Genomic DNA, 124,062 nt, shown 5'->3' on the forward strand with positions numbered 1-124,062 from the left:
CCAGCCGGGTTACGTTGTGCTGCACAGTCAAGATTGTGCATTATATACCGCTTGCATACAGAAAAAATGAAAAACTGGAGCCAAAAAGTGTGCACCTAAAATGTGTTTTTTGCACGAGAGGCACAAACAAAGGTGATGATGTAACTCTACAATAGAAGAGGTCATGTTTGGTGCCTTTTTATGCCAGAAAAACAGCCACAGGGTGGCAGAAGTGCATTTTATAAGAACTCGGCTTGCATTTCCTTCATTAAAATACGGGCAACCAGGAAGTGAAAAGCATCTTGCTGTGTGGCTTGAAGAAGGTTACGCATCGAAGGGCAATTTTAATGCATGCACACGCGTGTACACATACAGCTCTGTTGCAAATATGAAAATTGTTAATAGTTCATGATGCTATATTTGTCAAAAATATATATTTTATGTATAACTGCGTTTATGCTAGCCTCCATCAAAATACCATCAATTTTCTTGGTGATATGAGTTGTGTTACATATGATTGCAAATTGATTTGAGTTTTTAAGTGGAGGCAATGCTGATGAAATAAGCATTTTGTTGTCTGAACTTTACACTGAAATAGTAACGCACATGCATGATATGCTGCCTGAGGTCTAACACCACTCCGTTAAACTCATGCCAGTACTTCATATTTCCCTTTTGCAAGACAATGTATCACTTTGTCGTGACCGCTGCAAGTTTAAACTCTTTCAATGTGCTTATCTTTGAAAGTCTTCTCTTTTTTTTTTGTCTACACGCTTGTCCTTTTGTGTCTCTTATCTCCATCTGTGTCTCTCTTGACTTCCTCTTTATCTTTGCCTCAGTGACTTTGTCTAAAACATGCACACTCCTTTTCTCAAAAGAATGGAAACAGAAAAAAAACACACATTCTGGTTGAGTGACCCACATTGCTGGTTTTAAAACTTAAGTATTCAATCCATACCATGCAAACACTATAAAACTACAAAGAGTCAACACAAAAGAACACGTGGCGACTCCTGAGTGAATCATATGGGACATCTTGCATTGTAATTGGAGTGAATCACATTCATCACACACATCATATTGTACAGTATTACATGGTAATTACAGTGGATTTTGTAATTGGAGTGCTCAGTAACATAATTGAAGCGAATCATATCGCATCAGACTGTACCGCCTTGTCACTGGAGTGAATCGTATCGTATTTTACCGTATCACACTGTAATTGGAGTGAATCTTATTGTACTCTGAGTGGATGGTATTGTAGTAAAACTGGAGTAAAGGGTATCTCATTGTAATTGTAGGATATAATATCCTATCATACTGTATCCCATTGTAATTGCAATGACTCGTATGGACCATATCACTTTCAAATAATATTGCATCAAAACCGGAGTGAATGGTGTAGAACTCTGTAGCATCATCATTGGAGTAATTGCATGAATCATACGGTATCGGTATTGGAATGAGTGAAATTGAACTGCATTGCAATTGGAGTTAATGGTTATTGCATCATACTGGTCCAGGATGTGTCCCGCCTCTTGCCTGAAGACAACTGGGATAGGCTCCAACATACCTGTCACCCGAGTGACGGTACAAACGGTACAGAAAATGGATATATGGAGGATATGGTATCACATTGTATTAACTATTTCTGAATGTGATTGTATACATTGTTTACAGTGGTGTAGCACTGCACTGCATCATCGTCATACCTGTTTCTAATATTTTGGTGACATTAGGAGTGCTATTTATTAGTATTATAACAACTATACTGCATGTTTTTTCTATTGTGGTGCAGATTAGCTACATACATCTCCTTTTCTCCACTGTAAACAAACACAACACGGCCACGCCTGTCGGTTAAAAACATGTCTTTGACTTTGTGTGTGTGTGTGTGTGTGTGTGAGGATGAAAGGATGGTAAAAGACGGCCTGCTTCCTGCTGAGCGTCAGAGTGGAGATTCCCCCCCAAGAAAGAAGCTCGCAGCTGGGATGATTCTCCTTTTGCTGCCGCCTCTGGAAGATAGAGCTGCCCGTGCACTTAAGGTGCATGTACAAAAACATACACACACGCACACATGTAGCAGCTTGAGAATAATCCCCCCCTCCGAGAAAGAAGGATTTTATGTTTCTATGGAGAAGATTGTCTATTTTTAGGAGTGATATAAATAGATCTTTGTGTGGCTCCAAGGCATGCATTCATATGTCTGGATACGCCCAAGCAGCTTTTACTGTCTTTATTCCCTCTTCAGGTGGCCTTCTACATAAGGGCATGCATCCCTCTCCAAAAAGCCAATACTCCAATTATACACACAAGTGATCAGCGGGTCTTTAGGAAATGGACACATGGGAGGGAAAGAGACATGGGTGAGTTATTGTGGAATATAGAAGCAGGGTGGTGGGGGGAGGAAGGGGGGGGGGGGGGGAACTTAGTAGCCTTGGAAACAGTTGCTACGTAGCAAAATGTGGCTTCCCTGGACACAGAGGGGACAGTTGCAGTCAGTGGACATAACATTAGGGACCCCTGCACAATGTTTTTCTAATGCACACGCACCCAATCCCACTTTGGCACTAAATTTGGAGGTACGTGTTTTTACTCAATTTAATAACAAACTTAACGTTTATTATTGCGGTTGTGTTTATTTGTGCACATTTTGAGTCCAATTTCTTCTCCAGGCTTAACGGCATGAAGGAACCGGATGAAGAAGCCTATTTCTTTCTTTACATATCTTTGGCAAAACACTGCATACTTATAATAATATTGTTAAATAAGTAATGACAATTAAAGTATGAAGTGATTTTAAAGGGGACTTATTATGCTTTTTTTTTTTTTTTTACCCATAAATGTAGTTAGAATGTTGTATTCTCGTGTTAAACGACGTCAAAGTTTCAGATAATGAGGTTTGCGCATTTGGAAGTGAGCCCTGAAAGAAGTTTGGGATGGCTCAAAACGCTTGGTTTGAAAAGGTATGGTAAAACAGTTCCTTTGTGATGTCACAGAGGTTATATGGTGATATGGTTCATAGTTAGGAAACACTTTGGGAGTGTGACCAATCACAGCGGAGTGGGCATGCCCGGAAGCGGACCATGGGTGGAATTAATTATAACAGACCGTTTTGGCAGGAAGCACAAATCAAAGGAAATACATCTGGAATAGGTGCAGACTCAAAAATTCTCTGTGCGGGTTATTGTGTGTAGCTGCTCTATAGGAGACCACAACTCAATACAAAGGGTTGAAAACAGGAAGTGTTACAATTGTACTGTTTTTGAACATTTTTTTCTCAAACCCAAACATTAACTGTTTTTAATTGCTGTTTTAGTCTATAAAAAATTACATTGGTACCTCAGTTAACATCTGCACTGGTTATGTTGTTTTTCGGTTAGCGTCCAAAATGTATGCTAGAATTTGCCTTGGTTTGCGTTTGACTGCCTGGTTAGCGTACAATAAGTTCATTCATTCATTCATTTTCTACCGCTTTTTCCTCACGAGGGTCGCGGGGGGTGCTGGAGCCTATCCCAGCTGTCTTCGGGCGAGAGGCGGGGTACACCCTGGACTGGTCGCCAGCCAATCACAGGGCACATATAGACAAACAACCATTCACACTCGCATTCATACCTATGGACAATTTGGAGTCGCCAATTAACCTAGCATGTTTTTGGAATGTGGGAGGAAACCGGAGTACCCGGAGAAAACCCACGCATGCACGGGGAGAACATGCAAACTCCACACAGAGATGGCCGAGGGCGGGGACCGAACCCTGGTCTCCTAGCTGTGAGGTCTGCGCACTAACCACCAGACCGCCGTGCCGCCCGTACAATAAGTTGCGCGTGACAAACTGTTGTATTTGTGCTTTTGTGTTCTTTTCTGCAATGAGAGCTTCTACTGTCCATGGGTGGAGTGCCACCACTGGGTCAGGGGGGCGAGGTCATACCCCAAGTGAAGGAGTTTCAGTACCTCGGGGTCTTGTTTATGAGTGAGGGAAGGATGGGACTCATGATTGACAGGAGGAGTGGTGCCGTGTCTGCAGTGATGCGGACTCTGTATCGGTCCGTTGTGGTGAAAGGCAAAGTTGTCAGTTTACTGGTGGACCTATGTTCCTACGTCTGGTCAGGATGCCTCCCGGACTCCTCCCTGGGGAGGTGTTCAGGACACGTCTGACCAGTCGGAGGCCTTGGGGAAGACTGTCTCTCAACTGACCTGGGAATGCTTCAGGCTCCACTTGGAACAGTTGGATGGTGTAGCCAGGGGGAGCGAAGTCTGGCCTTTTCTGGTTAGGCTGCTGCCCCGGCGACCTGACCTCGGATAAGTAGAAGGTAAATAGATGGATAGATAGAAAGCTTCTTCTCTGGAGCTCAACATCTTGTAGGTTCCTTGTAAATTGAGGAATTAATGAAGCTTGGGGTTGGACACAAGCAGCAAGCAGAGGCATACACTGTGTCGTTACTTAATTTTTTGCATAATTTTCTCCATGTAAAACTACAATTATTGTCAATAAAATGTGTCTGGAACAGATCAATTGGATTTACATTGTTTTCTATGGGAAAACTTTCCTTGGTTAGAGTCCTTTTTGGTTTGAGTTACACCTTCTGTAACAAATGAATGACCCTGGTCTCACTTTACAATAAGACACACAAAGATACAGTATGTGATTGGCTGGTGACCAGTCCAGGGTGTACCCCACCTCTTGCACAAAGACAGCTGGGATAGGCTCCAGCACCCCTGCGACCCTCGTGAGGATAAGCAGTAGAAAATGAATGAATGAAAGATACAGTAGTATCTCGATGCATTATTGTTATTATGCATAAGGTACTGAAGTCACACACTAAAAATAAATATGTGCCAATATGTCACTACACAACAATGCAACACAACAATCCGATGCACTTAACACCATAAAGGAAGATAAACTATTGATTGGTAGTCCCTAATGTGCCATTTAGGTGTGATGCTGTAGGCCTCCATCCTCCTCTTTTCTGTGCTGTGCGAAAGAAAACGGGGACAAAGGACATGTCATTATTATGCTAATCCCAGCAGGGATGACTTTGACATGGGGAGTCACAAATTCATGGGGGTTCGCTGTGAAGCATGCTGGGTAATACCAAAGGGCTGGTGATGATTGTTGTTACAGTGGTACAAGGGAATCCCTCCATTTCGATATCTGAAATATTATAATCGCATGTGTGTGTGTGTGTGTGTGTGTGTGTGTGTGTGTGTGTGTGTGATGTTCCCATGTGTCATGTGACTTGCTGCCTTTGAGCATCAATAATCCATGCAGCCTCCTCCTCCTCTCATGGAGCTGTGTGGGCTTACGTAAGACAGTGTCACAGGTTTACACAGTGGCGATGGAGTCACCCAGACCCACACATCATGGCGATGTTACAAAACAGGCTGATGAGCTCGCTCCTAATGCAACCCTGGATACCGAACGTGAACACACTTCTCTTGAAATACTGTCCAACGTGGTACAATTTTCCAATGTGAAAATACTGGAAAAATATGTACTATATACCATAAATATCTGAATCCCAACCAGCGGCATATCATGCACTGTTTTGCCTGCAAAGTGCATAAATTACAAATCAATTACATTGTTATTCTGAATATTTGTACCACTATTGGGTTGCATTTCACAGTTTCAAATTTTCACAGACAGCATATCATGCATTGTCTGGATCAACACAATTTCTAAAAAAAAAACAACCTAAAAAGTTAAAATCATCATGGGGTGTGACACCTGGCACTTGAGATCAGATGGGCATCTGATGGATTAGCACCACCAGCAGCATATCATGCACTGTCTTGCCAGCAAAGTGCATAAATTACAGATCAATTATATTACAATTCTGAATATTTGTACCGCTATTGGGTTGCATTTCACAGTTTCAAATTTTCACAGACAGCATATCATGCATTGTCTGGATCAACCCCATTTCTAAAAAAACAAACAAAAACAACCTAAAAAGTTAAAATCATTATGGGGTGTGACACCTGACACACTCAAAAAATGTTTAGCCTCAACAACAAAAAATAAACGCAACGATTTCCATTAGTCTTTCTTAGTTATGACAAATTAATTTGAAATTGCTTTGAACCAACAAACAATATTGCATTGCACAAATTAGCTTTTCCTCTTCACTCAAAGCTTATTTTAAGTAATGCTTACTGAATAATTGTTTTCATAGGGACAAGTTTTTAAGTTCGTAACTCAAAGAAATATGTTAAGTCAACTGACTTAATCATTTTATTCAAAGTAGTTTAATTTGTTGTCTACTTAATTATAATAACAATGCACACAGCTTTTTAAGTAGCAGTAACTTTATATATATACTATATATATATGTGTGTGTGTGTGTGTGTATTATGCTACCAAGCTAATTTTATTAAGTCACGGCAACTTGAATTCAAGTTCATGTAATAGCCAACATTATTATTTGAACATAACTTAATAAGTAAAGTTAGCAACTTAGAAAGTTTATCTAAATCAATTAATTACATTTTTTACATTGCATTTATGTATTAAATGAAGTGGTGTCAACAGATACTCTGAATTACTTTTTAGAGTGTACTTGAGATCAGATGGGCATCCGATGGATTAACACCACCAGCAGCATATCATGCACTGTCTTCGGTGAGCACATTTTTTTGTAATCAGTTCGCATATTTGTACAAATGTTGGGGTCCAATGAATAAAAAAGCTTTACATCAAGTTACAGTGCAGAAATGGGGCAGTTTGGAGTTGAAGCCAAATACTGAGGAAAATAATGCTTCAAAACAAGCAAACAAAAAAAGCAGAATATGGCAGTGCAGCATTAGTCCGCATATCATTTTGTGGGAGGGAAGAGAACTTATCTGGCTTACAGCCATGCCCATATAAGGAAGGCCGCATTTCTGTGACATCACAAAGGAACAGTTTTGCAACACCCTGTGAAATGGAGCGTTTTGATCCATCCCAAACTTCTTTCAGGGTTCACTTCCAAATGTGCAAACCTCATGATCTGAAACTTTGGCGTGGTTTAACGGGAGAATACGATATTCTAACTACATTTATAGGTCAGAAAAGTGGGAAAAGCACATAAAATAATAATATGAATAACAAAATGTTACTGAAGTTAAATATTTATAATTCCCATTATTTCACAGAACCATGCAAGACACCTCAGTCTGGGTAAGACTATGTGCTGCCATACCAAGTGGGTTTAAAATGAGGCTGTGCTGTAACCTTTTTCCTTTTGCTTCCATCAAGTAATTACAGTTAACCCCAAGGTCAGTTGTTAATTAAACAGGAAGGTTTTATCAGTTATCATCAGTACTTGCTGTCCCTCAGAGGAAGACATGCTAGTCTCCCCTTATCATCATGCGACTCACTCAGGACGTCCTGTTAGGGAAAAACCAAGAGAAGTCAACAGTTCAGCTCAATGTAGGGCATTTGGTGTTAACTGGAGAATATTCCAAATAAAAAAAAAAACAGCCATCAGGCGCATCTACTCCAAATAAAGCCAACCCGAAATAACCCATCGCTTTTCCCATCCTCCTGCAGGCTCATTACAGTTGAGCCATTTCATCAGATGAGTTTTCATATTGCAGTGAAGGATTACTCTGGCAGACAGTCCTAATCTCATGCACTCTGCTTTTACTCTCACTTTTGTTTTTTCCTCCCTACTGGGAAGATTTGTTATCACCTGGACATGAAAAAAGTAATGAAATTATGCAAACATAACTCAAGAAAACTACCCATTTCCATGCCAATGCTCAACTAGCGGCTAACCTTCAGGCACCAGTTTACTGTATGTTCAAGTTAGTGCGGAGCCAATGACAGCAATGTAGCGTGAGTGCCAACCAGATTAAAGCTTTGCAAATAGATTAAAACTATCTGACTAAATGCGTACAAATTAGCTGGCAGCAGGCAGATTTACTGCTTGATCGCTTCATTCTGGCGCTAAATGAAAAGAAAAAAATCCTGGCTGCTTGTTTTCTGGCTCTTAAAAAAAAAAAAAAAAACAAAACCCCCAACTTGTTGGTGAACCGAGCAGCAGACATCTAGGATAAGTAGTGAAACAGCGTCATCTGGTGGACAGTCAGTAACAATACAGGAGTGCCTAAATGCTTTGGGGGAGTACAGCGCCAACATAAAATATTGTATATTTTTCGTAAAGGTTGGTCTGATACATTTCATTATGATTGTTTTAGAGTAATGCCAGCCATTATAATTCAATATCAGAGTTTCATAGGAATGTGACCAAAGTGCAAACAGGTTGATTATTTATTTGGAATGAAGTCATCGGATACAAATACGACTGGGGGACTGACAATGAGAAACCACAAAGTATTTACAAATCTACAAATTAAACTGCAGGTGTGAATGCGGCAGGCAGGGCACCAACCCAGAGAGGGTGGGGACTTAAAAAAAGTGCTGACGTTCCAACAATGGGGCATGTTTGGACCACTCCCGTCATCCAAGACTGAAGCTCTCGGGCCAGCCTCACCAAAGTCCCCCCCCCTCGTCCCGCTTCTCTAATTGGTCTCCCTTTTTGCTGGCTTTCATACAACTTAGGACGCCTCTTCGTCGATCTTGGGTGCCAGGTAGTATTTGACATGGCCCATGTCGGCAATCTTGTACTCCACCACTAAAGAAGATCACATGTCCGGTATTTATAGTCAAAGCTAAACAGTAGAGGAGATGGTGATGCTAAATACTTACCAAGAGGGATGTCAGCTGACATGCTAAGAGTGACCGTCTTTGACAGCGGCGTGGCCTTGGTGAAGAAGTTCAGGTAGTTGAGGGCGAAGACCAGCTGAACAGGCTCGTTCATCTCAATAGTGACCTGAGAAAATGGATTGAAATACGGAAGAAAAGCTTTTAAACCTGGAACGACGTACAACCGCCATTTTTATGCTTCTTCAGTTTTAAAGTCATTAAAAGGGACATGGTAACAATGGCACTTTTCACAAATCAAAGACGCTTCATCAACTCACCGCTTCCTCCTCTTTGTCTACATTGCTGGTCTGGGACAGCTTGATGTTTCCTGTCCCCAGCTCTCCAGTGGCGGAGAACTTCACCCCGTCCTTGGCGCAGGAGATCATGACGGCGTCGCCGATCTGAGAGAGGTCACGGCAGATGCGGGCAAATTCCCCTGAAGGCATCTTCACCACACAGCTGTACTCCTGCTCCGGAATTCCCAACTGCTCCACATCGAGGTCCATCAACTTCATCTCATAGTCGGACACCTTCTCCTGGTCTGTGAGGCACCACAGAAAAAAATTAAAGAAAAAGTAATCAAGTCCAGCTAATTCTATGAATAAAAAAAACTTACTGATAGTCTCAAAGACAAGTGCAAGTGTGTCAGCATTGTCTTCAGCTCTGAGTGTGATGATATCTTCATTTCCTGCACACTTCAAGATCTTGGACATACTGGAAAAAAAAACAGAAAAAGTAAACACTTCAAACGGCGTTTAAACATTTAAAGTGAGCAACATTGTTCCATCAATTATGTACAAAATAGGGGCTAAATGTTTTATTTCATTGGTGGATTAAAGTCTTCGCGCTATGTACGTTGTCCAACATGCCATCCAGAAGTGACGTAGCGTGACCGGAAGCTAAAGTTCCCGGTTTAACTATTCCCGCCAAGTCAAATGAAAACTATAAAGCGGACTGTTATAACGTCTTTAATACATAAGCACATTAATTGACATTTATTTACGTCGCTTAATTACCCAATTATTCGGTCCGACGCAACGAAACATGCAAATACGAAGTGACGTCAACTGACGCACTACCGGAAGTTTAAATTCCCGGGTTTAACAACAGTTCCCGCCAAGCCACCCCATCTCAGAAATTGGCGCTCAAATGATGTCTACACGAAAGGGCAACGAAAATGAACCAGATTCTTTAGCAAAGCGTTACCTTACCAATGCGTCGTGCTTATATATGAATATATTGAGCGCCAAACGGTAGATTTAAACATAGGGTCTGCTGAAGGGACATGCCCGGGCAACTCCGCCATGATGGCCGCCTTCTCTTCGCCATTATTCTCTGACACAACGGGCTTTCTCAAGTGGCTAAAACAACCACGTCACGATAAAACTCTTCAAAAGAAAGTGGCCTACAAACGGTACTTTAAAGACTGTACCCATGGTTAGCCTATTATGTCAACCTAGCTAAGATGAAGCACAAAAAAACTGCTCTGCTAGCTAGTAGTAGTTACTGTAAACTAGCACCGATTTACAAATGTTTCTTTTGAGGGTCTAACCTGCTTAGATTGACTCCCATGGCGAGGTTTCTGTCGCAGCGGTATGAGTCGAAGCCGTCGCTACGGAGGGTGAGCTGCACCAGGGATACGTGAGAGGAGTCCATGCTTTGCAGAGAGATACCCGACGAGCTGACATCCCAGCAGGCCTCTGTGATCAGATCCTTCAGAGCTTCCAGCACCTTCTTCAGGATGGATCCCTGGACCAGGCGAGCCTCAAACATGGTTGCTGTTGACTTAATGGAAGGCTAGGCTACGAACAAAATAGTCGGTTAGGCGAAAGAGTTACTTCCTGGAAGTAAAAGGGCCGACGTTTAGAGTTAAGACAGTGGATAATACTTAAAAATGAAAGCCTTTGTGCGGCGTTAGCTCTAAAATGAGACGTACCTCAAGTTATGAATGTGTAAGGTTTGAGCAGAGTCCGCGCGCCACTGGCACATTATAATGACTCGGCGTCCGTACGTCATTTCCACATCCGACATGGGCCCCGCCTTTTCACATCAGCACCGGTCACACACGACGGCCATTTTAGAGAGGTCCACCTTGCATTACCACTGACAGCTATTAGCAAATAGAATCAATAGTGACTGTTAGGTACTTAATGAAACCTACTTCACTAGTGGCAGTACAGTAAAAGTACCTAACCATCTGCATTACAATGTTTTTTCTGTTCGATAATGTTAAACTAATATGTACAATTACTGCCACCGGAAAAACAAGACTAGTAATTATATAGAAGACGTTTTCACCTTTGCAAACTTTACATACCCACCATTAACACATAAAGTTATTTTACATTTTAAAGCTAATAATTAGTTAAATTGCACATTTTCCAGTTTGGTCTATTAGCCTCCCAAATGATGTCTAACCCGACGGCCATTTTGGAGAGGTCCACCTGGCACCAAAACAAAAACGGCTATCACAATAAATGTAACCAGTACTCGCAGAATGCTGATCATTGCGTTCTTTTAAGTTAAATTAAATATATGCCAATCAAGCACTTAAACATGTCATATGTTATATAAAACCTACTTCACTGGTGTACAGTAAAAGTACTCATGTGCAATACTGTTTTTTTTCTCCGTTTGATACTGTGGAGCTATTCATAATATAATGTACAATTGCTGCAAAAGGAAAAACTTGTTATTCAATACAACATTTTCAACTCTGCAAATTAAGCCTACCAGCAGTTATATTAAAGTTCTAAACAAACATTTATTTATTTAAATTGCACATTCCAGTTTGGTCAATATTAAAGTATTATGAAAGTAATGGAAAAAAAAATGGAGAGATGCTATTTATTAACCAATGACAAATGTTGGATGGAGTGTCATACAACCACACATTGAGAATAATGGTATTCTTAACACTTCAGGCCACTTCACACTCCAAAGATTCTGCCGAGAGCTCAGACAGGATGTAATTGGTTGCCATGGCAAGGATGGGCGCCCCTGTTGGTACACCAGGGAAAGGACCGCTGGACCCGGCGATGTCGACATGGGAATATGGCAGAGGCGTCTCAGAATCCACACCGTGCTGATGTGCAATCACAGACAGGGAGTCAGTCACAGATCTGCAATGCATATTGTGAGTCATCACATCCCCCCCGATAACCTTGTGCAGGCCTGATGCCATGATGAGGAAGGCAGCCGGGGTCTGATGTCCTCGAGGGGTCGCTGAAGATGGCAAGTTGTTGCACTGGAGGATGTCCTCGTATTCTGATTTACCCTTGTGGAACTCGTAGTCTTCCCTCCGAATGGTGGACACTTCAAACACGTCACCCAGAGCTTCACCAGCTGCATGACGAGAGACGGACACAAGTTAATCCGTCCGAATGAGCTCAAAATGTCTCATTTTTTTTGTCTTACATTTTTGCCAGCGAGCAGCATTTCCAGTGCGATGGGCAGGTCCATTATCCATGATAATCTACAGGAAGATCCAAAGCTTAAACACAATGTCACTGGTATTTGAAACACGGAAAAGTTGCACTCACAGAGTAGTTAGGTCCCATGGCTCTGATGGCATGGCCGGTCAGTGTTGCAATCGTAAACAACTCGGGGGAAGTCTCACGTACTGCCTGTAGAGTGACCAAAAAGCAAAAATGTAGGAGCAACAATGGCGATGATGTACGAATTAGTCAAGATACTGAATAACAAATTTAGTAAAAGTGGAGATCCACTATTTGTGTTTATCCATCTGTTTGCTAGTTAGCAGGATACTTCCAAGTAACTTTAAGAGATCCTAGGGACATTTTAGCCATGTGAGCCATGTGATGTCAGCTGACATCCCTCTTGGTAAGCCATTCTAGCCATTTTAGCTGTGTTGAATGGACATTGGTTAAATTTGATGATATTCTTTATTATTTCTTTTTAAAAATTGCCATCTCTGTTCCTACATGGCCCTTTAAAGCCACATTAATCTTCATTCATTCATTCATTCATTTTCTACCGCTTTTCCTCACGAGGGTCGCAGGGGGTGCTGGAGCCTATCCCAGCTGTCTTCGGGCGAGAGGCGGGGCACACCCTGGACTGGTCGGCAGCCAATCACAGGGCACATATAGACAAACAACCATTCACACTCACATTCATACCTATGGACAATTTGGAGTCGCCAATTAACCTAGCATGTTTTTGGAATGTGTGAGGAAACTGGAGTACCTGGAGAAAACCCACGCATGCACGGGCAGAACATGCAAACTCCACACAGAGATGGCCGAGGGTGGAATTGAACCCTTGTCTCCTAGCTGTGAGGTCTGCGCGCTAACCACTCGACCGCCGTGCACACATTTATCTTGACACAAACTATACACAAATTATTAATGTTATTCTAGTGGTAAGGTTTCAATTTGGACTACACAAGGTCTTCATTTATGAACAAATTTAGGTCCTATGACTCATTGCAAATCCTTTTTTAGTGCAAGTTGGAACTTAAAGTACCTCAGTTATAGCTAGATTAACAACTAAATCACACCCATTGTACACAGGACACGTTAAGGTTTAAATAAAACATTAAATGCAACTAATTAAAAAATATTCTAACAATGTTACCAATATACATTTTATAGAAGCAGATCCTATCACATGTTCAAGGAGTCTTTATCCAGGTTACATTGTAGCCATGAGATAGTCAAGGCCTGCTTGTACCAGATGTACACAGTACTGTTTTCTGCATGGGTGACTTACTCCTGAACAATCCCGCTAACTAACAAATGGCTAACAAAATACTTGGGGAAGATAAATAAGCGTCAACATCTAACCTGCTCCTTCAGCTCACAAAGCAGGTCCACCATCACCATGCGTCCCTCGGCATCTGTGTTTCCCACTCGGACTCTGCGGCCGGCGCGTGAAACCACAAGCTCATCTGCCACGTAGCAGTCTGTAAGAAACACAAATTGTAAGCAATATGCTAAAAAGCACTTTTAAGCACCTCCATTGAAGTGTACATCACTGACCTGCACCCACACTGTTGCGCACCATGGCCATGGAGCCAACAACCTTCAGGTTTTTTGGTTTCAGCTTAGCCAAAATCTAAAATGGGAAAATTGGCATTAGTAGGAATGGCCTGCTTGTCACCTTGTGAAGAAGTAGAAGAAGCCGCCAGATGACCTGGAAGAAGCCAGCGACGGCCGCAGCTCCACACTTGTCTCTGTGCATGCCGGCCATGACGCCACCAGCCTTGATGTCCGCTCCACCTGTGTCGTAGGTGATGCCCTGTAGACAGCATCATCATCATCATCATTATTATTATTGTGCACATGTAACAACTGGCAATAACAGAGACAATGTCCTCATGTATTAAAAAGGTAAAGATTTTAATGGTTCATTTACATTAAAACGTCGTTTTATACCAGGGATTTTTTTTAAAGTATGGCACTGTGAGTTGGACGGAGCCTTCTCCACTACACAAAAAATAATTTTCTGGTGTTTTATTCATAATGTAACTGTCATGTTTCATGCTGCCTTTTATTAACTACATTGTAAACAGCTTGTTTGCAAGCTGTTTTATTCTTTTTTTCTTTAATGTGCACGGTTTGAGTTGCCTTCTTTTTTTGAACCCAGAATAAACGTTACTTTTGTATGACATCAGTGTGCCCTGTATGGCTCTTCAAGTGGAATTCTGTTTTAGCTGCTGCATTGTTTACCTTTTCCTATATACATACATACATACATACAGTCAAACCTTGGTTTTTGTACGCTCCAGTTTTGGTATGTTTTGATTTTTTGTCTGAAATGTTAGCAAAAAGTTTGTCTCGGTTTTTATACAAGTAACCGAATTTAGTACCCTATGTGTTACTGACTTACTGTTAGTGCATTTAATTGTGTGACTGCTAAATTTTAAATAAATAATTCTAAATACATACTTGTCTGGAATGTATTAATTTGATTTATATGATTTCGTAAGGGACAAACTGCCTTGATATTTGTCAGACCTTCTGGAATGAATTAATGACAATTTCAGCGAGATAATTCAATATGAGACTTTAAGCCTTACACCCGTACATCATTACTAACAAACTAGACCACAATACTACATCAGGAACTAAACACAGACATAGTCATCATACATTCAAAGCTCAAGAATGTGCTGTTGGAGAACTGGTGGTATTACACTGTCATCTGTTCTGAGTCGCGTGTATGAATGTTCGAGAATGCTCTGTTGGGAAGATAAGTGATGTAGTATGAATATTAAGTAAATTAATGTACAATAAACTAGTAACCACCCCTCTCTATCATCGTCAAGCTATGTCTGAGCGCAGTTAGTATTTTAAATTCCACAACACTGCTGAATTTCAAAAAGTAAAATGAGGTTAGGTTTTTATATTGACTGACAAGCAGGCATGGTTTATTGGACTAAATGAATGTCCAGCGTGTTGTGTCTGAATTGCACGGTGAAACCATATTTGCAATTTGGGTCAATCATTTTGTATTAGTCCAAAAAGGTCTCATAGTTACATCTTATAGTGCTTTGGCATGCCTTCCATGGTGTCCTCATGCAGACAATAGATTTAAATACAAGACGAACAAATATAGACATAGGACGTTTGTATATAAAGTCCTTTCACCTTGCCCACTAGCATGAGGGTCTTCTCAACAGGTCCCTCGCCGCAGTACTGCAGCTTGATGACTCTGGCCTGGTGACGAGGTACGCCTGCATTGAGGAGGAAAATGCAGTATGAGCAAGCACACTAATAAGGTTGGTAACAACAAGGTGTACTCTTACTGCTGGCACAGCGGTTGACAGCAGCCAAGCAGGGGTACTCCTTCTCAAGGTGATTCAGGTCACTTATTACTTCTACCTGAAATGTAGCATACGGAGTTGCTCTTTATATGCAGGGAAAACCACTATTGTGTTGATGAGGATGTTTCTGTTTTTTTTACCTGAACAGGGCTGTCTTTAAACAGTTCTGTCACATACTCGGCCACACGCGGAGAAGCCATACGTTCTGGATCGGAGCCACCGATATCACGACATGCCAGCCTAAGAGAGAAGAGGCATGTGGAGAGAGGGAACACCACCAGCAGGGAGTGAGGTGACATTTTCTCTGAGTTACCTTCCACTTTCCAGAGCATTAGCCAAATCCACCAGCCTTTGTCCTTGGCCCTCCTGAGCCACCCAGAGGCCCAGCACACACACCTTGTTGATGGACGACTTTATGTTTGCCTCCCTCACTTCCAGAGGCTTTTGGAAGACATGCACAGTTATTAAGACTCAGTACCTCCCAAAACTGAGCACACCCCTCACATTGCAGCGATCGTAATGACAGCATGAGTACTGGCGGCAAAGGAGGGCTGCGCTTCATTGAGGAAAATATGAATTTCAACCCCGCAACAACAGAACGGGCCAAACACCTTCAAGATAACACGCTGAAGGTGATGCAGTGGCCAAATCTATACTGCTTTCCAAGCTGTACACTGACTTCTCTAATTTTCATTTAGTATTGTCTGTTGAAAAGATACTAATGGTAGCTAAAATTAATACATAGTATAGTATACTACTGTCTCACCATATAGAGTGCATGAAGAGCTCCCAGTGCAGCCACCAGTGTGCTATTCTTGTAGTCTTTGTGGGGCGGACACACCAGTAGGGGGCGCTGCATGCCAGCTTTCAAGGCCCTGATAAGGACACTCGGGTTAAGACATTCAAAACACGACAGAACTTCCTCAAGTGTGAAAGCAAACAAAACTAACCTCTTGATGGCGTTCACTGCTGCGTCGCTAAAACACCTCACATCATCGTAGTCGCGGTTCACGGGGCCGGTGGCAGAAAACACCAACCGGTTGCCAGGGAGATCTGGGACCTTCAGGAGCACCACCTCATCCCCCAGCCCACTGTCCACCTGTTGAGTGATGGATCAATGAGAATGTATCCATTGTTGGTTATTTGGGTCTTGATGCAACTGGAGCAAAATGGGGTGCACTACTTGGCTGCAACCAGCAGAGGCACTGTTGAGTCAGTTTCAACTAGCTTGCTGTTGAAAGAGGAAAAACAGCTGGCTTCTGACTGTTAAGGATTGTATGCTTACTGTGTTGTAGTCCTGCAGAGGAGCTTTCAGACACTCAAGTTCTGAGGGCAAGTCGTCATAGTTCTGGGTCACCAAGACGACACCATCAAAACTATGAAAGAAAAATGCAGTAATCGGCAAATTTGTCTGGGCAGGATGCACATGCATGAAAAAGAGGATGTGTGGCATCTCTCCTAGTACTTACTTCTGGTTCTTGAGATCAGTGGTCCACTCGATGGGCTGCATGCTTTATACACAAATACAAAAAACACTTTAGAATCACACTAACAGTGTTAACAGACAGACAGTTAACAGCATGTGATCAGCAAATGGCAGGCAACAGTGACAATGAGTGGAAGGACCTTTGACCATTCCTTTATCTCTCAACCACCAGCACGTCTTCTTGTGCATTTCGTAAAGTTAGGATCAAACGTCATAGAGAACAATGACAGCTATTTAGACCTGTTATAAAATGTTGCTGTTAAACCCAGTAAAGCAGTGTACACAGCAAGTTATGTTGACTGTGCTTAAATGTTCGTACATAATGTTACCTCAGGTAACAACTTGTTAAAAGAATGCCTGAAACAAACCATACCATACCAAATCATTTGGTCATATATAATTGACGCGATGATAAAACACAATATGCAACGCAAATAAATCAGGCACGAGCCGAAGTAATTCAAACTATTTGGGCTTCTGGGTCTATTTTTGAATTAACCGACACCGAGACGAGAAGAACTAAAGGTACCGATCACCTGGTGCACATTTTGGTCTTCCTCCCTGGTAGTCCAAGAAGCGAAAGAAATTGTTGATAACCGGTAGCAAGGGGGCTAACCGCCGGCCACGTGACCTACCAGAAAGGAACCGGCGTTGCCTTCACATGATTTCGGAAACGCGTAATTTCCCCCAACCTGTTTAAACGTAACTATGTTATTGACATAGTTTCATAAGAAAAGAGGAATACCTATTTAATTGGATGTAAATTAATATTAAATACATTTTTAAGTAAAATTCTATATATAAATTTGTAATTGTACACACCAAATTTCAGTAAATTTGCCAACTTCCACTTACACTGAATGGCTCTTCGAGCTGCCTGCTGGGAATTGTAGGCTTAAGATAGATTTCACAATTCAGCTCACCATTACGCCAACTTTATACGTATTTAATTCATTCATTCATTCATTTTTGTGCGTTTGTGTCTATTAGAATTGATACAAAATTAATTTAAGGTTATTTGAATGGCAGTAGCCACACAAATGACTCGTGAATGGACTGCGGAAGCTAACCGGAAGTTGTGAAAGTGGAGGTTTTGAAGCGCAGAGGTGAGTATTGACCTAACAAGAGCCTGAGCAAAGGGCAATAAATGGGTGAATGAACTATTTGTACATTTTAGCCTTTTGTGAAATTATGTAAGAACAGAGCAACGACAACGTTCGAGCTTCAAGTAGGCAACTCTTGTGGCTCGACCGAAGGAAGATCTACACTTTTTACAGCTGTCAGCAAAAATATTTTGGGTAATCTTGCGTTTTCTAATCATGCAAAATCCATTCCATGCAAGAACTGATACAATGCAGTTTTTTTTAGCACTGTCAGATAGGTGGACAGTATGCTTATTATTTGGTTGTAGCTGTTTCTAATATTTTGGTTCTCTTATGAGAGGGCGTATACTGAAAAGTATTATGATGTAGCAAAACTGCAAACCAATGCCACAACATTAGACTCAGCATTATTGTCAGTTTAAAAGCACACATTTGATACAGCACAATATTCTCGAGATTTTTCGAACCGGTGTTAGTTTTAATGATATCTTTCTAGGTACAACCTCTGGTGAGTGTGTTGTACTTGAGATGTCAGACTTAACTGCAGCTTTTGATACAGTGGACCATGAGATCTCTTTTTTGGGACAGTGGGTGGGAATCAAGGCTACAGATGGAGAAAATTGGGTTGTACTGGACAAGGCTATTTTTTGGATCTCATTGCAGATATACAGTATCTAATGAATTATCCAGTGAGTTTAAGGGTAGAGGTGCCGTGATTAACCTTAAGTATAAACTCGAATTCAAATCTTCATGGTGATTTTTTTGTGTTATGTTTATCTCGTCCTTTTTTGTCATCAACAGATGAGAGTTCCCCTTGTCTCCTTGCACATTCTACCTTTAGTCTCTCCCAGACACACAGTCAACCCACAGAGGCGGGGCTTATGTGACACAGCCATGCGTCTGGTCCAGTTTCTTCGGCATGGTGATGCAGGTGGCGAAAGGGTCAGAATAGGAGTGGAGCAGGGTGAAGGGCTTGGCGTGGTGGACCTGAGGGCGTTTGACCCTTCCATGCCCTCGAAGATGAAAGAGCTGCTGGAACTCGGAGACAAAGGTCTGGAGCGTGCACAGAGGTATCGCACATAATTTGGTGATTGCACAAGCAATCCGAAAAGGATACTGACCACTTTCGAAATTCCTATCCCATATCTTCAGGGCGCTGTCATCTGGTCAGTGCGTGTTGAAGCGTTCAGACATCAGGCTGTTGTCTCCTATTTTGGCCCCGGAGAAGGTGGTGTGTGTGGGTATGAACTACCGTGACCACTGCTTGGAGCAGAATGCCCCAATCCCCAAAGAGCCCATCATCTTCAGCAAGTTTCCCAATGCCATCACAGGGCCATACGATGATATTGTTCTACCCTCTGAGAGCCAGGTAAGTTCCAGGATCCTGCAATGACACCAAGAAAATATGTAGTCCGTTGCACAGCATATGGAGGGATATGTATACTGCCTCATGCCTTCATGTCATCCTTAAAGGAGGTGGACTGGGAAGTGGAACTGGCTTTTGTGATTGGACGAAAAGGAAAGCACATTAAAGTGAGCATCACTGCTACACATATAGTATCTCATAACTCTACTCACATTACTACAGTACAATATAAATGAAACTTGGATATTCTAGAGTAGTCAGAGTACAGTGTGTATAGCAGAATAGATTCATGATCCAGGGAAAATTAATATTTCTATATTATCATGAATGTCTAAATACAGTAGATGGCAACACAAAGCCGTAGCAATATAACTGGAACTGGGGTTTATTAAGGGGACTGCTTCTTTCTGAGGCCAACCTTGACACAATTTAGACATGTTCACTATGATGTATACTCACTGGGTTTGCCAGCCATTTATGTAGACAATAATGGCTGTGTGGTGACTCATTTTCAGTGAATAATAATTCCATATTGCTCTACAAGCTGTACACTGACAACTCCACAATATATCCAAGTATCATTTCTATAGTATTGTCCCTTGGGAAGATATAATAAAAATGTTTTCTCAAAGGGGTGTGTGTGCTTTTATGAGATACTGTATTATTGCCTCATTTGTCAGGAGGAAGAGGCACTCTCTTATGTGGCGGGCTTCATGGTGGCCAATGACGTCAGCGCGCGCGACTGGCAGATGAAGCGCAACGGAAAGCAGTGGCTGCTGGGAAAGACCTTTGAAAGCTTTTGCCCTCTCGGCCCTGCGTTGGTAACCACTGATGCTGTGAGAGGTGAGACAGTATTTGTGTCGACTCACTTCCTACCCTAATATGTTGGATTAAAGATAGAATATACACTCACTGGGTATACTTAAATTTTTGCAAGCGTTGTATCAAACATGGCGGTCCAGTGGTTAGCGCGTATACCTTACAGCTAGGAGATCAGGGTTCAATTCTGCCCTCGGCCATCTCTGTGTGGAGTTTGCATGTTCTCCCCGTGCATGCGTGGGTTTTCTCCGGGTACTCCTGTTTCCTCCCACATTCCAAAAACATGCTAGGTTAATTGGCGACTCCAAATTGTCCATAGGTATGAATGTGAGTGTGAATGGTTGTTTGTCTATATGTGCCCTGTGATTGGCTGGCCACCAGTCCAAGGTGTACCCCGCCTCTCGCCCGAAGACAGCTGGGATAGGCTCCAGCACCCCCACGACCCTTGTGAGGAAAAAGCGGTAGAAAATGAATGAATGTATCAAACATTCTGCTTCTACAGATAATAATGCTCATGTTGATGCTCTTTCCTTAGCTGCATGTATTGCTGTTGTGTTGGATTTCATTAGATTGTGCAGGTGTACCTTATGACGTACTAAGTTTGAGTAAAAGTAGTAAACAAAATGAAAAAATCACCTTCAGATCCTCACAACTTGGGCATTCGCTGCCTGGTAAATGGAGACACCGTCCAGAGCAGCAACACTGACCAGATGATCTTCAAGACTGAAGCGCTGATCTCTTGGGTGTCAAAGTGAGTACATTTATGATACCGGTGCTTAAAAAAACATCTACATTTTTGTAATGAAAAGGGCTTGGCAATATTTAAAAACAGTTAAAAGAAATGCTACAAGATACACTGAATACACTGAAAGCTCCATGATAGAATAGACCAAAAGTTAGAAAGAGTTACAACCCAAACTAACTAAAAAATATTAAACATTTAAAATCAAATCAAAATCGTTTTCTCTGCTGTTCTGGTTCATTTGGTCAGAGGACCGATACTGCCTCAGAGATGTTAAATCTACCTGGCTCTATACAACAAAGGGGTTGTCTCCGGCTATGTATAAAATAGAGGAAATATTCCACCATAGGGAGTATATGTAACCCATGGAACTTACTGTGACATCAGAAAGGTCTGGCTTCTTATTACAATTACTTAAATAGTAGTCAGGCAGCAGTACCTGTAGAATCCACTAGGTGACAGTATTTTGCTTTGTAAGCATCTTCCTGTTCTCTCTCCATTACTGTATCTGTTAGGTAACTTCGAAGGGCAAGTACTTTTGTTGTATTGTATTTGTATACCGGTTAACTTTTTTTTTTTATCTATCTATCTATGACAGTTAGGAACCTAACTTAACTCATTGCCTATACAGTTTTACAATGGTGAATGAGAAGCAATGGTTCCTACAGTGGCCGGAAAGTTCAAAACAAACTGTGAAACACATTAACCAAAAGGCAAAAGTAATTTACATTTCAGAACACTCATTGACAAATGCATTTCCAACAAATTAATGTTCATACGCTGTACTCACAGGGAATAATGGTGCAGCAAAGCGAGGGACACATACAAATATGTATGGCTGCTACATTCATTACTTCTGACACGGAATATACGTGTTGACAGCAGTTTGAGCACCTTGTTGTCAACCATTTCATGTCTTTATTCAACACATCATGCACCCTCATATGTTCAAGCTAATTGTTTCTTAAGTGTCAATCTGGGCTTTGGTATATTTCATTACCCATCACACAAGTGCTTGTAATGTATTTTGTCTTTTGTTAATGTGTTTCCTAAAATCTTCATTAGAGTTTTGTTCCTGAGTTTCCTGAAATGTGACATGTTTTGCTCATCTTGCACGTCTCCAAAGTCCATGTGAAAACTTAACTGTAGGAGCTGATAGTTAGTCATTAGGTGGGACTGAATTTGCTGGAAATATGCCTTACCTTCCTTCTGCTTCTTTCCTCTTCCTCTTGCCAGGTTTGTGACGTTAACTCCGGGTGATGTGTTCCTGACAGGCACCCCTCCTGGCGTCGGTGTGTTCAGAAAGCCACCCGTCTTCCTCAAGGTGCGTGAAACTGATGATAAAGTGTAGAAAAAGCTGGTGTGCGTGTGTAGCACTTTATATACAGAAGCTTTACTGTCACCTGAGAAACATCCATCAATTCATTTTCTACAAGGCTTGCCCTCATTAGGGTCACCAGTAAGCTGAAGCTCTTAGACTGGGATTCTGGGTACATCCTGGACTGGTTTCTAGACAAATGTTTTCATTTTATTTACATGGCAACTTAACAATATCACCATTATTGTATTGGAACACTATTGCTGCTGTTGAATTGTGTATTGGCACCAGTATTTTCTGTTCTAACAAGCAGGTTCTGTCTTCCAGAAAGGAGATGTGGTGGAGTGCCAACTAGACCAGCTAGGCACCATCATCAACACAGTCATCTAAACTTATGCCAAACCCATCCACATTATCAGCTGCACTTTTCATCCAACAGTAAAGTACTAGAAGAAATGAAAAATACCTTGATTGTTTCCTGCTTGATTGAGACAACTCGTTAACTGGAAGATATGGTTTTATGTAGTAATTGGAAGAATGTGTCGGGGAAAGCATTGGTGTAAAGAGGGCAATAGAGGGCATGCCTCTTACCCATTCGGCGGTTTTGGACGTGCAGAGTTGGCGTTACATCCTGCTTGAGACCAACCACTAAACTGCTGTAGTTTAGTCATTCTGTGAAATTTCCACCTGAAAATGATCATAAATTTCAGCTGTGATTGTTCGCAGAACACCACAGATGGTAATTATTTTTCGTCTTTAAAGAGCAAGCAAATACTACTTTCTATGTGGGTGTGTGTGTATTGGTTGTGCCTCAGAACTGAACAGTACATGCAGGGCAACTCTGGGGGGCAGTAGAGTGTCATGCTGACTTTGCACTGCTGCTGGATTTTGCATCTTGTCTGTACATACTGTATTGATGCTGCTGTAGGTGTTTTGGTCAATCTCCTGAGGTGCAACCTATGACTGTTGTTACAAGAGCAATGACTATGAATTGCTGAAGAAATACAATTTAAAAATTCAGACTCCTTGTTGTCTTTATAAACCAAAATACTCAATTTTGCATTCAACAATGAAATGAGCAGAAGTGGTCCTCATCGGAATGGGCATCATTAACATGAAACAATGAACAGCACAAAAAAAATAAAAAGTTGAAATGTGAACGTGTAGCAAACAAAAGCTCCCTCATTATAATATAAACATGGGGAAAGCACTCAGCATCATCATCATCCCCTCACAGCTGATTACAGCAACCTCGTAATCTTCGTCTCCAGCAGCTTTATGCTAATGATATTACAAAAGAAAAAAAACACCTTTAAATCAATGTCTCATAACTGAAAAATCAAATTGCAATTAACCCCAAAAGGCCTCTGTCACACAGCGTGGAACCTTTCTAACATGGAACGCTCTTTCACGCCAAGGAGTTTAGGCCTCTTGCTGTTTAACATATTAACTGTAGATGTACTGAGAGATGAAGCGCTGCACTTTCTGCCTGTTTTCTGGTAGCAGGAACAAAGATGTGAGCCCCAGGAAGACTCCGTCTTCATTCAGTTCCTCCATGAGGACCTGGTGGGAACACAAACACAGCGTGGACACTATATTATATATGGTGTGATATTATTAGTGTAACAGTACGCCATAATCAGGGTCTCAATTAGCTTTAGATTTTGTGTGAAGGCCTTTACACCAATACCAATAAAGTTTTTCCGAACAAAGCAAAAGGGTTTTCAAGCTATGGCTTCTCCTTGTCAATATTACTCGCCATTCCTCACGCTAGCCAAAGGCTGGGCTGCACTGTACAGTGGAACCTCGGTTAGCGTCATGAATCCATTCTAGAAACTGAAACCGAAACCGAAACATACACAAACTGAATTCGTTTTTTTTTTTTGCTTTCTGCACACTACACTCCCCCCTTCCTGTCGTGTGTTTTTTACGTTCACAGCTTTTATCAAATGCACTTCTGCCACCTTGTGGCTGTTTTTATGGCTGACAATTGCTCTGTGGTGAAATCCATTAGTGGAGAGTTACATCATCACCTCTTTTTGCCCCTTGTGAAAAAAAGAGCAAAAGATGTATAAATACATTGTTAGGATCAGGCATTTAGGGTTTCTAAAAACATACAAGTATGTCTTTGGGATTGAATGAGTTCTTTTTTTATGTGGGTAAATCTCCGTACCATACCCAAAAATCCAATTCTACCCTCACACTTCTAGATATTATAGCACAAGAATTTAAGTGTGACTAAAGAAATGGATCATGTGAAAGTCTTGTTAGAAAGTGAAATGACTGAGCCCTATTCACACAAATATAGAAAGGGGAAATTTCCTGTGACATTTGCATGGACCCCACATTGATTGGACATGCAGGGAAAAAAGTAGATCAGATTTCAAATCCTGGAAACAAGACTGCAAATGTTTCTGATTGATATGACCCTGATGCAAGAGTTAAAAATGGCCTCTTGCAATAGTTGCAGATATATAGGTCAATGGTGCCCTATTTTTAAAGGCAATGATTCCCATCTCACATGCTATAGCAGAGAGCAGACTGATGACTGCACAGGCTGAAGGGCTGACTTGTCATTGGTGAGAGCTGGAGATTGGAGAGTTTTCTGCGACTTTGATGTGTGGGTATATATACTACAACACGGGTTCTACGAGTGGCCGACCCTCGCCCACATCAGGAGAATAGATTTCACTTCTCTTTGTAGACTGAAGATGTTGGATTGAAGCCCTTCCCCTTGTCTTTGAACCTTTAAGGTTCAGAGGAGATGAGATGCGAACTATTCCTTAAAGACGACCTCTTGTGGCCTTCCTTTTTGCACTGAATCTCAAACTGTGATCATCAAGCATTTATCGGGGCCTTGTCAAAGTTTCTGTTTTATTAATTCATGTAAAGGTCACCCTCACAACCCGCTGAAAATTGCTGTAAAACCTAAAAGAAAGTAGAATTACATACTTTATCAGTGCTTTCACAATACTTGGGGGAGCTAAAAGAATTAGTTGTGCTCATATTTACTTGTCAGATAACATTTTTGTCACGTATATTCACTGCACACACACACACAGAATATATAAAGACTGTCACTCACCCCCAGGTCTATTAGTGTTCTAACTGCAGTGTGTGCAGCCTCCTGTGAGCAGCTCTCTGTGAGATACCAGACAAAGGCACACATCATTCAAAAAAGAATAGATATCCAATAAAGAATCCAATAAAGAAAAAAACCATGTCGAACTAATGGAACAAAGCCATTACCAGAGGGACTGGTGAAATTTTTACATTGTGTAACATGGAGTGGTTTCACTTAGGCAGTAAGTATTTATCTTTCTATGCGCGTAGGTGTTTTTTTTTTTTTTTTTAGCTCCAAGTAGATATCAGGCTGTGCTCACCATAGTGCTGCTTCTTCTTCTTTGCTGTGTCATACAGATGTAAGCGCAGCTGAGTCATAAAATGGGTTTCTGACAATGACACGACAAGAGGTTATTTGACTGGGATGTTCACAGCCTGCAATGACAATTTACTATACAATATAAAACACAAAAGAAAATACATAGAAGTTTAAAGGCCAAACACAATTTGGTCTGGGACACTGGTGGGGCTCCGATTTGTTGATAGTTTGAAACTATTTTTCCAAAAGGAATCAGTTTCCAGTGTCAATCTTTCACCATTTATCCACATTCTATCAACATTCTTACCTGTTATACAAGCGTAAAAAAGACGTTCGTGAAAACTTAACATCGTTTTTCGTACACCCTGGTACATACCCAAACGTATTGCCGCAAATATGTCTTGATTTTCGTACAGCCAATCAGTGTTCCGAGCAAACTAGTCTAGTAGCGAAACAAAGCATCCACGCATTGGTGATTGAGTGTCTGTGAAATGGGTAGTGTTTCTATCAGAATTGGGACACTAGAGATCCTTTAATCATCTTAATTGTGTGTGTGTGGTTTATTTCTTCATACAGCTCACACAGAATGCTTTCAAGCACTGCGCGCTGCTGCTATGATGAAGTTTTGTCTACAAGGAAAGGTACAGACAGAATGTTCTCTGCAGACTGAAATTTGAGTAAAAGTACAGTTCAAGTTGTCAGACATACCTTGACATACCAGTATATGGTTAAAGTATTACACATATACATGGGTAATATGCTTACCTATGCTTCAAATAGTTGGCTTCAAAAAGTAGAATTAATGGCAAAATCCAAAGGTACCACTGCACTGTACACACCCTTTAAAAACGTGTCAATGCAGCAACAGAAGCGGAGAGGGAAGCTTGCTGAGTCAACTTCAAGTGTAAAAATAAGTTAACCACTCTACAATTAAACCTGTTGATGATTCATTTTGACTTTACCCAGGGGTTGACAGAGTGACTAATTCGTAGGGGTACACGATACACTCGGCTTGGTACCCGGAGAAAACCCACTCACGCACGGGGAGAACATGCGAACTCCACGCAGAGATTCCCGAGCAGGGAATCGAACCCGGGTCTCCAACTGTGTGCCCCCCTAGGTTTTTCTTCATTTTTATTTCCGCAATAAGCTATGTTCCACTGATGGCCCCCTGTAGCACACTTTGGACACCCATGCGTGTTTCCCCAGGAAGGTGAGGTATTGCCAGCTGACAGAGACGTATGTCCAAGCTTCTTGGCTTTTCCACTGATCAGGGGTTGGGTTGCATTGAAGTGGGGTTTATTTAGCTTTCAGACTACACCAGGGGTCTCAAACACACGGCCCGCGGGCCAAATGTGGCCCGCAGGACACTAGTTTGAGGCCCCCGCCTTGATATGAAAGTTTAATGTTAGTGCGGCCCGCGCAAGTTTGATATGGATGCTGTATGGTATCATGTACCCAGAAAAAATTATTACGTTTGATTAATGTTCATGTTAAATAGTTAATAGTTATCCTCCCTATCCGTGTGGAAGTGGTAAGTTTTTGGCTATTTAAGTTTAAAGGAAATAACTTGAAGGCTACCGTTTAGGTCGCTAGCTCTCTAGTTTGTGAGTTAGCATGTGTCTCAAGACCCTGCAGTTGCGCAATATGTTGTAAATAAAAAAAGTGTAAATGTGACTATAGTTGTCTTTTGTCATGTCTACAGGGCTCTAATAATGCTTTGTTAATTTTAATCTGAAAAAAATAATTTGTCTACCCACCAACTATATGTGGTTTCTTAAGTTTTTATTATTTGCCGTTTTATTATTATATTTATTTATTACTGAGTGATTTGCTTTATTCTTGATTTGTTTATTTATTTTTCATCTTATTTTGTGCAGAAAAATAAAATTTAAGATATCTGAGAACAGTGGAATGTTTTATCAGAGCTTTTATTGTAGAAAATCGGAACCAAAGCACTGAAAAAGTTTGTATATTTTTCTGTTTTTAATAATTTTTTTAAATTAAATATAAACATGCGGTTTTTTTTTTTTGGGAAAACCTGATGCGGCCCAGCCTTGCCCAGATCCTAGCTCCAGTGGCCCCCAGGTAAATTGAGTTTGAGACCCCTGTTCTACACAATTGGAGATGGAGCTCCACTCCTGCTTGCTTGAGCGGTAGATACTTCATCTTTAAGTGAGGTTGAGTGGGTTAAGCCTAACTTTCATTTCTGCTACTAACATGAAGTAAAGTTGGCGATCAGTCAGATGTAACGAGCGTGAATAGAACTGTTTGTTGATTACAGGTGGAGACGCATCTAAACATCTACCCGTTTTGATCTGAAAAATCCTCAGTAACTTTGATCAAATGTAGAATCTATACAGCTTCTGTTTGGATACTAACAAGGCGGCAGCAGTTCAACTTGTTCATCTACAAAGGAAAAAACAGCCACACGTCACTCGCTGATGCTGGGAACACCGAGGTAGGTTGGATTGCAGGGTTTATAGTGTTCATAAATCACTTAATGTGCGGTTCCAATCCTGCCTCGCACGCTTCCACTTCCATATTACTTTATTAGAATTTATAGCGTCAATGCCATAGTTCACAGTCTGATAGATTTCTGGCTACCCTCTTCTTGTGAAACGGATTTTCTCCAAATGACAAATATTGTCACGATTTGATTGTCTGATGACACCCTTAATCAATCGCTGCCTTAGTTCTTATACCAGATGCCTCTCCTCACCTAATCCTACTGTTTCTCCATGTTTGGAACCAGAAATGAATCTCCAATGGCTGGGTGTTGTAGCCCTGACTTGTTATTGAACCCACAAAATGTAGTTTCATTACCGAAGGTGTCATTTCTCAAATAAACAGTGAGACACATACCTGTCAGAGGTGTGTGTAGGTGGTCTAGGAACGATGTGGTCCAGCAGAGTGTCCTCAGATGTCCAGCTAGCATGCTACACAGGAAGAAGAGCATGTCAGGGCACTGACTCGGCTGGCTTATCTGGAAATGAGAGGGTAAGGGAAGAAGACAGGCACAGAGGTTGATGGGAATGTCAACGCTGGGATGATTGGAAGAGTTCACTGAGAAAAGAACATTTTCCGCTAGGCTGAACTCCCTGGTGAAAAGTCACTGTCAGCTGGTTCATCGAGCCACATGCTGAAATAAAATATGGAATAGTTCTTTTAATTTAAGCTTTGTGTCATTTTGTCCAGCAGCATGTCTGTTCATTTTGACTCCAGACTGAAATAACTCTGCTATGGAATGTTACGAAAGTTCATAAAAACATTCACGGTTCCCCAGAGGATGTATCCATGCTGGTATGTTACTTTCATATTAATGTGATATTTACATCATTATTGCCTTGAATGAGCTACTGACTTTTCACATGGAGAGGTGCGAGGTTCAAATGAAGCTGTCATTTCTGTTGACAGATTTTTCACAGTGTCATGGGAATCTCTATTTCATTGTACAAGCTGGTGTAAAGGACATAATGTTTTTCCGTGTTCCATTCTACATGGACATATTGTTCATGGTCCTCTATGCACACTATAGGCTTATCAATGAATTGCTCAGCAAGCTAAGTCTATTGCTTTTATTGTATTACCAATTTTAGGGGTTATTAAGTTGGAGATGTTCTTCTGGGCATTCATGCATTCCAGATTTACCATTAAAAAAATCTGGTGCCAATGGAAGCAGTATGGAGGGAATGTATGAATTGTTTAATGGAGTCATATAAATGGAAAGGGAATGGTTTAAATTGGATTGTGAAGCTGTTCTCATAAAATTACACTGCATATGCATTGGTTCTCATTACCTAATCGTACAAAACCATTGGGAAGTGTTATTGAGCTCACAGGATAGATGCAAACAACAGGGGCGCATACTGAGGAGTCAGCAGTAGATATCATTGGCAGATGCTTTTACCACTTACGTATTACAGGAAATGAGTGTGTATTTGACATGTACATGTCAAAATGTATTCATTTAAAAAAATGTAATGTGCACCTAAAACTAGGAGAGTACTACATACTTTTTCCTTGTCATAGAATAATAGAGCTTCAGTATGACATAGTGCAGTTTTACACACACATCTTTGATACAGCTCATGTTGGATTTTGGATTTCTTTATATTGTGATGATCACAACGATCAAATGAACGCCTCTCACTTTCTCTGTTTCCACAGAGTCTGGGCTGCATGTTGGCTCATTTGTGATTGGATGGTTGCTGAGAGGAGGGAATGGAGGGGTGATCCGGGGTTCAAAGTGTTGATTTGGGGGGAGGGGGGGGGGGGCAATACATTTATTTAGGGGGACAACTTCATTCTGTAGTGTGTCTGTTTTTTTTTGTCCAATCAGATTTCCGCTGCCCAGGGCCTTCAGAGTGCTGGCAGATGTCACTTATACACGATTAGTAACAGGGCTGTCTCGTTAACCAATCAGATTTCAGATATGCCTCACAATAATAATAATTTTCCATGTTTTAATTTGAACTTTTATCATTTTGTAAGTTTGAATTAGTTTTGGACTCCAAATTGTCCGTAGGTATGAATGTGAGTGTGAATGGTTGTTTGTCTATATGTGCCCTGTGATTGGCTGGCGACCAGTCCAGGGTGTACCCCGCCTCTCGCCCAAAGACAGCTGGGATAGGCTCCAGCACACCCACGACCCTCGTGAGGAAAAGCGGTAGAAAATGAATGAATGAATGAATTAGCTTTGGTTTTTCTTTCAATTTGTGGGAAAAAGTTCAATAGTTAAAACATTATGTTTAGGTCATGCATGCAAAGTTATAAACCATTTCATTGTACCTGCATTGTTCTGTGACTCTGTTAAGTAAAAAAAAATCAGTCTGTCCAGTCCTAAAAAGTAGATATCTTAATTTAAGTAACGTTAAAATAGTCTTGCCTCGTTCTTGTGAACCTGATATCGTGTGTCACATTGTAAGCTGAGTGTACAGTGACACTCCGACCATCTATTGGAAATGTAGAAATAAACACATTAGAGTGAAACTCAGCCCACACAAGAGAACTGGCTACCAAGGTACATTTGCATAGTTTTTGTGTGGTCAGTTGACAAAAAAGCATAAGAAGTATTTCTCAAGGCTTGGTACAGTACGTAGGTGTTCTGGCTCGGATAAAGCTCAAAAGTGACAGAGCCAAGGAGTAAGGGATTTCAATAGTACAAATGTGTATATAGCAGTGAAACTCTTCCATCGTCTTCACAAAATCTCACAGACTCAAATTAAATTAGTGTGTAGTTTAGTATGTAAAAGAAATAGCATCCAGAAAGTTTCTTTTAAAAGTATACGAGCGGAGTATACAGCATTCCTAACATCAATGTTTGCCAGCCAAAAACCACAGGCAAAGTCCAATCATAAGATGAACAAACCAGAGACACACTATATACTGGATAAACAGACCAAATGTTGCATTAAACATGAAATAGTTTGCAGAGTTTGCAATATTCAGAACCAGCAACTAGCTGTCCTTTTGTCTTCATAACTCATGTCAGAACACAGAGGAAGACCTCTTACTGAGAAGAATGCCGAATGCATCCACAGCTTTGAAAATGTTCTCTGAGGCAAGAATTGCACTCACCGTGTCTCTCAAAGCTTTTGGTTAAAAAAGAAATAAAAAAAAAATATTTATATATATAAACTTGAATGAAAAATACTGATGAAAAGAACTCTTCAGGGTGCATGTGAATAATAGATCAACTCTTGTTCTGTTGCATTTTCATCAGTAAAAAAAAAAAAAGAAATAAAAAGCTTGACAACTCATTTTTAATGGGGAATGTAATTGAGTGGTTTAGTGGACGTCAAACCTGGTCCATGTGCTTTGATGCTATTCATTAAAATAGTTTTTCCTCTAAGCATTGAACACATCTAGCCTCTAGGTCAGTTTACACTCACTATGGGAGTTGATTAGTTGCCCTGTTATGCTTTGAAAAGTCACATGTAACACTTATGACAGCCTTCAATTAAAGCTGATACACATACCGTTAATTGGTATTCAAGTCATGTGTCTCAACTGCAGTGGCTGCTTTTGTAATGGAGATGTACTTACATCAAATGTGCCTTTCATGCCGTGGCTACCATTTTGTGTAAACTGGGTAATTCTGCAATACCACTGTTCCATACGAACATAGAACCCGAGTTGCTGCTCTGTGTAAACTGGGTAATTCTGCAATACCACTGTTCCATAAGTACATAGATCCTGTGTTGCTGCTCTGTGTAAACTGGCTAATTCTGCAATACCACTGTTCCATACGTACATAGAACCTGTGTTGCTGCTCTGTCCTGTTCCTACATACCTTGTAGGAACACAAGTCCTGCTCCTCACAATCAGAATCGCTCTGATATGGTTCGTCAGTGGTTGTCCAGGTCAGTGTGCCCTCTCTCTTCCAGAAATCACAGATGGGGATGTCCTTTGGAACCTACGCAGAAGCACAATCTGACTTTTTGTAGCATATTTTGGAGGCGCTCAACATGAGTGTATGTGTATAAAGAAAATAAAATATTGCATATGACATCTCCTTGTACACAATCATGCCATGAGCACAATTACTGTATAGTGTAATTTTTAGTACACATTTGACAGCCCTAGAATAGACACACATTTGTGAAACGGTAAACAAATAAAAACAAAACATAGATCTACTTTATTCCTTCACTGCACTGTATGTTGTGTAATGTTTTGTACTGCAAGTAAACACCCATGTTTGGGTAATAATGGCCCTCTATGACGAAACATTACTCATGATGGGGATTATGTTCCTCTCAGCTAAAACTTGCTCATATTGAAATCAGTGTCATTCTTAGATTAACGAGCAGTTTAGACACCTGATTTTGACCGACTTCAATCAGGAGTGAATGGAGGAGGTGTGGTCTGAATGGACGTATGTGTTTTGGCTGCAAATGGAGACAAATGTTTTCATTGGTCGTTTGGCTCCCTACTTCACATAAAAGGACATGCATGAGAAGATAAGGGCTGTCAATTGATTAAAATATTTAATCACCATTAGTCATATGGTTAACTCAGAATTAATCACATTTATGAGTAGGGGAAATTTCCTTGTGGTAAACGATTTGAGGCACAACTACAGCAATAACTACATAAAATTTTATGCAAAGGGATATACATTTTGGAAAATATGGGCCATTTTTAAAAAAGTAATAATATACAGTCAAAAGCAAAAGTTTCCAATTTAAATGTAATGTCATACATTTTTGGCAATATAAAAAAAAGCAGGCTGCATGGTGGCCGAGTAGTTAGCGCGCAGGCCACATAGCTAGGAGACCTGAGTTCGATTCTACCCTCAGCCATCTCTGTGTGGAGTTTGCATATTCCCCCTGTGCATGCGTGGGTTTTCTCCGGGTACTCCGGTTTCCTCCCACATTCCAAAAACATGCTAGGTTAATTGGTGACTCCAAATTGTCCATAGGTATGAATGTGAGTGTGAATGGTTGTTTGTCTATATGTGCCCTGTGATTGGCTGGCGACCAGTCCAGGGTGTACGCCGCCTCTTGCCCGAAGACAGCTGGGATAGGCTCCAGCACCCCCGCGATAAGCGGTAGAAAAAAATGAATGAATAAAAAAAGGATCTTACTTCTTCCATGATCAAGATGCCACATCGCACCAGACTGTCAATTGCATCCAAAGCAAAATTCTGGGATGACTGGCAGGGCTGCAGAAAACGAATGACAGCGAAAAGGTGAGAGAAGCAAACAGCTTCTGCCCCATCTTACATCTAAAACCAGCAAAGGAGTACAGGTAACAAAGAGCGTAGACTGTTGAGGTGGAGATGAAGCTTATATCAGAGGAGGAAGAAGCAGTGTTGGCCATTGGGGTGCATGTGTGGGAGCAGTATTTTTCCACGTAGGAAAAGGCTTAGAAACATATCGGTAAGCGGAGTAGAAAAGAAACAAGTAGCTATTGAAATGAAAGGTGGGCCAGCTGAGAAAGGCACAGTATATCTGGCTCACATTCTGAGCCCTTGAAGTCAGTGTGATTGAGCATGTACATATACAGGCATACAAACACACACGCACACACACACACACGACCAGCGGAGCAGGGTGAGTCACTGTTCGGCTCCATTAAACAGCCATTGAATGAGACACACCGGATGTGACTGTGTGTGTGTGTGTCTGTGTGATATGAATTGAAACTCACTGGTATAAAGCCTGGAGGCAGAAGATGGCAGAGCTGCAGGGCTCTTTCAGTCAGCTCGGACTGCAGGAGCACAACATCAAACTCCAAGTCACCTTTGACCTTCTCTCCATCGATGCTGTCAGATCTCACCTTGCTGCTGACGCCACTGCCAGCTACCTCATATAGCATAGCTGACACTGCACAAGCTGGGAGAAAAAATCTGCATTACTTCAGCAATTGACACATATACAACTGTAAAATCTGCAGGTTGATACAACTTCTGTCACTTCAGAGCATGTATCAAGAGTGTCGCACACATGTACAGAAAATGACTTGACATACTGCCATTAATGTCAAAATACCCGACAAAACTATTTATAGGCCTGTCAGGATAGCAAATTTTGCTGGACAATAAATGGCCCACAAATTATTGCTGACAAACAATATTATTGTCAACATTAGTATAATGAGAGAAAACAGGTTAATATGAGCTATCTAACAATTCACTGCATTGGGACCTACCTACTTCGACTGCAAAGTCCTTTACAAAAACAATGTTTTATCATTTTAAAATACATGCTGCAATCATGCATTAAGAAGTACATTGATGGTAAGGTAATACTTATAGTATCTTGCCGTATTTGAATGATTTTAAATATTACCAAAACTTCTTTCCTCAGTGCATTGATTTTTGCCCAGGAGTTCACACTGCTTCTGTCAACGGCAGCATGGATGACACTTACAATGGCCGCTCTCACTGCGATAGCTGTGTCTTCCAGCACAAGACTTCTCAGGTCAAAAATGCTGACAGCAAACAAGCATCTTGTGGAGTCTTCATAACATATATTTTTGTTAGGATGTACCTATTTTGACACAAAATGACGTTGAATGTCAACTAAGAGAAAGTAACTTGTTTTCTCTTCGTAGAATGCACAAGGGAAATAAATATGATGTTTCACATTAGAATTGTGACTGATGGGCAAAATGCATACAGTATGTCAATTTTTTTTTTCATGTGATTTATTGCTTATCATGACTGGCCTAATAAAGTAGTGTAATAATTGTGTCCTACAATCAAGCATAGTAGTGGTAGTGATGCCAATATTGGGAAGCTATGGTTCATTGAAGGAAACATGAATTTCAGTATGTACCGTTACATTCTTAATACCGTTCGTTGGTAAACTGGGCCGCAGAGCAGCTTTCTACCACAATGAGCCCAAACTCAACTCCAAGATGCCAAGTGCACTTCAAGAGGAAGCTGAAGGTGATAGAGTGACCAAGTACAGTCATAGTCATCAAATATTAATTTCCACAAAGTCTGCTGCCTCAGTTTTTATGATGGCAATTTGCATATAATCCAGAATGTTATTAAGAGTGATAAAATGAATGGCAATTAATTGCTAAATCCCTCTTTGTCATGAAAATGAAGTTAATCCCTACAAAACTGCATTTCAGCCTTGCCACAAAAGGACAGGCTGACATCATCTGGTTAACACATGTGACAAGGAGTGTTGACAAGGCTGAAGAAGACTCTGTCATCCTGATTGAGCGAAAATAGAACAGACTGGAAACTTTCAAAGGAGGGTGGTTCTTTGTTCCTCCGTTAATCATGGTTACCTAAGAAAACATGCAGTCATCACTGTTTTGACCAAAAATGGCTTCACAGGCAAGTATATTGCGCTGAGAAAGATTACGCCTCAATCAACCATTTTTCTGATCATCGAGAACTTCAAGGAGAGAGTTTCAATTGTTGAGAAGAAGGAATCAGCCATGTCTCTGAAAGTTGATGTAGCTGCGGGATCAGGCACCACCAATCAGGGCACCGCCACTCACTCGGGAATGGCAGCAGGCAGCTGTGAGTGTATCTGCACACACAGTGAGCTGAAGACTTTTAGAAAATGACCTGGTGTCAAGAAGGGCACCAAGAAGCCACATCTCTCCAGGAAAAACATCAGGGACAAACTGGTATTCTGCAACAGGTACAGGTATGAATCCCCTCTCTGACTGTTTTGGGGCGTTCAGAAGAAAAAGCTTGTCTGGAGAAGAAAAAGTGAGAGTTACCATCAGTCCTGTGTCATACAAACAGTAAGCATCCTGAAATTATTCATGGGGGGGGGGGGGGGGGGGGGGTTGCTTCAAGGGCAAAGGAGTGGGCTCACTCACAATTTTGCCTGAGAACACACAGCCATGGAAGAAGAATGGTAAAAAAAAACAAAAACAAAAAAACAGCCTCCGAGACCAACTGACTGAAGAGCAATGCTTATTCCGGCATGACGGACCACCTTGTCATGAGGAACAAAACAACATTTTGGCTCCCCAAACCTTAGTCTTCCTCTCAAACAGTAGAATGCTGTAGTATAAGCAAATGGAGGGTGGAATGAGGCATGTCCTAAAACAATCTTTATTATAGCAACAGAGCTGAGTGTGCATATTTTAGAAGGCTGGCTTGTATGGGATGTTAAGGATCGTCTTTATTGTTGTAAATGTTTTCCCAGTTACGTAAAAGTGCACTGGATCTGTATATTGAGAGGTGTTTCTAGTACCCCCCCTCCCCCATGTAGATTAAATGCAAAGTACTAATGTGTGAAATAATGCAAACACCTTTCAATATAATGAATAGATATAGCAGTTCTATAACCACAATAATAAACATAGTGATAAAGTCATAATTTTAAAGTGAGCATTAAAATCTATGCATCTATGCAGAGGCAAAACCTGTTTCCGGTGAGTGAGGGTTATTATTTTTAGCAATTGAGGTTAGAACCAATGTTTCATAACCCATAAAGCAGCACATAGCTGCTGCCCACAACCTTCACTTCCTCCACTAAAATAAATCATGCCGACATAATGAATCATGCGCACAAACCATTATCAAAAGCAATGGAGCTTCCCTGGAAATAATGTGCTTCAAAAGCGGCAATTGCTGTCATTTCTTAAAAGTTTTAACATCTTTTAAGTACAAAAGGTCTTTCTCTTCTCCTTCTGTGAGTACTGGGACAAGACAGGCTATATCTTTCACATCTTTTACATTGTTCAGACGAGACTTTCCAGCAAGTGCATCTCTTCAGACAATATAGTATAGGCTTCCAAAGCTGAGATTAGTTTTTGACACCTACAACCAGGCCGGGTAAAAAGATCTTGCAACGTCTCAGTGTAGAAGCAGTGAGGGACTGAGAGAAAAGACACGAAGGCTCAAAAGGAACAGATTAACTCTCTAGGACCAACTGTGGTGGATCACTCCTCCAAGAGACAGATGACATCCAGGCTCTGAAAGACCATTTTCATTATTTGACCCATCTGCTTGAAAAAGAAAAAATGTGAGCAATCTACTCCAAACCTAGTATGGCACAAGTGTAAAGAGGATCAAACTTGAGCCGGCAGCTACAGCATGTACGTGGACCAAGATTGTGAAGCATCCTTTGACAGAGTAGCAAAGCTAGATTAGGTGGAAGTGAAGGTGGAATGATGGTTTTGTAGAACCAATAGAAACCACAAACCAGTTGGGCTTATCAAAACAGCCTGTTGGTGAAAAATAAAGCCCCAAAAAACAGTCTTTTGCTGGTTTGACTGAATCACTGAAACATGCATTAAAACACTGACAATTCAGTGGCCGTATATTTCATTTGTAAAAGGACATTATAGGTGTCAGTAATGGACGCTATATACAGTATATATACAATATATACACATACACAGGTTTATGTTGTGTTCATTTGTGCCAGATGCTGTCTTCACAACATTATTAAGTCAATATTTCTTTCACGTCTCTGATGTGACATGTTTTGTTTTTTTTTTTCAAGCTGCTACACCTCTCCTGAAGTCTTTGGGGAGACCCGCCTCACACTGTGAAAGGTTTTGCATAATTTAAGCCATTTCCACAAGAATATGGATTTTTTTTTTTGCTCCACTCCAGTGTTAAAAAAATATCCACACACATCAGTGGACTTTTCAAAACAAATCTCTGTCCACGCAAAAATATTTACCGGCTGCCATGCACATGTTGGCCAATCGGAAAACTGAAAAAGCCACCACAGCTGACTTGATTCCCCATTATAATGTCTGTTTGTCAATATTGTGAGATATTAGATGCACCATTCGTTATCTTTAAAATCAACATTCACTTACAACAAACCCAGGAAACAACATACATATTTTTAAAAATCACTTAACTTAATAAATTGTGTTCTGTTGTTAAATACGTTTTAAATACATGAGATAAGGGTGCACATATCTTATGACATAATACAAAAAGTTCTGTTTTAACACTGAAGCCAGAGTTACATAAGGCACAATAAAATATGGGTTTTTAAAATATAGTTTTCAGTGGATGTGGATAGTGAAATCAAGCTCTGTTGTGCTACTCACATAAAGTCCACCGCCTTGGACGAGCGCCACTTTTGTTCAGTCTTTCACAATGGCCATGGTAATGAGAACAGTGAAGCATAACACAACAGCCCTATTGCAGAGCATAAACTTTTGCCAAGGCAGCCAAGTTTACTAATAATGCTATTATTCTGCTGAGATGGCAGAAATTCAGAATGCTGACTTTGTCCAAGTATAGAAAAAAAACCCATTTTCATGGATGACTGACTTATGTAAATCTCAACAGATCTTACATAATGACAGAATACCACTGAGAAAACGAGAAGAGCGAACTGCAGAACTGCAGTTTGACGAATGACAACTACGCACATACTTGGTGGCTGTTCATGAAAAAGCACATTGGCACAGTCTTGTGCTTGTTATATCTCAAACACTTTGAATATTAAGCGGTGTAACTTTAAATGGATTTGAAATCCTGCCATGGCAACTGTCGGGAGTCACAGCCAAAGCCTCCCACGAACACAAAGATGCAAGAAGAACATAGGATGACTTTTGGGCTTAAATGAAAGTTCTATCATCTTACCAAAATACACGCATGCAAAATCACTCACCGCCAACAGCTTCCGAAATAAAGGCATGTGTGACGATCTGTGCCTGCTGGTTGAGGTGAAGCGAGGCAGCGAGAGTAGGACGAGGCACAACTAATGGGTCTTTTCTAGAGGGCGCAAATGAAAAGACAACCAAGAAAGTTAAGAAATGACCTTATTTTCACAAATATTATTATGCTATATATTATATACTATTATGCTCATTTTGATTAGCAGCTACACACCATAACACGCACAGGAAGCTTTCTAGATCTTCCAGATTCTGCACCTCTTTCTGCAGTGTTTGCATAAACTTCCTGCTTCCGACCCAAACGGTCTGTTTAATTTACTCCACCCCCGCCCTCCTCTGGGTACACCCATTCCTCTGTGCTCACACTCCTAAGCACTCCCAAGGACTTTCGGATACATACATCCACATTTACTGAATGTAGGCAATCTACAGCAAATATAAGCCCATTCATCAGTGGACCTCTGTGTTAGAAAAAAAAAAAACCTGTAAAACCGAGCGTGAACAAATATGGTGTGTATGGTGGGATAAAATTGGACACACAACACTGCAGTGTCATCACCATGTGTATATGACTCAGTAGATGCCGCTGTCTGGATTAGCAATATAATCCCTTCGTCCATGTATGTGTCTGAGGTCGTTTTTTCTTTTCGTCATGGAAAAAGGGATGTGTGTAATTGCTTAAGTGAATGCCACACCTGACTATTAATTAAAACCTGGCGTCTATTGAGTTGAGGTCAGCTTTTGAGGAAATACAATGACTGCCATATTCCCCGGTAACTGTTTTCTAGATAACAAACCTTGACGGCGCGGCGGCTATGATGAGATGAGGAGAAAGCAGAGCAAGGGAATAGTGGACAACCTCCGTTAATCTACCCCCAAAGCCGACATCTTTGTTCCTGAACAAGAGCTCCTCTGTAAGCCAGGCCACGTCACGACACAGGACTGACACGCTCACACCCTGTCAAGGAGAACGACGGGTAAAATTTGTGCCAAAAATGAGTTGTATTCTACACAGTAATAATAACTTATACTATCAATGTGTCTACCTTAAAGAAATGTCCTCAGTCATTAAGACACACATTCAAATTGAGGCAATAAATTGCACTCTGCTGTTTTTATAGACAGAGGACGAGTGGTTAGCGCGCAGCCCTCACAGCTAGGAGACCCGAGTTCAATTCCACCCTCTGCCATCTCTGTGTGGAGTTTGCATGTTCTCCCCGTGCATGCGTAAGTTTTCTCCGGGTACTCCGGTTTCCTCCCACATTCCAAAAACATGCTAGGTTAATTGGTTAAGTTAATTAACTCCAAATTGTCCATAGGCATGAATGTGAGTGTGAATGGTTGTTTGTCTATATGTGCCCTGCGATTGGCTGACCAGGGTGTAGGATAAGCGGTAAAAAATGAATGAATGAATGAATGTTGTTAAAGACCTAGTCATCGATCCTCTATACAAGAGGAGCTTTCTGCTGTCTTTTTTTTCCAAGGACGTACTGTATTTTTGCAGCACACTAGTCAAAGATGCTCTATATTACAGGACCAATCTATTGTTTTTAAGTACATACTGCAAAGTCAAAGACACAAATGGTGTTTTTAGGGATCTTCTGCAAAAATGTCAGTCCCTAAGTTTTGAACTGATGTCACTGATGGGCTAGCTTTGCCCTACAGTGTGCTAGTTGAATAGCCCTTAGAGGTTCCATTGTAATTAAATTAGATTTGACACTGGTGGATAAGATTGGTACTGGCACATATATGCAGGGAGGAGATATGCACCTTGTGGTGTCTGTACAACAGAAGACTGGACAGCAGACTGGTGGACATCACAGCCATGCAGGAGGTTGCAGCTGGGAAAGAGAACACATACCAACATGATTAAAACAAATCATGGGGATTCATTTACAAACCAGCAGGCTATACATGTATTATCGTGTACATACAGAAGATGAGGTGGACAATAATGGCGATGTTGAGGTCTCTCTCCTGGTGGGTTTGCTCTTTGGGTCTAGGTGCATCGTGAGAAGGCAAGAGCCACGACATCTTCCTTTGACCAAACTCGGTCTCCGTCCTTGACAGAAAAATACACACTTTTAAATAAGGGTGCTAATACCTAATGAAATGACGACATCTGTCACCTAAATGCAGCAGTAGAATGCTACCTTTCTCTTTTTTTTTTTTGCCATTATACAACACATCACAGTGTCAGTGTGACTCTATAACCCCCCTCCACTGTACAACACCTGCTCAGCAACAAACATTAAGAAAACACAGTGACTCGCTGGTGTACATTTCTCTCAGAAAAAGCTTCAACAAGTTGAGTACCGAACCAGGTGGCCAAGTCTGATTCAGTGGCACTGTTGCTATTTAAATGCACAATGAGTCACGGAACAAAGGGAAAATAAAATAAACTGATGGCCACGTATGATTAGAATGAGTTGTGTTGCAATTGTTTTAACATTCATTCATTTTCTACCGCTTATTCTCACAAGGGTCGCGAGGGTGCTGGAGCCTATCCCAGCTGTCTTTGGGCGAGAGGCGGGTTACGCCCTGGACTGGTCGCCGGCCAATCACAGGGCATTGTTTTAACAACAATAGCTAAAACATTCAACTGTATTATTTTCAATGAGATGTGCCAGTCATAATCACTTTCAATTAGATTTGTGGATTTGCTGCATTTAAACTAAACCTCAAGGATTAGGTGATAACTTGTTTGGGGTTTTAAATTAGTGGGCTGTACCTGCTGTGTAGCAGAGAGAGCACACTGCAACTAGTTCTGCTCCCTGAGAGTGAGAGTTTTTTTTTTGCACACACACTCTCAAAAGAATTAACCATGTGAGTAGTAAATCTACTGTGCTGTGCCATGCAACCTCATTCAGGATGTTCATTGTGTTACCTGACCCACCAGCCCACTGCTGCAGGATACAAAGGTGTGTATTTATTATTCTCATTTTCAAAATGCATAGAAAAAGAGTCAAGCACAAATATCATGGTCAGCTGACAATACAAACCTCAAATTCACTATTGCTTATATGTGTGTGGCCTGGATTACCTGCTGTTAAGAATAACAGGCAGCAGCAGGTCCTGTAGAGGGCGCCATTCAACTACGCTGCACCTCCCTGAGTCACACATCTCCTATTAAACACACACGTACACACAGAGAATCTATCAAAATACACCCTCAGAGTCATAAAGCTGTTAATCTATATTATTGTGAATTATGTGCTAAAACAGTGATTTATTAAAAATAGAAGCTCTTATATTAGTGTCATTCAAATACATCACATGGCTGAGGTAGATACATTTACCTACACGTTACAATATCTCATCAACGTGAGATATTTGTAGAGCGCTTCACCTTGATACGTTTTTTCTAAATGCAAAATGAAATAAAAGCGAAATCATTGATCAACCAATGTATGCACTATGGTTGATAGACTGTATATACAGAAGATATTTCGTATTGATTTGATGCACTTCTCATACTTAGGGTTAGGGTTATACTGATACATCCAACAGATATTTACATGCACCACACCAGCATTCGAGAGTTCAGGCTCTGGAAGCAAACATATCAAGAGGTGCTGGACCTTGTTCTACTTTAAAGTTGTGGCAGAGGAGAGGTGGCGAGCTGGTGTGGGCTTATTAATAAACTCGTGTTTACGTAATCCCGGTGGATGAGAGGTTCACTTCTCTACGCCTTCAGGTTGGAAAAAGGGTCTTGACTGCTGTTTGTGCGTAATGCACCCAGAAACCCAATTGTGGACACCAGAACTTAAGGAAACTTCTGACTAAAATTCCAACACCTCAGAAAGGGAAAGCAGTGCCCGGTCCACCCACGGAGGCCTGCTGACTTAAACTGGGCATATAATACTGTAGGAATACTTCAAAGCCCTTCTCAATCCCACTGACATGCCTTCCGTAGAGGAAGCAGAGTCTGAGGATACCAACGTGGACATGTCCATCACATGTGTCGAAGGTAGTCATAAAACTCCTCAGTGCACGAGTTTCACCCTGAAGTATGGCTCTGGATGTTGGGGTACCATCTTGGTTGACACGTTGGGACGGCGGTACCTCTTTAAAGTAATGGTGACTGGAGGGTGTGTTCAAACTACATGGGCATTCACACTCCTCAACCTCCGTAGGAAGGTCTATTCCAGAGTGCTGTAGAAAAGAACGCGATCATTAGTAAGGACGCGCAATATTTCTTTTTCAAGCCTGCTTCTAAAGACCGATACCAATAACTGATGACCTTTTAAAAACAAAATTGATTAACTGTTGTTTGTTCACACCCTGAGGTAAGAACGACTGATCGAAGTTGGATTTGACAAACTGTACCTTTAGATTTGTCCTTACCAATAATCATGACATCACGACTCATTACAAAATAGTCCTTTTGTATGATGAAATCACAGATCCCTTTAGCTTTCGTGTTGTCTCTGGCAAAGCTTTTAGCACTTCTCAAACGATGTGGCGAGAGAAACAAGCCATGGGCTTCGTAGAGATGCTGAGATTTTTATGTGTTGAAGCTTTTATTCCCTCATCACGAAATGTTGGTAGAGCTCTCAGAGCACTTGCAAAATGTCTTCCTATAAAACAGTGAGAAGTCCCACACAATCGACGCAATGTTTGTTTACAAGTGAACTCAACGGAGCTTACAACAGGCCGTTTGCAGCATGTCACAGAAAAAGGAGCTCTTCATTTGCTTATGTTAATCAAATTACTTATCAGGCCAATAATTATCATGCACCCCTAATCAGTAGTCAAACCGAGGCTACAGGATGTGCAATGTGGTTTTCCCCCTGATCAAGGAAAATTGGACCAGCCTTGCAAGTGAACTGGAGGATGCACGGGAGTTTGCTCAGCCTGCCCACATACTTTAAGGACTTGGAAAAGGCATTAGACTCACCCTCAGGTGTCCTTTGGGGGGTGTCCCGGATGTATGGGTGTGGTGGCAGGTTATCACATGCAATTCTGTACTTCTACAACAGGAGCAGGCAATAAGTCGAGCTTGTTTGCAATGAACCAAGGCTGTTCTTTGTCACCGGTTCTATTAATTATTTGTATGGACAGAGTTTCGAAGCAAAGTCAAGCCATTGAGGGTCTACTTAATGGAAGTATTAAGCTCTCTTCTCTGCTATTCGCGCATGATAGAGTCCTGATTAGGCTGTGACCTTCAGTGTTTGGCGGTTTGCAGCTGAATGTGCTTCCCAGTAACTTCTGGGATCAGAATCTGCATGCACCATCCGTGTTGCGAGTTAGGTCTTGCCAATGGTGGACAGGCGGATTGACACAGCGTCTGCTGTAATAATGCAGTTGCTCTACCGAACCGTCGTGGTGAGAGAGAGAGAGAGCTGAGCCAGAAAGCAAAGCTCTCAATTTACTTATCAAGCTATGTTCCATCTCATCTATGGCCACAAGCTTAGGGCAGAGACCAGTCCTTTCTGTCCTTCACACTGGCATTGTATTTATAACAAAGTAGACTTGGGCTGTTTACCTATGTCAAGGTGCTGTATCTCACGGTAAGAACAACTCATAATTTCAAAACCACCAAAATTTTTGTCATACCGCTGCAATTTGAGGGAAAGTGGAGGTCAAGGGCAGCCTCTACGTGCAAATACTTTGTCACGTACAGTGTTATTCCTCATAGTCGGAACTTGGCTTCGATGTGCTGAAACTACAGGCGTATGCGTGTTAGCGGTGCCGGTACGGACGTGCTGTAGTCAGTCGACAACTGCATTTTGTTACTTTATTACTTTTTTATTGAATTGACTTTGTATATACTTAATTGTGTCTTAATTGGATTCCCCCCTTGTGCTGTCCCTTCTCAACTAGCTTCTCGCTTGGTGGAGGTCTGCGCTCCCAAAGTGCTTCTCTTATTTATTTATTTATTTATTTATTTAATATATTCCACTTTCATCCTGTTCTAATATATTGTTTAAAAATGACTGCTTTCTCTTTTAAATAAAGTTATTTCTAAATGGCTCACTGTAGAGCTGTATTTATATTGTGAAACCGTGATAGAATTCCATACTGGCCGGTTAAATGCCTGTAACCAGCTGTACAAATATCTGAGCCTGACATATCCAGCAATTATTTACATGCATAACACCTTCATTTCTACCTGTAAATATTCCCACATTTGCACTTGGTGTAAATATTCCTGTGTTTGCACTTGCTGGTTGTGTACTATACCCTGACAATAAGGGAGACACTAATCTCAAAATCTCTTATCTTCTTAGCCGCCATCCGCTTCATATGATACTTTATGTGATTTTGTCAAGTCTCGACCATAACTTTGGTGATTGAACAGTTCATAACTCATATCCTTATGAGGGGGAAAATGTAGACAGCTCTTCATTTTAGGGGTCAAAACCCACAGAAGATGGAAACCACTGCTGCAGTGAATCATGAGCATTCGACTAGACGCGCTCTTGAAGCTGTGTGCACCTTGAGAGAAAACGGTTGGGCCAAATGGATCCGAACAATTCCTTCTGGTTTCCTCCAAAGAAGCGACAACAGCCACCGCAACAGCCAGCCAACCTGTGCAGGAGACACACTTCAATACAAGTGCATGACACAGAATCTTGGCAATGATATCATCGTGAGATGCCGCCATTAGGAGGCACATTATGTGGTGCCGCTAATGAGCAGAGTGTATGATGATGGAAAAACAGTCACACATAGGGAGTGTATGTAGGGGGATTGTGTGTACAGTACGGTGTGCACCCTGAACGATGAGGTGTGAACCTTTTTATGGCAATTAGCCGAAAGTTACGCCTACTCTCAGATAACAGAGGGCAAAAGCTTCAGGAAAAGCAACAGCATCATGTTTCAAAATAACATGAAATCCTCACCCCAACAAACGACTGCCAAAAGCCAACACTCTCAAAGTTGTCCGCGCTTCCATTGCCAACATTTTAAATGTAGCCTCCAAACTAACATTACATTTAGAGACAGCTTTTATAAAATGGCCTTCTGGGATGGTTGAGAGAGTGTGATGTGTGTTTACAGCCATTTACCTGCATGTGTGTCTCTGGCACACGGTCATAGGAGATGCCCACAGAGACCAGAGTGACATCAGGGACAGATCCGTCTTTGATGAGCTGCCTGATGCGAGCCAGCCATTGCCCCCCTTGACCAGACTCTGCAGACACACCAACACTTAATGGTTGGCCCTCGTGTAGTAGCTCACGTACTAGCTGAAGATGGAAGGAGAGAAAGGCAGAGAGAACGATGGCACAGGTGAAGGTCTTGAAGGTCCTCACAGTAGGGAGCAATTAGCATGAAATGCCTGCCATGCATTTTTAAAGCATACATTAGCCAAACGACAGGTCAAGGCCTTCGGAGGAGGACGGGAAACTGTGTTTGGGGCAGCTGAGGGACAAAAAGTCAAAATGTAGACAGCAAATTGGATAAGTAAAGTAGACATAAAAGGCACTATGGGAGTGATGCACAGGAAATGAATATTACATTTCGTTAGAGCAGCTGCTAAACTGGAGTGCAGTCAATATAAGGTCTATTAACACTGAAATAAAAACAATAAACAATCCAATATGTATACTCATATGAATGCACAAAGAGGAAAACAAAATGGGTGTGGCATCTCTCATAAAGAAACCTGAAAAGTATGTTTCACTCAGGTTGTAGCTTTCTGGATTGATGACAGAGAAAGTGCTTTTATGAAGTTGTATCGCAATATATTGATCTTAATAAAGCTAGTTACACCTCCAAATGAAACTAATCCTCAGATAACTGATACAAAGCACGGAGGGTTCTATACTAGACACAAAAACAGAAAGAAAATGTTAGAAAAGCAACATGGAGGGGACGCAAGTAGTGAGCGATGAGGGGGAAGAAACTAATTATGAATAGTGAATACATTTAAACGATGGCTTTCATTCTGATTGAGGAGCTGACTGTGTAGGGATGAAAAGAACAACTGTACACTAAGATAAATTACATGGCCAGGTATCTGTGCTGAACCAGCAATTTTACATCATCACAAGTATTAAGACACTTTCCACCAGCAAAAGGCATTAGCATCATACTACGCTGATTCATGACCCAGACCTTCATTTCCATTCACTTATGAACAGGCCGTTTGTATGTATCAAGACACGCAGCTAATAAGGAACCGCTCCAGTTGTCAGGCCGGAATAGATTGTGCGGCCAAAGCGGTGACTCAGAGGAAAGAGAATATAAGTAGAAGACGACCATGCAGAAAATGAGACAAATTAGGGGAAAAGCTCATCACTGGAAAAAAAAAAAAAAAGAACAACAAGTCACACTTACAGAGGTCATGACAGGTGAGTATATACTGTCCATTTCAGCATCCTGCTCCGTTGCTGCAAATGGTGGCAAGAGGATCACACCAACTTTCTGTAGGATCGATCTAAAGGATTAACATGAACATTAACCTTTTTAGTCATTTCACACACACGACATCACCAGACATGATAAGCAATCAAGATTAGGGATGGGCATCATAACCGATTAATCGATTAAGTAATGCTGTAATACTTGGCACTGGTTATTGATTGTGGTCAGCTATGGGCTACATCCCTGTTGTAACTTCCGCTATGGCACAGCAATTCCTGGCAGCGCTAATCGGTACTGGCATGGAAACAAAAGTTGGTCTTTGCAGAGAGAGGCATTGATCTCATTTTCTGATGTTCCAGCATTCTCCATGTGTGGATGGCTTCCATTTTTTTGAAAATATCTTTCAGCGTTACATTGTTTAATAATTTCCCAAACACATGGGTAAGCCAGCGTCACTGGCAGTGAAGGAAAAGGAATATGTCCATTCAGAATTACACCCTATTTTTTGCCAAGATTTTTTCTTGTAAGGGACGTATTCAGAGTTATGAATAGCTTACAAGACGGCTTTTTCGTCTCTCTTTGCACACACTGGCCCCACTGCCCCTTCCCTTCATCCAATCAGAACGTAGTGTTAATGCATTCAAGGACTTGCGACGAGTCGGATATTTCAAATTATTTTTAAAAAATGCACAAGAAAAAAAAATCTGCATCCCTGTTAAATCAACGTCGTACCTTAGAAAGGAGTTGTTGATTTGGACTGGACAAATTGTGTAGGGGACTCTCAGGTCGTTGCAGAAGAGAACCAGAGCGAGGACAGCGCTGTCCACCATGCTTTGACGCACGTACGTGTAGACAAGCCGTGATCCCTGCATTGCAGAACACAAGCAGCTTCACATAATACAGATTCTTCATGGGACGTTCTCATCAAAGGTTATATTTAGTTCAACAAGGTGGAGTATTGTCAGAATTAGGTGCGGAAGGACTACATTTCGGCAAAATTATCCTCTTTTAGTGTCTATACATATGTTACAACTACGCATCTCCATGGTTTAGTAGAAGAATGTATAACTATAATATATTGTGACAACTGTGAGACATTTTTGAGTCCCGCTGAACAGAATCTATTTAGTAGCAATGTAGAGAATGAAGATACCATTATCACACATTTGATTATAAGCAGAGACATAAAACATCTTCTCTGACTATGATAATGAAAAGCAATGAAAACAAGCAGGCAGAGAATTGGGAAGTGTTTTTAGACCCATTACAATAACCTAATTTTATAATGACTTATTACTCAGCTTATTATACTCTGCTTATCTAGGCACACACACACACACACACACATATATATATATATATATATATATATATATATACTTACTATCTTGCACATTAAAACCTACTTTTTTGTTAAAAGGAGAGGCAGCACTAACTGGAGCGGCTCAAGGCATACTGATGAGGCAGCCTACATGTCTCTATTGAATTGAGCCAAAATCTCAGTTCACTTCATTTGCTGTTTGTACTTTTGTCTGACAGCTCGTTCGGTTTCTGCTCCTAAGTGTGTTTTGCTAATTCCTTTCATTGGGAGTCTAAAGCTGCATTTTCATTTTTCCTCTTATCGATGCATTAGTGGGGTGACAACATTAGGAATTTAATGGAGAGCCTTATCCTAAAAGAAACAAATTAATGCCAGATGACTGTCAAGACATCCTCAACCACTACTTTACATTAGTTACTAATGACATACCGCAGATGAATGGCAATTAACCTCTCAGACGGAGCTGCACAGCAAATACCTGCAGGGGTTTCTGATTAGAGCTGTTAAATGGTATTAACAGCTGTGGCTGTAGGCAACTTCTTCATGTAGTTTTGTATTTAGTCCACAAGAGTGGTCAGCATCCGTCAGGTTTACCTCCTTCTGGCTGAGCTTTAAAAGGTTGGTCGTGCTACTCATGCTTTCTGAATCATTAGTAAAGTTAAACAATTAAGTTGTTATACTGAACGTAATGAGTTTTCAAATTCAGGAAATAACAGCTTCTTTCCAGTTATTGCCTGCTTCCCATTAACAACCCTGTCCCCTTTGTGTAAATAAATGCCTTGGCTATAATTACCTCACTTACGGTACAATAACTACCGGTTTCACATCATTGTTTTCCAAATGATTTAGGCTATTATGCTGTTTTGCGTTATTTACACTGAACAAAAACACATCTCACATCTTTCACAAGCTGAACTCAAAGACCTAAATTTTTTTTTAAGTTTACCAAAGGCGTATTTCCTCCAAATATTCACTCGTGTTACATATCAAGATGGTGATCAGATACACATCATACACCATGGCCAGAATAAAAGGCCACTCCAAAATGTAAAGTTTTACTGTATTGAAGGTGGTGGTGGTCAGAAAAGTGCAGTGCAACAAATCTCATTTGCATGGAGTTGATCATGTTGTTGTATGTGACCCGTGCAATGTCGGTCCATTACTCTATGATGCTGGATTAGACAGGAAGTGGAATAAGCTGTCGTATATGCCAATCAATCGCATTCCTGACATGCTTAATGGGTGACATGTACGGTGAGTATGCTGGCAAGTATTGGGATGTTTTCAGCACCCAGGAATTGTGTACAGATCTCCTTGCAACATGGGGCACGCAATCTGCCATGTGCCCCGTACAGTAAAAACTGGGATTGATCCGGGAAGAGAACACCTCTCCAAAGTGTCAGATGCCATTGAATGCGAACACTGAGCCCACTCAAGTCTGTTATGTAGGGGGAACTGCAGTCAGGTCGAGACCCCGATGAGGATGATGAGCATGCAGATGAGCTTCCCTGAGACGGTTTCTGCCACTGTGCAGAAATTATGTTGCAGCAGCTGGGTGGCTGTTCTAATCTTGGAGGTTAGAATGCTGGATGTGGAGGTCCTGGTTGGTGTGGCTACGTGTGAGGTGTTGTTGTGAGGCCGGTTGGCTCTACTGCCAAATTCTCTGAAATGCCTTTGGTGATGGCTTATGGTAGAAAAATGAACATTCAATTCATGGACAATTCTCCGGTGGGAATTGGTGATGAGAAACTTTAATCATTTCACTGACTTGAGTTCCTTTGAGTCACTCGTATAAGTGAAACGGGTACTCGAGTCGTTCAAGTCACCCGTCACAAAGCACATGCGCAGGAACTCAAACATGCAAGTTCACAACTGAGTTGTAAATACTCAGTGAGCACCGATGAGTTAGTAAACCTCAAATCTTTGTGGACTACCCATGAGTTGAGCACCTGTTTGTCAGGGAAACTCAAGCCGTGTCGCAGCTGGGGTTGGAAAGGGAAAGGAAAATCGATTTGAGGCAAGGACGACATATGTTGCTTTTTCCACAGAGCTAACACATTCATAGAAATGTAGTTAGAGGAACGATTGCACAATTAATGACATATTACCTGGTTTCTATTTGTAACTTATATAGGGGTAGAAAGATCGAGTATGCGAGTATGTGTTTTGAACCACTCGTTCATGACTCTCTCATATCTAGTGGGACATTCCTGCAGTCAGCATGTCCACTACACACTTCCTCAATATTTGTGGCATTGTGACATGTGATAAAACAGGAAATTTTGGAGTGGTCTTTTATTGTTGCCAGCCTGAGGCAAGCATGCACAACAATCATCCTGTCTAATCAGCCTCTTGATATGCCACACCTATGAGGATGGATTATCTCAGCAAAGGAGTGGTACTCACTAAAACTGAACACATTTTTGAGAGAAACAGATGTTTTGTGTACACAGAAAAAGTTTGACATCTTTTGAGTTTAGCTCATGAACAAAAACCAAAGTGTTGCGGTTCTATTTTTGCTGAGTGTATTTAGCCAACCATGTAATTAGAATTGTGTTGATGCCGTGGTTTAAAGAAAAACAATCATGAAACCAATTACATGTAACAAGACAAGTGAGAGAAATTTGTAAATAAATACATTAAAAAAAACACACACTGAGATGGCTGGCAAAATTTCCAATCAAGGACCACCTTGAAGTAAAACTATGACTAAAGCAATCCTCATACGATTAGCTAGTTGCACACGGTCTAATTTCACATCATAAGAGTGACAGAGCGAGTTGAAACAGTCATGGCATGAAGCTTGGCATGGTATTCCTATTTGATGATCTGAAAATAAAGTTAGGAGATCGTGTGCATGTGTGTACTGTACCTCTTCAGTGGCTCTGTGCAAAGCCACAAAATGGTTGAGGTTCACTTGAATACTGCCGAACACCGACGTAAACATCTTTATCATCAGCCAGCCCACACATCTAGTCACAAGCACAGAGTGATGGGGATGCAGACACACAGAAGAAAGAAGATAAAAATTTAAATTAATGGGTAATGAGGAGGAGAGTGGGATGACGCATGAAAGGCAATAATGGACAGACAGGGAGAGAAGTCCTGCGCTGGCAAATAATGCAGTGCAATCTTAAAAATTGCTTGGTATTATATGTTCTTCTATTTTAAGACTAGTATATTTTATCACAGTGTTTGCCATAGAGTGTGACGTGAGCTGCTTAATCAACCTTATAATATGTAATATTATAATATGGCAATATGCCTACATGCAATGTTGGTTTAAACTGGTCTAATTGAATGAGCCGGAAAATCATAATAGCCACACAATTAAAAACCCACCGCAAAAGGCTCGGGGATATGCAGGTATTAATCATGGGGTGGAATGATGAGAGCGGATGGAGCCGCCCTTGGCTGTCACCCCCCTCAGGCGCTTTAGGGTCTGCTGTGAGAGCCTCCCTCACCCTGCAACACAGCGAGCGCAGAGTTAGACAAGCAAAAGATCCCTTTCATCCGAAAACATTCCCTCTTGGACAACATTAACCTTGAGTGAAGGGGGTTAGAAAAATGTTCAACTCAATTATATTGACAGATACAAAATGAAGATACAGGGAAATATAATGACAGTCCCATGTTACCAAATCCATTCACTCTCTGGGTGAGTCACTTCCTTTCTTTGATTCTTTGTGTGTCTTATCTGTTCTCCTTTTGTTTTTCCTCTCTGGCCAGAACAGCAGGATCCCATTACATTTTCTGTTTGTTTCCCTATCATTTATTTACTCTCTTCTCCTCCTCCATCTCTGTCATGTCTGGTACCTGTTGCTCTGACAGACCCTCTCCTGCCTGCTGTTAACAGGACTTGGATCAACCTTGCGGCCGCTAACACACAGCAGGCAGCATAGCCTCCGCACTAGCCAGCCTCTGTACCTACGGAAGAAACAAAGAAAATTTGGTTGTTTGTGTCTGTGGCAACACTAGTATTGGAGTCAACATAAAAAAAAATCAACAATTACAGTAATCTCTCCTTTGTCACGGTTAAATAGTAGGTCCAGACCTATTATGCTAATTTTTCGACCCTTTGTATTCAGTTGTAGACTCCTATAGAGTAGCTACACGCAATAATTATTCCAGCTGTATTTCCTTTGATTTGTGCTTCCTGCCAAAATGGTCTGTTTTATTATTCCACCCACAGCCCGCCTTCAGGCATGCCCATTCCGCTGTGATTGGTCACAAGTGTTTCCTAACTATGAACGATATAAGGAAGTCCACCCCTCTGTGATGTCACAAAGGAATGGTTTTACCACGCCTTTTCAAACCAAGCGTTTTGAGCCATCCTAAAGTTCTTTTAGGGCTCACTTCGAAATGCACAAACATCATTATCTGAAACTGAAGCAGCAAAATTCGACCTGCAATGTGGCGGGGACCAACTGTATGTTTGTTTTTGTTTTTTCAAAACTATTGATCAATTAAGTGTTATTTTTCAATATTTTAAAGTATTATTTTCCCAGTGGATATGATGAAATTCTGCAGTCGTACTTCTAACAAACCAGATGAGCTTGAATGAACAGCGCCTCTATTGGCTGCAGGCAAGTCAGGCACTCCAATTTTGCAATAGATTCATTTTTAATGGTCTATTAATGTAATCATTACAATCATTACCTTGTGTGAGTCTCATTGATATCAAGAATGTTGTGGAAGCCAAGGGAGGGTTTTTGTCCAAACTTCTTACTGTGGTTTGACTGAAAAAGCAGAAAGTCGACCAACAAATCAATATTAACCCATTATAACAGAACACCATTAATCTTTGAACGCAAACTATGCAGGCCATTTAAGAGTTGCAGAACTGTCCACAATTAAGTACCGTAAGCTTTTAAATTAGTACAAAGGCTAGTTTCTTATTGTATGTGGGTCATTCTCCTGATGGGGGTACCAACAGTGTGGCATTGCAAGCAAAAATGTTATTTAACCAATTAACATATTAAAATGAAGTATCACTTGTTCCCTTTCAGTTAATGACAAACGTTTGCAAACGACTGGTGTTTTATAAAGTAGTCCACACTGTTTGCACAGTTATTCAACATGTTTGCAGTATATTTTTTTATATGGTTATAGCTTCAAATCCCTGTAGTCTGTGCGTCATGCCCCCCCGAAGCAACCGCACCACTGCCGGTACCCCTTTCCGAAGTATCACCCATACAATATGATGCTGTCCAATAAAATTGGATTGGTTTCATTTGGACTGTCTCGATCACAATTCTCTCTGTATTGTGTGTGACACACTTACGAAACTTTCTGGAGTGCACTGTTGGCAGCATTGGCCCACAGTTGGTCGGAACTTGCCCAACACAGGGACAGATGTTATTTTTAAAGCCCATGACAACTAAAGCATAAGGAAAAAGAATTATATACACACATGGAGTCATCATTACAGAAAACAATGGCAAAACAAAATATAACCAAAATTTATATTAAATTAATGGTAACAGACATGTGCATAATAAATAGTGGCAAAAAATAATAATAATGTTTTTCTTCAATTATCAAAGTAAGTAAAATTGTAAAATGAATACCACCAATGAGTAAGTGCAGTGCAATGAAGCATTAGTTAGAATTCAGACTGATCCTGTTTAGGTACAGCAGGCTAATGAATCTCCAAAAATCAATTCCACTGATCAATGATAGTGATCTGAGAAAACAGAACACGCAACTGAATTAGTGTATTGCTGAGACAATATAATAAATAGACTACACCAGTATACATAATATATAGACTACAGATGACTGTAGTGGCATTCGTGGATCAAGTTATTGGTCTTTCAGTTGTATCTTTAAATGGAAAAGAGCACAGAGAGAAGAAATAACACAAAGACAAAAACTTGGAGGGTAACATTTACAGTATAGTTTCATTATAAACAAAGCAAAATCAAATGAAAACGAAAGATTTGGAAAATATAGCAAATATAGCCTCTGTAGCCTCTTTGGCTTTTGTTGTTGTTGAGACATTCATTATCATGAGATGTCCTTGATTCATACTGCCTGCATTCACACTTGTGGTTCGGTATGCTGCTCTGGACCAAACATTTGCTCAGCAATTACTGTACACTTGTATTTTTGTCTTCTTTTTGGTCACATGATTGGGCTGATTTTATGATATATTTTGTACTTTGGGTTGAATGAACTACACCGGCACAGCAAATGCACCAGAGTTTATTTTAACTGAACCAAAACACGACGACTGCGAATGCTCCCTTAGATGAAGCCAAAAGCAATGCATGCATATTTCTTGGTGAAAGTGAAGAGCAACGTGTTGGGACTCTAATGTATATGCATAACAAGGCAGTGAAGACAGTGAAAGGTCCTACAGCAGGTCTTTTATGTTGATTAGCCGGGGGAATCATCACGTCTCTATTTGACCCGCCATTCAACTGCTGCACCATGATGAATCCCACGTAGCCTTCAATGCAGTGATCTACCAAAGCAAAAGATTGGAGGAAATTATGTAAATGGACGCAGCATGTGAGTGGGCAGTACTTTTTTTTTTTTTTTTTTAACTTTAAAGCATATTTTTATCTATATGCTTAGACTAACGCACAGAAAAAAAACAATCCGTGCACCCTTGTGTGGTCTCATAATCTCAGTGTACAAAACAAGAATTGTGTCCTCTGGCCCTCTGTAGGTAAGTGTTTTATAAGAGCACTCACCGATCTATCATTGTTTGCCCATAGATACGATTCCAACCAGCTAACCGGCACTCGTCCGCCTCCACCATCAGAAATTCTCTTCGTTTCGTCCTTGCAGGCAAAGAGAGGGTTGACTCTTACTGCCACTTTCCCTGCAGCTGTTTTGGCTCATTTCACTCAGTTGGAGGCAACTTTTGATTTTTGGGCTTGCAATGAAAGAACTACAGCACAACAGCAATCATCAGGTATAGCTGGGAAGGTTCCCGCAAGAGGGATATAAATTTGGGTTATAAATTTGTTCAAAAGCAGGCTTCTTAGGCACATGTAACATATGGTGACATTCAATCACTATGCTTATGCCATGCAACTAATACAAATGCATTCATTAGAATTAAGTAGAAAATCCAGAGAGGATAAGCGGTAAAAAATGGATGCATTGATATATTATGACTTTTCCAATTTCAAAAATAACAGCTGCTTCCAATTAACGGTCCCGTCCTCTTTGTAGTTGTTAGTTAGAGCATTTACAGTACACACCTGACGAGCCATGTGACTAGACTAGTATGATATGCTACTAATACTTACATTTATACTGTATCTATTAATATTAAGTGCAGTGGAGGTGTCTATGAATAGAATTAATTGACATGTGAAATTATTAAATTAATAATAGTAACAAGGTAATTATAATTTGTTTGTTTCTGTAACATCCGTCAGCATGTAAAGAAGTGATCAGATCAAAATCAGTTGTTTTCTTTTTTTTATAGACTAATTTACACTTTGGAATCCGTATTAAAACTTGAGCAAAGGAAATAGTAGTTCATAAGAGATCACATAAATTCACCCAAAGCCATAAACAAAATGAACACCTTTAATAATGCAGATTGAAATTACAAGATGTCACTTGACAGAGGAATAATAATCCCAGGATACTTCACATGATCTCCTTATGAACCTCTTAGCGGTTACACCCATCATTGAGATGAGTCTTATTAAGTTCAATGGAAGATTTTACATTTGGGTCTTTGTATCTCTCTCTGTTGATCCCACTCAGTCCCCATTACTTAGCTAATTGAAACCCAAGCTTACCCCATAGGGACATGCTCCATTTCTCCTGGCTCAAGTTCCCACATTCATTATCAACTCCAGTGGGAGAAAATTCACTGATAAGAGGTTGGCGGGAATCAGTGATGCTTTGCAGGTGCAGGAGTTGATGGAGGGGATGTGGCAGCAAAACACCAAGTAAAGGGTATGAAACTCCAAATTACACAGTGAGAGAATAAGCAAAAGGCTCTAATGGGGTTATATAATCCACTTCCGAGAGGGAAAACACGACCACATGGAAACAACTATAGACTGCAGTATTCCAAGGCCAGGCCTGTGTAAAACTGAAAACAAAGAGGTTCATGCAGCAGACATGCTAAACATGCTAAAGTAGTGGTCATTTTGACATATACTCAACTTGAGATCACAGATTCCTCCACATGGTCGATCGTGATCATCAATTATACCCCTCATCAACATTCTGCTTGATTGTGACTTTTGAAATGCCATATTGACCAAAATTTAAGAAAGACGGGTCTTATATTCTGTACCGGGACACTGGAAATGCGCTCCTTAAAAGTACATCTTGTGATTTCATTGACTGGATAAACTGTGCAATATGAAAGCAATCAGTGGGCAACATTTGAATTGGAATCATTGCGGATTCAGGTGCTTTTAAGAGGCAGAGTTATAAAAGTTGGCATGGTCTACATGAGGGTGCTCACCAGAATTCTTTTTGGGTGAAATGTCTGAACTTCCTCTTGAATTTTTTTAATGCACAGCCTTTGGTCCAACAACAAAAACACCTGTGTGAACTCAAAGTGAACTGCGCACAAACTGATCTGATGCTGTCAATCAGCTATACTATAATAGGATTAATAAAATACAATGAATTAAATGTTTGCACTGATATTGGAAAATATAAAAAGGGATCAATTTTGTCTTTGATTTGCCTTAAAAATAGTGTTGCCTTGATAAAATGTTATGATGAGAAAACATTTTTTTTTAAAGAAAATAAGGAACATATCCGGTAGGTTTCAAATAGATAATGATCTAGCAAAACAAAACAACCGGGTGATCCATTGCATTATTTAAAAGCAGCCCAGAGGCTTCTTCAGCAATGCAGTGGGGAGTGGGGATTGTGCCGAGTATGCGGAGAACACCACTGGGACATTGACATGATGCTCTTTTATCTATGGTGTGCTAGTAAACCTGGCCTTTTGAAAAGAATCTTAATACTGTATAGGCATACAACTATGCAGTGGATGCGTCAACACTGCTGAGATCACATATAGAAAATCAATCAGCACATCAGTAGCTGGGACTCACGAAGCACAGTTGCATCCAATGCTTCACAGTCCATACAACAAGAATTTTTTATCCTCGTTTTGACCCTCAGATTTTTCCTCCTATACGCTGCATTGTTTACGGTGCATTGATGGTGGAAGACTCTAAAATGATGTTTGGCTTTTAACAAACCTGTGCTCAGGCTTTTAGAACTATTTAAATTTAATATTGAATCTCAGTGAGTACATAAAGATGAAACAAAAAAAAAAAGTCCAACTTTGAATTCCTTCTGACTACTCAATTCCAGTAGTGTATTTTATAGATGTATCAAAACATTAAAATAATTGTGATGCTGTTGAAACACTTTTGTTTACTTGCTGCAGAGAGCTGTTGACTTAACTTGGCATCCGTGGCACTGTGCTTTTTGTTTTTTTTGTTAAATATTGACTTTCATGGTGTGATGCAACTCCCATTATCGCTCTGCCAAACATCAACATCAGGCCTAATTATCCAGATTAACTGCCAACACCTGTGTGGGTGAGTGCAGCCTTTATTAGTTCCCCCTTTTTAATGGCAGCCAGCGTCACAGGAGGGAGCGTGTCTCACTTGGGAGTCTGCTCTAAACACAGAGACAGGGGATATATATTAAATAGGTAGTAAATGTGGCCTACATAAGACAATGAATAGAAAAATATCAAGAAGCCTTAACACTGTTAGCTTGGGTTAACCTAGTTAACACAAAAGACTGATTACGTTGTATTTTTTTTCAAAATATTTTGGAACTGGAGATGTGGAGCCACTGGTAATACACTCATTTACATTGCGGACAATGATCTGGGATAAGCTTCAGCTCCTGCCGTGACCCTGATCAGGATAAGCGTTGCATCGAAAGCAGTAGACAACAATTAGGACACCCCCACTGTGTTGCATGTGTTATTAATTTTCTGAAAAATACACCTCATTAGTCTTTGAGAATGCATTTGAGAGTTTGCTCAAACAGTCCAACATGAGTTTTGTGGACTTGCATTTGACCATGTTCCTCAAGGAATCCTATGGGGAGTACTCTGGGAGTATTGGGTAGCGGACCGCTGTAGGACTGGTGTCAGAGCTTGTTCCGTATTGCTGGCATTAAGTCAAACTCTTTTCCAGTAAGGGTTGGAATCCATCATGGCTGCCCAACAAACATGTTTAAGGGTTTCTTGAAAGAAGAATCAAGAGGAAAATCAGGGAAAATCTTTGACAGGCAGATTCTGATCATTACACTGAAGAGCAAAGGTTGAAATCAAAAGATGTGATAATAATGACTTATCCCCATATTTCTATCAGGCAGATAGAAGGGCAAAAATATGTTGAATTCATATGGGATTAAAGAAAGCAATTATTAATATTGCTACAAACAATCCTCTACGTTCTGATTTAACCTATAACAGCTTTTCATCTCTCCCAGACGTAACACTGCTGAAGAGCAAAACTACCTGTGATGCTGTGATGAAATGCCCATGGCTTTGCCTATCCCAACCTCCAAAACACAAGCCCATAAGCACTCTGTGCCCTACAGTCACACATTCACACATTTGCATATTAAACACACTCTAGATGCAATATTTGCAAAGCTATGTCAGCACAGGTTTTTAACAAATGTTTACCACACAAACAGGAACACAGCATGACATTGTATGCAGGTGAAAAACACCATCAGCCAATAAGATTATGCAAAGCTTGATGGGGAACTGTATAAGAAATTGGGTCAAGCATGACACATATGGAAAAACAGCATTGAGGACAAAATAATCCAGAGTAAAATAATACTTTTAAAATGCTGTAATTATAAGACAGGGCATGTATTTATCTAAACCACATGAAGGACACAGGCGATAATTGCAGAGGGGCTGTTTTTTATAAAATGCAAAAACTCATTAGCAATTTTATTTTCCCTTTAATATCAATTTGAAGCGCATGAGAAATTAGAAAAAACTAGCTCGCTGTGGAAAACAGTGATCAACATTTTTGCCTCTTTTCAGATATGTTGCACACTAAACTACTGTGTTTCGTTCACAATGGATTTATAGTACGCCTTGGGCTTAACACATTACTTGATTAATCAAAACAAGATTCAGTTTACTAGACGAAGAAAATAATCGTTAGCTGCAGCCCTATCATTTATTAACAAGAATAATGCACAATGCAGCAATTTTGACGGTAAGAAGCAAACTGCTCAGCCAGCATTAATAACATGAGTGTGAGCATGGTAAGCACAACATGCATGAGATTCACACCAACAACACAGAAGTACGTACAAGTGACATTTTAAAGGGGACCTATTATGCTAATTTTCAGCCCTTTATATTAAGATGCGGACTCCTATAGAGCAGCAACACACGCAGAAAGCTTTCTAGATCTTCCAGAATCTGCACCAATCCAGCTGTATTTCCTTGCATTTCCAAAACTGTCTTTTTAAATTATTCCACCACAGCCCGCCTCTGGGCACACCCACTCCGCTGCAGTTGGTCATACTCCCAAGCGCTACAGATTACTTCCGGACAACTGTCAAACCCCGCTAATATTGTCGGAAAAGGAGTTGTTAAATGAATGAAATCTTTGGAGAGCTACTTGAAAAGAATGATAATGTATGCACGGCTGGTGCAGAGGAGCTCAGGAGAAGCCAGACGTGAGGGTGCTGCGTTTACCGAGTGCAGACAATTTTCGCACAACATCGGTACTGGGAATGTGGTCATTACATATTTTTTGCAGGGCTATCTGTGTTTAAAAACACTGATTGTGGTGAAAACGTCTATTAGCAACCCCAGACATCGCTGAGCTTGTAATTTGCATGCATGCAGGTAAGACGGTCCCTGTATGCACACACTATAATGCTACACAGACATCCGCTGACGTACACAAAATAAACATGGTGCGAACATGGTGAAATCTTTCACAAAAGAGTGCTGGGCATACCCTGGCACTCCCATATAAGGAAGTCCGGCTCCCTGTGACGTCACACGGAACTCTCTGAAACAGAGTGTTAAGAGCCACACAAATGCGCAAAAATCCTTCTCTAAAACTTTGGCATTGTTAAACACGGGAATATGATATTCTAACAACATTTATAGGTCAGAAAAGTGGGAAAAGCATAATAGGTCCTCTTTAAAGTCCCTGCAGAGGTCCATAAATGCCGTCCACTCGTGATACTTCAAATGCAGCTTCTGCCATCTTGTGGAGCTAAAAAAAAACGGAATCAGGTTTGCTTCAATGCCAGTGTTTTTTTGACCTGCCTCTATTTAATTAGAGACACCAGCGGTTATTTTCCTTTGTCGGCCAAGTACCCGGCGACCCTATGAGACTGTGTATAATTGGAGAATGTAAGATATCCTGAAAGGATCAAAGAACAAAACTGAAACTACTAATGTGAGATAGTGACACATTCTGTTCCCATTGTAACATGGTAGTAATAATTTTCCATCCATCAGTCAACAGCAGCATGTATAGCTCCATCCATACACAAGCAATTTTCCATTTTTTAAATGAAAGGCATAGTACTCTCTTCATATCCGGCCTCTATTTGAGCAATTTTGTAATTACACACACCCCAGTAAAATTCACGTCATCAGGAAAATCACATTAACTCATTCAATACCAAAGACATATTTATGTCTTACTCCAAATATACATCTTTTACGTTTTTTTGCATGAGATTTTGCATGTGATGACGCAAGTGCACAACAAAAAAGGACACGTTTTAAGCCATGAAAATGACCACAAGGTGGCAGATCTGCAATTGATTAGAGCTTGGCATGGATCTTTTCCATGTGTTAATGGGCTCAGCAGCAAGGAGGAAGTGAGACAGCGTGTGGAGAGGTGTAGCGTGCAAAAGGTTACACATTGTATGGAAATTTTAATACATGCACAAACACACGCAGTGTAGTTCCAAATGTGAAAATTGTCAATATGTCATGGTGTTATATTTGTAAATAAATTGTTATTTTGATGAAAAACAACCATTCATGGTGTTATGTTGTGATGCAGTTGTTTAGATATTTGAGCTGTCACAATGGCAAACAATTTGTGACAGAGTGAAAGTTATGCTTAAAATGTATCGTTTAACAAAAAGCTGTTTTTCTCCCTTTTTTGTTGGGAACTGATGTTTTCTGAAACTTACCTCTGTTCTACTGTTAATTAGAGAACAGAAAATGGTTCTCTAACAAACTTTTTTTTTCTGGTGAAAGACCAGAGTCTAATCTTTACTGTGGTAGGTTCTATGTTTATACACCCATAGAACATCTGCCAACATCGTCTACAATGGCTGGTACTGCAGCGGTTGAATTTTCAACAAATGGCTGGGATTGAATGAGTGCTTATAAGTGTAATTACAAATGCTAATAATAATGGCCAGGAGCGGTTTATATGCAGCATCAAATTCTAATTGTGCCCCATGTGCACAATAAAATGGGGAATACATCAAGCATCCCTCAGTTGCAGGCTTGACTGTCCTTTTTTTATGCCAGTAGACCCAACAGTAAATCAATGTGTTGAGTGGATGAGTGAGATTAAAATAATGGAAGTCGAGGAAAGCCTAAATAAAATCAATCAACCAAGGAACAAGAGCTTTTCTGACCCACAAACATGTTGAACTTCCTCGCATTGATGTCCTCCACTCTGCCACTTCATAAAATGAGAGAACACAACCATTGAGGACAAACATGCACCAACAATGGACTGGAGTCACTTTGAAAAGTTGATTTTCCATTAACTGTAGTAAAATTGACAAGTGAACATTGTGCATGATTTAAGAACAGATACTTAAAGTCTAATAAATTGCTTGTGGTGATGAAAGTGGAATCAATAGTCTGCAAGGCTTTAATACCCTGTGGCCTCTGCAGTCTCAATGGAATACACCGTATGTGCACATTAAGTACACATGGGCTTGGCTGGGAGTGATGTATAGTGGAGTGATTACACTGCATTGTAAAATTCAAAGGACATACAAGTTGTTAATTATATGGGAGACAGAATTGCGTTAAAGTGCATTGTGTGTGCTTGCAGCCTTGTTTGGTGACCTACAGATGAATAATGGGACACAGTCAGGATTGTACTTGAATGTATTTGTATTCATGGGCAGGTTAAACTCGTCCTAGTCTTCTCATGTGGTAAATGAAATGTGTGGCGCCAGCCAGGAGGTGTTCCTGAGAGAAAAAGCTAGAGTCCTCAGTCGCCATGATGGTTGTCTGGGGTAGGTAGCGGGTCATACTGTATATTAATGTCACCACGTATTCATTGATGTGACTGGGCATTAAAAACATACCGATTGCATTTAGGGGAAATATCTTATGTAAATGACCTGTGTAATTTACAGTAGAAACAATGAATGAAGTATTATTGTTGTTAATACACACGTTACAGGCACCAATGAGCTCCCCCTGGTGACCCACCAGGCATGGCAGCTGGGCACTTATGGCTGTCGTTGGCCAATGACCTGCTGTGCTGGGACATTAAAATAGATATTGTTATTATATACTGTAAATTATATGTATACATTTTTTTTTATTATAAGTATAATTTGAGATAATTGGCTGTGTGATGATTTCAGCGTTCATTGTAAGTAAATGTCACTCCAGAATTTTTTCAGTGTACTGTCCGGCACCCCTGCCCAATAGTACTCATCATAAATAAAGTTAATCCGTGTGATTGGAATTGGTCAATATCACTCTTGGATGATCGGTATCGGAATCAGAAAACGCTGAAGACATCATAGATGGGCAACGTAGCTTCCAGTTCTGGCTGCCTTTTTGTTCGCTAGTGAATAGGATGCTAACAAGGACGTTTTCTGAAAAAAACAAAAAACTTTAAGAATACAGATGGACTCACGCAGTGTATTAATAATACTACAAGACACGCGTCATATTGTACACTAACCAGGGAATGAGCTCAAACCGAGGCAATTTGTGACATACATTTTTTATGTTAACTGAAAAACACACTAACCAGGGAAGACACTAACCGAGGTTCAACTGTATGTGCAGGCCACTCTGACAAAATTTCATCCCTAACATTCATAAAGTACTACAAATAATGTGACCAGATAAGGACAGTCAAAACATTTTCTTATTGTGGATAGTAAAAAAAAAACCATTACATATTGTGCTAAGAGAAATAAGATATTTATATGGCTTTTTCAATATGCAATACACACATCTAAAAGAAAAGAATTTTTTATCACAAACTGGTTATTTCATGACTTTCATCACAACATGCCTTATGTCAGTGCAGTGTTGGTATAAATAATTTCTCAACGATGTAATCAAGTTTCATCAAAAAACATATTGCTGCAAGAAAGGTATACATTATTTGAATGGCGCCCTCAAGTAATTCAACGCCTGGGTAAACAAACAGGAAAGCGTTGGCAAAACATTGTATAACAGAGCACTTCTGTGACATGCATAAACAGCATGTCGTGTGTGTGGATGGCTCAGTCCAAACTTGTACACGCCAAGTTGCAACATTTTGCTGGAGGAAAGAAGTAGATGGTCTTCAACTATTTTGCTAAAGCCCTTTCCCCACGACCAGTTGCTGGCGGGGATGACACAGGAGCCAGCTGTGGTTTTTATTTGCACACTTTGATGTTGTTGACAGCAAAAAAAAAAAAAAAGGACACTGCTGGCAGTAAACTAACTTGCTCACTCAGATGTGCCGTGGTTGGGCAACATACCCACATATAGAAAGATTTGCTCCGAGTTCTCCTTGAACTTCTCCTTGTACACCCCTCACACTTCAGCAACGACAGTGGTGTGAAAAAGTTGTTGACCCCTTCCTGATTTGTCACACTTAAATGTTTCAGATAATCAAACAAATTTAAATATTGGTCTATATTAGTCTATACATATTAAAAAAACACTCACACACAAAAATCCCTCCCGTGTCCAAAGTAGCAAAACAAAACATCCTGATGCGCCAGCCCAAACAAATACAAAGGTGGTGAGGTGAACAGGCCAACTCCCTGCAGGCCATTGTCCTGTCACCTCACGTGCAAGTATTTATACTGTTGCGGAAAAAGGCAGAGCCAAATTCAGCTGCTTTCTGAAAAATGCAAAAAAAAGCATACAATACATTGCCCTTCCCTAAGAACATCAACATTAGTGTACAGCTGATGTATAAGACACCTTGCACTCCTCCACCTTCTCCCTGCTGATCAGCTGGGTTCAAGTCTGGAGACAAACTTGCCCACTGCATCACTTTCACCTTCCTCTACAAAACACTTGACATCTCGGAGGTGTGTTGGAGCTTGTTATGTTGAAAAACTGCCATGCGGCTCAGTTTCCCAGATCAGGATGCTACCAACTGCATGCTTGACTGTTGGCGTGACACAATTCTATTGGCATCTGCTTGACTTGTCATCTATTTAGACTACGGATCGACCGATACATCGATACACCGATATATCCGGCCGATATTTGCGTTCTTTACTTGAATCGGTATCGACCGATAAGCGCGTGGGTTCGCCGATGTATTTTTCCGCCGCATGATTTACAGACAGGCATGCGCCAGGCAGGTTTGTGTTGCCAGAGGACCCTGCAACACATGCAGTTGCGAGTGGTGAATCACAACAAGGGTACGTTTTAAACAGTTAAACTTAGTTGAAATATTGCCACCTGCTTTGAAATAGAAAACATGAATGTCAAGTGCATGCAAAATATGTGCAAAATCGGCCATCGGCTAAGGGTGATGGAAAAAAAACGTCACGAAAAAACCATATCGGTCGATCCCTAATTTAGACAGCAATGGCCGTGTGTTGTCCATCTATCCATTCATTTTACTCCATTTTCTTCCTGCCAAGGGGTAGCTGTCTCAGTAAGAACGGCCAGACTTCAAGGTTTCCAATTCTTGTGGGGGGGTAAACAGAGGCATTCTTCAGCCAGCTGTGAGACAAAAAACCCCTCCAGCACGTCCTACAAAGGTCTACCAAGAACACCTCACCTGGGAGGCATCCGGACTAGATGCCCAAACACCTCAACTGGTTCCTCTCCATGTGAAGGAGGAATGGCTATACTCTGAGCTCCTCAAGCTATCGCTAAGGGTAATTCCAGCCACCCTGCAGAGGAAACAATTACTTTACTTTTAATCACAGTCACTTATCCACATAACGCAAACCTGAGCTAACACAGACAACCCTCCTTGTTTGCTGACATCCCACGTCACTTACCATCAACCACCTTTTAAAATCACACGCTCACTGTTGCGCATATACTACGTTGTGTTGACCTCTCAAAAAACACAGACCTCAAAGCCGTACATGTAAAGCACCACACCATCTGAATCAGCTATTAAGTATTTAAAAAGAGTGTCCACATATGGAGAATGGGAATAACAATTCCAGCTGTTTACTTTTCTAATGCAAACAAGAAGTCTAACATTCAGAAACATCTTTGGATGTCTTTGTTTTTGGTTAATCTTCTGTCATTGTTTCCTCAGTGACGTACTATCTTCCCCTCACATCACTGTTTAAGCATGTCTGCCGTCTTTCTGTGGCCAGTGATGCCTTATCACCTATTCTCTGTGTTCTCCTCCTAATCATCTTCAATTTTCTCTTCATATCACAACTCAGAAACTCCCTAGACTATCACTCCCATGATTATCATCTTTCTGTGGCATTCTAATCCCGTTTTGAGTGACATTTTCACTCAAAAGTGCCCTACTTGCTATTTATGAACTTGAGCTAACGTTCTTCACTGAAACCTGGTGCTGCACTGTTATAGATACTGCGACTGGGTCTTTAAAAATAGGTTGCCGTATCACAGTAAATGCAGGCTGAATGATCACAGATCAGCAAGACAAAGCACGAACCTGTGAGGCATTACATCACATCTACTGCTTGTTAGAGGTCAGCCTTCACTATCATTTAAGATGTGGCAATCCAAATAAACAGTGTACATAAACAAGAAAGAATCTCCAAATTCCAATAAAAATAATATTTATGGTCCGTGCTTAGAGATAGTAATAGTAATGTATATTTATTTTTACTAATCGGGTCAATGTATTATTAACTGTTTAAATGTTTATTTAAATGTTTTCAGTTATTTCAATACAACACAATATAATATGTACTGTAGTTACAGGTTACACAAGAATACATAATCAATACATGATCACAAGAATATACCCACTATTTGTTTGTTTCTTTCAGCTATATATGAAGTTAAATGGATTGCACTACATGGTGTCGACCAGCAGAGGTGGTGTTGATTCAACTGGTTTGCAGTCTTGAGGAGAGGAAACAAAAATAAATACAAAACTACAGTATGCCCCTCCAATGTTTGTTATTTGACAACATACACAGCTATATTTCACCATCTATCTGTCTTTGGAGTTGTGTTTGTATTAATAGCATAGCTATTCTTCTAAATCAATAAAACCATGGAGGTAAAATGTCGACCGGATTATGGTAGATTTTAAACAAGAGGTTCAAAACTAGACGTGCCGAATACGTGCCTGGTATATCTTACAGCTAAGAGCTTGAGTAACAGCCTCAGAGTGATAGTAAACCTCAACACTGAATGTAGATCACACATACACACACACACACTATACATATGCACCCATTGTTCGGTAGCACTCGTTCTCTGGAAGAAGTTGCTTATTGCTTCACTTTGTTTTTCCTCCAACTTTTAAATCAGTTTTAGAACCAAATCACACTATCCAAAGCAATCCATCCTCTTTCCACTTGGCTTCAGTCTCAAGACTTAAAACTCCTCCGTGCCCAGTTTTTTTTTAATCCATTCATATAATTTCTTCTTCTTTATCTCCCCTTTTTCTGCTTACTGTGCCTGCCATTTCTCTTTCTCATCCACAATAGTTATCCTCCAGGAGCCAATCTGACTGTGATTGATCCACTAATCTTCTCTGCTTTCACTGTGCCAAAATAACACAGCGTGGCATTAACACCACCAATAAAACTAATGATAGTAATAAAGAACCGAACTGGCCTTATCAGTGCTATTGGTATAAATAAAGGAAGAAATTTATCTGGGATGAAGCTTGACTGGCTTCCTCCCTCGCAATAATATGCCCTGTCCGTGGCGATATTGCAGATGATCAGGCAAAGTTGTCTGCAGTAGATTCCAAATCGAATTAGTCTGAATCATAGCATCTCACTGGCCGGCATCAGCAAGAATCCCAGGATCTCTGTGCTGACAGTCAGGAAAACAGCGGGATGTGTTTTTGAAATGTTGTCCAATCTTTTTGCAGCCTATTCTGCTCCATGGACACTAATCAATGCAGTATAAAGTTCAGGGCATGATCTGGTAATCTTTTCCATCAATTTGTCTCATTGGTGCATTAATCCCTTATCTACTGGCATTAACATCAAGGGCCTTAGGACAAATAACCGCACACTGTAGATATGTGGGACTGTTCAATGTGTAGTGTTATAGTATTTGTGTACTCTGAGTGTAACATTACATGTATTTGTAATCAGAGGCGTTCCACAAACCCAATGAGTGAGAGACCAAAAGTGTAACCGCCTCACAATGTAGTCATGCATCCAACTTCATAAACAAATAGAGTTTAGCCCAGCCTTTGGCGTGCAGGAGTCTCGGGTAGTCGTCTATTTAACTGAAAGTGAGCACAGCGCACATAGACGAAGGCTGTGAAATGCTAAGTAACTTAATACGTTAACTCTAATGCAAAGCATCTCCCAAGGCTGACACTTTTCATTAAAAGCACTCCACTTGGGAAATACAAACTGCCTTCATCACAGGATATGTAAATGTGTTTGTAGGGTGACCAGTCTTTTGATTAGACTTGTAATTAATTAATGGCTCACTGACAGCGTTTAATGAAATAGTCATCAAAAATCTTTTCAACAAGACCATGTTGCATATTTGACGCCAGATGCCTGTTTGCTAAAATACTGCCAGCCAGGGCTTAAAAGGCTAACAAGAGATGGACTCAGCCAGCTGCAGAATGCAAATACACAATTGGGACTTAACATAGCTGAAAGAAGGTTAAGTCCAATAGTAACAATCGTACCATAATACAACAATAGTGGCTTAAAGTAAAACAAAAGAAAATCCTGAGCCTGAATTTTTTGGATCCGACACATACACACTAAAAACAATTGGGCAAAGATGACCTACCTGAACTGTGAATTTTCATCATTTAATCATGTTAGGACATGTGAAACTCAGACAAATGAACTCATTCGCTATCCATGGCGTATTTCTATGTTTTTTGAGGTTGACACATCTGCACAATAAAAGAGAGCATGTTTGATGCACTTTTAAGTCGGAAAAACAAGCGTAAGGTGGCAGAAGTGCATTTTTATAAAAGCTGGGCATGTATCTTTCCAATAGAAATACAGGCTGCACACCAACCAGGAAGTTATAAGGCGTGGAGTTTTGTAGCATTGAAGAGATTACGCATTGGGGGGAAAATTGAATGCAATCAAACACGTGCACACACTCAATGCCTGCACACACAAAAAGCCCCTACTGGTGATTACTAAAGACCAGAAAAAGCTAGAAACAAACTTTACTTCTCTACTTCTGACTGGAATGGGCTCAACACAGCCTTGGCAGAATTTGCCACCATATGCACAGTGTCTCCAGAAATGTCAAGGAGGTGAGCGATGTCCCCACTAATTCTGCCAAGTATCTGAGGATACACACAAACGACCTGAGCATTCCTTGGACCTCTGTGAGCACCATTACCTGTACAAAACCAACCAACGGTTAGCAAGGAGTATTTCACAATGTAGCTTCCTTTTGTGTCCACCTCAGACAAAACAAGCTGTCATCCAATTCATAATCTGAATCTTCCATAAACACGAGACCAGTGCGTGACTGCAAACGTGCGTAGCTTACAGAGTAGCTGTTTGAGGGAGGGCCCTGGAAAGTTTTTTTTTCCTCTCCCCTGAATTATCATTAAGGGCCGGACATCCGGCACAGTGCCGTAATACTTCAAGCCCCGAATACAATATTGGAAAAAAAAACACATACAAAACATAATAAGCCGTTTTATTGCAAAACAAAAACATGAAAAACAATGTTATACTGTACGATGTCATGGCCCAATGGAAATCTAGTATTTCCACTTTTTCTTTCAGTGTTAAACTGTGTGCCTGTGATACGACATGAATACTTTATTAAAATTGTGACTACAACACATACAACAAAAAAAAAAAACAACTCAGTTTCTAATCATGTATTCCTAAGTTTGGCCTGTGTGCGTTTAGTATAGTAAGTAGCCAGGGAACATACAGTAGCAGGGGATATAGCATCAAACAGCAGCCTGTGGCACATTGATAGCCATCTGTGCGTCTGTCCGTGTTCAAAATATTAATTATGAATTAGTTTCTTTCAACTTGTAGTTTTCCCAAAAGGCCACGGGGCATGGAATCTTGATAGGAAAAAATCACCAAACATGACCGTTGCAAAAACCCACCCTGTCTTTGGACGACCATATACAAACTCAGTAAAATATGAGATATATAAAATATATGGCATAAAGAAAATGCATACTGAAAGTACAAATACCACAGGGAATACCTTTACATGGGCCTCTTGCAATACTGTCTCACTCACATGGTCAAGGGAAAATATTTCTCAAGGAATGAGTGCATACTTTGATAATAACAACAGTGTTCGCTCTCAACAACTGCTGACTGGTGCTGGCGGGATTCCAGTCATGAACTTTTATCTTTGATTGAATATGTATCAGATTAAATGCAGAGAGGGAAATCACCTAGTAACTCACAATATTGACTATATAATAGTCCCTAGTGTGCCGCGGCACAGTGGTTGAAAATCACTGCTATAGATAACTGAATGTCAGTTACATATATGGAACACATGTCATGGAACACAAATTATTAGACCACCATTGTTTTCTCATTTTATTTGTTCACTTTAATGCCTAATACAACTAAAGCTACATTTGTTTGGACAGATATAATGATAACATAAATAGCTCATCTTGTCATAGTCATGTGAAAGAAATATACATTTACCCAGTGGTGTAATTCGTCTACTGTTTGCAAAAGAGTCAATAATTGTTAAAACATGATCAAATATTGACATTATCTGTATTATATTACATTTTTCAGCACAACCCTTAAGGGCCCCCCCCCCCCACAAATGTTATTTATAGTCGTTTGAAAAAACTAGGTCAACATGGGTTGTCCTAATTTTTTTTTATGACTGTAGCTACGATGCCAATGACCACATGTTTTTGCTGTGTGTCTTTTTATGTACTACACACACATACACAAAGCAAAAGACAACAGGAGACGACAAAAAGCCATGCTAACTGCTAAGCAATCTTGAATGTAAAGTAGCAAACACAACAGATGAATAAGTGCTTACTCACTTTAAGGGAGACCTATTATGCTTTTTCCATTTTTCTGACCTATAAATGTAGTTAGAATGTTGCATTCTCGTGTTAAACGATGCCAAAGTTTCAAATAGTGACGTTTGCGGATTTGGAGTAGGGCATGTTTTCAAAAGACTTGGTAAAACTACCGTTACATCCTTTGTCGTCCAAAGAAGAAAACATTTCAACAAACATCCATGCATCAATTTTCTCTGCAGCTTATCCTCACTTGGGTTGTGGGGGTACGCTAGAGCCTATCCCACCAGGCACATATAGACAACCATTCACACTTGCATTCATACATATGGACAATTTAGAGTTGCTAGTTAGCCTAACATGCATGTTTTTGGAATGTGGGAAAACATCTCAGACATAAAAATCCACCCACGCACACACGGGGAGAACATGCAAACTCCACTCAGAGATGCCCAAGTGGAGATTCGAAACTCCTGACTGTGTGGCCAACATGCTAACCACTCCGCTACCATGCGGCCACCAAAAATAAAACCATTAGATCTAACATTTTTAACATGCCATGTGTGTGTCCTGTGTGTCCTTCTCCTAATACCCATAACACAATTTTTCAATACATCAGTACAGCTCATATTTATCACGTTGCTAAATTACAGAAAAGGTGGATAGTTGTCAGTATAAGACAACTGACCCAACGTGTGGGCATTGCATTTGTGACCTGAAAAGCCTGACCCCAGTTAACAGTTTTACATTTGTCTTTTCAATACATTAAAGGGCAAAAGCATACAATTTCCACGCTTTCCTCTTGATGGGAAACCATCTGTCTGAGCAGTAGAAATGAGTGCAACCGTCGAGGTAAAGTGGATATCACATACAACTCCATTAAACTCTGACTGAAAGAGAATCTGGGGCTCTCGATATCCATTCCATTTATTGGGTCCTTCTCTGACCAATATCCTCGAGCGAAAACAACAAAGCTGAATGAACTGCTGTTAACTGTGTTCCCACACAAAGCCCTTATTATTAAATTACATAAAGTTGACTGATAATCAAATATTTTGTCTGTGGTGATTTAAACACTGAACATAATAAACAGAATTTTTGAATAGTGGCATCTTTGTGCTGTTTCTTTTGTTTGTTTGTTTTTCAAAAATTCCTCCTTGTAGTTAGATGGGAGGGCAGTAAATAAATGGTTTGTAAGACGAACACCTTACTTTCCGTGTCCATGATGCTAAATATAAAGGCCTGACTAGTCCTCTGGTTTTTATGTACTTTTAGAAGCTTGTTGTTTAGTACCCGTGGGTGTATGTGTTTGTATATGTATGGATACTCCTTTCCAGCCCAGTGGTGGTTAGCAGGGCCACGAGACCTATGGGATCCAACAAAGAAAAATTGGATGTTATACATATCATATTAAGTATGAAGCTTTAGGCAATAGATGGAAGGGGAGCATTTCAATACACAATTAATTAAGACAGCAGGGAAATCATCGGGGTCAAGCCATCAGGTTCTCTTTTGAAGTTGGATGCTTGTTCGATTTATGAATGCTTGTAAAGTAAAAAAAAAAAAAAGCCCTTTGTGTGTCTTGTAGTGTAGTGGATGACCTTTGCGTCACTGGGTACACAAATAAGGTATGGAGTCCCAGTCAATGTAAAAAAATAAAAATAAATAAAGTCCCACCTTCTGCTCATCAAAGTGCTAAAAAGTGAACAGTTAATAGGATTTTGCTGAAGTGTGACAAAGCAGCATTTGGAAATGCAGGAGGCTAAGGATACAGAGATACATTTGGTGAGTCAGGGCAAATGCTGCAAGGATTAAGCATTTTGGAAGCAATGTGATAACAGGAGACACGAAGGAGTAGGAGGAATAAGATATCACAACACGAAATCCATTGTCTGCTTTGTATATGAGGAAGTATGTGACCTCTGTATTAACCCTGATTAGGACTTAAGTCTCTTTCCATGAATCTCCATGATCTCTTCACATTATACGGCCCCGTCCGGCTTCTGTTAAAGCAGATGCAAAGTCATTAAACTCAGCATGTAACTGTGGCTACATAGACTGCATAGTGAAACCAATGTATCACCGCTGTCCAACCTTGTATGGCAAATTTCTCAGATGCAATTGTTAAAAAAATGTATTTGTATTTTCACAAACAATTAACATCAGTTTGGACATAGGTGTCAAACTCAAGGCCAGGGGGCCAGATGTGGCCCGCGAAAGCCTGGTAATATGTGTCATACACTACGTTACATGCAGTCAAAGAACCCTACCATGACGGGAATATTCGCAACAACTCGGTTGTGCACGGCCATGTAAACACCAAAAACCCAAATATGCTCATATTCCGTTTTTTAAAAAGACGGATATTACTCCTGGGTTCCTCCTTTTCTAAACTAAATATTTGGCCATGTATACGCCTATCGGGATATCCCCATCGAAAGGAATATTGATTTGTGTTCTGCGCAAGTTCTATTCGAAAGGAATCTTGGGTCTTTGACAGGAAGTATTCTAACCATGGCGACACACAAAACACTTTTGGATAGGATAGATATGGAATGCGTATAGCTCCGGCTCCATTTTCCATTTCTACATGTTTTTGCCTAACATTAATGAAGAACGTGAGGCATATTAGTGTCAAGTAGTAGTGGTGCGTCAGTACCAGCATTAAAGCGCAATCAAAGGCAACCTCTACCGATCCCGGGGTGGGGCCTCATCTATGAAGCTTGTGTACGCACAAAATTGGGCCAAAAAGTATGCCGTTTTCTAAACTAAGTATGGTACACAACTTGACGTGAGAATGTACCTGCCACTGGCCACCTTTGTAGTTGCCGTACATTGTTATGCCACTGCTATGTCCTCCAAATATGATTTTTTATGGGCTTCCAGGCCCCCAACTAAGATTTCCACCCCAGTTTCGGTTACGCTTCTTCTTCTTCGGCTTCTCAGCAGCCATGATTCTGAAGAACCAAGCAAAATTCAATCAAGGGTCATTAAATATGGCTGCAGCATTCATGAGCCACTTTACATTGGCCATTCACGGTCAACTGAAGGAGACGTTGTGACATGGGAGTGGAGTTGTATATATATGCAAATAAGGACAGCAAGTGAAGCACAAAGTCAGACTATGTGAATGTGTGTGTACGCCACTTCTCCCCACTTAAGTCTGAACATTTTCTCTGTACACACATTTGGGGTCTCCTTGCATACGCATACTTGAGTAAAATTTCCACACACATACATGAGACACCTGTTCATTATCCGCCATGCTGGTGATGGTTGTTTTTAGATGCAGGAAGAAGGGCAAATGACACGCATGCCGTTATCAGTGCGTCACTGTTTTGATCGAGATATCCTAATTGACTACAATTACTGTGTATACAGGAATAATACTGTATGCTCACACAGGTAAACGGGTTATTCCAAATGTTTCAGAAATCGGGATATTGACCTTAACCGGAATATTGAGCGCATGTAAATGTACTGAATTTTTCCTTCTAAATGTATTTGTTTGTCGCGAGGTTATATTCATATTGATATTCATATACAGTATATTGACAGAAGTAGGCCTCCGAGGGCAGCCATAACTGCTCATGTGAAAATTAATTTGACATCCCTGAGTTAGGGCCTTAACTTGGGTAGAGAATCAGCCTGTGTCTTCACAGACAAGCCTTTCGGATTCTCGTGCTAAGCGTCAGGTGTATCATTGAAAGTCATCCCCGACTCTCACGGCCCCCCCTGACAGTTCACAGCGCACCCCACAGGGGTACCCGCCCCACTATTTGAGAAGCACTGATCTAAGGTGACACGGTGTTACACCATGAATCAGAATCAGAATGTTATACTGAGTAATGACATCCTGCCAAGATTGTGAGTTTTCTCATAGCTTATGATTGGCTCCTGTCAGATAAAGAGCCTAGTCCTCACAAACTTGTGTGTGCCACTATATGTCATTTTATGACTTACTCCAGTACAATTTATATATTTATGTAGAAATCATTTTTTTCTCTCTATAACTAGTGGGTGTAGCTTTAAAAATTGTGTGTCTGATAGAATTTAAATTACGGTGATTGGATTTGTATTATTTCTAATGGGAACATTTTACTGGCCTATGTTTGAGTCAGAAATTCTGGAAGGGTTTCCAGAGTTCCAAGTTCCACCGTATAAGTATTTGAAACTAATGTTTCCGTATGTACCTGAACCGAATAGCAAGGTCTGTACCGATTTCCCACACACACATTTCAAGTGAGAGACAAGAAGTGTTCATGTGGCATTGAGATGCAGCTCCACAAGCCCACGTCGTGTGTCTAAAAGTGGACTACATTTGGACGGTAATATTATTTCTTGAAGAATTACTGGTCAGCAGACCGCAACTGCATTCAACCTAAGCAGTTTTTGTTTTGTGCTTTGTTCCCTTATTGTACCAAAATGAACTGAAGCATGTCCTTAATACATATTGAACCATGAGGATGCTGTGCCATTACTCATTTGTCTGTCCATGCATTTTGCTATAGAATTTACATAAACTCTACCTTTGGCAAATTGTCTGAAAAAAGTTCATTGATTCACTTTCCATGGAGGCATTTTATAGATATGGATCATCACAATGAACACCCCACATGAAGTACAAGTGCAATGTATTCGAGCAAAGACCATTGGGGTGAGTGGGTTGAAGAAGCATTGCTGATGTGACATATTGATTAACTTTCCCAGGAAGCAAAACATTTTTTTTATGAGAAGTCACGGTAAAAAAAGACTTCAACAAGAAAGAGGCGATGGAGAGCAAACAAGGGCAAATGCAATGGATTCACTGGGGGTCGAATGGGTGAGAGGAAGGTCTTGTTGATTCTAAGGGCAGGGAGAGAACACAGTAGGTGGGGAGATCAGCAGAGTTCCCCTGTCAATTGAAAGCATGTACGTGTTCATCAAAGCTTTTCAAATGCGTCCAGCATTGACGCAAATACATAAACCTTAGGGCTTTACACAACAAACGTAACATCAAATGAGGGTTCAAGAGAGTGCAGACCTCTACCAAGACTTAAATTAAATTTGGATTACAAAAATCTTGGTTGAAACATTACAAAATGTGTTAAATTATGACGGTAAAGAATCTCTCACACTTCGGAAAGTCTGCTATGTTTTTGTCGAGGACTCTCCCAGGGATACGACCGACTATGCCGCGATCCCCGTTCCTCTCGCCATTAGTGTTGTTTTGACAAACCCACCATGTCCCCACCTGCCACCGCAAACATGGCTAAGCAAAGCAACGAAAAAATATGCTGCTTGTGGACTGTGATGGCGGACTCGCTGGCGCTAGGACACAGTAGTTGAAAGTCTATAAACTGAATACGTTGCTTAAAACCACGCCCACAAATGTCAGTTACATTAAAAGTTACAGTCATCTCTGGGTGTAAAGTATTGCAGTAACTATTATTGGTCCCATATTTGCTGAAACGGCTTGCTATATTCAGCAATGTTGCTTGTTGCAATTTTGACTGAGGCTAGTTATAGAGCCAGTTTCATCCAGCATCGGTATCGGAATTCACATATTGGAAATTTCAATCAATTGTGCGTGTCATGAACGTCAATCGCAGTCATGTGCACCCCATGGCGTAAATAAAAGGTTTGCAGCTTTTTCCAAGACCAAAAGGAAAGAAACTAGGTTGTGGTAGCCACACATCTGAGGTTACACATACACATTGCAAAGACCAAGGCTGATAGTATTGTCAACTGTGCATTAATCTTTTGTTTTTAAGATCATCTCATAGTACCACTCATCGGCCTCCAAAATGTTTAAGGGTGACCACCACCCTTAATCATCTACCATCAACCAAACCACTGTATAGACACATTCACAAGTCAACACATGGTGTAAAGACAGATCAAGGCTATATTTGTCCAGGAATGTATTCATCCAGAGGTCACAAAAGCAGGAGCCTGCTGGGTTCACCCTATCCCGTTTTACTGCCAAGCATAACAACAGAGTGGGAGAAATCTGTGGGAGTGACCTTTCATAAAGCAAAGCACTTCACTCCCTGTCTGAGTGTTTAAAGGTTTTATGTTAAGGTCAAGTGTGTGAGACTCATATATCAGCTGGGTCCCAATGGCACAAGATGTGAGAATTATATGTGTTTTACACTTACAGAAAAGAACAAGTTTGCAATAGAAATATCTGTAACCAATATATAGCCATATTTTGTTCCCTTCACTTAATTTCTAAACTGGCATATAATTGCTTTTCTCAGGTCATGTTTAGCCACGTAGAATTTCTATTATAAGTTTTGAAATGTCAAACCGCACCAAGCCACACTCGGGATGGACCTCCTCTGTAGTGAGACCGGATCCCTTCAAGCCAACTGCAACCAAGCTCTGACATGTCCCCCCCCCCTCCTCTCTTCCTGTGGAGGGACTCACACTCCTCCGCTGAGTAAAAAAAAAACTTTCTTTTAAAGACGCAATTACAATATCATCATCGTATTGGCTGCACGACGGGCGAGTGGTTAAGAGTTCAATTCCACCTTCTGCCCTCTCTGTGTGGAGTTTGCATGTTCCCGTGCATGCGTGGCTTTTCTCCGGGTATTTCCTCCCACATTCCAAAAACATGCCAGGTTAACTGGCGACTCTAAATTGTCCATAGGTATGAATGTGAGTGACCATTCCCCACCACCTGGCGACCATCCAGGGTGTACCCCGCCTCTCGCCAAAGACAGCTGGGATAGGCTCCAGCACCCTCCGCGACCCTCGTGAATGAATGAATGAATCATCATATTAATATATTAAAAGGTACTGTCCCTCTTTGGGTAAAAGCTACACTTTTTGCTAGAATGTGTTACTAACAGTGGTTTAAAATGAATTACTCAACAAATAAATATACCGTATGTCTATATTTGTCACACTTTGACCCAAATAAAATGCCGTTCATGGCTTTCACTCACCTCTGCCTGGTATACACGTACACACATGTATATATACATGTGCAAATACACACAATAAGAAGTCTCTGAGAAGCGACAGTCATTGTGTAGTTACAATAGACTATATAATCAGTGACAGCTTATGTGAGTAGCTAGACTTTGCGAAATCGCTATTATTAGCTGACAACAAAAATAAATAATGCACGTGTGGGGTTTACGTGGGGCATGGGGGCTTGCAACGTCGGAGCAGGAAGAGGAAACCAGCACCTAACCAAGACAGACAGCATCTTTAAGTTCATTTTTTCTTTGGTATTTTGGGTCAATGTGAGAGGTGTCCAAAGTGAGGCCCGAGTCATTTAATATTGGTCCACGGTTCATTGTACAAATGAAATTAAATACTTGACACTAATATTTAAACATACAACTTTGCTTTACATACTTTACATATGTAAATTGTGTTTTTTTTTTACCTTTTTATAGAATCAAAACATACACAAACATATCAAAGTGCCCCACATGCTTTGATTTGTCTGTATGAGGCCCTCGGTGGAAAAAGTTTGGACACACCCGGACTATGTAACGCTAAAACTCATTTGACTAAACCAAGCGCTGACAAGCTTGGATAACATCATGTTTTAAGCAGATGCTTGCAATAAAAAGTTCAATTTGTACAGTGCCAAGCCTGATGGAAGGTATGTCAGGTAAGTGAATTTGCAATTAAAGTACATCATAAATTATGCTGAATTACAGTAGATGTAAAATAGAGGCAATGGCTAAGTCTTCCAAAATAAATACAATGCTGTTCTCAATGTGCAAGGTCTGAAGCATACTGTAGGTAGGCTAAAACAAAAAAAGCATTAAAATTACACACACAATATACTGTTTGTGCTGACAAATATTTTTTTTTAAGTTGGAGAGCCAAAAGGGCTTCTGTGTGGTGTAAATAAACACAAACATAAACGACTGAATGCAAAACAAACAACAAAACGATAAGTGGATATTATCAGCATATTCAGTAATCCCAGAAAATACACTCAAGATGTGAATTCAACTTACATGGTGTCTGAGAAGGAAAACTCCCCATTGCTCATAAAACGCTTAAAGTGTGATGCTCTGCTACTATTAAAGAGACTAGTGTCAGGCAAATACATTTTTAGTCACATGGGGTATCCTTTTAGCTTGATGTAAATGTTAAGTTCATTTGGAGCTGTTAAAACATGCAAGTAGAGCTGCAACAGTTAATTGACAATTAATTAATTGATTGGCCATTGATCATCAAAAATGTTGGTATTCAATGAATTGTTTGAATAATTGAAAAAAAACACTCTGTTCAGCTCGTTCTACCGTGGAGTTTTAATTTTTTTTTTTTTTTTTACTTTATTTTGGTCAGCAAGCATTGACAGAGCTCTGCAGTAGGGTGTTCAGAAAAATAAAAGTTTGTGATATTCGTTGTGCTGAGTTTTGATTCAGCTTTACTACCCGAGAGTATTGCACCGCAGTTTGCAATTTCTCCCGCGACATCCCTATCCCGTGCCTCACTACATCCCGGATCCTGAGGGTGGGCGAAGCGATCGCTTGGCGATTGTGGTGACAGGAATGGGTCTGGAGAAGATTTTGTCCGTCCCCTCCATCCCGGCAGGGACTGGCGTGGCCATGGGAGGAGCAATCCTGAAGGTTTTGGAAGAATGGCCTCAAGTCAAACCTTGGCTGGCGGGACTCTGCTTCGATACGACAGCTGCCAACACAGGCATTCACGGTGGCGCTTGTGCCATAGTGGAGCGAGCTCTTGGATCCCGACTCCTCTTCCTGGCATGCCGTCATCACATGGCAGAGTTGGTAATGTCAGCGGTGTTTGACCACTTCTTCTCCTCGTCTGGACCAGACATACCCATCTTTGGGAGATTCAAAGACTTCTGGGGCAGGCTAGACCAGTCCTCCTACGATGCCTACGATGACTCTGACCAGAAGTCCCATCAATGGATATCGGACAGAGCCAACGAGATCGAGCAGTTCGTCCTCAATCACATGGAGAAGGCCGAAACCAGGGACGACTACCTGGAGCTGCTGAACCTGACACTGGCCTACTTGGGGAAGAAGCCCAAGATGGCATTCCGCCGACCTGGAGCCTACCACCGAGCCCGCTGGATGGCAAAGGGGCTTTACTGTCTGAAGATATGCCTCTTCCGACGGCAGCTGAAGGAAGCAGCGAACTTCGCCATCAGCAAGCACCAGGAACAGGCCATCCGGCGGTTGTGTACCTTCCTGGTCTCTGTCTATGTGCGCCACTGGTTCGAGGCTCCCTACGCCGCGGACGCTCCGATCAACGACCTGCTTCTGGTGAAGGAAATCGAAGCCTATGGTCAACTGGTCGACGCTGATGTGGCGGGGAAGGCGATGCAGAAAGTAAAGGGCCACTTATGGTACCTGAGCGAGGATCTCGTTGGTCTTGCCCTGTTCTCCAAGAAGGTGTCGCCGGACGAGAAGAAGGAGATGCTGGAGAACATGGCATCTGTGCCGCCAACAAAGAAGGACCTCCGTCGGGTGAACCTCAACGTGAAGGCTGGTCCAAAAACAGCTGACTTGAAGTTAAGTCTGTTCGTCACACAACGGTCTCAGAACCTATTCTTGAAGTTGATGGTCGACACGCCGCGAACTCTGGAGGACCTGGAGATCATGCCTCAGGCTCTGGCCGCACTAAAGGTGGTCAATGACGCCGCTGAACGAGCTGTAAAGCTCGCCACAGACTACAACGTGGCTCTTACCAAGTCTGAAGAGGAGCGGCAGTTCATCTTCCGAGTGGTTCAGCATCACCGTCAGGAGTACCAGCCAACCAAAAAATCCTTTGTGAACCGATCCGATGGTCTGTAGTGACACCATTCTGGCCTTGTTGGTCCGTGTTTAGTATGCCGAGTGTGCATACTGAACAGAGAACAAACAGAACACGCAAACAAAACAGTTACTTTACGAGTTAACAGCATGTACAGTGAACGCACCTTCACACTATAGCAACACATGGTAATGGCATTGGCTGCGTGTAATGGTGTCTACCTATGTGTAATGTGAAAATAAAGGCATCGGCTTCTTGCCCCTGTGGCAGCGGACTATAGGAGCTTTCGCCTAGGGGCAGCAAACTGGACTGGGCTCGGCTGGCAGTGCATGCAACTTCGTCCTTCAGTGGGCACCTGGTACTGGTACAATGTTGTTATCACATACCTGGGTATAGTGAGGCACGGGAATGCGTGTGTGAAAAAAGCTGTTATTTTGCTCAGTTAATGGTTTTACGAAATGGAACCGATTCAGCACTTAGCCGCTTCAAATTTCGAAAGAAAAAAAATCACCATATAAGGGCTGAACACCCTACTCTGCAGGTAATGTAAACCGCTCCACGATGTGGTGAGTGACACATAAATTGTGCTGCAATTAATCAATAATAAAATTTGTTGCCAACACTTTTGTCGATCTTATCAATTCGGGGTTGCAGCCCCACGCTACATAAAAGTAAATGCAGTATAATAGTGTCTTGTCATCTTTCTGTTAAAATACTGTAAAAAACATATTTCAGATATAGTCACACATGGTGATTAATCATGATTCATCTAAAACTGATTAATCAGATTTTTAACTATTGTAGTCTTTTGACAGTACTGAGATAAAGATGAGGTATAACATGATCACCAAAAGCAAGTGTATGTATTTTGTAAAGTCATGAATGAGAAATAATTCCCAGAGGATAGTGGCAGGTTATGTCCAATAAACCTTTGAATAAGACACCTCCACAAGCCTCTACAACAGAGGTAGGGAACCTATGGCTCGGGAGCCAGGTAGGGCTCTTTTGATGACTGTATCTGGCTCTCAAGCATTTCTTACCACAATAAAAATGCATTTTTGCTAACATTTTAAAGTAAACCATCACAGAAATCACTGTTAAAAATAATATTCAAAATCAACAACTTTCTTATGCATTTTAATTCGTCCATCTATATTCTGCTGCAATACGGCCAACCATATCTATCTTTCCTGATGATATTTTCCAGGTCAAACACCAAAACTTGATTATTACGGGGTAATGCTGTAGTCTACCTCGGTCATTGAGATGTCAAAAAAACAAGTAAATGTAAACTTTCCTCCTTTAGTCAAATAGCTAAAGCTGCAGAACCAAGCCTTCTGGTGAAGATGGCCAAAAGAATGAAATACGTGTACTGAATACGGTTCAAAACTATGCAGCAGCAGAAGTTGCATTAATGGCAGCAAGTATTTGATTTATTATTAGACACTGCGCTGCTCACGAAAGTATGCTGGCCACACCCCATTGGCGTGGGGTAGTCTACATAATTAGAGCCCATTATATCTAAAACTGTTGGTCTTACATAAAAATGCACACATTTTATTGCATTCAAAATGTATATGGCTCTCACAGATACACATTTTAAAATATCTGGCCTTCATGGCTCTCTTAGCCAAAAAGGTTCCCGACCCCTGCTCTACAATGTAAGTATTCTGACCATGCTATCAAAAAGTGTAGACATTTTACTCTCCATGCCATTATATTCTACAATAGAATATTCCACAATAGAAAAGCACGATGTGACAGCTTCAAGCTAGAATCAAAAGGGAGATGGTTAACAATGACAAGTTTGAGTACCAAAAAAAAAAAAAAGACAGATCGTAAATCGAGAAAAGACAAGCAAAAGATAAAGGATTAAAATCTTGCCTTATAATAAATATAGTTATAACTAAATATAGTTACTTAAAATGTCAGTGACATTTAAAAATGGCCAGACTTCCTGAGAGGCACAGACACTCCCTCCATTAGAGAAGGGCACTCCATGATTAAACATATCAATAGCATCTTAACACAGGCCATGCACGTCATATTGTATGAACTGTACACTGTATGGTCAACACAATATGTGTGTTTGTGTGTGTGTGTGTGTGTGTGTGTGTGTGTGTGTGTGTGTGTGTGTGTGTGTGGTGGGGGGTGGGGGTGTGTTTGGGAGTGGTGTTGGGGGATTTGAAAAAACAGATTGAATGAAGGCAGTGTTTTAGTTCCAGCATCTCTATAGTACTTTTCAAGGATGTGTCGCTCAATTGACCTGGTGAGATTAAACTGGACAAACATGATGTCTTTAGTGACATTTAGAAGTTCTGTGAAATAAAGCAATCATTTGCAAGTTCAGAAGTAAGGTGCAGACTGACAGTCCACCCAACATATTACACGCCCACACAAACTCAATCAACTGCATTGATTAGTCAACTGTGGTTTAACGTGGTAGATTGAGATTAAGGACCTGTCGCGCCCAAGTCTCTACAACAGAACACCCAATAAGTCTCACTCATTCCAATGCCATCTGAAGGGGCCCCAGAGACCTAGGACAAACCTTTCCTGAAGGCAAGTCATACGACAATTCCAAAAAAAACAGAAGACCCATTCATTAAAACCGAACACATGCAATGATAAGACGGTAAGAACATTTTAGGTCACCTTTATTGTGACCAAAGGCATCTCAACTGCTGGTCAATTTATTTGCCTTTTGCCACGCTTTCTCAAAATAACTAACTAAATAAATAAATAAATTACACAGCACCACAACGCCCCTCACACAAATCAAGCAGAACCAGCCAGTGTTCATACATGCTGTAAATTACACACTTGTATGCACTTTGTGACCAAAAATGGTGCACAAACCTACCACTGACGATTTACACCTTGTCCATTCCATTCCCTTCTGCTTATCTGGGTTTGGGTCATGACGGCAGCAGTCTCAGTAGGGAAGCCCTGAGTTACCGACCTCTTCCAGCTCACCAAGGCTTTCCGAGGTCCAGCTGTGAGACACAATCCCTCCACCAAGTCCGAGGTCTGCCCCGGGTCCTCTTACCGCATATGCATGCACGGAACCCCTCACCAGGGAGGTCTCCAGGAGTCATCCGGACTTGGATGCCCAAGTCACCTCAAGTGGCCCCTCCTGATGTGACGATGCAGGGGCTCTACTCTGAGCCCTTGCCAGATGACAGAACACCTCACTCTATCTCTTACAATGAGTCCAGTCACCCAACGGAACAAACTCATTTTGGACACTTGTATCCGCAACTTCATTCTTTTGGTCACGATCCAAAGATCATGACCATAGGTAAGGGTGGGAACATAGATCGACCGCCAGATTGGTCCAGTACAGCGACATCATTACCGCCTGTTGATCTCGCTCTCCAATCTTCACTCACTTGTGAACAAGAACCCAAGATACTTGAACTCATCCAACAGGGGCAGAACTTGGAGGGTGAAAGCCACCCTTTTCCAACAGAGAGCCATGGCCTCTCGTTGGAATGTCTGAACTTCTCACAAGCTCACGCTCATTCCACACCAGAGAAATGCCATGCATGTCCCAAGAACTAGATTTGGGCTTGATGGGTATATTTTCCCCACGTTGTGTTTTAGGCTTTAATGTGAGGAAGGTTTTTTTAAATACACATTCCCCACACGCAGAACATACTTCAAGAATGTCATAAAAATATATTGCATATACTGTTGGAATTGCATGGGTGACTATATCTTCCTTCATCACAAGCACAGGCAATACAGTTTGTCTCTGTTAGACTCTAGACTCTATAAGTCCATATAAGGTCCATATCACCCAACCCTATTTAGAATGTTGTTGGGAATATCTTAAGAATACTTACATTAATCAAAATCAAATGATATTTACTGCAAACAGTCAAAACAATAATTATATTTTGAACCGTTTGTCAATACCATATCACCCATATAATCATGTTTGAAAGCCTAGGACCAGCCTAGGACCAACAGTTGATCACTGTTGCTCCTTCAGAGTGAGACTGCTACAGGCAAATGGTGATGGCGTATTAGCTGGTATTTAATTGTATTTAAAAGGGAAAGAGAGGCTGACTGACAAAACGGAGTCACATGGCTGGGATGTGATACTGCGGCCTAATGGGAACCATGCGGCTGCCACACAATCTTTAATTACCGACAAACTCCTCTGGATGGACCCTTGTGTGACCTAGCTGATTCTCTACAGCAGGCAAACACGAGCATACTCAACGAGGGCTATGTTCTTGTAAAGTACTTGACTGACAGATGGAATCAATGTAATTAGCCAACATGATAGAGGCTCTGTAGCAAGACAATCTGTATTAAATGGCTGAAAACACTATCATGCTCGACTTCTCTGCTTTGAAGTCTAATTCTGGATTCAAAGAAAACCCACCACAGAGACTGGTGTCACAGGAGTTGCAGATATGCAGAACCATGCGCACTGCCTGGGGTATGAGAGTGAGCCTGAGTACTCCAGACTATGCTCAGGCCCACAGAGTGGCTGCATGTCACTTGATTAGAATGCTGCAAAATCAACCATAGCTACTTAGGCTTAAGCATGGCAGCCCTGCTCTAAATGCCAGGCTGTTAAACGGTGGAATCAGAAACCTAACATCAAACGAGACGCTGCTCAGAAATAACAGGTAACAATAAATATAACCTGTGAGCTTGCATATGCGTAAAAAGAATACCCTGTATGAAATCATGCATCCTCTTGACATAAAAAGAAAACACATTTTTTTGATCAAACTGCAATTATCATTACAAATAATTTAATGGGTGTATTGCCATTTAAGCCAAAGAGCCATTGAAAAAAGATGTCATCCACACAGTGCCGGATCAGTAAATAGTCACGTCGACATGAAAGTGGTTCACTGTGTAAAAACAATGTAATACGTTTCCACTTGTCCAACTTGTATGGATCTATGACAAAGGGGATATGACAAGAATGTCAACTAGGAGTCGTGCCAGTCAAAATATTAAGATCTCACATTGGCTTTTCAGCAGCACTACATGACGGTAATCGGGTTGTGATGTCATCGATATCAGAAAGTAGTGTTTTGCTTGTCCACGCCACAACAAGGGGGAGTGGTCAGATTTTGATTCCCCATCCTGGAAGCCATTGAAAGAAATTACAGTTTCAGGGCACTCAGAGGACTCTTGTCCAGATGAAAGGCTCAAACAATAAAACTGTTTTAGACCTGAAAACATTCCTGTGTGGAAAGGCCCATAGTGTAAAAGCAGGGTTCCAACTGGTCAAAAGTACGTAGACTGCAAAGAGATTACATGGTCGGTTCAATCCTAGAGTGTTGAGGCCAGGGGTCTGCACCGTTTACCATCAAAAGCACCATTTTGCCTCTTCTTCCAAAAAAGGAAAATATGCAATCTTTTTTAAACTTTACCTGTTACAACAACAGAATGACAATGTAAAATCATTTCAACACTGAACTATGTAGGCCTTTATGAGTGGATTCCAATAACGTTCTGCTTCTCAAGACTGGTACGATAACCAATAACTAGCTCATACGTTTTTTTTTTTTTCATTTAGATTTAACTGTAATTTCTGCACAGAAAGTAAGAAACTAAGAGGTGGATTAGGTAAACTGTTCCTGTAGATTGTCCTAACCAGATATGATATCACTACTATAAAACAAAATATAAAAAACAACAACAATGGAGTCCAGCTACTGTACTGTCAGGCCGACCACGCTAACAAAGCTAACATCATACGTTCATAAATCAGTAGTACTGCACTCAGAGGAAACAGTACTTGAGGGTGTCTAGTGTGTGAATGAAGCATGCAAACAAAGCTTAAGTTTAAATAAAATGGTATATTACAAATGTTTTGGAAAAAAAGTAAGTGGAACAAAATACTGTAAACAACCAGTAAAAAAACAATTATTTTAAAAAAACAGAAAACCACAGCTTTTACTGAAGTTCCTGTATAAGGTATAATGTTTTTTTTTAATGTTATTTCTGTTCAAAGATTCAATAGCATTTCAACCAGATTGCATATAGCATCCATTATATACAGTGCAAGTTTTATTGCTGGCTTTGCATTGAGTTTAGCAACCATTAAAAATACAACAAACATTTATTACAACAAAAAAAATCAAGGTTACAACTTAAGCCAATGACACCACTAGTCACTCAGTCACGCAATAATACATTAACAAACAAGTAAAGGAGAAAAAACACATTCCCGCAATGGAGTTCAAAGTAACGTTTCAACAAAACCATCGCAGCTTAAAATATGACGGCTGACAATTGTGAAAGGTGTGCATCTTACCGCAGAGTTGATTTAAACGTCATGCGCCAAGCTGCTTTCACGGTGGGATTTCATTGTTGCCCCAGAGCGGCAAATCGGTGGGGGGGTGTTGCTGTTGTAGTATGTAAGCACTGCACTACAATGGATACACGTCACAGTGTTCAAATTGCTGTTTATCCACATTTTCTGTTTTTTTTTGTTTGTTTTTTTACATGTTCTTGTTCTTCTCTTTGGTTGCCTTGCCGCTTTCTCTAGCCCGGGGGTCTCAAACACGCGGCCCGCGGGCCGAATGTGGCCCGTGCCTTGATATGAAAGTTTAATGTTAGTGTGGCCCGCACAAGTTTGATATGGATGCTGTATGGTATCATGTACCCAGAAAATATTATTACGTTTGATTAATGTTCATGTTAAAGGTTAAATAACTGTTAATAGTTAACCTCCCTATCCGTGTGAAAGTGGTAAGTTTTTGGCTATTTAAGTTTAAAGGAAATGACTTGAAGGCTCCCGTTTAGGTCGTTAGCTCTCTAGTTTGCGAGTTAGCATGTGTCTCAAGACCCTTGCGCAATATGTTGTAAATAAAAAGAGTATAAATGTGACTATAGTCGTGTTTTGTCATGTCTACAGGGCTCTAATAATGCTTTGTTAATTTTAATCTGAAAAAAAACATTTGTCTACCCACCAACTATATGTGGTTTCTTAAGTTTTTATTATTTGCCGTTTTATTATTATTATTATTATATTTATTTATTACTCATTGATTGATTTTCTTTACTCTTCATTTGTTTATTTATTTTTCATCTTATTTTGTGCAGAAAAATAAAAATTAAGATATTTGAGAACAGTGGAATGTTTTATCAGAGCTTTTCTTGTAGAAAATTGAAACCAAAGCAAAGTTTATTCATTTTTCTGTTTTTAATAAATGCGTTTTAATTTTTTTTGCAAAACCTGATGCGGCCCAGTCTCACCCAGACCCTAGCTCCAGTGGCTGCAGTGGTAAATTGAGTTTGAGACCCCTGCTCAAGCCTCTTCAGTATTCCCTTGTCCCATGAACAACCCGTTCCTTCTTCGTCCTCTGCATGGGTGACGTAAGCACGCTGGTGATGTCAAAGCTTCCTCCAAGCAGAAAATAATCCTCAAATAGTTTTTGTAATCGAATAATTGTTGCAGCCCTAGTTGAGTCTAAAGCTAGATTTGCCTATACTACGAAACTTTTACAGCATGTAGAGCACCATGGTAACTTGATCCCGACCAGGTTATGTCCAGACTTATAGTTTAAAAATAAATCTGCTGATCCACTGATCCGCTAGTATTCTCTGATTAAATTCTCTATAAAAGATCTAGATTTTCAGTACGGTATATGCTACTTTTGCTCAAATTTTGAGCAGGGTCTCAGGAGTAAAATGCCAAATGAAATATTTATTCGGCTGATGTTAGCAGATGTATATGTTGCAGCAGTTGATGTTGGCGCATCAATCAACTGGAACAAAAACACTTCTACTCACAAAAATTGTGAAAAAACTTGTCACAGGAAAAACTCGCCACAAACCACATCGGCACTGCCACCTAGTGGTCATGTTAGAGTAATGTACCTGTTATCATGCATTTGCTCTGTTGCGCTGTTTTCCTTGTGCTTTTTCTTAGTACGGCTGAGGGAAAACAACTTGGCCTTGAGACGAAGGCAGAACGTCCTGGGTCTCTGAGTCATGAAGTGATAGAGACGCCAGCACCCAGTTGCATTCTTGGTTAGACGTTTTCACACATGAACTAAATCACGCACACACACACAGTCACATGTTCAAATAGTATCTTAGAATGTGTGGCAACCGTTAGTTCCCCTTCCCTTCAGGGCCGCTACATTCATGTATCTAGGGTACACCCATTTTCCAATAAAAAGAAAGGGTACGGAGATTGTACTCTGGGCGTATAAAGAGTACATTTCTCTTCTCTCCTCGCGAGTGAAATTGCATATGCTGTTGTCTTCCTTCTTTGCTCTCATTGTGTTACGAATGTTGTAGGTTTTTAAACCTGGCAGGTCACTACGAGATACTGTATGTTTTGAAAATTAAAACATTGTTTTTTTTGAAGGAAGAAAAGGGTTACGACGAAAACATCTATCATGTTGTCCCTGCCAACATGGTCTAATTCTTCAACAACTTCTGAAGGAAAACACCAAAAACTGATGAAACAGTGCCTCCTAAACAAGTATTTGATTAGTATTTTACTAATCAAATGATGGCACAGGTGAGTGAATCACATTGCTGTGACAATTTGAAGTGGTCACAATGAAACACCACCGATTAGATCCAATACGAAGTGCTGATTTTGCGCAAGCTACAAAATCTAGCGGTTCCATTTCTGTGTATTTTTCTCAACTTGTTTCACAAATTATTGTTTGACCATTGAGCATTTTTTCTGGATTAAAAACACTTTACTAGTACACAAATGTGTCTATTCAATAATGTTTCATTGTGGTGCACAACTTATAAATATCACTGCTTACTACGACTACGATGTGTAAGGTAGTATGGCATGCCATGTTAACATACATCACTACACTTTTTCAGACATTCCTCCAAATACAATGCGTCAGTACTATTATCTGATGAATTATCAGCATACATTGATGGTAAATATATTAAACACTGATAGATGACAATTAATTTTCATTTTACATGGGGCAAGTTCGGGCAAGTAGTTCTCACCTTAAGGATTCCCCATGGGCAAGTAATTTTTGTTTTTAATGTAGAGCACTGTGTAGCTTAAATATTTAGCCAAAACAACACAAAAACTACTACTTTTACAACATTATGAACTATTTACAAGTTTCACATTTGCAACTGAACTGTGTTTGTGCATGCTTTTGCATTAAAAAATGCGTTAAAAACTCCCTTCAATGCGTAACATCCTTCACGCAACACAGCGAGATGCCTTTTCACCTCCTGGTTGCTGCGGAACATGTCAATGGCCAAGATGCAGGGCAAGCTCTTATAAAATGCACTTCTGCCACCTTGTGGCTGTTTTTTGGCCTTAAAACTGCACCAAACTTTTATTGTGGAGTTGCATCATTACCTGTTTGTGCCTAAAAAAACAGAAAACACGCGTAATACGTCTTTGTGAGGGAGTGGTGGAGTGGACAAGAACGCATAATTATGTCTTTGGTAGCAAATGAGTTAATAATTAATTGCTCCTCTTGTGCAAAACACCATCCGGGATTACTACATTTTCACACAGAAGCAGAATAATATAAAGTCAAACGCTCCCTTTTATGTGAATGCGCACTGAGCATAAAGCCCAGAACCGGACATGAACAAGTAAGTAGATAACCACCGTCGCAATACCATTTGACTGTTTAGGTTTTAGTTTAGGTTTTGTGCATCATGAACACAAAGCCGAGGTACAGTATGTGGAGTCACTTTTGCCGTACAAGCCTCTGATTGGATCTTCCTCCATAACTCACCCCAGCCCCTACTTCTACCCGCAGCTATAGTTGTGACCAGATATATTCCTAGATTTTCCCGACCGCCAACAAGACAATTTAGATATGGCTGGATATCATTAAGTTTTTGTCTCGTTTTTATTCATTAATGAAAGTGTCAGTTCACTTTGTCCAAATTATGTCAATGTGTGTTTGATTTGATTAACTGGGGGGCTGTTTTTGACAAGTTACTCAAAGTGGGTATAAAACCTCAGGGACTTTCCCCTTTCATTCCACGGTCTCCCCCACATCCCTCTGCTTGCCTTTCTCTGAATCAGCATCCTACAAAAAGGGCCGTGTTGTTTGAATGCAGTCAGAGATGAGGTAAGTGTGACATTGGCATTCTGCAGAGAGACAGAATAAGATGTTGTCTCTGCAATCACAAGGCTGAAGCCTTAGAGGGTTTCTAATGGATCACAGGACCAATTCAATTACTTTTCTGGAAGTCATTTGAGAACATAAGATTTATCTTCAGTTACTAGGCGACAACCTGAAAAGTTTTTTTAACACTTATTCTCAGAAGAAGATGTGGGTGATTAGATTAAATTACATGGAAATGCAGTTTTAGAATTAGAACGGCCAAGTTACAAGAATATCTATGGCTCAACACATCTCTAAAAAAACAAAAAACAAATAGCATCAAACAGCAGGTGTGTCACGATACACTCAGCTCATAAGATGAGACAATACACTGGGTTCATGAGAACGAGACAAAAGGACATTTTGAACATCCATCCATCCATCCCTTTTCTATGCCGGTTATCCTCATTAAGTTCACAGGTATGCTGGAGCCTATCTCAGCTGTCTTTGGGCGAGAGGCGGGGTACACCCCGGACTGGTCCAGTGTCTATTCGACAGCCAATCACAGTAGGCGTGGACAAACTGACTTTTTAAATTTAACTAAGTCAAAATAATGCAGGTACATTTTGAAATGTTTCATGATCCTTTTAACTGTTCAACTTCTTTTCCATATATTGTAACAAAAATAAAAATGACAAAAGTTGCTGCAACTATTAATCATTTATGTTGATATGCAAAGAGGCGTACAAAAGATAGTAGTAGATTAGCTTTATGTTTAGCTAGGGTCCCCATGATGCTTTGATTGTTGAACCAGGAAGTAGTGATTTTCCGAAGTAGACTCAACCATTGCACCTTTTGATTGAAGTTATATGCAGCAATCGTGTTTTGAGCTGAAAAAGTAAATTACTACAGCTTCAGCTTGGACATTAACACCATTGTAGCTGCTGAACTCTGAAGAAAAAAAAAGCACCCGCCAAGTGATGAGTGACGCTGGGAACACAGAGTACGGGTAGGATTGCCAGGTTTTTAGTGTGGGCAAAGCGCTGGATGTGCAGTTCCAATCTTGCCTCGTGCCATATTCGCCTCTAAACGATAAATATTGTCAAGATGACACCCTATCAAATAGGAGTATAGTAGCACAATGAGGTTTGAATGCCCTCAAATTTAGATCTAAATTATGCCCTAAAACGGTCATCATACCTGACATTACAAGAGACTTAGTTAACCTTGCAAGATTTCTGTCCTAAACAGCTGGATGATTTTAATTTATTTTTTTGATGATTATTAATTTTGTTAATCCATCCTGAATTAACAACTGATAAAAATAGAACTGAAAATGCAACTGTATCTCTGTTTCTTTGCTTTGTGATATTCAATATTCTCTGAAGTGGGCAGCTCTCACTTTAAACGTCTAAACTGTCAACATCAATGCCGACCATAATTTGTTTTCACCTCTCCTCCACATCCGTCCTCATTCCTCTTTCTCACTACACCATGAGGCTACTTAACAACATCTTAACTGCAGTGATAAACAACAGACGAGTCATCCAACTATCAATCAGCATCCCTCCATCCCTGCTTCAAGTCTCCCAGGCCTTGCAATTCCTCAGCTCTGATTTATTCCCTCTCCACAATGACTGGCCTGGCTTGCTCCCTCTTCGCCACTTTCTCCCTGCGCTAAATCCTTGCTGTGTCAGCTTCTCGTTTCTTCTAACATTGCACGCTAATGTGAAAAAAAAACACACTGGCTTCTCTCAGCCCCCATTCTGTACGGAAATGGTTTATCCTTCTGTCAGTACAATAAGAATAAATTATTTTGTGATGACTCCTGTCACCATCAATACCATCGTGCATATGTTAAATTTGAACCCGATGAAAGTCTAATCAACAAAATTCAGCAATAGATGTGTGCACATACTGTAATGCCTAATAGGCTGCTAAAAGTATGAAAAGACAATGTATGTCAGAAACAATAGCCTTAGATGCTGAACAAACAGCTACCCTGGGCTGACCATGCCTGCTCCAGCGTACGTTTAAATGATTATTGGGATGAGAAACGCCAAAAACAATCATCCATTTACAATGTGAAGGAAAGTGGTTTTAGCCTCCAGCGTCTGTCTCTAAAGAATCGAATTAAGTAAAACTTCTGATATTACATTTCTTGGCCAATTTAATCACAGCAGTACAGGGGGAAAAAATAAAGAAAAGACAACAGCGGTAAATGGAAAAACTATGTATATCTTACTAGGGATTTTCTTCCAAGAGCACGCTGATAACGTCTGTGTACACCACAGGCTATTGACATGCGACTCCTGTCTAAAATCTTGCTGTGACTGACTGAGTAACACCACACCACGTTGATGTTGTTTACACTCTGCAAAGCCAAACTTTGTGAAGTCGCCCCAGTGTCATTCTGTGACCAAAAGCAGGTGGCATATTACGAACAGCCATTTCCTTGACTTATTAGGAAAACAACTGATTCATCATTTTACAGGGAATACTGCAGAAAACTGCTTGTCCACAATTAAATCTGCATTCCAAGAGGTTGTATTTGCAATTCTGTTAATCAAACCTTAATTGCCTTGTTAAAACAGAAGAATCAGAAGCAAAGCAAATGAGAAAGCCAGCTACCAATATAAACTCTTTGCATCCAAAGTCATTGGCCAACTGTGACAAAATAAAGGGGTACTAAATCTTGGTGAGTAATATAATCCTGTTGGCATAGCTCACAAGGGAGCCTAGTGAGATGAGCAGGAAACAAACTGCATTTACTTTCCCCCAATGTGTGCTGCAGTTATTTCAATTTTTTAAACTAGGAATGACAATAAGCTATTTCTGTGCCACTGCATACAAAAGGGTGAACATTTCTCAAAGCATGCATCCCTTCAGTAGGGCCCTACGAAATCTGTTGTCTGTTATTAAATACAATGTCCGTTAATGAAATGAAAAATCTTTACAATTATTGATGTAATACATCCTTGGCCAATTTTGCCCAGTATTTCAAATATGGCTGTAGCTTGGCTAACTATTACGTGCCCGTGCTTGTGGTTAAGAAAGTTGCAGTTACCGATGGAATTCCAATTCTGTTATTAATGTAAGATAATTTTACTTACACCCTCATTTCGTTTACACAATCAGACAAGATGTGGCCAACAGCACGCTTATTTTGAAGGCTGGAAGTGTTTTGTCAGTGTTGAGAATATCTGTTGACGGTTAAGACAAAAATAAATGTGGGTCTCATCCTTATTTCACTCCAAACTTGCAGGACATCAGTGGGTATGGTAAAACGGTCACTTACAATAAAAAGTGACAAACACCACATGGTATAAAGACACTCATACAGCCTGAGCAGCACACACACTGCAGCACTAGCTTGTGCTACTAAACTAAGCTAAACAAGCTAGCTCATATTCACATTCAAGTTTTGATGTTATTATGCCAATTTCCATCAGTGCTTTAGGTTGCTGTTTCGACATGTTTAGTTCGGAAGGGGGCGGGTTAGTGTTTGTGATAAGATTCAACCCCTTCAGTAGATATGTAGATATCTAAATTATTTATATATAGATATCTAAATATTTACGATGATACATTTGGATTTAAAAAAAAACTATAAATATGTCTTTGGTATTGAATGAGTTATAATATAGGGTAAAACACCATATCTAATGAGAATGGCTTTTGTTTACTTAGATCATCATAACAAGTAGACCAGTGTTTCCCCACATTTAATTTATTTGCGGGCCGCCACACATCAATTTGGATTATCACAAATAGAACTGGCGCTACACACACAAACACAGCAAAAGCACAAAGGACAATGACAGTTTTGAAACTGTCTATGCCTTTTGAAATTAGGTAACTTGACAAGGAAATCTGGAAAAAGAAAAATGCACGGGTGGCTTGTTTAATTAAGATCTTTAAGAAGACAGCAACTTGTAATCCACAAGACTATGTGGATTAGAAGTTTCTATTCAGTCTGTATCCCAGACTGAGCAACTGTGAGCGATGACTGAAAAGACGTCCCACCGGAATCCTTTTTTTAATTCCATAAAAATAATGACAACTGTGCTTCCCCAAACACCAAATCAGATAAACCACTCAAATAACAGCCCTTTTTTGTTTTTAGCTCAACCCAAACACTTTATCGGGGGAAATGCAAAAACACCTTTGCAGATGCACTCCAGCTTGTGCATAGTGACAGAGGAAGATGTTAAGATAACTTCCTCCAAAATAGAAACAATGAGGCAGAAAAGGAAACAGCAGCAAAATGAGAAAAATGGATGCCAGACAAGGACGACAAAATTGAAATAGCAGTGCGGCGGAAAAGACATACGGTAGAATCACTTGAGTCTTAATTTGGTGGATATGCATGTTCTCGCATATACACAATTAAAAAGCAAAGTCCCACAGGAGTAGTGGACCAAATAAACACTCCACAACACTCTTCACATCCCGCAGATGTGATGGCACCACAGCCACTACAACATGAAGTGGGGAAAAAAAACAAATGAACAAAGCACAAATGACATAGGTACACAAGAGGCCACCAGAGTGGAAGTGGATTTACGTCAGCAAAGCCCTTGAAACACCAATGCTTTCACACTTCTTGAATGCAGGTCATGGGAGTCAAATGTCAGGGGTTGTGTATATCTACAGTATGTTATACATAAACATGAGGACAATGTAGCCCTCTATTCAAGTAAGGCCACATCATTACAGAGCAGGAGTGGCAAACACGGCCGGCATAAAGAGCCAAATAAAATCTCACACCATCGCAAAATGCCTGCAGTAGCACATGGGGTGGGCATATGATTTCAAATCCATATTGTGATAGACGCTGCAGCCTTTAGCCATAATCTATATCACAATATAGCCGTTCCTCACCACATGGCGGTTCGAATTTCATGACTTCACTCTATCATGGATTGTCAAACATTAATTAATAAATCATACTGTCCGAATATAATATTGAAGCAAATGTTACGCATTTTCTGCTTAAATCAAGCATTTTCAAGTACAAAAATAAAACCCAAATACAAAGAATTAAGAAGCCGCATTAAAATTGTGAATGAGGTATTCTACATTGGTCACGGGGTGTCAGTAATTGTTCCATAATGACATAATCATAACAACAACAACACGGGCTACTGTTGTAGCCATAATCCAGTTAAAACTCAGCTCTGAACCCCCAACATCACTTCCTGTCCACACGTAGACATCTATTGCAACACACACAAGCATGAGTCTTATTTATTTCTTAAATCTACTATGTTAGGCAATACAAGTGTAAAGGTGACTACAGAGGTGCTATTTCTTGTCTAGAGGGCAAATCAACGCACACCTATACGGAACACACAAAGCATTATTTTTTTTTGTATAAACGTACACGCATTAAATGAAACAACCCCTTCTATGTGAATTGCCTCATATTCTGTTGTTAAATAAGGTTTAAAAACATTAATGTTGCATTTCTTATGACATCAATCAAAACCCTCTGTTTTATCTGTCCGAGCTTTGAGCTTTAAGGACAAAAAGCTATGCTTGTGTGTGGACGAGAGGTCAAAACTAGGGATGGTCTAATTGAGTGGCCACTGATAGAGAAGTGTAAAGTTTGCATTCTGCAACACAAGCCACAGAAAATATCTTGTGGGGGACCACATTAAATAGAACATTTAATACAGCATTTGAACCCAAACACTTGTAAGTTTTTCAGGCTCACAGGGCAACAGTCAGTCAAAGACAACTAACATCATCAACACTCCTGTATGTGTGTGACAGTCAGCAGGCTAAGCAAATAACCCAACATATACAGTAAATGCATTCGTCAGACTAGATGACCAGCCTTTCTCGGTGGAGGAGGACACCGGGTTCCATTGACTGCTCTCTCATTTGGAGCCCCTCTACATGCTTCCTGGAAGTCCTGCCAAAGCTGTCTCATCAGACAATGTACTCTCACATCAAAAATCTCCATAAACAATACGTCTCATCTACTGCAAGTTTCCCAACTGATATAGGTTCTCTTGGAAAAAGGATGTAAAATGAAGATGGGTTTTATTGTTCCTTTTTCATATCGCATAGCAAATAGCAGAATTTTTTTTAATAATTACCTAATTTTTGGGGGCCCTGGCAGTCAGGGAATTGAGAATTTATTGCACCCACAGCATACCCACTCACTGTGATGTCACAGTGAGTTGGTGTTAGAAAAGTCTTTCTGAAACTGACCGTTCCAAATGCACATACCTCATTACTTGAAACTTTGTCATCTTTTAACATCATAATACAACATTATACTGACATTTTGAGGTCAGAAAAGTGGAAAAGGTATAACAGTTCTCTTGAATCCACATTTATACACTGGTGTTGGTGCCATTGGAGGCAATGTGGTTGGAGTGTCTTGCTCAAAGAGCAGCAGCAAGAAATGGGATAGAGAACGTTGGTTCAAATCGCCAACCCTCAGGTTATTAGACAACGTCCCATAAGAGTGGATGGGGAGTATGCTTAGCTACTTTTAGATCTCCCCAGAGATGTTCCAATTCAGTCCATTTTGAGCCACTGACAGACTTGTACCCAAGACACTCCTTTCTTATTTTGTGTCGTTTGGATCGTGTTGGAAGGCGCACCTTTGCCACAGCATGGGATCTGTCTGTACATTTCTCATTCATCTTGTCCATGATCCTGACCAGGTTCCGAGCATTGAAAAACATTCCCATAAGTTCCTGTTGATACCGCCCTACATAGTAAGGGCGGGATTGGCCAGCCAGTGAATGTTGCCTCGTCTTGTCCAGATGTGACACTTCATATTCAAAAAGTTCAATGTTAGTTTACGCAAAACACAATAATTTTCGTTTGCATGGCCTTAGGTGGATTGTAGCAACCTCCAAATTGGCTACTAAGTGCTTTTACTTTACTTTGACTTTGGAGTGTCTTTCCTTCTCGTCACTCAACCGTAAAGGCCTAATTAATAAAAGGTTGGTCCCCCATCTCTTGGTTAGCAAAGAGCTTCTCTCCGGATTTTTTCAGGATTTGGATATTGAGGAGAAGGCTAATTAAGTTCAAACATGGGTTGAAATGTGTCACTGATGGAAGTGGGTAGTATGCTGGCATGTATAAGAACATACTTATTCATTTGGACCCATAAGCCAACAGATGTACACTGGCAAGCAAAGAGAGAATGTCAGCGCTGCGTGGGTACATACTTGACGACATCAAAAAAGAGGCGAGGACTAGAATTTTCTCCAAGCCTGTTCCTGTGGTTTTGTGCTTTGTGACACCTCAGGCAAGAGGAAAATGCGAAGGCATGAGTGTTGCGGTTGGTTGACTGAATGGACAAACGGTTCAACCAACAATCATCTCTATACTTGCGTGCTTATCTTACCTCTAAAATAAGATCAGCCAAGAGCAAAGAGACGTACTAAATGACTTTACTTATACAGATCTACAGAATAAATGAAACAATTGCATGGGTGACAGGCACCAACATCATCGTGAAGAAATAATTTCACAACTCTCCCACAGCTAGTGGGAGTGGAAGGTCCAGGGTTGAACATAATCTCTTCCAGGATGCTGGTTGAGCTTCCATTTGATAGTTTCAGTTTAAATTTTCCTAAAAGGACGAAATAATACATTCAAATGTCAAACTGTGGCCGTAAAAAAATAAAATAAAATAAAATAAAATAAAATAAAATAAAATAAAATAAAATAAAATAAAATAAAATAAAATAAAATAAAATAAAATAAAATAAAATAAAATAAAATAAAATAAAATAAAATAAAAACTACTAACCCTTTGATGTGACAAGACAGAAGCATAGTGGAGAGGAAGGCATGCTGAAGGAGAGGCAAAACCGGGGTCATACAATAGGCGGGCCACTGGTCCACCAAAACCTTTCATTTGGTCAGCCAAATGTCAAACAGATAATATAAATAATACTAACAACCATACTGTCTCACCAGAGAAGTCCTCATTCATGCAGTACTTGAGGCAACAGCAAGACGTACGCATCACAATGAAGCGGCAGTAGAAGCAACTCGACTACAAAATATACAAAATGTACAAGGCATCAAATCTGATACACTATTTTGGAGATATCCTGACCACACATCTTGGTCAGAAGAATAGGATTCCTTGCGAACACCTTCGGATTGAGCTACAGATTTGTTTAAATAAACAAGAACGACTACCAAGCCAAGCTAGCCGTCACTAACTGTTGACTGTTGAAGTTTAAAGCACTTGCATATATGCAGATTGACATTTGAAGTTGTTTATATACTCAGCAGATGCCACACTGCTGAAGCTCCAACCTACTTCTCCCAATTACTGGGGGGTTGCAAATGATAACATTATACAACCAGAAACATATTGAGAATACCAGCTGTCACAGCAAAAAGAAATTCATTTACATTCTTGGACTATCAATACAATTTCCTCAAGGGTGCCAGTAATCATGTGACAGGAACTAGATGTAATCACTACCAGATATTGCAGCTCCACAGCTTTTTCTCACATAACACTGATAAAGTAAAGCACTGCAACACTCACCGGCCACATAGGTATACCTTATGTGTAACTCCCTTTTACCTTCATCCCAAACCAAGAACAAGAGGGTGTTTACACTGTAAATCTAGATCTGGAGGCAAATATCCCAAAAGTGCTAAATCTTGTAACTATAGAGGCCATCTCAATGTTGTGACGTCATTGTTATGTTAGCAGAGAGCAGTTTCAGATGATTAAAGCTTTGCAACATGATGCGTTTTCATACTGGAAGTCACCATTAGAAGATGCTACATTGTGGTCATAAAGGGATGTGTGTCAGCTGGGCTGTGGCTTTTTAAATGCTCAGTAATAAGAGGTCCAAAAAGTGTCAAGAACATATCTCCCACACCATTATAGCCTCCAGCGTTGATATAAAGCGTGATGGAAAACCGTGTTCCAAGTTGTTTATGGAAAATTGTAGCAAAAGAAATTGACTCATTAGGTGCCGTTTTCCGCTGTTGAATTTTTACTTTTTTTTTTAGAAAATTGTAGCCTCGATTTCCTGCCTTAGTAAACAGCAGTTGAAGTGTGGTTGGTCTTCCACAGCTATAGTGCTTCATCATCTTTGACGTTAAATATGGTGCTGTACCTTAAAATATTCATATGTTGGTTGTAATGAGGTGGTCACTTGATTTAGTGTTCCTTTTCTTGTAGCTCATAATAGTATGTTTTTTTGAAAGACTTTTATCCATTTGGCACAAACATACATGCACATATCTTTACTATCTTATGAATTGTTGTATAACCTATACATACTCTAGCTAGCAGCACCAATTAATACGGTGCAGCTCACTGTAAACATGTCCAAATTGAAATGCCCAAAGTGACAGCGACCCATTGTTATCTACCATTGCCTGAATCATCTTGAGCATGGACTTCACCTGACCAACAAAGGTTGTCACTGGAATTATTTTCCCCTTCTCCATGATGACATCACTGGTGTAGCTGGAGCTCCTCCACCTTCCGCTTGAGGTGCTCAATTGAGTTGATGTCTGAAGGAGACATACTTGGCCACTCCATCACCTTCACCTTTCTCACCAGGGCATTCATCAGGTGTGTTTGGTAGGATTTGGGATTGTTTCAATTAGAATCAATCCAGTTCAGATTCAGGTTCCTCATTCCAATTCCGGTTCCTAACGATTCTCGAACATCTGAGTGTGTTGCAAATGTTCTTTTTCCCTTTATAAAGTTAAGCCAAACTTTTTAGCTGCTTCTTCTTCGTTGGTGCTCGATGATTTATTCCGGTCAGCGAAGTGGGCATCGAAACAAGGAATCGTTACTTGGAATGTTAGTCCCGGTTCTCATCAATGCTCAAGACTGGATGTGTTTGGGCCCATTATAACTTATGAAAACTGGCATGCAGTCCCGTTTTCCAAAGAAGGGGTTCATGATCTGCTTCACAAAGTCACAGTGCATGTTGGAAATTGTTTTCCCTCAATCATTAAGGAAAAAGATCATATTGTAATGTCTATACCAGAGGTGGGCAAACTTTTTGACTCGTGGGCCGCTTTGATTTAACAAAATTGATGAGGGGGCCATATTACATATTTTATAATATTATTACATTATTATATATTTGTGTCGTGCAATCTGCTATATGTGCTTGTGTCCCTGTTTTTCAGGAGCACTTTGTAAACAACAGAACACATCAAATAACCAAATTGATAAAACACCTACTTAAACCATCAAAAGGTCGTACCATGATGCCAGGTTGTATGTTAAGTTTCAATTAAATAATTTCGAAAGACCGGATGGGCCGTATTCAATCATTTGGCGGGCCGGATGTGGCCCCCGGGCCGCAGTTTGCCCACCCCTGGTCTATACGGATGATGTAAGGATGAAGTGCAGGTGATCGATCAACAATCTCTTTGTTGCAAAACAGATTACTGTCGTCCAAACGAAAACCATGGTAAAACAACACCTGCACACTCAACTGTCCACTCTGCACACAGCTGTCCTCCTCCCGCTCTCACCCACACACAGAAATCTTGTCATATTTACAGAAATCACAAAACAAAACTAACATTACAGTACACATAACTGCCAGGTCGCTAATCCTCTGAAAGAGACATTAATAAGCAATTGGCAGTGTATCCATCCATCTTGTATACCGCTCATCCTCACTAGGGTTGCGGGTATGCTGGAGCCTATCCCAGCTGCCTTTGGGTGAGAGGCGGGGTACACTAGTCAGTCAATCGCAACAAACAACCATTTCAATTTCCACTTGATTTCCTCTTCTCTTACCACCAAACTGGCACAAAGAGGATTCACTCTGTACTTGTTTTCAGCCCCTGGAGGGGTGGCTTCATAAAACAATGGCTTTAACGAAGTGAGACCTGTGGTCACTCCATCCATCCATTTTCTATGGTGCCTATCCTCACTAGGTTCGTCAGGGTATGATGGAGCTGACTTTGGGCGAGAGGCAGGGTACACCCTTTACTGGTCACCAGCCAATCACAGGGTACATATAGTCAAACAATCATTCACACTCACATTCATACCTATGGACAATCCGCCACAGTCGCCAATTAACCCAACATGCATGTTTTAGGAATGCGGGAGGAAGCCGTATTACCTGGAGAAAACCCACGCACACATGGGGAGAACATGCAAACTCCACAGATGCCCAACTGAGATTCAAACCCAGATCTCTTGACTGTGTGGCCAACATGCTGCCACCACTCGGCCATGGAGTGGCAGTATATATAGTGTTGTGGTCTTATTGAGATGAAAGCTTGCCAATGCTTTGGCTTTTTACTTAACTTTTTTTTTTTACTTTTTACTCTATTATCAGTCCATGAAGGAAAACTGTACGTAATCAAAGGACCTTCTGCATTTCCATTACTCTCAGAAGACTATGGCAATCTATGTTTTAAAGATGGCATTTTTTCTGAGACCAGAAAGGAATACGAAAAAAATATACCATATACTGTATTTAGATCTGCAACCCTATGAGCGGCCCTATGAGCGGCCCTATGAGCGGCCCTATGAGCGGCCCTATGAGCGGCCCTATGAGCGGCCCTATGAGCGGCCCTATGAGCGGCCCTATGAGCGGCCCTATGAGCGGCCCTATGAGCGGCCCTATGAGCGGCCCTATGAGCGGCCCAGAGGCAATGGAGCTTTTCTACATCCACAAAAGGAGACTAAAAAAATAGACAAAACATGTAAAACACTGCTGGCTCCTGCTAGCCAAAACACTGGCTTTGAGCTGTAAACAGTAAGCTGTAAAGAACATTATTCTTACCTTATTCAGATTCTTCAGGGGGACAGATGGTGGCTTGACAATCAGTACTATCCTAAATGAAACAAAGACATGTTAGGAGAATGACTGTGAAGTACTATATAACAGAGTGCAGACTTCTGGTCCCCATTGAAAGGTAAAGTAATGTAAAGTAAAAATACATTTCAATCTGTGTGAAATTTTGGGGTTCTACTTAGCCCATCCATTATCACTCTAGAATTCAAGGAAATTGGTCATGTTGTTCTCTTTTTTTTCCTTTCTATAATCCAGCTAACTAACTTCAGTGAGTGAAAAAAGTCATGACAAGCCTCAGCTATTTTTCATGCTCACATGAACTATATATGGCACAGACCCTGCTTCCATGCCAGGGATAAGTGTCATCCCAATGATGAGATGAGAAGGGTTCGAAGAAACGAACAAGAATGGAGTCTTCAAGGCATGAAAGTGCAGCATCTCCCGCATGATTAGGTATTCACCACTAGACAAGCTAAATCAGAGGTAATAGCGAAGCAGGCAGCTCAGTAGGCAAAGACAAATGAGGAGATCGGGATGAGATGTGAAGGGCGTTCGAGAAAACCTATGCCTCAGAGCTTATTTTGGCTGCAATTTAACTATTTTCTATTTACTGGGACATACTTTTTGTCACTGTCCTTGACAAATAATGCGGGTGGACGTTAGCAATTATTTTATGTGCAATCATAAATGTAATACATATAAATGCATATTATTTTATAATGACTAATGGCCAATTAGTAGCTACCACCTGAGCCCCTGCAAATACATTTTACTTGATGACAGCCATGTTTTTCAATCAATCTTGCTCAGATTTTACAGACATCTGCTCGTCAGTCCCCTATAAAAGGTGTGTGCAAAGTTCTGTACTGATTCTGCAAAACATCCTAAATTTACAGTGGGTGTTCTGCATGGAGCTGTGTGAGAAATTTCAAGTCAATCTAATTTATGAGGTCAAACTTTGCAGCAACATGTGTTGTGTTTGTCAAAAAAAATAATAGCACAGTAAGGATGCATGTTTTCACAAATGTTCTATCTTGTGTGCAGCCGGATAGAAGAGTTTGGGGCGCCACAAGCAAGAGGCGACATCGCCTCTACTCCATTCATTTTCAATGGAACCTGCGATTATCCTGTGTCACCATCCAGCCAGGCGACACACCAAAGATGTGCTTGTGCGTGTCATGTGACGCGATCCCAGCGTTGAAACCATTTTCAACTTTTAATTATACTGGCCGTGTCAGATTTCCCGCAGCTATTTGACATTTCTACAAAAATAATATAGTGATATAAAAAAAAAAAAGTAATGGCTTGGGAACTCACTAGCGCTAGAGTGAACATATCTGTCAAATTTACATTAATTTAATTACTAGCAAGAGTCCTCGATCAAAACCCACCACTTTTCCTCCTCTAAACTTTGATATCCCCAAATTCCCTTCATATCTGACAGCCAATCAAATGGTGGGAGACTCGTACAATTCACTCTGGATGTGAATGAGTCATTCATCGGTGTAGCTGGTCACATTCACTCGTCGCCTCCCGTGTGCATTGTTTGTTACACGTCGACGATGAGTTTCGCCAGTCACAGTTGTTTGTCGCCTCCCGTATGTGGCACCCATTGGCTTTCACAAATAAACACACGCAGTCACCCCATGAGGTGTCCTAATTTTTTGACATGACTGTAGATTAGCTTTCAAGGTTTTTCCTCCTAGAGAGTGCATTATCATATACGCAAATGATGCTGGAGCCTGCAAGTGTCATTTGACAGACTGTCAACATATTATAAAATAACATTAACAACATAAACAACATAAACATTAAAACAACATAAACATTTTGAGCCATGAACCCTACAACCATTCTCTTCAGCCTGTTTATACTTTGAATATTGAAATGATTCAACTCATTGGCAGGCCCAAGACACATACTGAGAACAGACCATATGTTATAAGTGATAAATTATTTAAATTTACCTGAGCAGATGCTGAAGTTGAAAGTTTGTGCTTTGAGGTAGGCTGACACCATGAAAATGACTACAGGATGTAATGAGGTCCACCTACACTATATACTCTAATTAGACTGCAAGTGAGTCAGTTAATTATGCTGTGGAGCTTTATTTTAACATTTTGGTACCCACGGTAGTTTACACAGTGACAACTAAATGCAATGTTATGAGGCTAGGATGAATTGTAGTTGCCATCATGTTTGAGATGTAGATTGTAGATTGATTGAATGTCACAATCACAATTTTAATAGGTCTAAGTTGAAGCCATAATGAATGACGTACCTTTTTGTAGACAAATGAAAATGTTGACAATTCCAATGAATATTAGAATATTTGATATACTATAAAATGTAATATCACGTGTGACGCAATAGATGTTAGCATACATGTTAGCTTGTAGACAGTAATCATTTCACTCTATGTAGCCACTCATTCGCTATGCTAAATAACGCTTGTTGACTCTCCCATTCAGAACGTCATTTTCTCCGTAAAGAAAGCGAAAGTACAACGAAAATAAACCACTCTTTGTCGCCTAAATGTGTCTGAACGGTATTAAAACGTGCTGCCTACCGGTGTCACTGCGATTTGGCTCCACGGTTATTACCAGAACTTCCACACCTGTTGACCGCCTCCGGAAGCCGCTGCAGCTCGGTAAAGTTCATGTAAATGTAAATGTGATGTCTACAGAAGTAATTAAAAACATACTTGGCACACGTTGGTGAGTTCAATATTTTAAAAAACTGCAAAAAGCACAATATCAGCCCTTAAAAATTGAGTTTGAGTTTGAAAACGATAGAAATCTTAATCTTAATCTTATTTGGACCGGAAGTGACGCATTTAATGGGAACTGCGACTCTCGTGAGGATAAACCGTACAGAAAATGGATGGAAGGTACATTTTGCTGGTCTTTTGAAACTGTAAACATGTGTGGACTGGGTTGTGTTTGATTTTTGATTTGTGTTTGATCAGTACTGATGAGGGCACTTGTCGATTAATGAGTTATGGTACATTAATAAGTCAAGTCATAATTACCTCTGTTTTCCACTATGATGACTGTATGTTGATATCACTGCTAATGATAAGTGCAGGGGGACGTCATTAAATGTTCATTACATCCTCTTATTTAACATTCTTTTTTTGTTTTAAAGCTGCACAGATATAATTGCTTGGTGTTATGGTGTAAATATTTAAGAATCCTGACTGTCAGCCCACTGGAGTGATAATTAGGATTGTGTATAGCAGAGGTAGGGAACCTATGGCTCGGGAGCCAGGTAGGGCTCTTTTGATGACTGTATCTGGCTCTCAAGCATTTCTTACCACAATAAAAATGCATTTTTGCTAACATTTTAAAGTAAACCATCACAGAAATGAAAATAATATTCAAAATCAACAACTTTCTTATGCATTTTAATTCGTCTATATCATCTATATTCTGCTGCAATACGGCCAACCATATCTATCTTTCCTGATGATATTTTCCAGGTCAAACACCAAAACTTGATTATTACTGGGTAATGCTGTAGTCTACCTCGGTCATTGAGATGTCAAAAAAACATGTAAATGTAAACTTTCCTCCTTTAGTCAAATAGCTAAAGCTGCAGAACCAAGCCTTCTGGTGAAGATGGCCAAAAGAATGAAATACGTGTACTGAATACGGTTCAAAACTATGCAGCAGCAGAAGTTGCATTAATGGCAGCAAGTATTTGATTTATTATTAGACACTGCGCTGCTCACGAAGGTATGCTGGCCACACCCCATTGGCGTGGGGTAGTGTGCCTGGTCTACATAATTAGAGCCCATTATATCTAAAACTGTTGGTCGTACATAAAAATGCACACATTTTATTGCATTCAAAATGTATATGGCTCTCACAGATACACATTTTAAAATATCTGGCCTTCATGGCTCTCTTAGCCAAAAAGGTTCCCGACCCCTGGTGTATAGTGTACATTCACTGCATGGCCAATCTCAGAGGCCCCACAATAGTGTATTGGAAGTGTGTGGGCTAAGATCTAGCCTTGACGCTGGAATATAAACAGTTTAAAAGTGCTTTTACACCGTTGTATGTGTCTGTGGCTTTAATGCTAATCAGCTGTTTTTGTTCATGCCTGTTTGCTACAGAATGTGTAGCTCTAAGAAGTACTATTGTGCACTTCATCCTTCCTGTCCGGCTCCCACTCAGCTCCACTATGGAATGTATTTATAGCAACACACAAGCACAAGTCTTAAACTGGCTTATGTAGTCGTATTATATCTACTATATTGTTTTTTGGGGTTTTTTTTTTTTTTTTCAAGATGGCGGCGCCCTGTCCGTCTGCGGCTGCTTTGGCTCCTGGTAATACAGACACTTTATCAATAATTTCACCACATAGATCAGTGTTTTCAGCATCAAATGCCCAGCGTAACAGTACAAGAATAGTATACGACAGACAGGCTATCCTTCGTCTGAGAAAAATCAGCAATTTGAAGCCCATAAACTTTGAAAGCCTTGATCTGCTATGCCAGTTAGGAATAACAGATCACAGTACAGACCGCCCGTGGAGACATCGAAGGCGATGCGAGAGGAAGCAGAAGCGGGGTTGTCGTGGTGGACTTACAGCTAAGCTAAAAGCGAACCCGTTCCGACCAGCGCTTCCATCAGTCTTGCTCGCCAACGTACGCTCCCTGGAAAACAAATTGGACTACCTGAAATTGGACTTAAGCACCAAACGGGAGACAAGAAACTGCTGCATCCTCATCCTCACCGAGACATGGCTCAACTCATCTGTCCCGGCTTCCGCCATTAGCCTGGACGGGCTCACAACATTCAGGTCTGACAGGAGCCATGCACTCACGGGTAAAACCCGGGGGGGCGGTGTTTGCATCTATACTAATAACAGTTGGTGTAACAACGCTAACCTGGTCTCCAGTCACTGTTGTGTGGACATTGAGTTTATGATTGTGAGATGCAGACCTTTCTACCTTCCCCGAGAATTCACCAGCGTCACCATTGTTGCCGTCTACATTCCACCTGATGCTAACTGCAAGCAAGCCCTGAATGTACTCTACCTTGCCATCAGCGACATGCAAACCACGCACCCGGACAGCGTGTTTATTGTTGCTGGAGACTTTAACCAGGCCAACATGAAGACGGTGCTTCCGATTTTCTACCAACATGTGGATTTTGCTACTAGAGGTGAGAATACTTTGGACTTGGCTTACACAAACATCAAGGAAGCATTCAAAGCCGTCCCCCGCCCACACCTTGGCTCCTCAGATCACAGATCTGTTATGCTAATTCCAGCATACCAGACCCTGCTCACCAGGGGAAAGCCTGCTGTGAAGAAGGTGAGGGTGTGGCCAGAGGGAGCTATGTCTGCACTGCAAGACTGTTTTGAGTGCACCGAATGGGACATGTTCAGAGAAGCTGCAACATACAACCAACACACCAATGTGGGGGAGTATGCTGCATCTGTAACAGGCTACATACAGTGGTGCATGGAGGAGGTTACAGTCACCAAGACGATCATCACACGGGCCAACCAGAAACCTTGGATGACTCAGGAGGTGCGTGAAAGACTAAGAGAACGCAATGCTGCGTTTAAATCACAATGTGATGGCACTCAGATCAGCAAGGGCAAATCTGAACCGTGCCATCAGAGTGGCAAAGCGTGCCCACAGCCGGAAGATCCAAAGCTTCTTCCAGGACCCCAGCAACACCAGACAACTGTGGCAGGGCATCCAGACTGTCACTGACTACAAGCCAGACCTGCACCCTGCCAGAATGACATCAGCTTCCTCAATGAGCTAAATAACTTCTTCGGAAGGTTTGAGGCTCTGAACAATAACCCTGCGAGGAAGGCTACCCCCCACCCCGATGAACAGGCAGTCAAGTTTGATACTGCTGCTGTGTGGAGAGTCCTGAGGAAGGTCAACGTGCGGAAAGCTGCAGGCCCAGACGCCATTCCAGGACGGGTGATCAAGGAATGTGCAGACCAGCTGGCCCACGTGCTCACAGACATCTGCAACACCTCACTGGCCCAAGCTGTAGTCCCCCCGTGTTTCAAGTCCGCCACAATAATTCCAGTGCCCAAGAAACCATCTATTACATGTCTGAACGACTTTCGGCCCGTTGCACTCACATCAACCATTATGAAATGTTTCGAGAGGGTGGTTAAGGACCATATCACCTCCATACTCCCCCCACCACTCGACCCTTTCCAATTCGCGTACCAGCCAAACCGCTCCACTGAAGACGCCATCTCCACTGCTCTCCACCTGAGCCTGGAGCACCTGGAGAAGAAAAACACCCATGTACGGATGCTGTTCCTAGACTTCAGCTCAGCATTCAACACGATCATCCCCCAGGACCTGGTACGCAAGTTGGAGCCACTGGGCCTCAAGACCTCCCTGTGCAACTGGCTGCTTGACTTCCTCACAGATAGAACCCAGTATGTCAGAGTGGGCAACAACACATCCAGTGTCATCTCCCTGAACACCGGCTCACCCCAGGGATGTGTTCTGAGCCCCCTGTTGTTTACCCTAATGACCCATGACTGTCGCCCCAAGTACAGCAGCAACCATATCCTGAAGTACGCGGACGACACAACGGTCGTGGGCCTCATTCAGGACAACAACGAACTGGCTTACAGGGAGGAAGTGCGACACCTTGTGGATTGGTGCAAGGCGAACAACCTGATCCTGAACAAAACAAAGGAGATCATCGTCGACTTCAGGAGATCCAGACCCAGCCACACTCCACTCAGCATCAACGACACAGCCGTAGAAGTTGTGAACACAACCAAGTACTTGGGGGTGCATATCACGGACAACCTCGGCTGGTCACTCCACACCTCCGCTCTGGCGAAGAAGGCACAGCAGCGACTGCACTTCCTGCGGCGGATGAGAAGAGCCTCCCTCTCCCCTCCTATCCTTACCACCTTCTACAGAGGGACCATCGAGAGCCTGCTGACCAACTGCATCTCCGTCTGGTCTGGGAGCTGCAAGGCCTCGGACTGGACGTTACTGCAGAGAGTGGTGAGGACAGTGGAGAAGATCATTGGGACCCAGCTCCCCCCCATTAAGGACATAGCAAACAGCCGGTGTGTATCTAGAGCCCATCGGATCTGCTCTGACCCCACACACCCCCAGCATGGACTGTTCTCTCGCCTGGCATCGGGGAGAAGGCTCTGCAGCATCCGCTGTAGGACGACCAGGTTCAGAGACAGCTACTTCCCCCTGGCCATCAGACTGCTGAATGTCAAATAAGCCCCTCTACCTTTACTTACATTATTATTATTTATTTAAATTATTTAAATTATTTGGGCAATTTACTGTTCGTGCTGCACTTTACTTTATGTTGTTCATATTTGGTGTCTATTCTATCTATTTATTCTCCACATTATTATTATTATTATTATTTATTATTACTTATCTTCTTTTGTGTCTGTTATTATATGGGAGCCAGGCAACGACATTTCGTTGGCAATTTCACCACTGTGTTTTTGTGCAATGACAATAAAGGGAGTCTATCTATCTATCTATCTATCTATATTGCCATCCATCGAAATTATTGTTGTTGATGGTGCTACTGTTACATTTATCATTTATATACATTTGTGTCTTGTAGTCTGACGGAGAAACGACTCTATGTTGACGGGGGAACGACTCGAGACTGACGGGGAAACGTCCTGCCATATTTGTGGGTGAATGCTTGATGGGAAATGGGCTTCTGGTGGCGAGGAATCATCTTGATGGGGAAAAGATCATAATCCGCTGGTGTTGTGTCTGGTTAGTATGTCATGCTCTTGATCATCCAGATTTAAGGTGAGCCCTGGGGAAGGTTTCCTAACTTTAATGAGACCAGTGTGAAAACAGGGAAAAGGTCAAAGCTTGCTACATAGTTCATGTAACACAGTAAAGTTCAAACATACAGACGGAACAAGATTAAAGGTGCATTTGTGGGTGTCAAGGTAAAAGGAAAGTTTGTCTGTAAATGAATCCACTGCTTAATCCAAGTTCACCATCAAGATGAGTTTTGCATTAAATGTCAACATGACTTTCATACTGTATATTGCATTGTGTCAATTCGTCTGAAATCCTCCATAGTGGCCTCAGATGATGCTACCACCACCATGCTTCGCTGCAGGCAAGACACAATTATCATGCTCCTCCCTTGTGTTTTCAGATTTTTAGATAATGGCTGCATGTTGATTACAATTTTTGGGTAGTAAATTTATGCTAATATAGTATTTGTCCCTTAAGAAGATATACAATATTATAAAAATGGTTACTGTGCTGGGTGTACTCACATTTGTGAAACATGCACATATAGCCACCCAAGCGGCAATTGTTTAAATTATGGAAATAGCCTGGAATGTATCCTGGTTACAAGGATTTCATTTCATTTTTTGGGGAGCAGGGTTGTGCAAAAACATCTTAATCAATTTCCGTGTGGAATGGACCAAGGCAAAAGCGTTTTCATCTATTTTCCCCACTTTTCTTTGCAATTCATTTTCTAACATTGCCTTACTTTCTCAGCATATAATACATTAATATACCATAAATGCATGATCATATTCAGGCATATATATATACAGTGTAAATTAGGGGTGGCCACCTGCTTCCCACTGCCCAGTTGGGCCCCCCCGAGGGCTGACAAACATTGAACTGCTACAGCAGGGGCGCTATGCAAAGGGGCCCCCTGTGAATTTTTGCCTAGGGCCTCAACAGACTTTTTGCCTCTGCCAATCCCAATGCCAATCCAAAGCCAATGTTATAGTTTTAATATAGTTTTAATAGCATTTTGAATTGGTCACCACACCAAGCAGCAGCTTTCAAAGATTCTAAATAAAATTCAATCAAGTGAAACACTGTACAAAAGTTGACAAAGCCATTGTAAAAAGTTGCAATGTTGCAACTTTACTTCAATAAATATAACTTAACATACAAATTATATCATATTCACTTGGAAATGTACAATTGAACACAGTATCTGCCGTCTTAAGGCAGTCACAGATGTAACATAAATATACTCACTTCAACATGAAGTGAACGTTTTTTTTCACTCATTTCAGTCTTCTTCACTGTCATTTCGATGCCCTTTTCATGGATATGAATGGAGGTGATGCTGAAGAGTCTTTCGCGCACTACACTTGTTGCAGGTGTGCAGAGAAATCTTCCAAAACAGTATACAGTAAAAGTATCTTGAATGACCGTTTTCATGGCTCACTTTTCCTCTTAGCACTAATGACTGTAAAAAACTATTTTGTAACCACTCTGGTTTACAGTCTTGCACTGAGGTGCTGGTGTATGCTACGCCAACTACCTCTAAACCACCCCCCAAAAAATCTAACCCCCCACATCCTGGCGACGTAAACTGTAAGAGCTTTAGCATTTAGTTTCTGGACGGTGGACGAGTGGTTCTTTGGGGACTATGTGGTTTCTTCCCACATTCCAAAAACATGCTAGGTAAATTGACGACTCCAAATTGTCCATAGGTATGAATGTGAGTGTGAATGGTTGTTTGTCTATATGTCCCCTGTGATTGGCTGGCGACCAGTCCAGGGTGTACCCCGCCTCTCGCCTGAAGACAGCTGGGATAGGCTCCAGAACACCCACGACCCTCTTGAGGATAAGCGTTATAGAAAATGAATGGATGATAGTTTGGGTGTGTGATGGGAAAATGTATATTTCACATAGGTTACACATTGTGTGAATTACTTTATGGCCTTTTGTAGAGCTTCAACTTTTGCATTCTTTGATGAAAGCTCCCTCTTCACGGGAGAGGGGACATCCGGAGGTCCCACCAAATGGTTGACCCTAGGAGGTTATCTTGCATGGGTGCAACAAACTGTGCCAGAAGAATGGGTGTGTAGGCTAACCCCCATACATGAGGGTGGCATCGGGGGAGTGACAAGAATGTCTCCTTTCTCTTGTAATGTAATTTATTTGCATGCTATGGAGTATAAAAGTTCCCTCCAAAGGCCCCTCTTGGCCAGACACCTGCAGACTGCCATGCATACTGTGTGTTGTCTGACCTCTTTGTTTTGCAAAGATATTAAAAACTGCCAGAGTTCTGTATTTATTTTCAGACATTCTCTATCCTACTTGGGATTTTTCCACAACAGGTGTTTGGATCGGATCAGTGGGGTAAGATGTTTGTCCAGTAAATTTGGTCACCATCATACGTCGATACCGATACTAAGTATCGGATCGGACCATCCGTACTATATATTAGTATTGTTGGCCCTGGAGGAGGTCTGCACCTTACTAATATAGTGCAGCCAAAATGTACAGCTGAATGAATACCCCCCTCTGATTCATTGCAGCTTCTTTGAAAACCATACAGATGTCAATATTTACTGAGATAATTAGACAGACACCTTCATTTAAATTGTAGTCTGCAATAAGCCTTTTCAAGACAGACTGTGTCATTGTCATAACTACCTCAGATGTACAGCTTATTACTGCAAACATGCCGCTGTCATCATTGTTATTACAGAGCTCAAAATTATTTTGATGGCGAGCACACAGACTCAGGAGTGACTGCGTTCTAATTACTAGTCCACAGTGCTCCTCGGGGATGGGTTAAATGGAGCAAATATATAAAATATGTGGAAATATGAGATGCATGTTCCGTACAATACCGAGAGGAAATGAAAATTGAAGTATAGGTGCCCATCTTTCATTCATTCATTTTCTACCGCTTATCCTCTCAAGGGGTGCTGCAGCCTATCCCAGCTGTCTTCGAGCAAGAGGCGGGGTACACCCTGGACTGGTCGCCAGCCAATCACAGGGCACATATAGACAAACAACCATTCATTCATTCATTTTCTACCGCTTTTCCTCACGAGGGTCGCGGGGGTGCTGGAGCCTATCCCAGCTGTCTTTGGGCGTGAGGCGGGGTACACCCTGGACTGGTCGCCAGCCAATCACAGGGCACATATAGACAAACAACCATTCACACTCAAATTCATACCTTACAATTTGGAGTCACCAATTAACCTAGCATGTTTTTGGAATGTGGGAGGAAACCGGAGTACCCGGAGAAAACCCACGCATGCACAGGGAGAACATGCAAACTCCACACAGAGATGGCCGAGGGTGGGATTGAACTTGAGGTGACCATCCATACATTCTTAATGTTAGATGAGATGAAAGATACACAAATGTGAGTATAGTCCTCACATTTCAGAACAGTAATCTCTTTATTTATTAAGATTGATTGGATTCCAGACCCAAATGAATGAAACAAAATGATTTTTTGCAAAACAGGACTCATATTTTAAAATATTTTAGAGAGGATAAAATACCTAGTAGACCCGAGTTCGATTCCACCCACGGGCATCTCTGTGCGGAGTTTGCATGTTTTCCCCGTGCATGCGTGGGTTTTCTCCGGGTACTCCGGTTTCCTCCCACTCCTCCATTGGAAGAGGATTCCAGTAACAACCTATCAGCTCTGGTTAATTCCATGCCAATAGGATTGAGGCAGTGCTAGATAAAAATGGTGCTCACACTAAATATTAACGCAAGTTGTACACTGACTACTCTAAATTATATACAATTTAGTTATTATCATTTTGTCCCTTGAGAAGACGTCTCTATACTTTTGTACATAAAGTGCAGCGGTGGAGCTTTGACAGACAACAGATGATCATCTGCTTTTTGTTGACCAAGACGTCTGTGTGTCTGTCAGTAAGACAAACACACGCAGGAAGGCAGCTGTAGGAAGTGATTCCCTGCCCTAAGTGCCAGTAGATGCCAATTTGATGGCCGCCCTTTGTCAGCTTTCATTTATGTTCATTCCATCATCCATTGGCCTTGTGTGCTTTTTTAAACAATCAAGAGCATTTCACTGCTGTCACTTCTTAACAAAATTCCATCTCTTCTAGTCGCTCAGCATATACAAATAGTCGCTCCCTCTGGAACAAGACTGTGATTTTATCATACGTACACAGAAAAGCTCAGACACAGTCTTTTTTGTTTGAGTCTGAGATGGTGATGATGATGAACAAACAAGACAAGCTTGTGTTCTCTTTCTCCTGTCATCCTGCTGGCCTGTCCTCAGACTGCCCTACACCACCTTGTCCAGTTTACGTGTGCCATCACTTCCTTAAACTGCTAAACAGCAGAGAAGGTTATGATAGGCTGTACATTCAATAATAGCTAAACTTGGTCAAATCACTAACAAACATAACTAATGCACATGAGGCTGTTTCACATTGTAGTACCTAACCAACCCAGACAGCACCTTGAAGAAGTTCTTGGCTTTTAGCCTTCAATACTTGAGGGCAACCGTGATAAGAGCTGGTCTCCCTGCTAAGGAGACTCAGTGTGTTTTTTCTTATCTTCATACAGTAGGATGCACTGCAGTGTCCTTGGGAGAAGGAAAAGAGATAATGTTCCAAAATTACAATCCCAGAAAGGACTCGTATTATCACATGAGGTTAGTTTTTAGTACAAGAGACAACAGCTCCAAGGTAGAGGAAAAATAAAGTGTTGTTTTTTTGTGATCCGCTGGCTTCATCGTCAACATTCTGGGCCCAGGTGTTTGTTTATTCCAGGGGTGCCCAGGGTGGGGTCCGGGGACTTTTACAGCCCGCAGCTGTTCTTTTATTGGCCGTCAGCACATTCTGAACCCTGCATCCATTTTCTATACCGCTTATCCTCATGAGGGTCGCGGGTATGCTGGAGCCTATCCCAGCTGTCTTCGGGCGAGCAGCGGGGTACACCCTGGACTGGTTGCCAGCCAATCACAGGGCACATATAGACAAACAACCATTCACACTCACATTCATACCTATGGACAATTTGGAGTCGCCAATTAACTTAGCATGTTTTTGGAATGTGGGAGGAAACCGGAATACCCGGAGAAAACCCACGCATGCACGAGGAGAACATGCAAACTCCACACAGAGATGCCCAAACAGAGAATCCAACCCAGGCCTACACGCTAACCATTGGGCCACCATGCGGCCTTAAATTCTGAACATATCATTGAAAAGGAACATTTTTTAAAACAGTAAAAAGGGGGAAATAAACAATAAAGTCAGAGTATTAAGAGAGTAAAGTCATAATATTACGAGAAAAATTGCATGCATTTAAACTACTAAAGAAAAAACTTATAATATGAGAAACAAAACAAAGAATAAAGTTGCAATTTTTGGAAATTTGGTTGGGAAAAAGTTATAATATTACAGCAATAAAGTAGGAATTAAGTCCATATATCATGAGATAAAATGTCTAAGGATAAAGTTGTAAAGATTTTTTTAAACAGCAAAAAGTGTAATGTAAGCATAATATTCAGTAACACAAAGCTGTGAAGTCAAGGGTCTACATGGGTTGGAGTAGAACATGTAACAGTAGCATCCTTGTCAGGATGCAGCTTTTCAGGAAGCTAGAAAGCCCCTGGTTTATTCATTCACAATTGTATGGGTGGCTGCACGGCGGGCGAGTGGTTAGCACGCAGGCCTCAGAGCTAGGAGACCCGAGTTCAATCTTTGTGTGGAGTTTGCATGTTCTCCCCGTGCATGCGTGGGTTTTCTCCGGGTACTCGGGTTTCCTCCCACATTCCAAAAACATGCTAGGTTAATTGGCGACTCCAAATTGTCCATAGGTATGAATGTGAGTGTGAATGGTTGTTTGTCTATATGTGCCCTGTGATTGGCTGGCGACCAGTCCAGGGTGGACCCCGCCTCTCTCCCGAAGACATCTGGGATAAGCTCCAGCACCCTCACGACCCTCCTGAAGATAAGCAGTAGAAAATGAATGAATGAATTCTATGGCTCAAATTTTGACTTTCAGATATTTTTCTCGTCAATTCCAGTAACACAAGTGAGGGAAAGCAGCATAGAAAACGAATGAGTGAATGAATTCATTTGAATCTAACAATCATATTCTTTCATATTATGTCTCTTATCTTCTTCTGGAGCTGCCTCCAATCCTCTGTTGCAGTGCACTGCTGGTCTTGCCAGGGCGGTACCACCTGCACGCACCTGAGAGCGATTATAATCAGCCTTTATAAGCCATGCTCTTTGTCAGATTGTTCCAATGTCTCCTCTTGTTGTCCTACTCTGCATGTATCTTGCTCTTCAGCCTTTTTTGGGTTTTTCCAGCAGCTCCCTTAGTTTAATGTTTTTTCCTGTAGCTTCATCCTGTTTTGTGTTGAACTTTGTTTTTTTCTGTTGCTTACCTTCTTCCACTACTTTTGAATGTGCCTTTTGTCAAGATGAATTAAACCATTTCTATTGCCTTTTCTCATAGCTTCTTTAGTCCTATAAATTCTCTTTATTTTCTTGACAAAAAGTATAATTTTCATACTAAATTAACATTTTCTGGACTAATTAACTTGGTAACACGATTAATTAAATAATTTTGCTGACCTGATTTTGCTGAATGGCTGTAAAATAACCACTCCATCCATCTGTACAAAAACACCTTTTGTAACATTAGAGAGAATAATTCCTTATGAGATATAAGGCCATTTCATAACTTGTCCACATGATTCATTATACAGTACCGCATCATATTGGAAGTCTTTCATTTTGCAGTACTGTACTCCTTTGGCTTTACAATGGCTGCAGGCTGGAGGAAATGTTATATTGTATCCTAGTAAATACATCCACTTTAAATAGAGTTGACATTTTATGGTGCATTCAACTTTATCAAATGACCAGCACGGGAATGCTGAATATGCACTCTGAAAAGAAAGTGTTGCCAAGTTTGGAAATATAAATTACAGCGCGTTCTCGACTTGGCATATCGGAAGTGTCTCTGACAAACACCTCGGCATGAATGTTGCATGCGAAGATTCCGAGCCTTTAACATTGATGGCTTCTATAAATGCCGGTTGACTGGAGCTACTCTGTCTTCCCTGTGTCATAACAATGCAGGCAATGCAGAGTAGCTATAAATAATAGTCATTTCTGTAAATAATAAGTTGCTTCTTCAAAGTGCAATTTAATATGTACGAGTAGAGTTACTTTTGGACAACCTCCTTGACTTGGACACACTGAGACTGGACACAAGACGGAGAAGAGAGCCGATTGGAGGAAACACAAAGGTCAGGGCAAGACCCGGGAGAAAATCAAGTCACACATAGGAACACAGGACACAAACCCAGAGTGTAACAATTTGAAGACAAATCGATGTCTTTGAAACCGTGGTACAGGCCCAAACAAGGCTGGACTGTTAATGCTGTTATTAGAAATAAATGCCTCTTTCTATTTGCTTGGCAGGATGATAACCGCCTGTTAGTCACATGGTGGTCTTCATCTACACTGATGATGAGAAGTCAACCACTGAATCCATCACTGCAGGGCCATAAAGAAGAAGAATAGAATGCCAAGAAAGTAAGGTTAGCAACTTTAACCTTTAACTTTTCGCTTAAAGGGGGCCCTCATTTTTGGCGTTTTGTGGATTCCTATAGAGCAGGGGTCTCAAACTCAATTTACTTGGGGGCCACTGGAGCTCGGGTCTGGGTGAGACTGGGCCGCATCAGGTTTTCCAAAAAAAAAAACGCATTTATTAAAAACAAAAAAAATAAAAAAACTTCGCTTTGGTTCCAATTTTCTACAATAAAATCTCTGATAAAACATTCCACTGTTCTCAAATATCTTAATTTTATTTTTCTACACAAAGTAAGATGAAAAATTAATAAACAAATCAAGAATAAAGAAAATCCACAATCAGTAATAAATAAATAAATATAATAATAATAATAAAATGGCAAATAATAAAAACTTAAGAAGCCACATATAGTTGGTGGGTAGACAAATTATTTTTTCAGATTAAAATTAACAAAGCATTATTAGAGCCCTGTAGACATGACAAAACACGACTATAGTCACATTTATACTTTTTTTATTTACAACATATTGCGCAACTGCAGGGTCTTGAGACACATGCTAACTCGCAAACTAGAGAGCTCGCGACCTAAACGGTAGCCTTCAAGTTATTTCCTTTAAACTTAAATAGCCAAAAACTTACCACTTCCACACGGATAGGGAGGATAACTATTAACAGTTATTTAACCTTTAACATGAACATTAATCAAACGTAATAATTTTTTCTGGGTACATGATACCATACAGCATCCATATCAAACTTGCGCGGGCCGCACTAACATTAAACTTTCATATCAAGGCGGGGGCCTCAAACTAGTGTCCTGCCTGCCACATTTGACCCGCGGGCCGCGTGTTTGAGTCCCCTGTTATAGAGCATCTACACATGATAACCCATACAGAAAGATTTCTAAATATGCAAGATTCTGCACATCTTTCTGCAATGTTTCCATGGACTTCCTGCTTTTGACCCAAACGGTCTGAATTTACTTTGTATAAACTTAAATTGTGTCATATGTTGTCCATTCGACATCCATTGCAGCCTGGTCATCCTGGAAGGCGTATTCCGCCCATCTGCGGTCCCCTCTCAGGGTTTCTTTTTTCCCCAAATGGGTGTTGAGGTTTTCCTTCCTCATATGGGGGATCAGATCAGGGGATGTCGACTGTTGTTGCCAGCCCTTTGAGGCTCTTTTGTGATTAAGAGCTACTGTATATAAATAAATAAACTTGACTTGGGTGTGCGTTTACGGAGTGCAGGCAATCTGCAGCCCATATAGTACTTGTATTAGATGAAAACCTAGTGAGCAGAACCATCCAAAAGTTTGGAGCTCACTTCCACAATGTACAATGCTTTGGCATGGTTTAGCATAAGAATACAACATTGTAATAAATTGAACAAGTCAGAGAAGTGGAAAAAGCTGAATTGGCCCCCTTTAAAGGAAAATTGCACTTTTTAAAACTTTTGTGCTGGAAGACACAGCCATCTCAAGGACAGCGGACATTGTAAGTGTTATCACTGTTTCTATGCTGCTGTTCTTTATGGAAGTAGCATGAGCTCCTTGGCTAGCATGTGAAATCAATGCGCCTCGGAAAGACGTTTCAGTAATGGGTTAAATCATTAAAATACGGCAATATATGTAAGTTTGTTTGTTTTTTTCTGCTTTTTCCCTGATTGCGGGGTCGCCACAGCAAATCTTTTTGATCCGTATACTGATTTCAATGTACTTGCTAATGCATGATCACAGCATGTATATCAAACGATACAATGTGGTTAGAGTTTTTTGTAGTCGAAATAGGTATAATAATAGGGCTCCCAATGACGTGCATTGTTAGCTAGTTCATACTAACTTGTTTTCTTTCGTTAGAATTCATAGAAAAGGGAAATAAATATGTGCACATAAGGATGATGGACAAAAAAAATGTAACAGTTATGTGGAGCCAGAAGTAGTTGGACCCAAGTACTGCGATTTTTGTTTCCTGTTTTGAACAAGACAACAAAGGAATCATTTTGCAGAAGCCAAATATCATATTTGGTTAACTTGGCCGTTGTGCAAACTTTAATTGTTTTACTTTAATCTGCAAGTTTTAATCTACAATTTTTTCATATGACTGTAATGTAACTGCATGTAACCGGCACAGAGGAGGACATATGTCGGGATGTAAGACCCGCTTATGTTGTGCAATACACCGCATTTTCACTTTTTGGGAGGTAAATATCAACTTCCAAAGACATCTGAGAAAGACGAAACACAAATGCCCACTAAAAGAAAACCATATTCTGCTGAAACTTGTTATGTTAAGTTGTTTAGGCTATATTTCTGGCTGGTGTGACTAATACAATAGAGCAACTTATAGTTGAGAAAATAGGCTATTTGTTAATAAGTGACCATGTGGTCCAAAAGAGATACAGTATGTTTTCCTTTCCCCTCCAAACCAACAAAAAAATCATTTGTTTCAGTATAGAATGAGTTTTCAAATGTCGGAAATAACATCTTTCTCCAGTTGTTGCCTGCTTCTAATTAACACCCCCATAACTTATGACTCGACCACTGCTCCATCTGTCTGTCACTGCAACACTTGGCTCCAATTCAGGTTGGATTTATCAGCACTAATTTGTAATGGGGGTCTTCCTCACAAATACAACATATTACTGTCATATAAACTGGTTACATAATGCGTGCGTCATCCTTCTCACTTTATTTAACATACTAAGCGTGGCTTTGATAAAGCACATTACACGGCACAACTGTTGGAAAGCGCTGGAGATAAAACCAAAATTAAACAATTATATCATATGGATGCTATTTCTTACTGATGCTTTAATGTAGTTTGATTTTAAACAGGTTTTATTTGCTCTTAGTGAGATGAAGTGGAACTGTCAACAGTCCAGCAGTTTATTATATGTATGCAGAGCAACAGTAAGCTAGTATGTCCCCTGACTTCATAATTAACAGACAATTAGCATAAATCAACTAAACAAGGGCATAATCGCATTTCCTAAATCAATGAAGTGGGGGAAATGTGACCCGAGTTTCAACAACAGTCATTTGGCAATGAGGCATGAGATGAATGAGGATTTTATTTTTTTGGACTGGCGAACAACGTCAAAGCAGACGGTTTCATAATGTATAATTCTGTTCAAATGTCAAATGCGTTGTGCGTCATGGTGATGATGTGGCACATTGTTTGTCTAATTTATACTGAAGTGTCATCTTCAAAAACTACATTCATTCATTTTCTACTGCTTTTCCTCACGAGGGTCGCGGGGGTGCTGGAGCCTATCCCAGCTGTCTTTGGGCGAGAGGCGGGGTACACCCTGGACTGGTCGCCAGCCAATCACAGGGCACATAAGCCAATCACAGGGCACATATAGACAAACAACCATTGACACTCACATTCATACCTATGGACAATTTGGAGTCGCCAATTAACCTAGCATGTTTTTGGAATGTGGGAGGAAACCGGAGTACCCGGAGAAAACCCACGCATGCACAGGGAGAACATGCAAACTCCACACAGAGATGGCCGAGGGTGGGAATTGAACCCTGATTTCCTAGCTGTGAGGTCTGGGCGCTAACCACTAGATCGCCGTGCCGCCCCAAAAGCTACATGTTTATGTTTATTTTTTTATTTACGGTTAATTTGGAAAATTACAGCCTCTTTGTCTGATAATATTACAACTTTAATGAAATAAAATTAAGCCATTTTTTTGTTGTTATATTCCGATTTTATTCCCAAGTCTTTTCACTTCCCGATTGCTGCATAGTGCTCTTTTACAAGTCAAAGATGCATGCAGTGCTCTTATAAAATGGAAGTTTTTTCAGCTTAAAACTGCACCATATGTGCTCTCTGGAGTTGCATCATCGCCTCTTTGTTTCTCTGAAACAAAAAAAAACATAAAAGACGTATACATCTTTGGGAGTTCCTTCGGACTTCCTTCAGACTTTATTTTGATGACTTGAAAATGCTTGAGATTTTTGGTGAGTGTATTGAATAACAGATGCCCCCATTCAAAGTATTCAACTGACTTGGAAATTTCAAGGCTATGACTTTAGACTTGGTGGCTGCACGGTGTTCGAGTGGTTAGCATGTTGGCCACACAGTCAGAAGATTGGGAAAACCTGGGTTCAAATCTCCACTTAGGCATCTTTGTGTGGAGTTTGCATGTTCTCCCCATGTGAGTTGTCTCCAGGTTTCCTCCACATTACAAACATGATTGTCCATAGGTATGAATGTGAGTGTGAATGGTTGTTTGTCTATATGTGCCCTGTGATTGGCTGGCGACCAGTCCAGGGTGTACAACACCTCGGCTGGGATTGGCTCCAGCATCCATCCATCCGGATGCACAACACTGACTTTCTCCCACCTTTTTTTGAGGAAAACTTTTCAGATTCCGATCTTATTCTGACAGTATTTAATATACTGTTTTAGCACATTGTTACATGATTTATTCTTGTCCGATATATAACCTCCTGTGCTACTGCAGCTCTCAGAGAGGACATGACACAGCACTTCCTGTTCTCCTTCATGTGCCAGATCGGCACACATACACATGTACAATGCAGAAACTCCCATTTGTATGTCAACAAACTTTCTTTTGCAGTCTCATTGTGTGTTTTTTTTAGTCTTTTAATCAGCCTTCACTTGAAAAAATGTTGTGAAAAGGTTGGAGGCGAGATGGATGTTGCGTTGATTGCTGTAGATCAACTGATGAGCAGAGCATGACTAATGGTGAAAATGGCAGCCTGTGCTAGAAAAATCATGAGTTTGACACTGGAAACAGTGGATGCTTTTATCAGTGCTTCTACTTAAGCATTTGTGTGTCTCATCGTGTGTTTTATGCACATGACGCCCTCTCTTTGGGTGTTGCTAATACTCTATGTGTTTCCCTGCAGTTGAGTGACAGTCATCTGTTTATCCATTTTGCTGTCTTTTATGCATTGATTATGTGCTGATGTTTACTCTGCACGTGTGGGAGTGTGTGACCTTTCCATGATGGCCTGGCTAAATAAAGACGCAGCCTTTCTTGGAAGTCTCTCAAGGCACAAGTCATCTCTTTACCAACCAATACGTCCACTGCAGATTTCATGTTTGTTTTATCATTGCATGTTTTCAATCACATTATTCCACAAAGATTTGGAATTTAATAGCAATTGCATGAAAACAATGCAATACTTACAGTATGTCTCACATAGGAGGACCAGCGAGTCAATTATGGCAGCAAGAAAGTAAAAATGTGGTCATAGTACATTGACGATGTGGTCATCCCTGGATATTTGTCTATGAAAAAAGCTCCATTGTGATATAAATCATTGCTGAGTGGCTGCTGCAGGACTGGTGAGAAGGTTAACGGCCACAATGCTTCTTCTATTATATTCAATCACTAGACTCCTTCAAACTAAGGCTAATGCATTCAAACTAGGGGTGTAACCATACACCGGTATTGAGGTTTTGCCTCAGTTCATGCTTATATATTTATTATTATTATGTAAGCTGCGGTACTACTGTTCAGTACGTATTTTTAAAGACAAATCTTTGTGTTTTTATTAGTTGTTGGTATCAACATTTCAGCTCCATTTTCACATGTTTTTTTTTATACTTTATTTTTATTTATTTATTTTTTTAAACAAAACGTCAACAGCAATACAAACACACCCAAAACAAAAAGGGGGCACTGGACATACACAGCACACAATTTAGCTATCCCACATTTCCTGTCCCTGTGAAGACACACCTTTTTAATCAGGCTTTTAACAAATATTTTTAAACTTTTATTATGTTTTTATCTTTTTAGTCCTATTTTATGCTCTTAGTCTTTAGCTTTTAACTCCAGTGTTTCCTCAGGGGGGGTCCTCCACACTGGGGGCTGTGTCAGGTCTGCTGAGGGGGTGCCATCCTTGGGTCCCTTCGACCCGGCCGGCTGGGGGTTCCTCCCTTTAATGTGGGGGTCCGCCCGTCTGTCGGAGTTGGGGGGCCCGGTGCTGGTTCCCCGATGGCACGGCCTGCGGCTCCTCCCAGTGTGGACGGCCCCAAAGGTGGCGTTTCCTTGTTCCTCAGTGCCATGCCATGTCTCCCTACTGTGTGTGATTGTGTGATTGTGTGATTGTGTGTGTGGGTGGGTGGGTGTGTCTAGTATGGAGGGTGAGAAGGAGGGGCTTTCTTTTGTTTCTTTGTTTTTCCTTTTAATTGTGGTAATTGTTTTTAATTCTGTAAAGCACTTTGTGTTGCATGTCTTTGCAGGAAAAGTGCTATACAAAAAAGTTGATTTTGATTTGTCATGGTGCAATTTGAGTCATTTCCTTGATTTTTGTCCATGAACAATGTCCATTTCATTTTTCCATTTTTTTCCACACATGTCTTCTTCAGTCCTCGATCTATGTGTCAATAGTTCCATGTCATGTATTGTGTTCATCACTCAAAGCCTGTCCTCCAGT

General features: G+C 40.8%; 4 protein-coding genes across 6 annotated transcripts; 1 reads left to right on the forward strand and 3 right to left on the reverse strand.

Annotated features, from left to right (window-relative positions):
- Positions 1-8,221: 8,221 nt before the first annotated feature.
- Positions 8,222-10,741, reverse strand: pcna (proliferating cell nuclear antigen). Its single transcript, XM_058070589.1, has 6 exons — positions 10,611-10,741; positions 10,227-10,476; positions 9,291-9,388; positions 8,953-9,215; positions 8,678-8,801; positions 8,222-8,603 (listed from the first exon to the last, which is right to left on the reverse strand). The coding sequence occupies exons 2-6, from the start codon at positions 10,445-10,447 to the stop codon at positions 8,527-8,529; spliced, it is 783 nt and encodes a 260-aa protein (XP_057926572.1). The 5' UTR covers positions 10,448-10,476; positions 10,611-10,741; the 3' UTR covers positions 8,222-8,526.
- A 672-nt stretch (positions 10,742-11,413) lies between these two features.
- zgc:152830 (uncharacterized protein LOC767682 homolog) lies at positions 11,414-17,596 on the reverse strand. Its single transcript, XM_058070756.1, has 16 exons — positions 17,484-17,596; positions 16,931-16,972; positions 16,747-16,837; positions 16,412-16,560; positions 16,228-16,336; positions 15,775-15,902; positions 15,602-15,701; positions 15,444-15,519; positions 15,286-15,371; positions 13,829-13,933; positions 13,675-13,750; positions 13,480-13,598; positions 12,217-12,300; positions 12,092-12,149; positions 11,838-12,019; positions 11,414-11,759 (listed from the first exon to the last, which is right to left on the reverse strand). Exons 1-16 carry the CDS (start codon positions 17,492-17,494, stop codon positions 11,595-11,597), a joined length of 1,581 nt encoding a protein of 526 aa, XP_057926739.1. The 5' UTR covers positions 17,495-17,596; the 3' UTR covers positions 11,414-11,594.
- Positions 17,597-17,902: 306 nt separating this feature from the next.
- On the forward strand, positions 17,903-23,366 carry fahd2a (fumarylacetoacetate hydrolase domain containing 2A). 2 transcript variants are annotated; one of them, XM_058070390.1, is made up of 8 exons: positions 17,903-18,053; positions 18,852-19,120; positions 19,203-19,419; positions 19,524-19,583; positions 20,097-20,259; positions 20,878-20,986; positions 22,214-22,301; positions 22,623-23,366. In XM_058070390.1, the coding sequence occupies exons 2-8, from the start codon at positions 18,852-18,854 to the stop codon at positions 22,683-22,685; spliced, it is 969 nt and encodes a 322-aa protein (XP_057926373.1). In that variant the 5' UTR covers positions 17,903-18,053; the 3' UTR covers positions 22,686-23,366. The 2 variants fall into 2 exon arrangements, with proteins under 2 accessions (XP_057926373.1, XP_057926372.1); XM_058070389.1 differs by lacking the exon at positions 17,903-18,053 and adding an exon at positions 18,060-18,245 and having other exon boundaries at positions 22,623-23,359.
- On the reverse strand, positions 21,805-105,060 carry gpat2 (glycerol-3-phosphate acyltransferase 2, mitochondrial). 2 transcript variants are annotated; one of them, XM_058070386.1, is made up of 25 exons: positions 104,589-104,868; positions 102,296-102,347; positions 54,751-54,857; positions 53,673-53,768; positions 53,048-53,127; positions 52,205-52,315; positions 51,731-51,853; positions 51,261-51,360; positions 47,800-47,933; positions 47,041-47,140; positions 45,768-45,892; positions 45,196-45,288; positions 43,655-43,727; positions 41,798-41,880; positions 40,689-40,816; positions 40,525-40,595; positions 39,552-39,712; positions 38,748-38,851; positions 33,835-34,019; positions 33,269-33,346; positions 31,973-32,095; positions 28,543-28,663; positions 25,679-25,747; positions 25,381-25,436; positions 21,805-23,858 (listed from the first exon to the last, which is right to left on the reverse strand). In XM_058070386.1, the coding sequence occupies exons 3-25, from the start codon at positions 54,823-54,825 to the stop codon at positions 23,742-23,744; spliced, it is 2,406 nt and encodes an 801-aa protein (XP_057926369.1). In that variant the 5' UTR covers positions 54,826-54,857; positions 102,296-102,347; positions 104,589-104,868; the 3' UTR covers positions 21,805-23,741. The 2 variants fall into 2 exon arrangements, with proteins under 2 accessions (XP_057926369.1, XP_057926371.1); XM_058070388.1 differs by lacking the exons at positions 43,655-43,727; positions 104,589-104,868 and adding an exon at positions 104,877-105,060 and having other exon boundaries at positions 21,810-23,858; positions 45,768-45,947.
- Between the last annotated feature and the right edge of the window lie 19,002 nt (positions 105,061-124,062).

This window comes from Doryrhamphus excisus, chromosome 4, assembly GCF_030265055.1.
Source record: "Doryrhamphus excisus isolate RoL2022-K1 chromosome 4, RoL_Dexc_1.0, whole genome shotgun sequence".
NCBI lineage: Eukaryota > Metazoa > Chordata > Actinopteri > Syngnathiformes > Syngnathidae > Doryrhamphus > Doryrhamphus excisus.

What these genes read in the sequence shown, in the direction of transcription:
- gpat2 (XM_058070386.1), bottom strand. Translation starts at nt 54,825, where the DNA reads ATGGTGCAGCAGTTGAATGGCGGGTCAAATAGAGACGTGATGATTCCC. An exon ending in TGCACAGAGCCACTGAAGAG is followed by an intron (nt 47,934 to 51,260) that starts GTACAGTACACA and finishes TCTGCAATGCAG; the next exon opens with GGATCACGGCTTGTCTACAC. An exon ending in AGGACTTGTGTTCCTACAAG is followed by an intron (nt 28,664 to 31,972) that starts GTATGTAGGAAC and finishes TCTCATTTCCAG; the next exon opens with ATAAGCCAGCCGAGTCAGTG.
- pcna (XM_058070589.1), bottom strand. Translation starts at nt 10,447, where the DNA reads ATGTTTGAGGCTCGCCTGGTCCAGGGATCCATCCTGAAGAAGGTGCTG. An exon ending in TAGACAAAGAGGAGGAAGCG is followed by an intron (nt 8,802 to 8,952) that starts GTGAGTTGATGA and finishes CCATTTTCTCAG; the next exon opens with GTCACTATTGAGATGAACGA. An exon ending in GTCAGCTGACATCCCTCTTG is followed by an intron (nt 8,604 to 8,677) that starts GTAAGTATTTAG and finishes GATCTTCTTTAG; the next exon opens with TGGTGGAGTACAAGATTGCC.
- zgc:152830 (XM_058070756.1), bottom strand. An exon ending in CTCTTCATGCACTCTATATG is followed by an intron (nt 15,903 to 16,227) that starts GTGAGACAGTAG and finishes GTCTTCCAAAAG; the next exon opens with CCTCTGGAAGTGAGGGAGGC. An exon ending in TGTCAACCGCTGTGCCAGCA is followed by an intron (nt 15,372 to 15,443) that starts GTAAGAGTACAC and finishes TCCTCAATGCAG; the next exon opens with GCGTACCTCGTCACCAGGCC.
- fahd2a (XM_058070390.1), top strand. Translation starts at nt 18,852, where the DNA reads ATGAGAGTTCCCCTTGTCTCCTTGCACATTCTACCTTTAGTCTCTCCC. An exon ending in AACCACTGATGCTGTGAGAG is followed by an intron (nt 20,260 to 20,877) that starts GTGAGACAGTAT and finishes AATCACCTTCAG; the next exon opens with ATCCTCACAACTTGGGCATT. An exon ending in AGCCACCCGTCTTCCTCAAG is followed by an intron (nt 22,302 to 22,622) that starts GTGCGTGAAACT and finishes TCTGTCTTCCAG; the next exon opens with AAAGGAGATGTGGTGGAGTG.